This window comes from Eleutherodactylus coqui, chromosome 4 (assembly GCF_035609145.1).
Source record: "Eleutherodactylus coqui strain aEleCoq1 chromosome 4, aEleCoq1.hap1, whole genome shotgun sequence".
In the NCBI taxonomy this organism is placed as follows: Eukaryota; Metazoa; Chordata; class Amphibia; order Anura; family Eleutherodactylidae; genus Eleutherodactylus; species Eleutherodactylus coqui.
The window spans coordinates 218486018-218630196 of NC_089840.1; the positions used below are offsets into that span (position 1 = coordinate 218486018).

At 43.3% G+C, this 144179-nt stretch overlaps 1 protein-coding gene across 1 annotated transcript; it reads right to left on the reverse strand.

Annotated features, from left to right (window-relative positions):
- Positions 1-41739: 41739 nt before the first annotated feature.
- On the reverse strand, positions 41740-107393 carry PTEN (phosphatase and tensin homolog). Its single transcript, XM_066600765.1, has 9 exons — positions 106803-107393; positions 74511-74595; positions 64752-64796; positions 62303-62346; positions 61105-61340; positions 60661-60802; positions 56282-56448; positions 48900-49127; positions 41740-46292 (listed from the first exon to the last, which is right to left on the reverse strand). The coding sequence occupies exons 1-9, from the start codon at positions 106879-106881 to the stop codon at positions 46107-46109; spliced, it is 1212 nt and encodes a 403-aa protein (XP_066456862.1). The 5' UTR covers positions 106882-107393; the 3' UTR covers positions 41740-46106.
- Positions 107394-144179: the final 36786 nt, after the last annotated feature.

The window sequence follows — 144179 nt, forward strand, 5'->3', positions numbered from 1 at the left end:
TGCAGCATGTCCTATTTTAGTAAAATTTTCATATGGAAATCGCCCATTCAAGCCAATAGGTGTGTTGAAAATAAACAACCCAAAAAATAGAATGCACTTGCATGTATTTAACGCATGTCACCATGAGGAGCATAAAAAAAGAAGAGAACCAGAAAGTGCAGAGCCTGTACATATACACGCGTAAAAAACGGACGCAAAATGCGTGTGCAATTACTAAAAGGCATTAAGATTGCCAAAGAAGGCAGTAGAAATCAATGGACCTTTAGCTTAGCATATTACGCACATGAAAAATATGTGCGGTTTCAGACTAATGCGTTTTTCTCCATCCATGCGGCCGTGATAATCACAGCCGTAAAAAGGGACAAAACTAAACGACTGATTTCAATGAATTTCAGTGGTTTTGTTTTCACTAGCTCTTTAATTGTACGTCCCACATGTAGTCAATACTAGGTGCGGAAACATCCAGCGGCATTTATCTTCCCGCGGCTTCTTTCAAACTCTTGTGCTCTGGTGCAGAGTTTGAAAAGCCAGCGAAGGGAAAGAAATCCCCCTTGTTCAAACACAACTACACTCTGTGCTGGCGCGCGTAGTTGCGCCTACGCTCGTCTGAATCGGCCCATATGCGCGGGCCACATACACCCGTGTGAGTGAGCCCTAAGGCTTTATTCATACGGACAATAGGTTTTTTCTGTGTGTGACTAATATGCAATTTTTATGTGTTTTTGCAATTTTCACGCAAATTCCTATCCATTTTGCATTTGTTTTTCACGTACACAAAAAAAAGCATAAATGTACGGGTTCTGCACTTCCTGGCTCTCACATTTGGACCTCATTAGGCTAAATAGCTTTTAAAATCACAGCGGGGGGTTTCCCTTGCCCATGTCAATGGGCCCCGCAAGCCCAAAAGTATGAGCTAAAATGCAGACAAAAGCACATTATTCATGGCACAAATATCATCCAAACGTAATTCCTTTTAAAAAAACGGAAGCTGGAAAAATTAATGCTATTTAAAATGCCAATTAAAGTCAAAGGGTGCATTAAAAAAAAGCATAGCGCTCATCTATGCCATTTTTTTCAGGTACCCAGTGACTTCAATGGGTGATTTAGTGTGGCTGCACACGGATGCATTTGCACCTGTAAACTTTACATGTGCTTTAAGCAGAGAATAATACACATTGATGTCACTGGGTTCGCCCACATTTTCCAATTTTGCAGGCACATTTCTCAGAACTTGGACGTTAAACTTGCCCGTGCGAATAGATCCTTCTGATAAGAGCTGGAAAATCCTGCACGAAGCATTCCTAGATTCTAACACATGCGGTCTTGGACAATTATACCCTCCACAACTGTAGTGGAAATTTAGCTTCTACAACCCCGGTGTTACCTAATTTAAACAATACGTGTGTCGTGAATGGCGGCCTCCTAATAGAGCGTGACACGAACAAGAATACATTGGCGTTTGTGCATCAGCATCTGAAATCACACGGGGACTAATTATACGAGGGACACGACTGACTTGTAACTGGATAGTATAGATGGTGCTTGTTCTACAGCCTCACATTTATCAAGCTGCTCATCCTAATTATTACTCCAGCATTTCAATGTGGCTCCTGTTACTCCTGAAGAAGAGGATGGAGCGATTGCAGTCTTTATTGACGTTCTCTTGCTCCGAGTGGTTTCGTAGTTCCCCATATGCCGGGAGCCGTGTTATACAACCCAAGCCTGGAATGACACTTGATCTGGGTAAAGCCTTGCTTAGACTGTATTAGTGCCTAGTGGCTAATGGACCACTTAATGGAAATTATATGGATATTAGGAACCTACAGGGAGGCCGAGGTGCCGTCTGATATCCATAACAGTTTATATTAGGGGTTGCTTTGCTACAATGTACTCATTTTCCAGGTTCTTGTAAAAGTCGTTAGCTGGAAGTTTGCATATACTCAAATGTATTTAGGCCTCTGGATTAAGAGAATGCATATGATGCTACAAATAAGAATGAACAAGAATGCGGGAATAGTCAAGGAAGTATATACTTTAAGTGCACTAACACAGCTTGTATAGGTTAAATACATATATTCTCTGTGTAGAAAGTAACTGGTATCCCTATCTTATATATAAAGCATACGTTTATCTCTTGTAACACTGTAACAGGAACCATACCTTATCTCCCTTCTTTTGGATGCAATTCTAATACCCCCTCTTACAGTATGTAGCATTACCCTTAAGTTCCATATTCTTTTAACAATAGACATAATTATTTTGTTATAATATGTTCTGCATATACAGAACATGTTGTACACTATCCTACCAAAAGTAGATGGACACCTGAGCTTAGTTGGGGCACCTCTGACCCTAATGACATTAGATACTCTCTGTGGCATACTTTCCACTAACGTCTGATATATTTCAGCTCGTATTTCCCTCCATTCATCCTGCAAATGTCTGGCAAGTTCTCTCAAAGCAAAAGGACGTTGTTTATATTTCCTGACTAGACATACCAGGTATCCCCAATGTTGTTCAGTAGGGTTCAGGTCGGGGCACTTAACAGCCAGTCCAATTGTAGGATACCCATATGCTAAAACCAACATAAAACGCGGCGTTGGATGTGTGACAAGTCATGTTGTCTTGTGGGAAGTATTGCTGACCATTCCCAGAGTATTACCACATTGTCGGCAGCACATTATCGTCTGGAACGTAAGGGTCCACCTCCGTGTTCATGGTACAACTCGGCTGCCCAGCTTTTAGCCAGAAGAAAGAGCGCTGCTTGTATTTTGAGCTGGATCTGCGGCTTAAAATACAGTCTTAATACAGTATATGCTTTTAGATACAATGTGTTTGCAGAGTTGCTGAACTTTTTTTTACATAGATTAATTCTAGTTTTATACTTTGAAATAGTGATCAGCAGTGGTCAGGTCTTCTATGAAATTCCTTATAGATGCTAGATTTAATTCACAGTAAGCCAGATAGAAGGTTCCCTTGCTGCATCCTGATGTACAGATGAGGGTGATCACGAAGGGCACAGAGGCTTTGCCTGAACATTCATTCATCTGCTGCCCTCCAGCACTAATAGAAAAAACTCCAAACCCAACCATTTAACCCCTTAATGACATGGCCTATTTTGGGCTTAAAGGGGTTGTCTCGCGAAAGCAAGTGGGGTAAAGCACTTCTGTATGGCCATATTAATGCACTTTGTAATATACATCGTGCATTAAATATGAGCCATACAGAAGTTATTCACTTACCTGCTCCGTTGCTAGCGTCCTCGTCGCCATGGTTCCGTCTAATTTCGGGGTCTTCTTGCTTTTTTAGACGCGCTTGCGCAGATCCATCTTCTCCCTTCGGCTCCGCTCGGCAGCATCAGCGATTTGGCTCCGCCCCCTTGTACGCATCATCGCGTAGCTCCGCCCCATGATGTGTGCCGGTTTCAGCCTCCTGGAAGGGGTTAACAGCGGGGGTTGCATCTCCGATGCACCCCCCGCTGTTGCAGCGAGAGGCCGGCTATCACTGACAGCTGGCTCCTGCTGCGAGATAGCGCAAGATCTGCTATGATCTCACGCTATCCCTATGACGTAAGGGTACGTCATTTTGCAGGAAGTACCACCCTGCCATGACGTACCCTTACGTCATGGGACGGGCAGGGGTTGAAGGGATTTACCAAGAACAAGTTTTACCACCTATCCTTAGGATAGCTGAGAAAAGTCTGATCAGGGAGGGTCTCACCATTAAGACCAGTGATCCTAAGATCTTGGTACCCCCGCCTGCAGTGATATCAAATTGAATGAAGTGGTGGTTGCACATGTGAGGCATTGCTCCATTCAATTTCAATGGCACTGCTAGAGATAGCTGAGCGCTTATACTTGGCTATTTCCATCATCCCCATTGAAATATATGGAGCAGTGCCGCACATGTGTAACCGCTGCATCATTCAATCTAATGTCATTGCTGGTGGGTGCAACAAGCTTATAGTGATGAGAAGAGGGGTACACAGGATCCCCATTCTCAGGATCAGTGGGGGTCTTAGTGGTGAGATAAGTGGATAGATGATAAAAGTTGTTCTTGGTACAACCACTTTAAATCCTTATCTGAAGGGCTGTCACAGTGCAGAGGGATCAGGCCTATTCTCATCTTCACAAGGAAAGACTAGAAGCAATGGGATTAAACTGAAAGGGAGGAGAAACAAATTAGATACATTCATACAAGCGGATATAGGCCCTGTTTTCACGGTCGGCCAATATACGCTGCCCATCTGATGCACTGGTTTACAATGCATCAGTTCAGATGGGCGTTTTGCACCTGCGTAAAAGCACCTGGCTGGCCAAGAAAGGGCATTTTGGCCGGGGCACTTTTACGCCGGACAGAAAAGATAGTTCTGAAACTATCATCTGGCTGTAATACAGCAGCGGCTCAATAGACTCCTATGGGAGCCAATGGTAGCTGCCGGAGAAGGCAGATAGGAGTTTAGCAGCGTGTCTGCTAAACTCCCACCCCCTTCCCTCCTCCTCTCCACCCCTTGCCGGCTGTCTGCAATGGGAGCAGGCGGGAGCTAGTTGCTAAGCTTAGTACACTAGCTCCCGACCAACTCTCTCCACGCCCTCATTCGTGTGGGCCTGGTGCCTATTTGCCCACACGAACATAACATGATAAGCTGCAACACAGAAGGAAACATGGCTGCTCACCCTGGACACCAAAGAGACACTGACAGGAGCCTGTATTTATATATGAGCTCAGGCCCTGGGGATTGGCTGACAAGAGCAAATCACAGCCAGCCAGCTTAACTATCCCTCACCGGTGAAGGTGTGCTCCTGGAACCCTGTAGAAGAACCGACTCCAGCAGCACAACCTGACAAGCATCAACTGTTTCGTTGTCCGCCATCCAGAGACTGGTGGCACCATTGTTACAGGCACCTGTGTCTATCAGAACCATTTCCTTGCACATAGATGAAGGAAATTTGGTCTCATGGTGCCTGTTATGTGTGCTGCCTTTGACTCCATTGCCTCCATTTACAGTGGTGTCATGAACAACAAAACTGGACTGCTATGGAGTGATTGGGGTTGTCCTCAGCAACACATCCAGATTTAGCTTGGGTACTGATGACGATTGTGTTCGTGTCTGGAGACTTATGGGTGAGCACCTTTGCTTTGGAGTGGCACACTGCCCCCACTGCTGGTGTGTTCGTCTGGGGGGGGGCCATCAATACAACAGTAAAAAGAAACATTTTCCAGCAGGTTAATGCTTGGCTGCATACTGCAAGAGGTCACAGGAATGCCAGATTTATTGCCAATAGAACATGTACGGGACCATCTGGGATGCCAACTTCAACAGTCTACGAGTTTGCTCAGTTACAGCACATATGGACCGTTATGCCGCAGGATGCCATACAGAACCTGTATGCCTCCATGCGCACTCGTATTACATCTTGCATCAAAGATAGAGGTGGCCCAGCAGGGTACTAGAACCTCCATGCCTGCCCATATAACATCTTGTATCCAAGCTAGAGGCGGTACAACAGGGTACTAGAGCCTCCCTTCAAGGGGTCAATTTTCCACAATAAATGATCCTTTGGCCCAATGCACATGGGCACATTTGCATTGCGGAATCCAGAGCTGGCGTCTGCTTCCGGATTCCGCAGCAAATACTGACCATAGACATACTATAGAAGATCGCTTTTCTGGCACATCCACAAGAAAGATCCAGATAGTTCCACAGGGGTCACTGGCCGGACACCGGGTCAGATTCCGCTGTGGGATCCCACAAGCGGATACCGACCCCGCCATGTGCATTCAGCCTTTTGCTCTGATATTGTAATCACTTACTTATATCAACGTTACAATAACACAGAGAAAGTTGCATTCGATTCCGACAACTCCTAGGTGCTTAGCTTTTTTGCCAAGGAGTCTATATTGTAGAGCAATTCCTACTCTGCAAACTAGCAATAAGTCTGCATTATTCCTGAGGATTAGTCTTAGAATGTTATAATTCTGTGTATATAGGTCAGTTGGCATCTTCCTTTTGCTGTGCAGTAAGTACAGATTCACCTGACAATACAAAATAAATGAATCAGTGTGCCACACAGGGGGTCATAATTAAAACAAGCCTGAAAAAGCTGCAGAAAGTAATTATCTTAAGGTTTATTTCTAAAGCTGTAAAACCACTTTTATGCCTAGTAGCCTACAACAAACCCAGCATGAAACCTTGCCATTGGTCTAAAGCAAATCACCCAAATAGTTTACCAGAATATTATATTCCTTTGAAAATATTTTTTGAAGCTAAGCCTAGAGGACACTGGCATATTCTATAGAAGGTCCATATTTATGTGATCGTTACATCCCCTATTAATTATTGAAATGCACTACTTTAATAAGATTATTCCACTTTCAAGGCAATGTATATCTTATTATAGCTGCCCTATGTTATTCATTTCCATATCACTAATTAGCATCTTGTTACATCTCAGTTTGAGTTCTTTCATCTTATTAATCCCACAATCTGTCCTTAAGATATTGATTCTCATTGTATGTACAGAAATTTTGTTTCTTGTTTACGCCTTGTAGTTCTAAGTTGTAAGAGGTACCATTCATTTTTGAACTTCAGCCTATAATGTTGCTACAGACTTAGACACTGGGAGTGGAACAGAAAGACAATAAAGGGAAGAACAAACACAAATACAGAAATCTTAATGGCGTAACTGGTTATAGATTGAAAAGGTTGCGCAATCTTTCAAATCTGTGACCTTATAAAGTTGTGATACCAATTGGCAATCCAGGAGCCTTTATGTGCTTGCGTGTCCAAGAGCAAGGCAAAGTCATACAGTACAGATGCCTTTTCCAAAGCTGCTCTGATATATAAATATATACCCCGTTTCCCAGAAAATAAGACATAGCATGATTTTCCAGAATTTTTGAGGATGCAAAATGATTTTTCAGGCTTTTTGAGGATGCTTGAAATATAAGCCCTACTCCAAAATTAAGTCCTGCTAACAGTTAATTTAAAAAGTCAATTTAAATAGTGTCCAGGCAGCTATACATGTAAAAAAGTAAAACCTTTTTGAACAAAAATTAATATAAGACACTGTCTTATTTTTGGGGAAACAGTGTATATATATATATATATATATATATATATATATATATATATATATGTATGTATATATAGTTTATCTTTCCATACACTGTACTGTGCAAAACTTTTCGGCAGGTGTTGGAAAATGCTGAAAATTAAGAATGCTTTTAAAAATAGGAGTGTTAAAAGTAATGAAGTGACAGACCTTTATCACTTCGTAACCGGATCCCAACTACTAACATTAGTATTAGATAATAACCCAGGGCTGACAGCTTTGTAATCGGTCCCAGACCCCCAATATTGGAGGGGCCTGGGGGTCGTTTCACTGGGCGACGTATATACAGACGGCGTACTCCCTACATTCACCCAGCTGCGCGATTCCCACATCTGTAACTATTCAGATTCTTTCAACTTAGACATGCACTAACCACCCAATTACCCCTTACCTTCACTCAGATATCCAAATTCCCTACAATTGGTATCCTCAAGTCCCAAGGACCCAAAGGCCTGATCTCGTCACTTTAAACACACCTGCTTTTAGCCAAAATAAACCATAACCCGCTCCCGGCCTTTAACAAATGGATACTCTCTATTCCATCCCTCATAACTAAAGACTGGACAGACATCATGGAATCCCACCTGTCCATCTCTCCCGCTGCAAACAACAAACTGATCCAACTTTACATGTTTCACCAAGCTTACCTCACTCCTAGCCGTTTACACAGAATGGGCAATATCCCCTCAAATTCATGTCATAGATGCCGCCAACTGGGGGCAAACTTTTGGCATCTGATCTGGGACTGCTCACCAGTCAACAATTTCTGGTCTAACATTGTTACCTTTATAAACTCACTTTTATTGCCTCCCTTTACTATATGCCCCCAAAATAGCTCTATTTGGCTTACTGCCGGAAGATCATTGGCCCAAACACACACATACCTTTCTCAGGAAGATATTATTCCCGGCCCGCAAGGTTATGGTTTTACATTGGATGGCTGCAGACCCGCCCTTATTATCTCAATGGGTTAATTTGGTAAACACGGTTATTCCCTACGAAAAAATTATCTTCAAAACCAGGGGCTGCCCGGGTAGGTCTCAGGAGGTTTGGGGTCTTTGGCTAATCAACCACTGTACTTTATCACCAACTTGATCCCCATCCTGGCCCCAACCCTCCCCCTCCCCTCTTCTTTTCATTTTTCTATCTTAACATTCCCCTCACTCTCACTGCCACGCTGCTCAACTTTCCACTACGCGCTAAATGGACTGCCCAGCACGGGCTCTCCGGCACTATCTATCTAAATGCTAGTTAAAATGTTCAACACAGAAACCACGAAAAATCAGAAAAGCAATAACTTTTATTGTTCAGTTTGTATTTGGACAGACAGACTCTATGCGTATCTTTTGCATATTTACAACAATCGAGTATAGATATACAATGTTTTGCATGATGTTTCTATTCAATCTTTCATAGTCTGTACCATGTTTCTCTTCATTACGATAAATAAAACGAAGTTAAAAAGAAACATTAGTATTGGATAGGCATGGAGTCGTGTGGGGACTGTGGGTTGATCTGGTTGCTATTCCAGGTTTTCGACACAGTCTTCTTTCGTCCTAGAACTGTCTCGGTGTCTATATACGAATGGATATTCTTCTACAAGCTAATTGAGAATGAATAGCTAATTAGAAGCAGAATGACCTTTGTTTGGTTTTGATATGTTTTATAGTTTAATTTACATTTCAAGGTAAAGCATACATTGCGTAGATCTTGACAAACTGAGAGAAAACACATAATAGGTTCGCTAACATAAATGTAAGATTGTTGACATGTGTTACATTGACATTAATGCCCCCTGCGTGGGGATAATAGTTGCAGAAACAGCATATGCATCAGATTTTGCTACTCTCATAAAAACCCTTTGAAACTAAAAATAGGAGTGTTAATAGTTTATTTTTGTCAATTAACAAAATGAAAAGTGAATGAACAAAAGAGAAATCTAAATCAAATCAATATTTGGTGTGACCGCCCCTTGCCTTCAAAGCAGCATCAGTTCTTCTAGCCACACTTCCACCAAATCAGGGATTTTGTAGGATTATAATCAAATGTATGGTTAGCCAATTATACCAAACAGATGATAATGATCATCATTTTCATATGTAGGTTGAAATATGGTCATTAACTGAAACCCAAACAGCTGTGTAGGAGGCTTAAAACTGGGGGAGGAACAGCTAAACGTTCTTACAAAGTTGAGTTTATGGAAGACAGTTTCATGTCACAGGCCATACACCATGGCAAGACTGACACAGGGTAGTTATACGGCATCATCAATGTCTCTCCCAGGCAAAGATTCCAAAGCAGAATGGGGTTTCAAGATATGCTGTTCAAGCACTTCTGAAGAAGTGCAAAGAAACGGGCAATACTAAGGACCGTAGACACAGTGGTCAGCCAAGGAAACCTAGTGCAGCAGATGAAAGACACTTCATGCTTACGTCCCTTTGAAATCAGATGATGTCAGAACTGCCATAAACCTTTGACATACACTGCAGCATGTCAACGGAATGTCATTCAACCACAACGGTTATAGAATCGGTACAATGTGCTTTAGCAGGGGTGTTGACGTTGGTTGCTTTGGAGGACGCAGCACCATTATTTTTTTGACAGCAATTGGACACCAAGGTTTTCTCCAGCAATGTCGCACCTTTCCCACCAATCTGTGCAGAGTCCTCTCAGGGCCTGCCCAATATTATCACATTTATATCTTGGGCCTGCATACACGGCCCTCTGTTTCTTCTGTAGCCACCAGCCTCGTACTTTACATATTTTCTTAAAGGTACGAGTCATATTAATAATAAATAAAACAGAACTGTTTAAACCCTTTTAAATAACTTAGACCATCTGGACCGGCAATCTGAGAAGCTGTACCTATAGTAAATGTATCGCATGAAAGGAATAACCTAGAGCTTCAATGCAAAAAATTGTAACTGAGACATTTATAATACTGATGGCTTCTACTGTGGCGGAAAGGCCTTTGCCTCCCTTAGGCACCAGAACCCAGGACCTCTACATCTCCCATGTATAAAGTTATTTAGGTGTCCTTCTAGTAGACTCTTTCTAGAAGTCCTTACCACCAATGTGATTAATCCATACTATTTTCTAAACATTGGTCCCGGAATACACATCTGACATTTATGATAACTCTTGTTGTGAATATTAATTAGAAAGTGAAATATATTCTCCACAGAAGAACGTCTTTAAACAGATGTGAAGATCAGTAGAAGCAGACCTTCTGTAGAACACTACTCCCTTGTGTGAACAGCAGTATTTCAACCCACAAGACAAATAAAAATAAGGGGGCTAAAATGAGAACATTGAATCTTCTTGGTGAGGTTTTCAACCATCTGGTGACCTCTTCTCCTAAGGCTACTGACCCCTCGGGGACACAGCGTCCACCAAGTTATACATTGTGTTTACCTTTATGTTTGGGATACAGTACTTTCTTTGTATAGTAGGATCCATTTGTTATCTGTAACTGCAAAGTACTTGCAGACTGAAATCACTTGAGATAACATGTGGAGGTCAGTGAACAATGCTTCAAGACACCGCACAAGATTTACAAGTAGTAAAATGAAGAAAAAACAAAAAATGATTTTAAAAAAATTAATGCTCTCACGAAGTTTTACAACAAGATCTATAATGAGAAATGGTCACAAGAAGGCCGCTACTTTCTACCACCTTCAACATTTTTTACACAACTGATCATATTGGCTGGACTAGATGGACATTGTCTTCATTCAGCCTTACGAACTATGTTATATGCTAGCGTATATTACAGACGCCAGATGGGGTTTGCATACAGTAGAATTTAGATATTGTGGAATCTACAGAATCAGATTCACAGATTCTAAATGATTGCCAGAATCATTGGAATAAAGTTTACCTGAAGAATTTGAGTATAAATTTGCCATAATGCCCAGTTCGGTCTACGATTCACAACACATTCACATCTTACATTCAAATTCCAATAGTTTATTATGAAGTACAACTTACAGAGGTGACATTGTAAAATTGTTTTGCAGGATTTGACATCAGTGGCTTATCCTGAGGATAGGTGATCACTGTATGATCGTTGAGGATTCCACCAGGAAGACCTCCAGGAATTGGCAAACTAAAGAGTTATGTTGCTTTGTGGAGCACTGCAGAACCCTTTCCGCAATACTAGAGATGAGCGAGCATACTCACTAAGGGCAATTACTCGAGCGAGCATTGCCCTTAGCTAGTACCTGCCCGCTCGGAAGAAAAGATCTCTTTTTTTTTTTTTAAACCCAGAGCGGTGAGCGTAACAGCACATGCACCCATGTTTTTTGCCCTCATTGACCTAAACAAATGATAGCTTTGTTTAGGTCAATGCTTCACACTGCCATATTTGCATGCAATACGCAGAGAATAAAATCCATTGATTTCAATGGGTTTGTTCCCATTTCCTTATTTTACACATGCAAAAAAAATCAGACCTGTCTATCTTTCTGTACATTTGCGCACAAAAGGTCTCCCATGGTACTTAGAGTAAAAACTGAAGGTCCCCTTTGGATGACAGCAAGCAGAGATTTTACTGCTTGCACCAGTCACAAATGGCAAACACAACAAATGTGAGGCCTGCACAGAGAACATTTGATTAATTGATGAATTGTTTACTTAAATAGTCTCGTTATTCATGTAGACTCTCAACACCGTTGCACAAGAAAACCCCACAAGGTTGCTCCACCAACAATGAGACCAAGAATTGGCCACAGTGATCACATGTGCTCTTAACAGAAGTCAGCATGGACCCGGTCACACGATGTGCGATATATTTCTTTTTTCCGCGCCTATAATGCATGAGAAATTCGCTCGTCTGACTGAGCCATGCAGGAGGACATACGAAGCCTTATTACTGAAGACAACCATAAGAGACATTATTATTAAAGAGGACCATAAGGGCCATTAGTACAGAATGGGGGCATAAAGGGCATTATCACTGAATAGGGCATAAAGGGCATTATCACTGAATAGGGGCATAAAGGGCATTATTACTGGACAGTGTTATAGGGGGCATTATTACTAAATGGGGCCATAAGGGGCACTATTACTCAAAATGGTCATAAGAAGCATTATTATTACTGAACCGAGCTTATTGGCCAGTCTGGGCTGGATGGGAAAGATGGGAAATGTCAATGACTCCAGTTACAGAGGACATCACCTGTTAACACTGGGGGTAACACTACTAAATTTACTTATACAGTCTGCTGTGTGCCTGTGTAGAACTTATATCTACTGCTATATGGTCATTGTATGGGGTAACATTGGTCTTATATTATATGTATAGTGAATTTTTCAGTAATAGTATGGTAGTATTAATTTAGTCATTGTCTGGGGATATAATTTGGCCCTTATATAGTGTTATTACTGGTAATACTGATCTTTGCATAGTGAATTTTTTTCAGTAACAGATTGGCGGTATTATTCCAACACTATGTGGTGGTAATATGTGATCATGGTGTGGCAATATTACTTGCTCTTTACATAGTCTTACTATAGGTGTTGTTCTTGGTATAGTGAGTTTTTTTTTCGTGACAATATGCAGGTAATGTGAATGGCGATAATGTTTGAAATTTTGGGGTCAGGTCTGTAGTGACATATCAGGACTTAGCTGTTTGTTACACAATTCTAAGCCTATAAGGGTAAGGGCACATGTAGCTGCACAGTTTTTTTTTTCTTTCCTTAAAGTTCAACTTCACAGGAAGGTGTGTCCATATGTGAGTTATACACATATGTATAGAACTATAGAATGGTAGAGTTGGAAAGGACCTCCAGGGTCATCGGGTCCAACCCCCTGCTCGGTTCAGGATTCACTAAAGCATCCCAGACAGATATCTGTCCAGCCTTTGTTTGAAGACTTCCACCGAAGGTGAACTTACAACCTCCCGTAGCAACCTGTTCCACTCATTGATCACCCTCACTGTCAAAACGTGTTTTCTAATATCTAATCTGTGACTCCTCTCTTTCAGTTTCATCCCATTACTTCTAGACGGGGAGGGAAAAGTGTAGATGATTGGTGTGGGCTTGATGGAATCGACTCCCGAACAGGATGAGCACAGAAGGTTGTGTAGGAACCACTGCCATGGTCGACTCTTGTGAGGTGGTCTCTGAGAATGCGTCTAGCTTTTCAATAGGGTATTGGATTTAATGTCCTTCTTCCTCCCCTGGCTTTCCCCACTATTGGTAGGGCTGCGGCTCTTGCCTCTGGAAGTGGGACCGGTCACACGAACCATATCGGGCCTGGTTAGAGTGATTTCACAAGGTTGCTGCCTCTAAATGTTTATTCCAACCGTTCATAGACAGGCTGAGGTGTACTCAGAGGTGCAATACTATTCACCCTGAACCATAGAATAGATAATTTTCTGATAACATATTCCATTTATGCTGAGCTGCAGTACCAGACATGTTCTAATCCCGCTGTGAAGGAGATTGAAGAATATGGTACCCAAAATGTTGCTAATCAGCTACAAGTACCTGAAAATTAAACCTGACTTGCAAAACCTTTTACTTTCCTGTAACTGCATTATTCTTTTCCATCCATCAAATTTCCTGATTTAGAATTTCTCAGACTTACACGCCTCTACAACATATGTTGGGTTCGTAGCAAGTCACATACAAACATATTTTTTCTGCTCTCTGTTCATCTTTTTATTAGTACAACATATGTTTATCCAGTCCAATTGTGTAGTGTATGGAAAAAGTGATTTAAAAAAAACTAACAGCATCAGAAACTTAAAAAAAAGTTTCCATTGTGTTGGAGGAGCGGTATAAAAAGCCGTCTCCAGAAGTATTATTGCAAACTTATCACAATAATGGTTTTAAATCTTTAACTACTTGGAAAAATCCAGACTATTAACTTTATTTGGTTTTGACAAAAGCAGATCAGTCACCACTGGCTGTATGCAAATAGGGAGCAACCTGTCAATCTAGCTGGGCAGGTTGAAGTCAAAGGGAACCCGCCCAGTAGACTCCTCATGCCGTGGCCATTTATTTTAAAGCTATGCTTTCCCTGAAACGCTGCAGCATTTCAAAGTAAGACATAGAGGCAGATTTACAAAATTGTCTTTGCTGCCCATAGTAACCAATCAGAGCTCAGCTTTCATTTTAGAATGAAAAGTTTTGAAAAGTTTGGTTTGGTCTAAATTAGTTTGGACAAACCGAAAGTTCAGCAAAACCGATAAAACGGGTTTATAACACTGTCTAAGAGCCAGACAAAGTGTTATGCAGGGCTTTTATGGCTCTTAGACAGTGTTAAACACTAGTGTTCGGGGCTAGTGTTGAGCGAACCGAACCAGGAGAAACCTGTTTCAGGCTGAAATTTGCGAAAAGCTTGATTTGGGATCTTGCAAAATTGAACTTTTAGCAAAGTTCGACCTGAAACATGGTTCTACTGCCTTGGTTTGCTCAATATTACTGATGACAGGTTCCCTTTAAATTTTTCACTGCCTCGGATGTATGCAAGACCGATCTATAAAGTTCAACATCAGGACTTAAGACAATTACCACAGCTAGAGGCTTAGATGGTACCATAATATCAATTTCAGTATTACAGTTGCAATGTTTGGGGTACAGCACTCAATAGAAGTCAGGAAACAGCACAAAAACGTTTACTTTCTGGCGCTGTGTATGTGTAAGAGAGGGGTCAGTAGTGTAGCTATTGGCGTTGCAGCAGGCGCAGTTAAGACTGGTTCCCAAAGTCAGGAGGACCCACAAAACCTCACAGAATAACTTGCATTTTATTCATTTATATCTCTGCTCATTCTGAGCTCGAGTGCAATGGGAGGTCCTATCAGTGATTGGCAGCTGTGTATATACAGGGGTATCTGTCAATCACTGATAGCTCCGCCCATTGGACTATTCAGCTCAGAACGTTCAGAGATATAAATGAATAAAATACAACTTCTACCGAATCTTTCCCCATAAAACTATATATCAATCTGCTCAGTTCCTCCTGCTCTATAACATGATGCCGGCAGTTGGGACAGCATGCTCGAGCTGACTAATTCCCTGTAAAAGATTGAGAATATGAATACTTCCACATTTAATCACCCTGTGACTACAATGTTTATGGCATCTGCAATGCAGAAATTTTTAGTTGGGTGACAATGTGACAATGAAGTGTCAGTTAGAAATGTGAAAATTATTATCCTGGCAACAAAATGGTTAATGAACATGGGAGGAAAAAATAAAAAAACTAATCGTTTATCCACAGATAGCATTTTGTGATCACTTAATGACCTTCCAAATGTGAAGCTCGACTATAGCTTTAAAAATCAACTATTGAGAAGTTAGGTAATTTATAATAGTTCATTTCTTATAGTTAACAAAACCATTAGTAATACAAGAAAAGTTTGAGAAACTCTTTTGCCTGGCTGAACTTTAACATTACCATGTGCCCTCTGTGTCAGGGCAGATGCCAGCTGGGGGTGGGGGTAGGTGGGGTCATAATTACCATTTTAAAGGAGTTCTTGAGACCAACTGCATAAAGGCACTCTTGTCTGATTCCGAGATGCCACCACCAAATATCCATGCCCTTCTATAAAATGCACTTAGTGTTTGCTGCTTGTGTATCTCTTCCCATGGCAACCATTACATATATATCCATACATAAATTGTTCACACTTTGCAGTGAGTTATTGCTGCTAATTTATTAGGAAATTGTATATATGGAAAATATGAACCCATGCGGACTTGTCACACAGCTTGTAAATAAAACGTATATCCTGATTAAGTAGATGGAATTAGCCCTAATAACGTGCGATGAGCTAATAATCCAGATTTACAAACATTTCTATAGTTGATTATTTTGTTTCATGTTATTGGTGCCGTAAGCACTATGCATGATGGGTCTAGTTCACACACCTATATATACACATCATTTATGCCTACTTCTGTATAGAAATGGCCATTCATAGCTCCAGTCATTGATACTTTTTTTTTTTACCATTTTCCTTCAAAGGGATTGTACCGAGATATAAAATTATTCCCCATCCGCAGGATAAGGTACATCATAATCGGTAAAGGTTCTACCCACTAATCCCGAGAGTAGGAGTAAAGTCAGTCCCCAAGTGAATGGAGCGAAGGTTGTGTTGGCCAACGATGTTCCATTCACTTCAATGATAGTGTCGGGGATGGCAGAAGCACTTGAATTCAGTAAGCTCTGGTGCGGTCATTGAAGTGAACGGAGTGGTGGCACGCCTGAGTGACCTCCGCTCCATTCACTCAATGACTGACCAGATCCCCATTCTCAGGATCAGTGGGGATCCCAGCAGTTGGACCCCCACCGATCATAAAATTCTCTTGTCCTGTAGATTATGGATAACTTTATAACTTGGAGCAACTCCTGTAAAGAAGATTCCCACGCAAATCACAAACTTTGTGTAAGTGAAAGAAACTATCACCAAACTTTTGGCTGATTTACAAATATACCAATTAAAAAGGGAACCCTTCGGCATTTTCTATATGTCTGCATTGGTTAGTAATAAAATGTGGTCCAATTGCGTTTGTCTATAATTGTGACTAGGATAAGTTAACTAACAACACAGAAACAGTTGTATCATTCATGTCTGTTATTTAGCACATTGAGTAAACCTCCACAGGAGAAAAAGTAAGTGAACCCTTGAATTTAAAAATTTGTAGATCCCCTATAGAAGCTATCCCCTCCACCAACCATTTTCTAGAACTGCAAATACGATTGGCACAATGCTGAGGAGGAATTTTGGACCATTTCTTCCTGCAAATGTGTTTCTGTTCATCAATATTTCTGGGATACCTTGCATGCACAGCATCTCAGTAGGCCACTACCAATTTTACATTTTGCAAGCATGAACTCTTTCAAGAAATATAATCAAAAATATGAATAAGTGGGCCAGTGTGGATGAGGTCTCAGCACTGGCCGGTGGGATATCATTGCACACACACTGGTCACCTGTGTGGGAGGGAAGAAAATTGTTCAGGCAAAATGAATCTGTGAAAAGACTTTTCTTCATTCCATAGAACTGGATATTTTAAAATTTGTCGGTGCGTTTTATACACTTTATGATAATTTATTGTGATCCAGACTACTGTACAAACTAAAGTAGACCGCTTACTTATATATGCGCCTGTTCTGTGTCCCATTGATGAAAGATGTTAGATGGATTTACAAAATCCTGCACTCCATGGTAGACTTCTGCACTTCACAGATTTGTGTATACTGTATTAGCCTGATGTATAGGAGCAAAGCAAATATATGTTTTATAGCTTTAGGCTGAAAAGAGTTTGGGAGGATTTGTCATGGAAGGCACTTTTGCACACACTTTTTTTCTTTTTTTGCAGTATGGCCCTCCAGAGCACATTGATGATACATTTCTGGCATCTCTAAGTAAGGCTAGAGACAGAGGCGTAACTTGAAGCTCCCGGGCCCCGATGCAAAATTTGTAACAGGGCCCCAACTATAATGCTTTACTCATAGTACTGGGTTCCCTATATGGAGAAGAGGGCCTTATAGGCCCCCTAAGGCTCTTGGGCCCGGGCGCAACTGCATCCCCTGCATCCTCTATAGTTATGCCCCTGGCTAGAGATGTCCCTACAATTTTTATGCCATCCAACTACTAGAGTGAGATTGCTCAAGAATTTTAAATTTTATTGAAATGTCTCAATTGATAAATCGGTCTAAAAAACCTTTACTACTCCAACCCACCCCTTTTTTTAAGACATTTCTGAAAAGTGCCTAGTGGACCAACTTGGCACTAGAAGGCCCAACTTACGCCAGAAGTCCGGCGCAACACCAATGCTAACCTGTTAATGATCGCCCATACGTCTTTGTATGGTGGTCGTTAAAGGGGCTTTATTCTGATACATGAGCCTTTTATGGCACTGCATCAGAATGCAGCCATGGGTTGAGTCTGCTGTTCCTGTAGGAGAGGGAGCCAGCCTCTGCTTTTTCTCCCTTTACATGCCACTGTCAATGCGACCATAAAATATAAAAGGCTCACAGAGGGAAAAAGCTCCCTCTGTTACCTATCAGACCCCTGCAATGTCAGCATGGGTTCCTCATGGGTTGCTATTGCACCCAGAGGTGTGAAGATGGCCTCTAGGTCTGTCATGTACAGTGGCCTATGAGACTCAGCCTCTGGCTGAGCTTCATAGGCAAAATAATATACTGTAATTCTTATGTATTACAGTGTCTTATACAGATGATCAAACGTGATGACATTCAAGTCCCATAGTGGGACAGAAATAAGTTTTAAAAACTGTAAAAGAAAAAAAAGTAGTTTTAAGAAGTCAAGATTACACCTTTCCCCATTTAGTACATAAGACATACACCTAAAAAATATCACCACAAATTTGGTATCGCCACATTCATAATGACCCGTGTAGAATAAAAAGTTAGCACATTATTTAGCTCACATGGTGCACACTGGGAAAAATAAATAAAAAATAAAAAACATGGCACAAATAATTTGTTATATCTCGCTTCACGAAAAACCAGAACATAAAGTGATCAAAAAGTCATATGGATCATCAAATGGTACCATTAAAAAATACAACCCAGGCCCGTGGGAGTCTACCAGTGGGATGCTTACTGGGGAAAACAGGGAAGCCATAGTTATCAGGACCCATATACAAAAGTTGAAACGAACGCTCACTCACCACAGCACAGATAAGGTCTCCTGCTCAGTCTAATGGCCAGGTCTACTTGCAGTGCAGCGACCCATGAAGGTCAAGCTTCTTCCTTTGTGTGACTGTTGAACTAATAGGTTACAATTAGAGATGAGCGAGCGTACTCGGAAAAGCACTACTCGCTCGAGTAATTTGCTTTATCCGAGTATCGCTGTGCTCGTCCCTGAAGATTCGGGTGCCGCTGCGGCTGACAGGTGAGTCGCAGCGGGGAGCAGGGGAGAGCGGGCGGGAGAGAGGGAGAGAAAGATCTCCCCTCCGTTCCTCCCCGCTCCGTGCCGGCACCCGAATCTTCAGGGATGAGCACAGCGATACTCAGATAAAGCAAATTACTCGAGCGAGTAGTGCTTTTCCGAGTACGCTCGCTCATCTCTAGTTACAATGCTCAATCTGGAAAATGCCTTGCCCTGCCCCACCTACTCACCACCGGTGAAATCACCATATGGAGCAATGCTCAGGACTGCCCTTATAATCCCCACACATCACACACACACAGCTCTACTACATTCATCCTGATTCCCACACAGCACATCACACACAGCAGTGCTACATGGTACACCCATTATGATCCCCACACATCACACACACACGGCTCTACTACATCCATCCAGATTCCCACACATTACATACACAGCTTTACTACATCCATCTTGTTTCCCACACATTATGCACACAGCTCTACTACATCCATCTTGATTCCTACACAAGACAAGCACAGCTTGGCTCCTCCCACAGCAGTGATGTCACCACAGGTCCTTCAGCTCACCGTATTTCTGAGGTGAGGGTAGGTCCGTGTCTTCTGTCAGGACTGCTGAGTTGTGTCTGAGATAATAACGGCTTAGTTATATTCTCATTTTGTTATTTTTGTCCTCCCCTTTTCAAGAGCCCTAACTGTGTTGTTCTTCTGTCGGTCAGGCTCTGTGTTTTATATATGTTGTAGGACCTTTGAAGACGTCACCAGGGGCAGAGCATGAGAAGCATTCACATACATACTCACGGACAAGTGGTCATTAGTAGTTTGATGGAAATAAATGTGCAGAAATTTCTGCAGAGGCTGTTGTGTGTGAATATAGCCTTTACTGTATGACATAGCATTTGACAGGAACAGCAAAAACATAATGGGGGAGATTTACTAATCTAACTTGCATCAAACAAGAACAGACACACACACCGTGCAGCAGGTTTGCTATATTTTAGATAGCTAGGGCGCATCACTAGGTAATTTTGATAAGTGCTTAGGAAAGGGGTCATGGCCAGATTATTAATGGCACAATACTAGTCTGAAGTTAGAACAATGTGTCTAACATTCTAACTTATGCCACCTCTTAGTTGACAATCAGGATGTGCCACATTTATCACACAGCATGCATCATTGTAATAAATGTGATGCATTTTCTGCCCGAATGGTCTTCGGTTATACTGACTTAAATTTAGACCGTATTAAGAAAAAAAAAGTCTACTCCGATGACTGCAATGCAAGAAGACAGCTACAGATTCCTACAGCCGCTGGAGCTGACCCATTATATTCCTCTAAGAATGTACCCTGTTTTTTGGAACTCCTTTCATTATATTCCATGCTAATGCAAGAGAAACGTTTTCTGACTTTTTCTCCAAAGATGCTTTTTATCCTTGTCAAGAAACGTGTATACGTATAAAGTATACTAAACAGCTAGATGAAGAAGCCCTTACATGCTCATGCAACACCTGAAACCTCTATTGCTGTGATGAGCAGAATCATCCAATGACGGCATCATATCATGAGACCCTACTAACAAAAACCCTCATGTCTGATAACATCAACCTTCTGTCATAAGAGGACGATGAAGTTCTGAAGCAAATCTGAAGATGCAGAAATTTAACAACTTTTCAAATGTCTTTATGAGGACTACTTAAAATGATTGCTCATATTTTATATATACACATGCATACTAATTAGAGATGAGCGAACGTACTCGTCCGAGCTTGATGCTCGGGCGAATATTAGGGTGTTCGGGATGCTCGTTACTCGTAACGAGCACCACGCGATGTTCGGGTTACTTTCACTTTCCTCTCTGAGACGTTAGCGCGCTTTTCTGGCCAATTGAAAGACAGGGAAGGCATTACAACTTCCCCCTGTGATGTTCCAGCCCCTATACCACCCCCCTGCTGTGAGTGGCTGGGGAGATCAGATGTCACCAGAGTATAAAAGTCGGCCCCTCCCGCGGCTCGCCTCAGATGCCTTGTGAGATAGCTGAGGGACAGTGCTATAGTGTTGGAGCTGCTGTAGGGAGAGCGTTAGGAGTTAGTGTAGGCTTCAAGAACCCCAACGGTCTTTCTTAGGGCCACATCTAACAGTGTGCAGTAGTGTGGAGGCTGCTGTTAGCAGTGTTGCACATTTTTTTTTTTTCCAAATCGGCCGTGCAGAGCATTGCGCCCTGCAGTAATACTACAGGGACAGAAGTGGTGGTTAGGCAGGGAGAGTGTTAGGAGTTAGTGTAGGCTTCAAGAACCCCAACGGTCCTTCTTAGGGCCACATCTAACAGTGTGCAGTACTGTGGAGGCTGCTGTTAGCAGTGTTGCACATTTTTTTTTTTTCCAAATCGGCCGTGCAGAGCATTGCGCCCTGCAGTAATACTCCAGGGACAGAATAGTGTAGGCAGGGCCAGAAGACATATTTTATTGATTGAATATACACAGTGGGCCTTTCCTTTAAAAAAAAAAAAGGGCAAAAATTCTATTTGGCCTGCAGGCTTGCGCCAATTTATTTCCTGGCTGGGAAATCACCGCTCTGCTGCAGTTAATAACACTGCAGTTCTGTGACACACAGCAGGGCCACACAACACATTTATTAATTGATTGAATATAGTCAGTGGGCCTTTCCTTTTAAAAAAAAGGGCAAAAAAATTCTATTTGGCCTGCCTCTGACAGTCCTCAGCGTTCTGGGTACATGTGTGCTGGTTGGAGAAGGTAAAAAAAATCATACGCAGACAGCTAAGTTTAACAGCAGGCTTGCGCCAATTTATTTCCTGGCTGGGAAATCACCGCTCTGCTGCAGTTAATAACACTGCAGTTCTGTGAGACACAGCAGGGCCACAACACATTATTGATTGAATATAGTCAGTGGGCCTTTCCTTTTAAAAAAAAGGGCAAAAAAATTCTATTTGGCCTGCCTCTGACAGTCCTCAGCGTTCTGGGTACGTGTGTGCTGGGTGGAGAAGGTGAAAAAATCATACGCAGCCAGCTAAGTTTAACAGCAGGCTTGCGCCAATTTATTTCCTGGCTGGGAAATCACCGCTCTGCTGCAGTTAATAACAGTGCAAGACTGCAGTTCTGTGACACACTGCAGGGCCACAACACATTTATTATTGATTGAATATAGTCAGTGGGCCTTTCCTTTAAAAAAAAAGGGAAAAAATTCTATTTGGCCTGCAGGCTTGCACCAATTTATTTCCTGGCTGGGAAATCACTGCTCTGCTGCAGTTCATAACAGTGCAAGACTGCAGTTCTGTGACACACTGCAGGGCCACAACACATTTATTATTGATTGAATATAGTCAGTGGGCCTTTCCTTTAAAAAAAAGGGAAAAAATTCTATTTGGCCTGCAGGCTTGCGCCAATTTATTTCCTGGCTGGGAAATCACCGCTCTGCTGCAGTTCATAACAGTGCAAGACTGCAGTTCTGTGACACACTGCAGGGCCACAACACATTTATTATTGATTGAATATAGTCAGTGGGCCTTTCCTTTAAAAAAAAAAGGGAAAAAATTCTATTTGGCCTGCAGGTTTGCGCCAATTTATTTCCTGGCTGGGAAATCACCGCTCTGCTGCAGTTCATAACAGTGCAAGACTGCAGTTCTGTGACACACTGCAGGGCCACAACACATTTATTATTGAATGAATATAGTCAGTGGGCCTTTCCATTAAAAAAAAAGGGAAAAAATTCTATTTGGCCTGCAGGCTTGCGCCAATTTATTTCCTGGCTGGGAAATCACCGCTCTGCTGCAGTTCATAACAGTGCAAGACTGCAGTTCTGTGACACACTGCAGGGCCACAACACATTTATTATTGAATGAATATAGTCAGTGGGCCTTTCCTTTAAAAAAAATAGGGAAAAAATTATATTTGGCCTGCAGGCTTGCGCCAATTTATTTCCTGGCTGGGAAATCAAATCACTGGTAATACACCATGCTGAGGGGTAGGGGTAGGCCTATAGGACGTGGACGTGGGCGAGGACGCGGAGGCCCAAGTCAGGGTGTGGGCACAGGCCGAGCCAGTGCGGTGGCCAGGGGTAGAGGCAGGGCCAGACCGAATAATCCACCAACTGGATCCCAAAGCGCCCCCTCGCGCCATGCCACCCTGCAGAGGTCAAGGTGCTCTACGGTGTGGCAGTTTTTCACAGAGACGCCTGACGACCGACGAACAGTGGTGTGCAGCCTTTGTCGCACCAAGATCAGCTGGGGAGGCACCACCATCAGCATGCGCAGGCATATGATGGCCAACAACCCCACAAGGTGGGACGATGCCCGTTCACCGCCTCCGGTTTGCACCACTGCCTCTCCCCCTGTGCCCCAACCTGCCACTGAGATCCAACCCCCCTCTGAGGACACAGGCAGTACCGTCTCCTGGCCTGCACCCACACCCTCACCTCCGCTGTCCTCGGCCCCATCCAGCAATGTCTCTCAGCGTAGCGTCCAGACGTCGCTAGCGCCGCAGTTTGAGCGCAAGCGCAAGTACGATTCCACGCACCCGCACGCTCAAGCGTTAACCGTGCACATTGCAAAATTGATCAGCCTAGAGATGCTGCCGTATAGGCTTGTGGAAACGGAGGCTTTCAAAAGCATGATGGCGGCGGCGGCCCCGTGCTACTCGGTTCCCAGTCGCCACTACTTTTCCCGATGTGCCGTCCCAGCCCTGCACGACCACGTCTCCCGCAACATTGTACGCGCCCTCACCAACGCGGTTACTGCCAAGGTCCACTTAACAACAGACACGTGGACAAGCACAGGCGGGCAGGGCCACTATATCTCCCTGACGGCACATTGGGTGAATTTAGTGGAGGCTGGGACAGAGTCAGAGCCTGGGACCGCTCACGTCCTACCCACCCCCCGAATTGCGTGCCCCAGCTCGGTGGTGGTATCTGCGGGGGTGTATGCTTCCTCCACTAAACCATTCCCCCCCTACGCAACCTCTGTCTCGCAATCAAGATGTGTCAGCAGCAGCACGTCGCCAGCAGTCGGTGTCACGCGGCGTGGCAGCACAGCGGTAGCCAAGCGTCAGCAGGCCGTGCTGAAACTATTCAGCTTAGGAGAGAAGAGGCACACGGCCCACGAACTGCTGCAGGGTCTGACAGAGCAGACCGACCGCTAGCTTGCGCCGCTGAGCCTCCAACCGGGCATGGTCGTGTGTGACAACGGCCGTAACCTGGTGGCGGCTCTGCAGCTCGGCAGCCTCACGCACGTGCCATGCCTGGCCCATGTCTTTAATTTGGTGGTTCAGCGCTTTCTGAAAAGCTACCCCCACTTGTCATACCTGCTCGGAAAACTGCGCCAGCTCTGCGCACATTTCCGCAAATCCCACACACACGCTGCCACCCTGCGAACCCTGCAACATCGGTTTAATCTGCCAGTGCACCGACTGCTGTGCGACGTGCCCACACAGTGGAACTCTACGCTCCACATGTTGGCCAGACTCTATGAGCAGCGTAGAGCTATAGTGGAATACCAACTCCAACTTGCGCGGCGCAGTGGGAGTCAGCCTCCTCAATTATTTACAGAAGAGTGGGCCTGGTTGGCAGCCATCTGCCAGGTCCTTGGAAACTTTGAGGAGTCTACCCAGATGGTGAGCGGGGATGCTGCAATCATTAGCGTCACCATTCCTCTGCTATGCCTCTTGAGAAGTTCCCTGCAAAGCATAAAGGCAGACGCTTTGGAATCAGAAACGGAGGCAGGGGAAGACAGTATGTCGCTGGATAGTCAGAGCAACCTCATGTCTATATCTCAGCGCGTTGAGGAGGAGAGGGAGGAGCATGAGGAGGAGGGGGAAGAGACAGCTTGGCCCACTGCTGAGGGGACAGATGCTGCTTGCCTGTCATCCTTTCAGCGTGTATGGCCAGAGGAGGAGGAGGAGGAGGGGGGGAGCATGAGGAGGAGGGGGAAGAGACAGCTTGGCCCACTGCTGAGGGTACCCATGCTGCTTGCCTGTCATCCTTTCAGCGTGTATGGCCAGAGGAGGAGGAGGAGGATCCTGAAAGTGATCTTCCGAGTGAGGACAGCCATGTGTTGCGTACAGGTACCCTGGCACACATGGCTGACTTCATGTTAGGATGCCTTTCTCGTGACCTTCGCGTTACACGCATTCTGGCCACTACGGATTACTGGGTGTACACACTGCTCGATCCACGGTATAAGGAGAGCCTTTGCACTCTCATTCCCGAAGAGGAAAGGGGTTCGAGAATGATGCTATACCACAGGGCGCTGGTGGACAAACTAATGGTAAACTTCCCATCCGACAGCGCTAGTGGCCGAAGGTAGCAGGGGAAGCGCAGAGATCAGGCAGCATGTACAGCGCAGGCAGGGGAACACTCTCTAAGGCCTTTGACAGCTTTATGGCTCCCCAGCAAGACTGTGTCACCGGTCCCCAGTCAAGGCTGAGTTGGCGGGAGCACTGTAAAAGGATGGTGAGGGAGTACGTAGCCGATTGCAGCACCGTCCTCGGTGACGCCTCTGCCCCCTACAACTGCTGGGTGTTGAAGCTGGACACGTGGCCTGAACTCGCGCTGTATGCCCTGGAGGTGCTTGCTTGTCCTGCGGCTAGCGTCTTGTCAGAGAGTGTGTTTAGTGTGGCTGGGGGAATCATCACGGATAAGCGTACCCACCTGTCAACCGACAGTGCCGACAGGCTTACACTCACCAAGATGAACAAAGCCTGGATTTCACCAGACTTCTCTTCTCCACCAGCGGACAGCAGCGATACCTAAGCAATACGTAGGCTGCACCCGCGGATGGAAGCATCGTTCTCTCTCACCATCCAAAACGGGGACATTTCTGCTTCATCAATCTGTGTATAATATTCCTCCTCCTGCTCCTGCTCCTCCTCCTGAAACCTGACGTAATCACGCCGAACGGGCAATTTTTCTTAGGCCCACAAGGCTCACTCATATAATTTTTCTAAACAATTTTTATACGTTTCAATGCTCTTAAAAGCGTTGAAACTTTAACTTGAACCAATTTTTCGTTCAACTGGGCTGCCTCCAGGCCTAGTTACCACTTAAGCCACATTAACCAAAGCGATTAATGGGTTTCACCTGCCATCTTGGTTGGGCATGGCCAATTTTTTCTGAGGTACATTAGTACTGTTGGTACACCAATTTTTTTGGGCCTTCACCTACAGTGTAATCATAGTAATTTCTATGTTCTTCGCCTGCACTCATGGTACAGAAAGGTGTGTGGGGTTGGCCTACACTTTAGCTACATAAATGTAACTGGGGCCTTTTCTATACTGCAGCTACTGAAATGTGAAAGAGACTGTTATCTCCCTAAACTGCTGCAATGGGAATGTTACTGGGGCCTGTCTTGAGTGCTACTATTACTGAAATGGAACTAAGACTGCGCTCCCCCTATACTGCTGCTAGTGATATGTTAGTGGGGGCCTGTCCCTAATGCTACCGCTGAAATGTTAATAATTCTGGGCTCTGCCTATACCGCTGCTAATGGTATGTCACTGGGGTGTGGAAACAGAGGCTTCACAAAGACATGATGGCGGAGAGGCCATTTCCCACCAACGCTGTAACTGTTAAGGTGCATATAACCACGGACACGTGTAGAGGACACATAGTGCCTCCAAAACATCCCCCTCCTCCTCCAACAATGAAAACATTCTTGGCAAATACCTTTGCATTGGTCCGTCTGGTGGCAGTCCAAGAATTTCACCTTTAACGACACAACAAGAGAGCACCACTACCATACCCCCGCCACGGCCCACTTAATCCTGGCCACATTCCGAAAACCAACTACATAAAACCGCGCTACCAGGTCCGCAGTCACCACCACATTACCACCAACGAGGTTACTGTTAAGGTACATATTACCAGTCTGACTGGGGCATGCAGTGTGGGCCGAAGCCCACCTGTATTGTATCTGACGTTAGCTCTGCTGAGTAGGGCACTGCAATGGGATATATTTATGTACCGCCGGTGGGTTCCAGGGAGCCACCCATGCTGTGGGTCCACACGGAGTTGTAACTGCATCTGTCCACTTGTAAAGAACCCCAGTCTGACTGGGGCATGCAGTGTGGGCCGAAGCCCACCTGCATTAACCACGACATTACCTCAGCTGTGATGGGCAATGCAATGGGATATTTTTATGTACCACCGGTGGGTTCCAGGGAGCCACCCATGCTGTGGGTCCACAGGGAGTTGTAAATGCATCTGTGTCCACTTCTAAAGAACCCCAGTCTGACTGGGGCATGCAGTGTGGGCCGAAGCCCACCTGCATTAACCACGACATTACCTCAGCTGTGATGGGCAATGCAATGGGATTTATTTATGTACCGCCGGTGGCTTCCTGGCACCCACCCATGCTGTGGGTCCACAGGGAGTTTAACCTACATCTGTCCACTTGTAAAGAACCCCAGTCAGACTGGGGCATGCAGTGTGGGCCGAAGCCCACCTGTATTAAGCACGACATTACCTCAGCTGTGATGGGCAATGCAATGGGATTTATTTATGTACCGCCGGTGGCTTCCTGGCACCCACACATGCTGTGGGTCCACAGGGAGTTGTTACTACATCTGTCCACTTGTAAAGAACCCCAGTCAGACTGGGGCATGCAGTGTGGGCCGAAGCCCACCTGTATTAAGCACGACATTACCTCAGCTGTGATGGGCAATGCAATGGGACTTATTTATGTACCGCCGGTGGCTTCCTGGCACCCACCCATGCTGTGGGTCCACAGGGAGTTGTTACTACATCTGTCCACTTGTAAAGAACCCCAGTCTGACTGGGGCATGCAGTGTGGGCCGAAGCCCACCTGCATTAACCACGACATTACCTCAGCTGTGATGGGCAATGCAATGGGATTTATTTATGTACCACCGGTGGGTTCCTGGCACCCACCCATGCTGTGGGTCCACAGGGAGTTGTTACTACATCTGTCCACTTGTAAAGAACCCCAGTCTGACTGGGGCATGCAGTGTGGGCCGAAGCCCACCTGCATTAACCACGACATTACCTCAGCTGTGATGGGCAATGCAATGGGATTTATTTATGTACCACCGGTGGGTTCCAGGGAGCCACCCATGCTGTAGGTGCACACGGAGTTGAACCTACATCTGTCCACTTGTAAAGAACCCCAGTCAGACTGGGGCATGCAGTGTGGGCCGAAGCCCACCTGTATTAAGCACGACATTACCTCAGCTGTGATGGGCAATGCAATGGGATATTTTTATGTACCGCCGGTGGGTTCCAGGGAGCCACCCATGCTGTGGGTGCACACGGAATTCCCATTGCGGAGTTGTACCTGCCTGTGACTATTTATAAAAAACCGCGGTCTGACTGGGGCGTGCAGACACCTTGACAGAATGAATAGTGTGTGGCACATAGGTTCCCCATTGCTATGCCCACATGTGCAGCTCCAGATGGAGGTGGCACAGGATTGGATTTCTCATTGCTTCTGTACAGCATTGTGGACTATCGGCCCGCCCCTTTTATGGGGGGGTCGCTGCCTAGCCATGCCAACCCTCTGCAGTGTGTGCCTGCTTTTCCTCTGGCAGACACACTTATAAATAGACATGAGGGTGGCGTGGCATGAGGGCAGCTGTGGACACTGTCGTGCGGGGGGGGGGTTGGGCAGCATGTAACCCAGGAGAAGTGGCAGCAGAGTGTCATGCAGGCAGTGATTGTGCTTTGTTGGAGGTAGTGTGGTGCTTAGCTAAGGTATGCCATGCTAATGAGGGCTTTTCAGAAGTAAAAGTTGTTGGGAGGGGGGGCCCCCACTCTTGCCGCTATTGTGGCTTAATAGTGGGACCTGTGAACTTGAGATGCAGCCCAACATGTAGCCCCTCGCCTGCCCTATCCGTCACTGTGTCGTTCCCATCACTTTCTTGAATTGCCCAGATTTTCACACATGAAAACCTTAGCGAGCATCGGCGAAATACAAAAATGCTCGGGTCGCCCATTGACTTCAATGGGGTTCGTTACTCGAAACGAACCATCGAGCATCGCGAAAAATTCGTCTCGAGTAACGAGCACCCGAGCATTTTGGTGCTCGCTCATCTCTAATACTAATACAATGAGCCTTGATAAGTCACTGTTACTCTCTCTGGGTAAGATTGGCTTACGTTACAGTTTCCCTAAAGCCTCATGTCCACGGGGAAAATCAGGCCCGCTACGGATACTCCATGGAGAATCCGCAGCGGTTCCCTCCTGCTCCGCGGACATGAGGGCTGAAAATAAGAATAAATTTACCTGCAGCGGGCCATGCGTATCTTCTCTTCTTCGCGGCCGGATCTTCTTTCTTCGGCCTGGCGGATGTGCTTGGCAGGCCGGCTGCGTGCCGCGCGCATGTGCCGGGCACATCCGCCGGGCCGGAGACAGGAGATCCTGCCGTGAAGGAAGGAAGATCTGCATCGCCCAGAGCAGGTGAGTTTAATTCGGGCGCGGGTCTCCTGCGGATCCGGACGGCTTCCATAGGCTTCAATAGAAGCCTGCGGGAGCCGTCCTCGCGGGATACCAGCACCTAATGTCCATTTTTTTTCATGCTCCAGGATTTTTTTTAATTCACTTTTATTGACCATCCGCGGGTATTTATTAATCTACCCGCGGGTGGTCAATGCATCCCTATGGGGTGCGGATCCGCGTGCGGGTGATCCGCTGCGGATTTTAAATTTTCTTTTCCCCGTGGACATGAGGCCTTAGGGCGACTTCACTCTGATGTATTTGTGTGTGCAATATACAGAGGATAAAACCTATTGATTTCAAATCTGGTCCTTCTCACTTTGTTTTAGGAACTGCTCTATTTTCACAGAGCCTTGTGTGTTTCAGAGGGTTAAGGCAGCAGAAATAAGCTCTTGCTCATGACCTGAAGGTTGTGGGTTCAATCCCTATGTGGTAGAGATAGCCAGCTCAAAGTTGACCCATCCTTCCAAGGTTGGTAAAATGAGTACCCAGCTTGCTGTGGGGTAAAGAGATGACTGGGGAAGACAATTAGCACTCTGCCAAGAAAATATCGCAATGTGATGTCAGTCATGACTCGGTGCTTGTACCAAGGAACTTTACCTTACCTATTTTTGAACAGCAAAGGGTTCCCCATAGAAGCCTATTGAAGGACTGAAATACACAAAGGGATGGTTGAAGCAATTACATAAAAAAAAAGAACACATCTGGATATCAATAGCCATTTAAATCAGAGAGAGAGTGTGTCCTGTGCGCAAAGTACAGTACAATACGCTGATATGCATGCAAATCTACCTTGTTGATGGAGCAAATATGTTCCTCTGAAGCGTGCACAATTACACAGACATCCGTGTGATGCTACACCCCTAGTATTTCTCGTGAAAATATTAATAAAAACATTATGGCAAAAATAAAAATTTGCATGGAGCGGTTTCGGATTTATAGGGTCTCACCACATTTTGGTGCTTTTTTGCCCTCTATAGCACTAAAGTCTCACTCTGGAAGCAGAATTTTCCCTTTAATTGAAGGCTCCAGTTGAAGAATAGACACTGTGTCAGCATTCTGTTTTCTCAATGCAACCTCCATAAAATCCATAGGCTTCTTACAAATCCTCCCACTCCTCCTTTTCTGAGCCATTTCATTTACCTGCTTGTTATTTTTAGACACTTCCCAATTATGCTAACAGCTGCTTCACTGAAGATTGTGGGTTGCAGTACTTATTGACGTGGGAATGTAGGAAGCCTGTAAAAGCTACATGGGATATGATTTTCTTTAAACCAGAGCAAAAATTGAAAAAAAAAATTCTAATGACTTTTTGTACAAAGCTCCATACTGAATCATATAGTACACTACTGAAATCTGTATATTCAGAGAGATAGCAAGCCAGCCTTGACTCAATCCCACCTGGCCCCTGCAGAAGAAGTGCCAAGAACAACCCCCTTACTAATGGAAATGGAACCGGACCTTGAACATTGCACCACAATTTGGCACTTAACGTGACCTGGCCTTTTCAGATTCATTTATGAAGCAAATGATCAAAAAAATCCACCGCTCTTCACGCAGAGGTGTGGCTTAGTGGTCAGGGGCGTGTTTTAGCAGGGTCAGGCTGGTCTTAAAAGAATATTCCAGGCATAGACTAACATTTTAAAATCTAATGTACATCATTACAATAAGCCATTTTGTAATATGTTCACTAGCTGGTTTAGATACTTTCATCTTCACTTTGTCACATGACCCACTGCCTGAAAAATATCTCAACTTTCTCTGACATCTTGTTCGCATTTTCTACTTCCTCCTCTGTCCATAGCCTCCAACATCCTGTGAGCAGTGCATGATGGGAGGACAAGGGAGCAAGCATTGTGCTGTATAGCTAATGTACAATTCAGAGTGCCGGATGGTCCTGTCTGCCTATAGCAGGCTTTCCCTAGCCTCGAGAGAGGGTGGGAGGTTGGTGCTGGTAAGTTGTAGGACCTGTGAGCGGAGCGCTAGCTGGGAGATAAGCTCCATGCATGCTGAAAGTCTGTTGCTGTGTTTGATGCATGACAACACAGTGGCAGATCGACTACTGCACGGGACGAAGAGGGTGGTGCAGCACAGCCGATGAAAAGGTAGAGGTTGCTGCTACTTTATTGTACCTCCAACATCTCAGAATTTTCATTTAGTGCCTAAAAAGTCCTTTAAAAAGGGACAATAGGCACCAAAAGTTCACAAAAGTGTATCACTCAAACTGCTGTGACATGACAACTAGTTTAAGTCCGGTAAGGTATTGTGATAGAACTAGTGCCAGCCAGTTGAGCTCAGGGGCATTCATACCACATATGCATTTAAATAGCAGCTGGAAAGCAAGGAGCCCATATACTGTTCTTACACAAAGGCCCTCAAACTGCCAAACATAGGACTATTACACTAAGAACAGCCACCCCAGAGAATATGCATTTTTAAAAGTCATGCAAGTAGGGGTGGAGGGATAAGGGCTCCTGCACACTGGTGAGAGCGATATAGCTTTCGCAATCCTTCTGAGCCCTAGCACAGCCACGGCAGGAGATAGTGATCTTGTATTGATTTCAATGGGGCCAGTGGCAGCAGTGCCAGCCCCATTGAAATCAATGGGAGATGATTGCGATCCTCTGCCACTGCTGTCACAGGGAACTCCCCGTGGCAAGGATTTTGACTTGAACTATAAGCCCTACTCCAAAAATAATCCCGAACTGTAGAAAATAAATAAATAATAAATCACCTTAGAACATTGTCATCTCTGTCGCGTCTTCTAGCAGGTCACCCGAACATTCTTCTTCAGCTTCGCTTCTGGACGGGGATTGGAAAATCCCCGCTTCCTGAAAGTGCTGCCTCTGATTGGTCACAGTGCTCAGCCAATCAGAGGCAGTGCTCAGCTGTGGTGATTGTATGGTGTATTATTATTTTTTCCTACAGTTAGGGATTATTTTCGGGGTAGGGCTTATGTTTCAAGCTCCCTCGGAAAATCCTTGCCCCGGGGAGTCCCCTGCCACTGCTGTGACAGCAGTGGCAGAGGATCGCGTTCCTCTGCCATTGATTTCAATGGGACAGTTATTGCTGTGAGATGGCAAAAAGAATGGACATGCTGTGATTTTGTTTTCACGTTGTATCGCAAGCGTTAAAACATCACACATGTGAATGAAGCCATTGGCTTCGCATTTTTGCTATTTCTCGCAGCGCTGGGAAATCGTCTGATTTCATCACCAGTGTGAAGGCGCCCTAAAGAACACTACTTACATTGCTTCTGTCAATAGTGATCTTAGCATTGATATTTTATATAGGGGATAGGCGCCATAGTCCCACACTCGCTAAGTGATGTCCTTGTCACCATTTTCATTGGATTTTCTGCTGCTAGCAGAGACCGCGTATGGCACTGCGCATTCCCATGAATCACAGGCTCACGGACATGTACAGTGTGATTTATTTTAATGTCCAGTTCGGAACAAAGAGGGTATGCGTATGAAAGCGCTGCCCATACACAATGTACTGCGTTTGGACAGCGTATCATTCGCAGCACATACAAGTGTATAGGGCTGATGCTACGTACGTATGCAGAAAAACAGTCGAGTTTGCTAGTAGGCAAACATCTTGTAGTCACCTCCGTGCCACAGAAAAAAAGACTTGACCCTTGCGAATACTATTTAAATGGAGTTGCCAGGTGAGAACCTGCAGGGCTCTTTCTCAGACTGTTTCCTATGATAGTTATTCTCCTACACATTTATACATCAGGACTTCTCATTCCATCGTGGTTAGAGACAGTCTCGAATGTCTTTACGAATGTATTTTGTCCAAGAGTAGTTTTATCCTCTATACATAACTTCTTCAGCTAAAGACTACGGCTGGCTCAATCCTTGCAATATACACGCACAACCTTAGGCTTGATCCAGTAATCAATGTAGTAATCCCCACTACCGTAGTTTCCTGTTTAGTAATACAAGTTTAATTTGTTATACCATCTCCCTCTTTATAAAGGTGGGATCCCTCACATCCTAGATAATCCCCTACTTGCAAACGTTCGAGTTATGAACTTCGGTACATACGAACAAAGTTGTCCCCAAGTTAAAAGTTTGCATGTAAGGATAGTTCGCACATCCGCCAAGGGGCAGCAGCAGTGAGCAAGAGTATCGTACGTCCTAAACAAAAGCTCTCTCACGGTACCCACAAGGTTTCATTAGAACGTGTGTTGTGCATTCTAATATGTCTGGTGTTAAAGTGCAAAAGCAGTGGTCTCTGCCCACATCCCAGTACAGACATACGAACGTACTTACAAACAGCCTACTGGAACTAAATCTGTTCGTAAGTAGGGGACTATCTGTACAATCCTATAATGTAAGTACCTTCCAAAAGTAATCAGTTAATTAAAGTATCGGTGGCAGGAGGTCAAGCCATTTAGTTCCCCTCAATGCTAAAAATACAGGACCAGTTCGGTGGCTTCGCCCTCTTCTCTAGGAATATTCTCACTTCTCAAATTTACCGTATCGTTGGAGCCAATCGTGCACCTCAAGCACTCGGGGAAATTGCCATTCTCAAAAATAAGATGTGGGAAATTTTAAAGTTGATGAAAAAGATCTGCAGCCTAAATTTTATTTGCAATTGCAGCTCCCACATAACATGGATACAGATGAGTTTCACTTTACACACCCTCACACAGCTTACAAACAGATGCAAAATAAAAAAAAAAAAAAGATTAGAGAGGCAATGGCTCCCAGCATGGAGTCAAAGCCTCCACAACGAATTCCCAAAGCGCTGTTGGTCTTCCCCGAAGCCATAAAGCCCAACCGTACACCATTATGACGTCCATATGCCCACGTTGGTAGACATGCCCCTAATTGCACCACTTTAAAAGAGACCCTACATGTGACTCTCCTCTTGCGTGGTAACTCTTCGACATATCTACAATACACTGCCCAGCTAATGTTTTCACAGCGAGTAAACAAAACCATTTTGCTTACCAGAAAATCTCTCCGAAGAGGTTAAAACAATGTAAACAGTGTTTCCTGTACATGTTTAGCTTGCCATTTTCTGAATTCTGGGATTACAATTTTGAGTTCACTTAACTCCCCAGTTAGGGGAGGAAATTGATGTTAATCAGTTGCAGCTAGAGCACAAGCCCTAGGCCATTAAAGGAAGAACCACATTAATAGCTAAAGCAGATGTTATTGCAAAGATAGCCAGACGTTTATAGCCAGAGGTTTAATAGGTGATAATGTCCTATAGAAGGAGAGGGGTTGAGAGCAAGAAGGGGGATCCATATATACTATGAATAAACTGAAAGAGACATGGGCAAGATTTGATGGAGTCAAGTCTAGTTATGTGCATTTAGATTACTACCTACAAGGCTAAAGTTGGCAAAAGCATTGTCCAGAAACAAAGAAAATGTGAAACATGGGGGAGAGAAAACCAGTGTTTAGATTCATGCACTCTAGGAATATGCACAGCTATTGACTTCAGGGAAATCGCATGACTCTGTACGAGGACTAGCTTTTTTTTCCCCCCCGATGCCTTTCAGCACCTGCAAATTGTGATGAACTACCAGTCAGAAGGAACTAGAACTGCTACATAATCTAATACATCACATCGCTCAAATTGATGAACTGATGAACCAACCCAGGCTCTCCGCTCTGCTAACGAAACTAGACTGTGCACTCCTCTAATTCGAACTTCTCATTCCCGTCCTCCAAGACTTCTCCAGAGCAGCACCGATCCTCTGGAACGCACTACCAAAGGCTACCCGAGCAATCCAGGACTTGAAAAACTTCAGGCGTGCTCTAAAAATGCACCTCTTCAGGGAGGCATACCGCATTTCCTAAACAAACTCCTCTGTACACCACCTGATAACATGCTCCCTGACCTACTGACTGCAATCCCTGCCAGACATCATAAACCGCTCCTGCAGTCATACGGCTAAATGTCTGACCATTGTCTGTGTATAGCATCCCTCACTCTCTACCTCGCCATACGGTGCACATCTCCAGCCCCTTTACCTTTTGTATCACCCCATTACTTGTAGTATGTAAGCTCGTTGGAGCAGGACCCGCACCCCTTATTGTTTACATCAGCTGATCACTATGTAACCGTGGTTCTGTAATTTTTGTACTTTTGTCTCTGTATCCCCCGTCTATGCAAGCGCTGCAAAATATATGTTGGCGCTATACAAATAAAGATTATTATAATGCAGTCTTATGTGTTAGGCCCTAAAACATGGCTGTGGTTTTCCATTCACACAGGGTTGTTTTTTTTTTTAGGTTCGTTTGATTACATATTTTGACCCAAAGCCACAACTGGATTAAAAAAAAATAAATAAAAAAAAAAATAAAAAAAGGCGGAACACAAAAGCTAGATTTTAGGGGGCCATCACACTCATGATAAAATCATGCGATTTTTGCACGGTCCCAGAGGGTGTGAAAATGCAGAATTATGAAACCAATAATTTTCAATGTCTTCCTTCACATTTGCAATGTTTTCACACATGCAATGTTGCGAGAGGGGGGGGGGGGGGGGGAAGCACAGCATGCGCCATCTTATTGCATTTTTTTTTTTAAATAAACCCGTTTCCCTACGGAGCCTTTTGTCGCAGTGCGAACTTACAATTTTCGTGCAATGCGTTTTTAACATTAGCAAGTCCTATCGAGAGAAAATTGCAAGTGGCATTGAAGTGTTAGCGAGAAAAAGCAGTGCTGACGCTCAAAACCCGCTGCAAAAATGTTGTGATTTTGCCACAAGTTTCTTGAGATGATATCATGATCACCAGTGTGAAGGCAGCCTTGGTTCAAAAGTGGACACATTTGTCAAAAAAAACCAAAAAACCACCCAGTGTGAAATCACCCAAAGAGTTGTATTTCACCGCAAAGCTATGGATTTATCAAGAGCAGAGTTGTTTGGCTCTAGCTGCAGGGAGACCTTCACAGCTTTCTTGAATAATGAAGCTGCAGACCTTTCAACTTTTTCTTCCTGACACTATGAGGTGCATTCAAGTTCTAGTCTAATTTTTTATTTTTTGAAGGGAAAAAAAAACAAAACAAAACTTAGGCCAGAAAGCTGAAAGTATTGTCACTTCTCAACATAATCTCCTCCTGAGGTACAGTTTAACAGACATCACGATTGCATGGCCACTGAACGATTTTGTAGGACTGCACTTTGCCCAATGGAAGAAAAAAAAAAAAAAATCACTGATACAAGAGTGGCCTGACTAGACAACGTACCACCATATAGAAAAAGCCAAAAACACTACCTGCAAGGTTAGCTGAGTAAGGAGAATGAAGAAGCACTTTAAAAGTTATCGTCATGAAGAGACCACTCAACAAGAGCCATGAGAAGGAGAGTATTGATAAGTTCATGGCACCCATCTGAAGGAAACTTTCTGCATCATCCGGTCTTCAAGCAGGATGGTGTGCACAGATCCTAAGGAAATGCTGCCTTTAGCCCCTCTTCGACAGTCAACTGGCAGTCCTCCATAAGCACTTGCTCCACTCATGCAATCAAGTTGATGCTCTTTTGGTTTCTTCTCCCATAATGTTTAGCCTACTTGAACGGTCGCACATTTTCTCACGTCTGACACCTTCACCGCTTAGCTCTCTCTTTGCTGATGATAAATCACAGGTGGCATTCCACTCAAGTAAACAGATAATTTCACACTGTTTTTTGGAATGTGACCAACCCTCATTTTGAGTACTGAAAACACTTAACTCCAGCTGCTGTGACGTAGATTCTATGCACAGGACAATGCTGCAATCTGTCCCACTCATCCCAGAACGACGCCCACATCTTCTAAAATGTGCCCATGTTTCCATCCACTCTTAAGGCCCATTTACACGCAACGATTCTCACCCAAAAGCCATCGTTGAGCGATAATCATGTGTAAATGCTCCCATCTTTCACTCTTTAGCTGAACTTTGATTTTTAGGTGAGCATAAAATCCATTATGCTGCCAAAGAAGAAGATAAGACACACCACATGCTGTTTGCTGTCCATGGTGCTGTATGCTCCACGGGAGCACCGATTACATTGTATTCAGCAGAAAGCCCAGTGCAGCCCATGGCAGAACAAAGGAGCTGAATGAAGAGAATAGACCACCTGCTGTTCTCTGCATACAGGTCCTAGAGGCTCATTTACATGCAAATGAAGGCGACAAGCTGCTAATGAACATTAGTGTCCATTAGCAATTTATGCAAAACAAATCGCTCAAAACCGATCTTTTGAACGATCTTTGCGTGTCAACGGCCCTTTATTCCTCAAAGAAAAAAAACTACGTGACCCTAGAACTTGATTGCAACTCGGACTGCTAACCAGAGCTACTCCAGATAAGGCAAGTGTCATTGTATTGCAATTTTTAGCAGCATTTAGTCATAAGTGGTAGGATAGACACAAAGCGTTGGTCAGGTATCAAACCTTTTATTCTAGACATTGTTGGGGGTCCAAGCAGTCAGATTTTGATTCCATGTGTCTTGTTGGTGATTCATCATTGACAGCCAGCAAGACATTCACTTTCTCTTTGAAGAGGGTCAACTTTTTCATAAAATAATTATATTCCTCATAATTATTCTGGAGAATGGTTTTCTTAGAATCCTGTTCTATCCCTCTTTTAATCCTCCTAGAAATCTACAAATAAATTGGCAACTCATGTTACCAGTTGTGGGAGCATTGACCAAAAGACAACACTGACCTTCTTTAAATTGCTCATGCAGTTGACCCATGACTAGGCTTGTGTGAGCAGTGCAAAATATAAAATTGTATTTATGAAATGTATAGATCGTTCAGAATTCTACACCAAATAACTTTGCATCGACTAGAATGTAAAGAGATATGCAGGAATCTAGATTTCTTCATAAAAGGTAAAATTGTCATTGTTGGCTCCTAAGCAAAGTCCTGAGACACGAATAGGATGAGGTTTTAAATATAGTAAAAGTCAGCAGCAAATGTGTTTAAAATTTAAACAAAGACACCGACAAGTAAAAGAAAAAACATTTGTTGTATGGACTGGCTGTTTTTAAATATACGTTTTATTTTGTATATATTTTATTATACATCTTTCATTTTTTCTGCTAAGACCACAACAAAAACACTTGAAACTGGAGTAAGAACTTGGGACATTGTGCCCTGTAAACAGATTTAGCACTATAATACACTGGTAAATTTTGTAGTTTGGGTATACATCTCTCCAATAAAACACCCACACAGTGACAAGAATGAGACTTTAATTGGTTTTAAGTGGAGTTTATAACACTAAGATAAAGGGATGTTAACACACATACAATAACAAATGGACATGTGATTTGAATGAGGCATTATCCTGTACATGTAATTTGTTGTATATTCTCAGTGCATAGCATTACACACAGAGCCACTGCTGCACAGCACAATAATATTTGAAGAGGCTGAACCGGAGAAAAGACTTAAGAAAAAAAATATACAAAAAATAAAAACTTTCAAAGAATTCCTCAAATTTTGGGAGCAGAATTATAGGACAGAATATGCCCACCTCCAGTTGAAGCCTCTTAATAGTGCACAGTTCCACCCATTCCATTTGCATGCATGACCAGTTTAACAAAAAGAAAAGGAAAAGAAAGGGAGGAGAAACAAAAAAGGTAAACGAGGCACTTTGTGGCAACCACAGGCATCGTTAGACATATTGCACAAATTTTGCTAGATTTCAACTTCTGCTTGTATACACTGCCTGCAAACTCCATTAAAAGAAAAAAAACTAAAAAAAACACAAAAATATCAGTGGCCCGTTCCACATAGGAGTTATGTACACAAACTATCTTTCTGCATTACATTTTCACTGGGACCATAGATCTGCCTGTGGGCCGTTTGCTGGCCATACTGAGCCGTATCTTTTTCTTAGTGAATGTCATTTCATAGCAGCCGATCCAAAAATGAATAACCTATCCTGAGGATATGTCATCAAGAGTAAAAGTCGAATTGGACCTCATACATGTGCGCCTAATTTGACAAGATATACATCCTTTTGAGCCCCTCACCTGTTCCACTTGTTGGACTTGTCTTACCCAAAATTATATTTCTAACACATCAGCATTACAGGCATGTTGGGCGCTTTGAACTCATACACGGAATTAAGTGCAAATTCTGCACAAAAATTTGCAGCCAACAATGTTGCCTTTATGCATAATTAACCAACATCAAAGCCTACAAGGCCATATCATCCCAGTACCAGGACTGCTAATTAGAATAAAACTGATTTCCGGGTGGCCAACAAAAGACTCAAATAAAAAAAAATAAAAAATAAAAAAGCAGGGAGTAGAACAAAATCATTCAAATCACAGAAATTCTTGTCAAATCTACAGGCTTGTAACGAAGAGGTTGAGGAAAAGGAGTACATCATATTTCATAATTATACATATATAATGCCATGTTTTCCAATTCAGATGACTATACTGTAAAACATTAGTGAAGTTTTAATAGCGAGAGTTCTAAATCTAAATTACTTGAGGGGCAGAGAACATGTCAGGAGATATAAAAAAAAAAAACAGTACAAAATCCCATTGTTCAGGTTTTGTCTGTAGGATTCTCAATAGGATAAAACTTATGACAGTCTTCGATACAAGTAGTTGGCCAAACATGGAGGTCGGTAGGAGTAGAACACATCTACGAGTTCTTAAGTATCCCTGCAACTAATGTTTCAGTCTCTAATGAATTTTTAAATTGAACAGGAAGTTTTTGGGTTTATTTTTTCTTATTTTGATGCCACACCACTTCAGTCACAATTCTACAATTTTTTTGGACCTGGTCACAACTACACAAAGTAGCAGCAGGTATGTATTATATAGAAAGGAGGAGGAACCCATGCCTGCATAATTGGCGACTCCCCATCTTAGTGCAATTTTTTTTCCGCCATGCCAAGTCTTCACCACTGGCAATGATAGCAAGGCAACAAATGAACAAATATTAATCGATCTAAACAGCAATCCAGAAGGGCTGATGCAGAAAAAGCTTCTCTTAAAGCATTTCGTACCAACTGCCAACATGGATGCTAGTGAACAGGTTGGGGTGATGGCACATACCCAAAAGTAGGATCGAGGCTAAGCATACCTACATTAAAATGCTGTACATAGACAGACCTAATAGTAGGCCTGGCCTTCAAAGTGCTTTTAATATACATAGGCAGCCATTGTTGCTAACAACCCTTATGGCATACAGAGTATCAATTGTATATACAGAGTGCCAAACAACATTTTCAGGACAGGTTGCTTAGGCTATGATCTTTTACAACTTAGTTGCCTTCAACAAAATGGATTGACCACAAGAAAAAAGTCACGTCATACTGCAGCTAAAATCATTTGCATACATGTTACCCATGAGCTGCCCAATGGCCGGAACGCTAAAAAGGCTTCAAAATACATAAAACACAACTTTAAGGTTGTGTTCACATTAGTGTCATGGCTTCTATTCATAACGGAGCCATGTTTGAGCAGTTTTCAGACTTCCAACAAGGTTCCCACTGACTCAAGGATCCCACTGACTTGCAATGGGGCATCACATTTTTGTTGGGATTCCCATATTTTTGACAGCAAGAAAATAACAGAATCCCTGACAAACAGCATAAACACAAGTGTGAACAGAGCCCAAGATGTGTCAGGCGCATTACAATGGTCAAACCAATGTTACTTAGTTCTTCAATGGTAGGCGACGCTCTGAAAATTAAAAACTTAAAAATTTTAATATTTCAGCCCCCACACATTGAGAGCTACTGCCAAGGCATTGGACATAAACCAGTACAATATTTTGTAGTAAAAAGTTGGCATTACTAGTCTATAAACAAATTTAAGGAATTTAAGAATGATCTAGGAACAGAACACTGATTAGTCTCTTCTATAACTCCATACATTGTGTGGGAACAGGTGAGGGGTACATATAAAAAACACACAGAATTGTGTCATCCATTACTACAGCACACCAGCTTTACAGGAGAGGGGTTGTCTGGTTACTGGACAACCCCTTTTTCAATAGGACCCCCTGTGTGAAAACCATAAACGGATATACTTACCCCTCAACTGCCGCTGGGATCCAGTGTTGCGGTACTGGCGATTCATGTGACATGTCACAGGAAATCATGTGACCGCTGTAGCCAATGACAACTTAAAGCATCACGGCGCTCAGGATGTAAGTGCCGATGCCAGAACAGGTGGTGATGCTACAGCCTCTCATTGGCAGTCATAGGAATCACCAGGACCACAGCACTGGATTCAAGTAGCCACGCAGGGGTAAGTATATCTGCTTATTATTGTCACAAGGGGGGGGGGGGGGGGGGGGGGGGGGGGGGTATTGAAAAAAAAAGTTGTCTAGTAACCAATCAACTCCTTTAAAGTGTGCCTACGGGTGGCTTGGAAACTTTACCAGCCCTGATTGATAAACAAACTTTAGTCTTCTGCCTTTAAAGAGGCTGTCCAGTTGTAAACTGATGGGCTATCCTTAGGCAAGCCCATTAATAGTATGCCGCCCAAGATCCCCACTGCTCAGCTATTTGCTGGGCTGGTGCGCACTCATGCGCTGAGCTAATTTCTGCAGGAAGCAGACAGCTCTATTTCCACTGCAGTGGCCAGGCTTGGTATTACAGGCAAAGTTCCAATGCATTTCAAGCTTCACACAGATTAAGTGCTGTGGCCTTCGGCAGGAGGCCCCCGCTAATCTACTATTGGTAACCTATTTTAAGAATCAATAGTTTACAACTGGACGACAACTTTAAAAAAAAGGAGCCTTCTAGGAGATTCAGGCTGCTCTAAACTGACTGGCTTCCTCGTTACAAACTTTACTCTGAAAAACTGCTGTATTTTATGCACTTTGAATATAAGCCAGAAAGAAGAGTTGTCTGGGAGCGTCCCCTGCCAGCATCATTAACAGGTCTTTGCATATACATTCCTAGCTCATTTTTAAACTAGGTTTTATTTTGAACCAAAGCAGTATTTCAAACTGTACAGAGGAAGCCTGTCAGCATTTCATGTTCCCATTGTTCAGGCAGCATAAGGAATCTCTGGACAGCTTCCCTTTAGGCCTCCTTCACATGGGCGACAAAGTCACGCGAGTTTGTGGTGTTGCTACAAATCGCATGTGAAGCCCATGCTTTCCTATGGGTTCCTTCACACATGCAATGTTTTGTAGCATGCAACAACCCAACACAAAAACCTCGCGAGCCCAGCGATATGCCTGAGACACGCGAGGTTGTGTAGCCCATGTTTCTCTATGGAGCCTTGCTCTTTGTTGCATCACATGAACATTGTTTTCGTGCGGTGCAACTTTGACAGTAGCAAATGCTACTGTCAAAACTATAATCTAGGCCCTAGCTGCAGAAAAAAAAAGGAAAAAATTACACATACATCACCTTAGATGCACTGTCAGCCCAGCCGCAGTTTCTTCCTGGGTCCTGGCACTGATCTCTGCTGTTCCGAGGATTCAAAAATCCCCGCCTCCTGAAAGCGCTGGCTGTGATTGGGTGACGCTTAGCCAATCACAGCCAGTGCTTGATGAATGGCAGTGAATGAACCAAATCACAGCCATTCATCGAGCACTGGCTGTGATTGGCTGACTCTTAGCCAATCACAGCCAACAATTACAGCAGCCAGGGATTTTTCGATCCCCAGCCAGAAGATGATGAAGATGATGATCAGTGCCGGGACCAGGGGAGAAGCTGCTGCGGCGCCCCAGACAGTGCGGGAGAGGTGATGTATACTTTAAATTTTATTCTTCTTCAGTTACAGCTTAATTTCGGGGTAGGGCTTATATTTCAAGCCCCCTCCCGAAAATCCTCGCATGTGATGCTACAAAATCGTGGTATTGCCGAGAGAAGACGCTGCGTTATCGCACTCTGCAGCAATGCGATACTGCTGCGAATTTCTCACGGCGATGCTGTGTCGCCCGTGTGAAGGAGGCCTTAACTGAAATGAACGATTTCCATCATGATTTAAGTAAGGAGTCTTGTTTGGTCTACCACTGACTGAAATTTTAATAGGGTATTTTTACATGGGACGATTGTTGGGTGCCCAACAGCCATCCCAGCGATTTTCGCTCCTATGCTTTACACGGGATCAATAATTGCTCACTGAGTGAATGCAGACCACGGAGATCTTTCAACTGCCCGCCTCCATTCACAGTAAACAGGCAGTCGTTCATAGATGGACTGCCTATTTTAATGGACCAACAGTTACTTGGTTTTTAGCTCAGCTAAAAATCGAACAACCACCTGTGTACGATTCTGACTCCTTGCTATGTCCGGTCCCGTGTTCACACGGGACGACAGACGCCCGTAAACGCTCATTTCAGCCCGTGTGAAAGTACTCCCAACTCAAAGGAATCACATAAAATGCTGGTATAGAAGTCAAGACTAGGAGTTCCAGGCAGGCAGACACATACAGGACTGGCATGTCTGTTGTGACAGGTTTTCAAATACAAGGCAGTTTCTGCATTAGACTGTTCAATCTTGTTAATGCCCAATATGAAAACTAATAATCTAAAGCAGGTGAAGGTACAAAACCAACTTCCCAATTCTAAGTGCCAGTCAGACCAGAAAATCTACCACTGGCATACCAGTTGATTAAATATCTATTTCCAAATACTTAAATTTGAATGATAACTTCCATTGTTAAATAGGACAAAAAAGTACATTTAATGAAACAGAATAAAACAGGATTTTACACTGCTGTAAAATGTACTTATTTTAGTAAAATATCAACATTTATATTTGAATTGTAGATTTAAAGCTTGAGAAAAAAAAACGTAAAAAAACAGCAGCAGTGGTAAGCTTAAATATTTTGTAGCCTGGCATGCAAAGAAAAATAAAACAAAAAAACATTGCCACATTAATAAATTGAGTACCAGGCTAGATTTGCCATATATGTGAATTATTGAACACTGCCAGTTGAGAAATCTAATATTTTTAATAGCAAACTACATAGAATATTTGGGACACTTTATATTTTAGATATACATTTTTTTTTTATATCTGTGCCGTGTTGAAACTTTTAAAGCAACACTGACTTCATAACCATGTGTATTGTAAATAAAAAAAAAACAAAAATATATATGTATATAAAAAAAAGAAAAAAAAAAAAGACATTGAAGCTACTAAACATTCTTCAAGTAAAATTCCCTAACAGTTAATGACATTAAAAGTGTGCAAAACTGCAAAACTCATTGTAATAGAATGTGTAAGGTCAAAAAGGTGGACACCTAGGCAATTTTAAGTAATTATCTTTCCTTTTCTTCCTTCTTTTCAGAAAGACTGGTTAGACTCATACATATACATCCTGTATTGTTAAAGTAGTTTATATTCGGCGAGGGGGGCTTGTGAAGAACACAAAAAAAACAAAAACAAACACCAGAGGCTTGCAGGCAGCACTTGAAGCATTCACAGCAGGTATATATATATATATATATGATTGGAAATGAATGCAATAAGTTGAATGGGTTAACCATGGCAAACCAGAACGGTCTTCAAGCTAATTTATTGCATTGAGATTCTCTGGCAAACCAGATGGTTAAGATCCAAGATCTTAGCACTGGCCTTGATCAATACAATGGATGAAAACCATCAAAGTGGCCTTCTGAAGTGAAGGAAAGCTCTAGGAGTTAATAAAAGGGGATTCCTTTTCTTTAAATCTGATGAATTTCATTAAAGGACGACTGGTCCTTACATCTGTACGAATGAAACATTGCAGCTCTTGACTTTTATACGCGACCCTGTTGGCATTAGAACTGTGTGGGCCTGCTTGTGAAGATTTGGATGGTTCGATCCTGTACCTCTTTAAAGAACCGCTCCCTATAGCTGCCTTTTCTAGCACCATTATGATAAAAAATAAAAATAAAAAATTGGGGGAGAAAAAAAAAAAAAAAAAAATGCACAAAACAATAAGCAGCGACAGTGGACAATTCCTTATATGTTCAGGATTTACTGCAGCATGCTAAACAAAGAGCATGTAATATAGTTTGAGATGCTGTATGAATCAAGCTGGAAGTAGATTCAGTTTTAAATATTCACTATCCACCGCATTTAATACATACGTACAACAAAATAACCCTCGCACATCTCTTAGCCGAATACAAACGTTATCTGTTGCCACAATGGCTGTGAAGAGGCAGGAGGTGAACCTTGTATTTCACAAAGCACACAATTAACTTCAGTTGGTGAAAGGGAAAGAAAATAAAAAAGGGAATAAAACTACGCATACACAGCTCCACTTGAAGAAAAAAAAAAGGGGGCGGGGAAAGGAAGAAAAAAAAAAAAAGCTGGAATAAAATGGGAAAGTGCCATCTTTATTTATCCTAAGATTTAAATGTCCTTTTGACACGAAAAGGATATTTACATAACAATGCTACGTAACCTTTTCTGAAATTTTACTGTTTTTTTTTTTTTTTCCTCTTTTTTTCTTTTTCTTTTTTTTGTATGTTTTTTTTTCCACTGGACAGCAGTGCCAAAAACCCTGTGGGGCAAAATAATATTGGTCAAGGAAAGAAAATAATTGCTCCTATGGTAGGCTGACAATGCCATTTTAAAAAGGTCCTTTTCAGTTTATTCAAGTTTGTCTTTTCTGTGGTTTTAATTCCCTCGATTTAAAAAAACAAAAAAAAAAACACAAAACAAAAACCAAAATAAAAAAAATAAGTAAAAATAAAAACAGGAAAAAAATTAAGGAAAATATTCAGACTTTCGTAATCTGTGTAATCTGATCTTCATCAAAAGGTTCATTCTCTGGGTCAGAGTCAGTGGTGTCAGAATATCGGTAATGATCAGGTTCATTGTCACTAACATCCGGTGTCACAGAAGTGGAGCTGCTAGCCTCTGAATTTGAAGATTCTTCTACGGTTTTTGTGAAAAATAGCTTCACCTGAAATCAAAATAAAACATGTTGAGAATGTGGTCTACAAATTAACACCATAAAGAGACATTAGGAAAACCATGAAGACAGTCCAACACATCTGCTTTTACTTAGCCAAGTGATCTGGAGACATTGGTGACACTACTAGAATAGCAAATTTTGGTCAATATGTTGTGTTTAGAATTTCTTTTTTAAATTACATTTAAAAGAACATTTTGAAAAATCTGCAAGTTCTACAAACTTTAATTTTTTTACTTGTATAATTACAATTATTGGACATCTGGTCAAGGTTATTTATGTTGCCATTTTGTAAATGTCAAAAGTTTTGGGTGTCAAAAAGCCTTTTTTCTAATTTTGAAGAAAATATCCAAAACCTAACCCAGCCACATGGTTATGTTATCGACAAAGTACAGCATTAGTAACAGCTATGTGCCACTACCAAACCTGGAAAAATGGGACGGTGTGGAGAAAGAGGCGATGACCGACTCCACTATACCACAAAAACACTTCATGGATTCGCTCAAAAACACGTTTGAAGAATGGTGCTGGACGGTGGGCTCCCTACAAGGTTACCGGGGAAGAACAAGGGTGTGTTTCAAGTAACTCGAGAATTTGCGACGCAGACCAGGGAAACCCATCCGGGTGCCAGGCTACTGATGTTGTCTGTGGCGAGAGAGATTGCCTGCGCTTTTTACTAAGATGCATAAAACGTGGAACATGGAAAGTACGTTGAACAAACACCGGCATATTACACATTATGGAGAATGTAATGCAACTATTCAAAAAAAGCCACCTTCTAGGGATCCGTGAACGTCACTGGACAGGGAATGGATACTTTACCAGCAGGGATTTCAGTCTATTTTGATGCCATGTTGCTTTTGCAAGCCCTTGAAGTCCAGAAAACAGAGGGCCCCCTCAAAAATTACTTCTGTTTTGGAAACTATACCCTGCAGAGAATTCATCAAGCAGTGTAATGAACGCTTTGACACCACAGATGTCTGCTGGCAGCCGTTAATATTGGGCCATGAAAAGCTACATTTCAAAAACACATTAGCCCAAATATTTTTTTTATTTTCCCAAGGGGCCATGTGAGAAAGAGCACCACAACATTTCCTACCCAATGTCTTCCAAGTACAGAGACGTCTCACATGTGGGCATGAACTGCTGTTTGGATACACAGCAGGGCTCAGAATGAAAGGAGCAGATTTTGCTTAAACAATTTTCAAAAGCCATGTGGCATTTCCAGAGCCCGTGAGGTACTAATACAGTGGGAAACCCCAAACCACAAGAGAACCCAATTTAGAAACTACACCCTTCAGGGTATTCCTCTAGGGATAGGACTAGTAGTTTTGTTTGGAGTCTTACTCGTATGCCAATTTAAACTGTGGATGCCTCCATGCGAGCAGTGGAGTACATCAGGGCTGTCATTCGTTCCCCCATTTTAGAGGGAGGGGGACAACTATTCCATTCTTGTACAGGTTTAATTTCTGTAGCATTTACAGCATGCTAGAAATAAAAGGCTACCTTTATTCTACAGGTCATCATTACAGAAATCGCTAAATTAACGTTTTACCACTTTTGCTCAAGATACATTTCTTGCATCGTCATATGGAGACTATTTTCTCTATGGTGTTGCACGACGGCTTTGTTTTTTTTTTTGCGGGATGACTTGGCGTTTTCATTGGCACCATTCTGCAGCTCATACAGCTTTTATCTTTTTATTGTTTTTTTTGGGAGGCAGCATAATCAAAATCAGCAAAATTTCACATTTTTAATTTATTTAAGGGGTGCACCGTACGAAATACTAATGACTATATACTATGGGTCATTGCAAACGTGGCGACAGCGATTTGGTAAGTTTTTGCATTTTCTCCACAGCAAGTTATGTTTTATTTGACAAACAGTTTATAATTTTTACACGAACACAATTATTTTTTTAACGACATTTATCCATCCCACAAGGGGACTTAAAGATGTGATTATTTAAGTAATATGCTGCATTACTTGTGTAGTGCAGTGTATTATATCTGGCAGTGAGATGGCAGACCCAGAGGCTCTTTGACCTCAGGCTACCATGGCAACCACTAGCACCGCTCAATCGCATACTGAAGCCGATAGGCAATGGCAGCTCCAAAGCCTTAAATGCTGTGTTTCATGGGAACTGCGGCATTTAATGTGTTGAGTAGCCAGGACCAGAGTCAACTCTGATCCCAGTGATGGCAGCAGAAGCCTGGCTGTCAATTACAGCCACAATCACGCTCTGGTTCTACGGGGGCTCAGCTTCTGAATTTCCTTGTAACCAGAGCTATTACATATATGTATGGCGGGATGAAGGAACTACTGCCCTGCTGCGCTGTACATGTACGGTGTGTGTTGGGAAGAGATTAGTCATAACAGTCAGTGCTTTTATTTTTTAATAAATTTGTTCTTGAAAAATAAAAGCTGTGCTGCAACTGGATGCTGGAGGCAACAACATTGGTTGTGAGATTGAGTTGCTGGAGGACAGCCATGAAAACAATTAAAAGGAACTGTGCTTTGACCACCATCTTGAGTGGTAACAGAAATCCAAACAAAAAACTTAAGACGTATAGCATAAAGAAAGGAGTCCAGACTTACTTTGAAGTTTGGTGAGAAGTATCTGTTGGCCTTGTCTTTGTTAGCTTTATCTAGGTCGTTTTTTGTTAATGTGAGGGTGAGATATTCCTTATCATTGTCTGAACGTTCGGTACTGTATATACCATCAAGTTCTTGCTCGCCAACTAATGTTCCATTCTCTACTTTCTCCGAATATTCATCTGGACCAGGTACAAAGAATGTATTTACCCAAAAATGAAACATCTTTTCCTAAAAGCAAAGAAAAACAACGCAATTACAAAATCAGAAAACATGTCATGAACTTGGCAAATTTGGTACGATGCTAGACAAGTATTAATTGCTATTGGGCTCAAGACGTCAACAATCTTACAGGGTTGTGTGGCAGATAGACCTCCAAATGAGGATTATAATTTTGTTGTCACACAGATGTCCACGGCGCTTGAAAGAACACTCACTGCCTGCCTACAGGTCTTCACAGGCAGCAATTAGACTGTTCAGTGACCTTTCAGACTTCTTGCCAGTACTTTTGACAGCAGCTGTGCAGTCTGGGGCTTGTCGGGATCCATTCGGAAACAGATCAGGCACATCTCTAAGAATCCATTACCGGGGGAAAATTAGATCCCAGTCATGGACACCACGAATTTTGAGACCACTTCCCACTGTGGGGTACACATGGGTCTCGAATTAAAACAGTCTCTGAATAAATGGACTGGAAACACGACATTTACCTTGGTAAGCTATTCATTTTATTTATTACATGTTGATATCTGTAAGAAACACTATTCATACTAATTTATAAAAACACAAATTGTTGGCAAAATGAACCTAACTTTAGATTTATATGAAGAATAAAAAAATGCCGATCCCTTCCCCCTTTTGGGACGACACATCCTGCAATAAAGTCGTTAAGTTATCAAACTCCACCACTCCCTGGCCTTAGGCCGCCTGCAGATGGCCGGGTCGGATCCGGCTGCGAGAATTCTCGCAGTGGGACCCGACCTGAGCCCCTGCAGAGAGCAGGGCGGCACTCACCTGCTCCCACGGCGCTGTATCTTTCATGTGCCGTCTGCCGGGCAGACAGCACATGCGCAGACCGGAGCTGACGAGTGACATTTCGCAGAGATAGAGCGTGCCACGATTTTGTGCAGACAAATCGAGTCCATCTGCATAGGATTGCATATTGTAATGCAATCCTATGCAGGCGTGTACGGGCAAAAATTCTGCGGGAAATCCCGCTACGGAATTTCCGCCCGTGTGCAGGAGGCCTTACACACAATTAAAAAGTTACAATCTGTGCGATAGTAAATGAAAAGGGAATGCAGAATAATGCTCTCCGCAACTATAGCAGAGGCTCCGACGCATAACACATTTCTAATGTAGTGGCCTCTACTGCATCCACATTGCATCAGAGCAGATCACTAGGGGGACTGCTGGACTTTTGGTGGTCAATCGACTTTCTTTGTTCAGATTGTGCAAATTCCCTGAAGGGCCAGTTACATGGAACGATTAGTGCTCAAAATTGGTTGAAACAAAATTGAGCTACCTTACAGTAAATGATTTTTTTGCACTAATGCGGGACGATTGTGGCTCAATTTTGTTCGTTTCAACCATTTTTGATCAATAATTCTCCAATGTAAATGGCCCTTTAGATGAAAACAGACAGCAAACACAAATAAAAAAATTGGATTTTTTAAAATAAGTCTCCGCCCACCCAAAAAATAAAAATTACTAAATGTGACCCATAAAGAGATGCTCCATTATATGCCTTGTTAAGGGAACCCGTCACATCCCCACAGCACCATAAACTTGAGTTATGGTGCAGTTGGGGAACATAAGTAGCCAGGTGATGTATTTTTTTGTATACTCATCCCTTCCCTGAATCCATCAGTTACCCCCTCTGAAGTCTGACTTTTCAGTGCCCCATGCACACAGTCTCACATAGACTTGCATGGGACTGTGTAAAGTCAGATTTTCATGCCATGTGCAGACTTCAGATAGGAACGGTGCCAAATCACAGAAGCGGGCAAGTAAAAATACATCAACCAGGCTCCTTGTCATGTCCCCTAAAAACACCAGAACTTAAGAGTTTATGGTACTGTGAGACGTGACAGCTTCTCTTTAATTGCAAAACTCCACCCAGGACTTTGGTACAAACTTTGCTAATCCGCTTCCAACACCTTACATGGCCGCCTCCATTACTAGTTCTCGCAAGCGCTCATATTCTGGCCGTTTCCTGCATTAAAGGGGTTCTGACATTAAAAAAAAATTTTTCACTCACCTTGCCTGGCTAGGACCGATCGCCAGGCATGTTCCCTCCAGCCGGCATCTTTTTCTGTGGCTTCTAGAAGCAGAGCAGGAGTGGTCAAAATCGCTTCCTGCTCTGCTCCGTCCGTCACTTTCGAGGTGAATGGACGGGCCGCCCACAGGAAGCACGTCACAAGCAGTGCTTGCTGTGGGCGGCCCGCCCGCCCTGGCTGAACTCCGAGATTCTGCGCGTGCGCAGTGGAGACACGGCCCGTCCTGACTCCTGTCAGAGGGCACCTCTCCACTGCGCATGCGCGCGATCCCGGAGCGGCGCGGCTCGTGGAGGAAGAAGAGGAAGAGCAGCGCCTGCTGGGAGATGACCCCCCTGGGAGATGACCCCCCCCCCCCCCCCCCCCCCCGATGTCAACAACAACAGGAGACAAGGTAAGTATTATGTTTTTATGTTTTAGCAGCCATTAAACCGTGGGTTTCCTGTGTCCATTAGGCAGACCAGGGAACAATGGCTGCTAAAGCATAAAAACATTATTCATGTCAGAACCCCTTTAATCCATCAATAACTGCTGTATCAAGCCCTACTGATTTGTAACTGGTTCAGCTAGATCTTGTGAGAACTAGCAATAAAGTTATTTTTTTACAGAATGGTGAACACTGCAAAAACAAAACCAGAAGAATCTATGGCGCTGTTGTGCTTTTTTCCTCACACCAATTTAACCCTATTTAAAAAGTTAGTGATTAAATGACATACAACTCGCCCCGCAAGGATGCTCAGGAAAGCCAGAATGAACAAAAACTGTCCCTTTAAGGGGTTGTGCCGAGATTTAGAATTATCCTATGTTCACAGTCTACCCATCTGATCGGTGGGGTTCCAACTGCAAGAACTTCCATCAATCACAAAAATGGGGGTTCAGAAGTTTCCAGAATTTATAGAATAAAAAACATATGCGCTACAGCTCCATTCATTTCAATTGGACTGCCAAAGAGCAGAGTTCAAGGGTCCGGCTAGCTCTGACAGACCCACTGAAACGAATGGAGCAACAGCCTGCATGTTAGATAGTTACACAGGACCACCTTTATCCTAATGAGGGAGTCCATGGGGGTCAGACCCCACAGGTTAGAACCTTTTAGTCATTGGGTAATCCCATCAAGAGGTTTTGCCAAGATTTATTTAGTTAAAGGGGTTGTCCCGCGGTAGCAAGTGGGTCTATACACTTCTGTATGGCCATAATAATGCACTTTGTAATGTACATTGTGCATTAATTATGAGCCATACAGAAGTTATCAAAAGTTTTTCACTTACCTGTTCCGTTGCTGGCGTCCTCGTCTCCATGGTTGCCGTCTAATTTTCGCCGTCTAATGGCCAAATTAGACGCGCTTGCGCAGTCCGGGTCTTCTTATCTTCTCAATGGGGCTCCGTGTAGCTCCGCCCCGTCACGTGCCGATTCCAGCCAATCAGGAGGCTGGAATCGGCAATGGACCGCACAGAAGAGCGGCGGTCCACGGAGGGAGAAGATGCCGGCAGCCATCTTCAGCCGGTAAGTAAGAAGTCACTGGAGCGCGGGGATTCAGGTAAGCGCTGTGCGGATTTTTCTTTAGGTCCCTGCATCGGGGTTGTCTCGCGCCGAACGGGGGGGGGGGGGGGGTGGGAAAAAAAAAAACCGTTTAGGCGCGGGACAACCCCTTTAAGTCTTTCCTATTCCAACCTACCAGCTCACAGACGGACAAATAAGCATGTGACCGTGTTCCTTTAAATTAGGAGTTTTAAAGCATGAGGTGTGTGTGCAGCCGTGTGTAAGTGACCGGATCTATATAAGCCAACAAGCTATTAATGATTTGCTTTAAGGGTATGGCGAAGAAGTGACCAAAAGTCTTGGCTAGCTGCAGTTTACTAATGATTGAAGCGATTGACTGTGCATAAGGGCCAATCAGTGGGCGGTGCACCTGCAGTTACAACCATCGGCCACTACACATTGGTCAGAGCTATCAGCTTCCACTTTATACCCCTGTATATTGCAGCACCGATAGCAAGTGGCCGAATTAGCTGCTTGGTCAGGGTTCTGAGCTGCGGAACCTAGCTGATCTTGAAGATAGTATTTCCCTGGAAACCCCCTTTAAGTCAATAGGCAGCCCAGCATTTTGTGGTGATCCGCATGCAATTATCGAAGACAACCACAGCGAGCACAGATAACTCTTAATAATCTGGAAAATTTGTTTACTCTTTTGTGTCTTAATTCATACACATGAACCTACAGTATATCAGTAGTTTGATGCAACCTGTGGATTGTAAGGTCATCAAAAGAATTTAGTCACGAGTCAGAGGTCGCCCTTAAACTACGGCTTGGATCTATTTCACAGCATGTGCTTGTAAGCAGCTATGTAAATATTTAATCCAGTTTTAAGCAAGTGGAGGTCCAAACATAACCGATAAGGACCTTTCCCACAGGATGGCAGGACGCAGTCTAATCCGCAGCTGCAGAATTCCACCCCAAAATCCGCAGGCGTAACTGGATTTTAATGCATAATTGCAGCCAGATTTTAAGCCGTTTTTCAGATTCACCTCAGAACCAGCAGCTAGCCTTGCGGATTTTGGTGTGGCATTTACTGCTGCTTGCAGTGCGTTGAGCGGCCTACTCCGTCATGTGCGAAAGTTCCCATATGCAAATGTAACATACACCATCTGTTAGGTTTACGGCCCATTACGTAATCAACAAAAAGAGCAAAACTACTTACCCCTTGGTATGTGTTTTTAGTTACCCCCCTCCCTGTTCCTTATTTTGCTATTTGAATGAAGTGTTATATTGAAGTTTATAGTTTTCAAACTTGCAATCTTTAGCCCCCCTGCGTGGGGAATGAAGACTTCTAAAATGCCATTTAATTCCGCAAAAATATTCAATAAAACGTTGAAACTAACACTAAAAAAAAGTCTACTGGATTCTGTAGAGCAGTGGTCTGCACCCTGTAACTTCCCAAGTGTTAGCTATCAAGGCATGCTGGGACTTGTAGTTTTCTAGCAGCTGCAGAGCCACCAGTTTCAGACCAACAAAACGGTGTATCTGATCAAACAGTCCACTCGATTCACAGCACAACCTTTAGTTTTTATGGCACACACTGTGGCAAAAATGACAATTATGGCGGTCAGCATGATGGCAAAACCACCAACATTTATATTTTGGGTGTTTTTGCAATATTATGAGGGCTCATCTTGTTTTTGCAGGGCATCCTGTATTTTTTTGGTACCATCTTGGTGTTCATACGACTGACTGCTTTTTATCAGAAGCCTTCTTGGAGACTGGGATGACCAAAAATAAAAAAATCATAATTGTGGTATTGTGTATCTTTATTTATCGTCCAACGTAAAAGTGTTCCTTTGCTAAATAGAACTCTCCAGATGCAAAGATTCCAAATGTGTTTTTGTTTGGAAATTTTTTTTTATTTTAAAGTATAAGAAAAGTACTCAAACTCTTACTACTTTTTTTTCCTTTTCTTATAAAACTTTTTAAAACTGTTTATTTTTTTAATCTTGCGATCCGTTTGATTGTTCCTTCAGTATAATGCAATACACTGTACCGCAATCTGACAGTCATTCTATCAAGCATGCCCCATGCAGGCATTCAGAAGGCTCCAGGCTGCCATGGTAACGGAATGGTACCCTGCGATCTCATCGTGGGGTAGTTGATCGGGATCCCGTAAAACCAATCGGGGCATTTAATTCGGCATTTAGAACTGAAAACAGCATTTACAGGGTTAAAAGCCAAGATCAGTGTTAGCGCTGATCATGCGCTGTTGCCGCCAGGGTTTAGCTGTGAGATACAGCTGTTGCCCGGATTGTATAGAGAGCAGCTCCCAATCCCCCTCCACGCAAACACCAAACGTACAGGACGTCCTGTGTCGTTAAGGGGTTAAAGTCGTCCTTCATAAACATGGCACAATTACATGTTTCTTAATGCACATTTAGCTAATTGTTCAGGATTCTGTTGGGAGAAATAAGCTCATTGCACATTAATTTGGAACCCCAATGATCCTGAGAATGCATGAGCTGATTTAGAGCTGCATAATCCCCGTCCCCCATGCACCTGAATGGAGCCATGCTGCACTTCCCCAAACAACCCATGCCGAGTAGAAGGTGAAACGGGCAAATCTGTGGGTCTGACTGCCAGATGGGAATATCCTAGCAAAAGAACATCATTCTGCAATATGGGAATAACCCCTTTAGGATCCGTTAACATGGTGTACACCGCTGCAGATCTGCATACTGAAAACCTGCAGCCCATTACAGTACCAGCAAAGTAGGCAAGATTTAAAGGAATCACATCTACCTGCTACATAAAAAAAAAATCCACACGTCAATTCATGCTGTAGATTAGGATTGCTGATTTCACTCCACTTGATCAAGAGGGTGAAATCCTCTGCAACTTTGCAGTAAAATGACAAGTAAGACATCTGGATTTTGCCAGCTATAAGATGTGGATTATCCGCTGCGGAAAATCTGTGGAAGTACCCTTAGGATAGTTACACACAACTTTTTGGAAAACTGCCAGTTTATGACTTAAAGAAAAAAAAAAAAAAAAAAAACCAGTACTGGAGTCAAGAGAAAAGACAAAACATTTAAAAATGAAAAGAAAACAAAAAAAACCCGAAACATCTCTTTTCTGCTGCATCGACTTTTGGCTTTGGCGCACTAAAAAAATTGCATCAAAAACTGTAGTGGCATTTTTACCAAAAACATCAGCAAAATCACTGTAAATCAAAGTTAAGTGCAGCATTTTTTACAGAGGTCAATAGAGGGATGTCCAGTTCCAGGCAGTTTTCCTGAACGTGTCCAGAGCTTGCAAAGAAAGCCTTTCTGTCAGAACAAACAGTCTGGGAGAAAACTGGCACCACCCACTGTCCCCATTTATCTGGGCTGGCACTGAGAAATGTGTAATAAAGCGTAACAAACAGACCTGGATGGTAACAGTACTCATTAAACACAAGTGTACGGCCAGAGTCTTTTTGAGAAGCTGAGAAGCCAACATAAGAAATTCTCTATCGTTTTAGGGGTTGGAGAAGGGGTGCTACCTTTGTCCACACAAAGTAACAAAAACACTGCAGAACGCAAGTAATGTCATACTGTAGAGAACCTGAAGAGACGGGTCACAAACCTTTTTCATCATCTTGTTCTGTTTGTGGAAAAACTCAACCTTTATATCCCCACAAACAGGAAGAGGCTGCGGGAAATCAAAATACATGTACTTCTCCTCGCGTCTTGTAGGTCCTGTGGAGGATGTAAAGATCTTAACCTTCAGCTGATAGATAACAAACTGGGGATCTACGGAAGGAAAAGAGTGGAAACGTAAAGAAAATTTAAGGGAACATATTCATGTCTTACAACGGACATACAAATGCACTTTCACCGAGGCGAGATCTTGAAATCGCACGCCGTATAACATCGAGCACGACTTCAATGCAGCCATTGTGGGGGCCGGCAAATTCTGTTACATCTTATGGAAACCGGCCGAATATGGATTTTAAGTCACTGTACATTTACTCTGTAGCCGTCAATACTGTAAATTTATGGAAAGGGCAATAAGGTTGCAGTCAGGTCATGGAAAAGCCACAACGGACATACTGGGGATTTAAAACCTAGACGGCGGGCCGATGAGATTTCATCCACATTGGTTGTACTGTAAAATTTTGCAGCTTTTCCTAGGAAAACCTGCAGCGTTCACGCCACTCGTGGCTGTACCATAAGAGTATGTTCAGACGGCGGAATTCACTGGCTCGACTTCCACGTCTTTTAGAAGCGTTTGCCTTAGATCCACAAGCAGATATGTCAACGGGCAAAATTGTCACGCAGAATTCCAACGTGTTTCGGCGTCAAAAAGCGGCGTCACTTCTCGATGCAGAAACGCAGATTTACACATCGGAATTCCGCGTGTGGATTTGCCCATCAACACTACTAACTTCATGCGCAGATCTGTGACAAACTAGGTCAGAGGGACACGGATTTTACTAAGGGTTTTAGTGGTGGAATTCACACGAAAAGTTTTGCATTGGATTTGTGTGTGAACACAGCCTTACACTCATTCCACGCACGGTAACACAACAGAAAGATTGCACAAAATGACAAAGTTTTTGCTGCTCTGGAAAGCTTGCGCCTCAAGTACTAGGTAAATCATGGGTTTACATAGTGAAATATCACTGCGGCAGACCTCTCTAAAGGCTCGTTAAGACTCAACGAGTCTCGCTTAAAAATCGTTCAAAGCAGTCTTTTGAGCGAGAATCATTGGGTCTAACTGCACGGGCATCATGCAGTTTTCGTTATGGATTCGTTCATCGTTGTCTTTCGACAAGCTGAAAGAACGATGAGCCTTATCAGTGCCGCGCACCGAGTTCTCAGCAGGATACTGCTGATACTATTGTTTCAGCTGGTATCCCGCTTGGAGAACACAGCCGGAGTATGAAGACGACAGCACTCCAGCTGTCTTCTGCATACCCCCGCTCGGTGCGTTTAGCAGTATACCAGCTGTGCGCACTATGAACACAGCAGGAATATTTAGAAGACAGCGCTCCAGCTGTCTTCTGTATACCCTGCTTAAAGCGCTCAGCTATATACCATCTAGAGCTCCTAGAAGACAACAACTGTATGCAGAAGACAGGTGGCCCCGATTGTCTTCTGCATACTCCACTCAGAGCACTCAGCTGTACACCAGCTGAGCGCTCCGAGAAGACAACAGCCGTAAGCAGGAGATAACGGTCCCGCTTGTCTTCTGCATACAACGTGAGCCTTCATTACACACTTATGCAAAGTGAACGCTCAAAGTGGTCAGTCAAACTGCCATTTAAGCGAATTTTAAGCGATCATCTTGCTGTGTAAATGCACACAACGATTATCACGCAAAAGATGCCTTTTGCACGATAATCGTGTCTAAATGGGCTTTTACATAGAGGTGAATTGCAGGGGAACAGATCATCAACTTTTGGACTATACAAATCAATACAAGCATAAATAGCATAAAAGCGTCACGTGGACAGCTGGGTAGCAATGGCCTGTTTATGATTAATCCAATACTGGGGTGCATAGTCAGCGGCTTGGATGCAGTCCTTGCCCTGCTAGACAAACACAAGCAATCGCTTACACGCATGCAGACGATCATTTGTGTTTCTGTATGAAGATTGCTTGGGCACTGCTGTGTAAACTAGAGGTTTCATTTACTCGGGGCCTAAATTCACGCCACCTACCACGCAGCCATAAGCGGTAACTAAATAACGGGGACCCATATATACCAATAAATGCTTTCCAATGCTTATTTACAGGCAGGAAGTAAGATGGCCAGCAAAAATAAAAAGCCCTTTTGTCAACAATTGTGCAAAGTACCGTTAGTGCCAACACGATACCCCCATTACTAATAGTGCCACCCAGAGTGCAGCAAGCAGAAAAGTGAGCCACACACAGAAAAAAGAACACACTGGACGAACCCCACTGCAAGTCTGTAAAATTGTTTGCATTGCAGGCAAATTATTGCGGCACCTTAAAGTAGCACAATCTGGCGATGCTGCGCTCAGAAATAAAATATATTATGGACCCCTGAATTATTGCAACTTCATATAGAACTCAGTGAAATTCCCTTTCTCACCTAACAGCTAATAACGCAAACCAGGGACTTCATTAATTACTAGACCATAAAGAGTTAAACGTAGATAGGAATTAAAGCTTAGGGACGCCACTTCACGAACACGACACGCGGATAATCAGAAACTGAGCTCCGGACTGGGTTAGGTCACACTATTCAGGTGCACAAAACCAAAATGCCTCAGATATTCAGAACAGGAAGGGTGGAGGCGGTGAAGCCACAGTACAAAAAGCCAGAGCAAAACCACTACGGTGTGCAAAAATGGGACAATAGTACAGAACGGGGCTGCAGTCTTCAACCAAAAAAGACAAAGTATAACAAGAAAATGAAAAAACCCTAAAAAAAAGGCTGATTAATGCTGAAACCCCTAGTCATCCAACCTGGTCACACATTTCACTGCTCTACGGCATCAGAAAAGAGGGATATGAGCCACCCCATCTTATATCCATCAACACTTCTACAGGGTCCAATTCCCCCGACAGACCAAATTCTGTAATGGCTCTTCTAAGAGTGCAAGGGAATGGCGTGGGAATGCAACAGCCATTCCAGTACTACCCAAGAAAAGCCACTGGGAACTTAAATAAGGGCAAAGTCAACTCCACAAAATGCCACAAGGCACCAAAGAAATGTCCGCATAACAAAATTTGGCAATTTACTGCCCTGGGGATTGTAAAGTTATGGCACTGTTCTAGAGCACGATTCTCCATTGCCTGAGCGAATGAGTCGGTGACATCAACTTGTTGGTGCAGCCGGTCTAGACTGCATGGTTCACTCATCATTCAGTGTTGACCTATCAGTGCTCCACCCTCGTACCCTGCGGCGGAATATCGTTAGCGATACTGTCACGGCCGTGGACAGGCAGCCTAATTCTGCCCTCAATTTAGAGCATATCCAGCTGTAGATAAACAGATGAATCTGGGTCAGCTTTCTTTTAAATGAAGTCTTTACCCTTCCCAATATTGTCAAGTGAACTTCCCCCTTCCTTTTATTACCAACTCATGTTCTGCAGGACTTTTGTAATGTTTTGTCCTACATATGAGGTCTATTTCGTATCTTCATGCCTTTTGCCTATTCTCTATTAGACAAATGTATTTTGCCATTATTGTATTATTTTTTGCTTAACAGATTGTCAAAAGCACCAAGCTTAAAAGGGGTATTCTTCTCTGATCCCCCAAACCCAACTCGAGATATGGACAGGTTTTATGCCGATAACAGCCCAGCCACCTGAGCTTTGCTGTTTCCGTAATTCCCATAGAAGTGAATGGGAGTTACACAAAAGACGTAGAACAGCACGTTACACTGTTTGCTTAAAGCAACCCTCCGGTCCTGGACAAAGATAGCTGCCCCGCTTCTCTATTAGTATGCATCGGTAGTCCAAGTTACTAAATACTACTCTGAAGGGGCAGCACTGCGCACAGCAGCATGTAGTGTCTTAGACCAACGATGCATACTAATACACGGTGTGCATCAGGTAGTCAGAGAACCGTTGCAGCCATCTTTGTTTATCCAGGACCGGAGGGTTGCTTTAACTTATGAGATGCAGAAACAGCATACCACAGGGGGCTTAATGGTTTCTGAATACAGTCACCTCAGATGCCGATAAGGCAAGCCATTACGGTGTGTCCCCTTCGTTCCAGGGATAGCTGCAGGTTGCACAGGGGTGCCTCCATATGACATTTTTTGGCATATCCTGAAAAATTGCCAGAAATGTCCAAGGGGGAATTCAAATTTATTTTGGCTGAAATTACATATATGACTGGCAAGCCCACTTTTGGGTCTCTCCGATTTAACAGATTATGGCATGCAGACGGTCAGATCATTCATAAAAACGATCGATTGATTAGTCGCACTTAGGCCATGTTGACCTAATTCAATCAATGAAAAGACAAGAGACAGGTCATACTTACTGCATGTGCCTCCGCTGAACATTGGAATCGTTTCAAACATCATCTTGTGAAACAGCAGTGCCACTGGTCGGTAATCCAAATTATTTTTTAACAAGTAGCTGTAGTAATAGACATAGCGCCTTTGGCTGGGAATTGTCACACCCTAAAGATAGAGAAGGACAATAGCAACACATCTGAGCAGAGCATTCGCAGTGATTAAAAGTACGGCTTCTGCACGCACTACAACTTATTTAGTTCTAGATGCAAAAGGGGTTTTATCGCAAATCATGGCTTGCTAATATTTCCACATCCATGTATACAAGTGAAGGTTTGGTCATGAAACCACAAGGCCACGTGACCCTCTTCAACTTGGATATCTAATAGAAGTTCTTTGGTAAAGTCTTAACACACCCTTTTGATACATGGGAATTGATAACCAGTACAGCCCGGCACAATTCCACTTACCTTCTTGTCTCGAGTCCGCACTTCTCCATAAAAATCTAGTGCTTCTTGTGCCTTTAGAAATTTGCCTCGATGTAGCAAATAAGCACAGATCATTACCCCTGTACGTCCTTTGCCAGCTTTACAGTGGATTGCTGCTACATTGTCGTTTTCACTTAGCCATTGGTCGAGATCTTCACAAAATGGTTTGATTAGTTCTAACTGTGGTGGATTGTGGTCTTCAAAAGGATACTGTGCAACTGCAAAGAACAAATGCATGCAGGTTTTAGCCGTTACTGTGCGGTAAACCAATTACATGACAAAATATATTTATTTTAGAGCAAGACTTGAGAAAAAGGAAAACGCCAATTCATACAAAAATGCAGCAGCACCCTGCGGGCGCTATTGTGTGGCTATGTAATATTTGGTTTTGTATTACCGCCATATATTACCTACATAATGGCATATTTTAATCAGATTGTGTGGGCCCACCTACCACGACAATGAGTGTACCCATACAACAGTTAGGCCTCATTCACATGCGCATTATTCTGCTCCATTAGAGCGAAAATAATGGAACTACCAGATCTCTGAAGTGACGGACACCAACGGTGCCTGGTAGACCGCACGGACTAATGAAGTCAGTTGTGGTCTATGCAATTGTGCTGAAAAAATAGCACGGCGTGCTGCACCATTCTGTACCATTTCCGACAAAATCTGTAACGGAGTCTTCAACGCAGAAGTAAACACAGCCGAACACAATGGAAATGAAAGCATTACAAGCTTTAACATTCTGAAATGTTCAGTCCCTAAATCAGAGATCCCAGGGGACGGACTGTATGGAGGCGTTTATGTAAATTAAGGCTCTGTTATTCTCTTCTCTCGCTTTCAGGAGGGAAAGACATGCAGTTTTTGTAGTAATTTTCACAGCTGAAGCCAGGAGTGGATACAAAAATAGTATCAGTCCATACTTCAAACTTTTTTTTCCTTTTTTGATCCACTTCTGACTTTGGCTCATAAAAGAAATGCAACTCAAGGCCCCTAAAAATGGTTTCCATTGAAAGAAACTATCAGCTTTTAAAGCTGGCAAAAACGTGATCACTTTACTTCCCGTTTGTTTCAGAACACAGAAAATAAAACGTTATTTGAAAAAAAAAAAAAAAAAAAAAAAAGAACGTGGGTAATTAAACGACAATTGGACTCTTCCCAGAATGTGACTTACCTCTGCAGCTAAATTTGTTGGTATCATAATGTCTTTCAGCACATCTACAAAGTGAAGCAGACACGGGTTAGAACCAGGGACATTTCCATGTTAACATGTTGGTAGAGATCCCCATGCAGCGGACAGGCCCATCTCTACCAACAGTCATCTAAATTAAATAAGGCTCCATTTCACCAAGGACTGTCAACCCGTAAATCAAACCAAACCTACTTAGTAACAAAAGAAGAATGTCTAATTATTCCTAATTCCTACTTGAAGCATGCTCTTGTCAAGCACATTATTTTGCATTATTTAAAGATATATGCAATTAAGACCTCAGGCATTGATCTTGGAGAGCTCTCATGAGTGCACAAGCCTTGTGATGTCATTATTGGCTTGAGGACAATGCACTGCAGACTGACTGGAGAATGGACTATGAACGGCATGTCTGCCCAGTGTCAGATAATATCCGAAAGTGATGTTCAAATACCTATAAGAGGCATGGGGGAAAGTCATTAATAGCTCAGCAGGCAGCTATAAATGTAAAGTTTAGCACCCTGTTATACAACAGAAATTTAAAAACACATTACTTGCCTATTGAAGAGGAACGTATCAGAAAGTTACATGCATGTTTTTATTAGACGTCATTTTATATTTTTTTCATGAGATTTTGCCCCTAAACATGAAATATTCACGTTTTAACTTTGGCCAGTTACAATAAGCTAATGCTTTCAGTTTCTTGCTTGACAACTTTGCTGTATAGACTGGGACAAAGTGGGCAGGGTTATCTCATTGTTATTAGCAAATGGGCAAGTTAGTGAAATCTCTATGCTGCTGGAAACTTAAATAAGATCTGATAAGGGTTTTTTTCCCCTCACACAGGTTGAGATATTACCCGTAACCACCGCCAATTGAGGAAGCTGCTCAGGTCTAAGACTTGCATTTACAGGTTACAATAATTGTGTTATTTTTTTCGTGACTGATTACTTGTCTCCTCTGCGCTAGGAGTACATTGTATATAGGCACATGCCTGTTAACACAAGGGGATGTGCTGCTGACCAAGGAGGATTTTTAGGCCAGCGTAAAAGCTACAATCAAACAAGTTAATTCTTGTTGGTTGTTGGCTCACCACACAGGTTTATAATGGAGAATGGTTGGGGACATAAATGTTCAGGAAAATACTGACCCCTTTAAAAGGCTCTTACAGGGGTTCTCCAGTTGTAAGTTATTGATTAGGACAAGCCATAAGTAATAGATCAGCAGGGGTCTGTCGCCAGGAATCCCACGGCAATCAGCTGTTTGCCAGGCACAGAGCAGATTCCTGCATGAAGCAGACAGACAGCTCCGTTCCCACAACAGTGGTCAGGCTTGGTATTATTAGACAAAGTTCCAACTGAAGTGAGTGTGTGCAATACCAAGCCTGACCACTGAAATAGTAACAGAGCTGTCTGCTTCCTGCAGAAATCAATTCAGTGCACTAGGCTGCTGCACAGCTGATCATTAAGGGCTCTAGTTGGCAGTCGCCTGTCACTCTACTACTGATGGCCTATCTGCAGGATAGGCCATCAGTAGTTTACAACTGAACAACCCCTTTTACAGGGTTGTCAAGAAAGAAAGGAAAAAAACACCACACACAACTTAATTAATCCAGTCCATGTTTGGATTCTTCCTCCCTGCTCTTGCTGTGGGTGACATTATTGCAGGGACTGGCTAACTTTGATAACTAAGCTAGTCCAATTCCCTGCATGGCCATGCAGAGACATGCTTAGTTATTGAAATTAGCCCGTCAGCCCTCCCCCTGAAATGACACCAACAGCGAGAGAATGGAAGAAACCTTATTAGATTCTTAAATTTTACTTTAAAGGATTCCCTTTACATGCCAACAGGGTGTCAAGCTTTGAAAGGGGACATATGCCACACAGACTATGCAAGTTCTAATCAGCGGCACGTCATATATATACACACCAGGTATCTCCTTTTATTACAGTTCTGCAGTTTGTCAGAAGCCAGAATTAGTTTTTACTGATGTACAACTACCAACAAAAATACTTAATGTCTTGAGAATTAGCAATCCTGCAAGAACTTGCTTTCCAGCTAAAGCGGTGGCGGGTCATCCGTGTGCCTTACAAGAAAGCTTCCCAAGTCTACGAGCTGAAATGCACCGTCTATATATTTTATTCCCAATTCAACACGTGGTTACAGGCCGTGAAGTGGGCGGCCATCCAAGTCATTTAAAAGTAGATCATGTAACAGGAATGCCTGCCAAAATTCCATCTAACCTCATCACTCCACCACCGCGACACAACTCTCCATTAGGCCCCTCCAACTAATTGTTTCAGGCATGCAAGTCTGTAAAACAATACCCATCCACTCGGGCTACAGAAATTAATAGGCGGCCACTTTCACCAGAATCCTAATATTTCAACTGTGGTGTTTAGAGAAGAAAGAGGCAACACCAAAATATACTTACAGATTGTAGATCTTGTAACGGTTTTTATGTTTGGAGTCCAAAAACCTTGAAAAGAAAAAAATAGGACTGAGCAGCAGAAAAACACTTCATACACAAAAGCTCAAATGATACATAAAAAAATAGAAAACACTTCTACAACCCATGCAAACCTTTGTTTTCCTACTCAGTGGTTCAGCTTTCTGCTGCACGGCTACATACACTCTTTACTTCCACCCCAAAAAATAAAAAAAATTTCTGGTGACATTTCCATGAGGGCTTTTTTTTTGGGGGGGGGGGGGGGGGAAGAAAGTTGCATTTTTCATTGACAGCATTTAACACACCATATAATGAAATGAAAAACCTACAAATTTCAAAAGGTGGGGAAAAATAGGGAGAAAAAACGGGGGAAAAAGGTACCATTTTGGGGGGGAAGGGGTGGTGGTGGGAGTTTATTTTTACAGTGTTCATGATGTACTAGAGATGGCATGCCTTTATTCTGTGGGTCAACTGCGTTTTTTTCTGTCAGAACTAACCAAGCAGTAGATTAATGCGATATTTTAATGAATTGGACCTTAACAGATGTAGTGACTCCAATGTTTAGACTTCCCCTTTTAATTTAGATGCAGAGACTGGGAAAGAAAAATTTTTCAACTTATTTATGCAAGTTCACTCTTTTTTAAATTAATTAGTCTTCATAAGGGGCTTGAACTACCGATTGTTTGATAGCTTATGCAGTATAATGCAAGACTTTGAAATTGCATTCTGCTGTATTTTAGCAGGTAGCCTATTAAAGATGTGCCACAGGCTGCCAAGACACCCAGGTGGTACATTTAAATGCCGATGTCAGAAGTGAAGGCAGCATTTAAGGGGCTACAAACCACAATCAGCCGATACCTGCTGTGTGCTATGGACTGCTATAGACATCCTAACTGTACAGGGTATATGCAGTCAGGACATACATAGCTATATGTATGACAGGAATGGGTTAAGGATGCAGCCAACTGTAGCTTCTAGTGAATGCCCACCCCTCAAATTACAGTAGGCCTAAAAATTCTATGTAGATTTTCCATATTTTTGAGAAGTCTGAGCTCAGCTTTTCTAACCAGAAGCTACAAATCCTCTGCATGGAGTTAAACGCCTACCTGGAGCAGGCAAACGGAGTGCTTATACATTGTACGCATGCAATAGGCTCCCCTAGTGGCAGGAAGCCAAACTGTATCGTTTAACCAGCTACACTGGGGATCTGGTACTTTAAATAAAACAAAAAACTGAATTTTAAGGTGAAGTGTACAAAGGCATTACTAAAAACGTCTATGTCCACAAAAATAGGCAGTGTTTTCTTTTTTCCCCAAAACACACGCAGCTCCTTGAGACCCCTGTATGCCATGCGTTTCTCATGTCTGCATCAAATTAAAAACAAAAAAAGTGGAGAGACGTTCTTTTTTTGTTTGTTTTTATGTAGTTTGTCTGCCCGGGAAAAAAATTTTTTGAAAAAAATGAAAATCAGTGTGTACAGCCTCATTGAATAATACGGGTCTGACTTTTTTTGTTTTGTTTTTTTTAACTGTACGACATGGATAAAAAAAGAAAAAAAAAAAAGGGTCAGAGGCCTAACTCCTATAAATCTATATTATCCCTGAGTAATCCCAAACCCCCTTTTGATGGGGCAGTATGACAACCAGGGCCCCAAGGTCTGCCACTGACAAGTCTACTGGGTTGCCTGCATATATTCCTGACATGCACTACATTAGTAGGGCAGAGTATTATGCAAACAGATAAATGATTCCACCCTCATGAGTAGGGGGGGGGGGGGGGGGGGTAGAAGAGGACAAACAAACTATCAAGTGTTTTTAGAAAATTAACATTTTCCTCCTGCAAAATGCTTCATGGAAAATAAACTATACCGAATTGGGTTCACCCCACCCAAAAACATCTGAACTAAAAACGCAGGATTATAAAAAAATAAATAAAAATATAGACATTCTTGATGTCTCTGTGTACCCCAAAGTGATACTAGTGAAAACTAAACAGTACCATGCAAAAAAAAGCACCTTCTGTTGATGTAAAAATAACTCAGGGAACGGGGCAGAAGAGCAAAAGCGGCAAAATAATTTTGATAGCCGTCACTGTGGAAAAGTAATTGACTGCAAAAGCAAAAAAACTGAAAACCCCACTACATAGGTCTGACATTGCCGTAACTATCAAGCGATTGTGTATAAAGTGAGCTTTAAAAACAAGACGGGAGGGGGGGGGGAGAATGACAAAAGGTAGAAGAGGTCAATCATTTGTGGAAATCAGAAGTGACGACCAGCAGCTGTACTTCAGTTGTGCACATTGTTGCAGACGTGACATCAGGAAGTTTTACAAGTAGCAAACTTTGACACTTCTCTCGATCCTGGCTCACTAGTATATGGCCATCGAATACCAGCAAAAATTAAAAAAAATAAAGTTTTTTTTCTGCCGTTGACCTTCTGAAGAGCTACATGCTTTATAAAATTCAGTTATTCTTTTTTCTTGCAGGGAGTTCTCATCTGCTCTGGGGCAGGCAGTGTTGTGGGTGCCCAGGTATTTGATCTCATGTCAGTACAGTTGAGTCATCTGTAACCTTCAGTAACCTGCAGTGGGTGTGAAACACTTCCATGTGCACATGAATTACATGGCTGCAGTTGACCTCCAGGGATATGCAAAACCCAGATTATGCCATCCCTTTGTAAGTAAGGGGGCTCCTTCACCAATCCCTAGAGGGGATCAGCACCGCTGCCCCTTTACAGCAGCATCCCAGCAACCCACTGCGGCACAGCTACATTCAAGTGACTGGGCAGCACCCCGCTTATCACATGAAAGGTAGCGTCCCAGAGGTCAAACCTCCACTACAGCGACATGCCATTACTTTATGGGGTGGAAACACCCCTTTAAAAAGTAGCCATGACTGAAGCTCTCCATCAGCGTGCCATCACAGCTGCTCACTAATGGGTTACACACAACTCATAGTAAGAAACTTTGCTTTTTCCCAGTAAATATACACTGAATACAGTCATTGTACTTAAAATTTTAATGATCTCAAGAAATGGGTGAGGGGTCTTTGATCTCACAAATCAATATGCATTTTTCCACTCCGGCTCTCTTCGCTGCATCTGTTTCTAACTTCCTGTTTGGCTCCATGACAGTGCAGTCTGCAGAAACAGGATTTTCTGGGCACTCGCTGCTTCATCAGGAAGCATATGCTGCATCAGGACGCTCGGGGTCCGGGGCCTGTTTCATGTATTAGGAGGATTTTTTTTCCCGCTATTCATTACCTTGAATATTAACACGTACGGAGCAAATACATCTAAAAGGTAACTCTAGTGGGTGGAGAGCAACACGCATCAGCAGCCAGAAATGATTTACCATCAAGAAAAGGCTGAAAGTGATTGGACAAACAGGACACCAATTTGCAGCGTCAAAAATCACATTTAATTTTTTGACTTCAACCCCCCCCCCCCCCCCAAAAAAAAAAGCAAAAGAACTTTTAGCAGTAAGAGAGACTTCCTCATGTAGAAATCCGCAGATAATCAGTGCATTCGGCGGCTTCTTATCTGCTGCATGGGGTGACTCTTGTGTAACTGGTAACCAGTGCTACGTTACACCTTTATTTGTCATTGCACAGCCTGGCGTGCGGCCAAGTCTGACAGATGAGGAGACAACTGCAGGCGCTGTAAGTATGAGGACACGTAGCGTGCGGCTCGAGAGGTGCTTCCCAGATCCAAACCTCTGGGGCCTTCAGGGAAGAGGAAAGAAGAAAAGCATCTGAAACTCGGTACCTTCATGGGGGCAAAAGAGAATCTCGCTAATAAGAGGCGCGGAATTAAAAGGAAGTCTGTTGTGTCATTTTTGTCATCCATACCAAATGTAGTATGACATGTGGGACCTGTTTAACCCCTTAATGATGGATGTGGGACCTGTTTGACCCCTTTTTAATCCCATTTTGTTTTTTTCTCCCTACTCAAGAAATCCTAACTCTTATTTTCCCACCAATGTAGCTGTCTGAGGGGTTCGCTTTTTTCGGGATGAATTGCATTTTTTATTGGTACTACTTAAAGGGGTTGTCCCGCGGCAGCAAGTTGGGGTATACACTTCTGTATGGCCATATTAATGCACTTTGTAATGTACATCGTGCATTAATTATGAGCCATACAGAAGTTATTCACTTACCTGCTCCGTTGCTAGCGTCCCCGTCTCCATGGCTCCATCTAATTTCGCTGTCTTCTTGCTTTTTTAGACGCGCTTGCGCTGTGCGGTCTTCTCCCCTTCTGCTCGGTCCGGCACGAGCGGCGTTCTGGCTCCGCCCCCTTCTAAGCATCATTGCGTAGCTCCGCCCCATCACGTGTGCCGATTCCAGCCAATCAGGAGGCTGGAATCGGCAATGGACCGCACAGAGCCCACGGTGCACCATGGGAAAGGACCCGCGGTGCATCGTGGGTAAAGTTCCCGGCGGCCATCTTGCTGAAGGAAGAAGCAAGACGTCGCAGAGCGGGGATTCGGGTAAGTAATATGTTTTTTTTTTTGTTTGTTTTTTTAACACATCCCTTGGGGTTGTCCTGCGCCGAACAGGGGGGGGCCTATGGAAAAAAAAAAAAAAACACGTTTCGGCGCGAGACAACCCCTTTAAGGTACCATGTAATGTATTAAACCTTCTAAAATTTTCAAACTGGAATGAAATTGGGAGGAAAAAAAAAAAAAAAAAGCACAATATTTTGCCATCTTTAAGGGGGTGTTTTTATGGCAAACATACTGCAGCAAAACAATTCCATTCTGTGGGTCAGTACAATCACAAGGATGTTAAAATATATAGAATTTCTCCTATACTACATTTAAATAAGTATATTTTGCTGCCATCTTCTGACCGCGATAACTTTAGTTTTCCATCGACAGCGTTTTTTGCGTGACATCCTGTAGTTTCTATTGGCAGCATTTTGGAGAACATACAGAACACCTTATTAAAATTACTGTTCTTGGGAGACAGAGTGACAAAAAAGTGTATTTCTAGCTCCCCCCCCCCCCCCCCCTGCGGCATGTCCTATTTGCTGCAGAAATACGCGAGACCAGCTTCCATTGTAGTCAATGGAAGCCGGCCGTCACGCAATACTTCCACTGTCAGCACACTTCCCCGCCAGCTGCGTTATATGACATTGTCGGTGCATCATGTGCTGTACTGCGCATGCAGGACTTTTAACAGCAGATCCAGAGGCTGAGTATGGGGTCTTTGCAGTGTCGCCGTGACGGACTCCGCTGCGGTATTCCGCTTGTGGAGCCTGTCAGGGCCGTGGGCATGAGCCCTTACTTGCAATCATTTGCTAGCTTATACCATATACTGCAATACTTAAGTATTGCAGTATATGGTATTTCCACTGGCATTGTATTGTATTAAGACAAACCACAGACTTGTGTTAATAGGCAAAAATACATAGCAACCCTGTAGGCCACCAGCTGCCATGACAAACGGCACCTTGATATCTTATTCGAACCCCAAAACACATCAGGGCATTTAAAGGGTTAACAGCCATGATCAACAAATGCTGACTACGGCTGTTGCGACCTGCTATCAGCTATAAAACACAGATTATACCAGCCATGTAGAGTGGGATCAGCTACCAATTCTGCTCCATACAACCATCATGCACCCAAGACATACAGATGTCTTGGGATGTAAAGGGGTTAAAATGATACCTTTATTTTCTTCATTAGATGCTGCAATCCTTACTTAGAAGTCGACTTGCTTCTTGCATGGTAAGCTAATGTCAGCTGGGCTACCCGATAGACAGTTCAGCTTCCGCACTAGATCAGAGACTATCCAACCTTTAGGCCGGCTGCACACGAGCGTGACGGGCTCCGCCGCGGAATATTCCGCGGCGAAGCCCGTCACGGCGCCCCCCAGAGACCCCATACTTACCAGCGGATCCAGTGTCTTCGCTCCCGCATGACGCTTCCCAGCCCACCGTCGCGTCACATGACACGCCCACCACATCAAATGACGCGGCCGGCCGTCATGTGACGCGCCGGCCGCATCATATGACGCGTCGGTGGTAGGCGGGAAAGCGTTTTCACGCTATCTTCCGCTGTGTTACAGCAGGAGATAGCGTGAACGGACGGCTTCCCTTGACTGCAATGGAAGCCGTCAGCGCGTACACCCGCAGCAAATAGAGCATGCTGCGGGTGAGGACGGGAGATTTCACGGTGCGTAATTCCACGATGGAATTACGCACCATGTGCCCTGAGCTATTGGGTTCAATATAACCTAATAGCTGCGGGCAACGCAGCGGATTTTTGCCACGAATTACGCGGCGGAAATCCGTTCGTGGGAAGGAGGCCTTATTTTGTGAACAAGCCCCCTGGAGTGATTGACCGCTTTATCTCTGGCTGCCAAAGTCGATCTTGACTCCAAATGTTTAACACGTGCGCCGCTTCTCTTGCTGCCTCACAGCTGGGGGTGCCGCACTGAGGGTGGTACATGTACATATCATTCATGAGTGCCACCCAAAGTGCAAGTCACTGTGACCAGATACCTCAGTGTGACACACGAGCTGAAAACTTGGAAAACAAGACACTACTAGCGGCCAGGTGAAGATAACCATCAATCCAGGGGGGCCTATTTCATGACAGGAGAACCTGGATCAGAGAAGGAGCTGAACCGTCCATCAGATGATCCAGCCAGCGTTGGCGTGATGTATGGGAAGACTGTCAAGGCTTATATCTTAGGGTGGCAGCACCAAGATGATTACCATTTTAAACAGCAACAGATTCCACATCCTGCACTTGTATTTGTTGAAGACAAAAAAATAACATGACAGACTTTCTTTAAATAGGTCTGCTATATGTCCATCATTCCATATCATCAGTGGGGGGCTAGATAGTCCAAACGCAGCGCACTCTTTTCCCATGGCAAGGAATTGGTTAATTTCACAACACTTTAAAAGGTCTTCACTTCCTCTCCATCAGATATGAAGGTATGCAGAAAGACATTGTAGCACTCCCCCGCTTCTGTCTAGACACTTCTGTGCCCATCTCAGCTCTAGTTCTGTCTCATCACCTCCCAAATCTTAACCCTTTGTTGAGTGCTTTTAGATGAACATATAGGACTGCCTTAATGAGGCCACGGGGCACAGAGCTGGATTCACACACGGCATAAGGACCCACAAGTCCAGAATTACAGCTGTGTGTTTTGTGTAACATTTGCTGCAGAATTTCACGTAGTAACACGAGGCATGCTGCAGCAATACAAGCTAGCCATATGCTGAAAATTAAAAGGGGGTTACCTCAACGTGCCGAAACCTGGCAAGCAGTCCTAGTGCATCCGGAAGTGTCCAACAGCAGTGGCGCATACACAACCTCCACAATCTCTGGCGGTCCCACTGAAGTGAATGAGGCGGAGGTGCACCCGCGTGGCCCCTGCTGCCGCACACATCAGGATGAACCTGGGCTGCATTCCGGGTATTGTCCGTCATGTGACAACCCCTTTAAAACTATGTACCGCAGATCCCTCCATAGGAATACATGGCGTAAGTTTGTGCTGCCGATTTGTCTGCTACAAAACGACACCATGTGTGATTCAAGCCAAATAAGGCCTAATGCACACGGACGGATTTCCACCGCGTAAAACGCGGCGGAAATCCGGGGCGTTTCACTGTAGCTACTAGGACTTCCGTAGCATGTCCTATTTGCTGCGGGAATACGCATGGACGGCTTCCACTGCAGTCAAGGGAAGCCGCCCATCACGCTATACTTCCGCTGTAGCGCAGCGAAAGTATAGAGTGAATACGCGCCCTGCCCACCACGTCATGTGACACTGCTGGCTGGTCATGTGCTTACTGTCGCGGTGGATCCAGAGGTAAGTATGGGGTCTTTGGGGGTGCCGTGACGGCCGTGTGCATAAGGCCTATGCCAAATAAGATAATTGTGTATTTTTGGAGATTAAAACGAATGAATACTGACCTGCAGGCGAGGCGATATTAGTACGACTTGTAGGAGATCAGAGGTATAAGAACCACCAGAAATCATTCCTACGTGAAGCCGAACCAGGGAGATGCCACAACCTACATGCAGCTGCTGTATCTAGTAAACCCTTTCTAATCCCAGTTCTGACCAAAAGAGGATGGACCGCTAAGGCTAACTTCACACGGGCGAGTGTGATATCAGGCCGTGAATCACCGCCAGATATCGCGCTCGCCACCATACAATCTCCCTGCGGATGTGAGGCATTTTTTATATCAAAACCGCCTCGCATCATTCCGGGGAATAAACGATCCGTTGTCAGCCGCGGCAGAGAAATGCGGAGCGTCTCCAATTGTTTCCAGTTAGGAGACCTCGCATCTCACTCGCATGCGGTGCAATGCTGCCACCAGCCCAATTGAAAGCAATGAGAGATAAGATGCAAGAGCATGCCCAAAAGATAGGACATGCCGCGATTTGTTTCCTGCACTGTGGGGGGAAACCCCACTCATGTATGACCCTATTCAAGAGAATGGGGTTTCTATACACGTGAGTTTGGTGCATCTCCCAACTCCCAAATCTTGCCTGTGTGAAGCCGGCCTAAAAGTGCGTGTAGACGGAACGTTTATCGTTCTAATAAGCGAAAGTGAACGATAATCGTTCAGTCTAAACGCGAGCCGACGACTAGTATAATTGTTCGGTATAGCCAGCGCTCGTTCAGTCACTTACAGCGAATGTGAAAGACTGAACGATTCTCGTTTGGACGAGCCAACGATGTGTCTACCTGTCTATACAGCTTGCACGGGAGCCAACGAGCCGGCGGGGACGTCACTCACTTGTTCAAACGAGAATCGTCTAAAAGGACCCCAACAGCACCAATTAAATGCTTTGAGCAATGAAAGCTGTTATTGGGGGGGGGGGGGGAAGAATACAATGGGTGCAGATAAGGCCACATCTTCTACGGAACAAGTCTGATGCATAGGGGCCAGCAACTGCTGCATAAACCCTCGCAAGGTTTAGTAAGATCAACATGCAACGTTCCCATACTGTGCAGTCTGCAGCGGAGCCCAGGCAAGCAGAGCTCCACTCCCTCCTCCTCCAGGCCCCCTCTATTTTTGGTTGGAGGCCGAGTGCCAAGTTTCCCTTCCAGATTTTGACGAGCCTTCAAGAGCTTATGAAACTCCTTGCACAATAATTTTTTCTTCATATCTTTGTCTCGTTCCTGTTTTAGTGTCACTTTAACTGAAGGCAACAAACTAGATTTTGAGCGCACAACACACGCATCTAACTGCTGCTATAAAAGTAAAAAAAAAAATATATAAGAGATTCCAGTTTGCAAACACTAGGCTGAACAACCCGGATATATAAAGCTTTCATGAAACAAGTTTCCAGTCCGCTGCCGTATAACACGACCACAGATTTACAATAGTGACCTCCTGCCTCAAAACGAGACCTAATTTGATTCTAAAACAGAACAAAAGGCGTACAGGAACCACCAGTCTAATGACGTGCTTTACCATGGATGGCATTTTGGTGCCTTTGTGTAGCTATACATCCTGTTAGAAAATGAAGGAAGCCGTTTAGACAATGCAATCTGGGTCACATCTAGTTCACTTGCAGCCATTTGGATGGCCAGGAGAAAAATCACACTCGTACCGAGACTGAAAACAAGTGCATGAAACGTGGTCACTCCGGGCCGACGGCAGATTGGCAAGTGGCAGCGGAGAGAGGAAGCCGTCAAATCGCGTGCAGTTCAGAAATAAAATCCCGTACATTCTCAAAAACATCAGAAAAACAATGGATTTTAGCACTTACCTTACAACATCGTCTATATTGTTTCTGTATACACCTTCAAGTCTTTCTGCCGGAAACCCCATGGCAATTATGTTAGGATAAATATCTGAGAATCACAGATTAAGGAAAGCAAACAGCAATGCATTGTGGATATCGACGGCGCCCAATTTATTAGACCCCAAGTTAAGGGGGCTGGCAGAGTTTGTTTTTTTCTTACACTAAAGAGTTGGCAACTTCTCCCCAGTGAAGCAGTAGAGGGGCTCTGGTAAAGACCATGCTGGCCAAAAGGTGGTAGAACCGCTGCAGCTCATCAGGGGCCGCGGAGTCCCATTCCAAACACCTGGCATCATGGAGCCCAGCATGTTGACAGATGCCAGGAGAACAGGAGGTAACACTGCAGCTTCCAACTGGCTATGGCAGCACTGACGGTGGGATCTTTGCCCCACAGCAGAGCGGTTCCTGTGAGTACCAATTCTGCACATCCAGCCATTTAAAAAAAACAAAAAACTTTATACTCACAACCCCTTTAAGGTGCAGGTTGGTTGAGTCACATTAGGGTTTGTTCACATGTACGCTATTAAAAACAAAACCTGTAAGAGTAAATCAAAGAATAGGCTTTTTGATATAACTCAGCCCATATATATGTACTCTTCCAATGGACATCTAACACATGGACACAGCATGATGCGAACGGAGACCTGATAGCAGACTAGACAAAACAATATTAAAAAAGCATAAATCTGAAGTATTTTAGTCAAGAACGCTGGAGCCATCATGTCAATTAAACTAGAGATGGAGATATACTTTCAAAGGTGTTTGATCACTCCGGGAGCCGTCCTGACTTTTTTTAGTGGCCCAAATCATACAAGTATACAAGTTGCATGGATCAATAGAGGGAGAGAAAAAAAAAAAAACCACATTAAAAAGGTAGGTGCCGGAAGCAAGTTCCTGGGTGCAAAATCGTGATCGGCCACTAGAAAGAAAAATGTCACGTAGTTACCTACTGCAGCCATTCAGATTCCAACTCTCCTCATTCCGAAGCCTCTTTTGAAAATAAAAGCAGCAAATACTTTACACTCCTGACATCCCGATTGTCCAACCGACCCTGTAATAGGCCGAAATACAAGGGCGCCAACACACAAGGGGCGCCGTAATTTTTCAGACATATAAAACCGTCCAGTGAACAAAAACAGGAGGAATCAATAAGGTACGAGGGTAAATAAATAGCCCCCGATTATGGTCTAAAGCATTTAGAGTTTACTATGTCTAAAGTGCAACTAAACACTAAAGTTATTCTTTTTTCTTCATTTACAAGTCATGGTCAAAATTTTGATCGATGAGTTCCAAGCGCTGAAACTTGTGTTCGCTAAGGGGCAGAAGCACTCAGCCCAGTGCCAGGCCCCTATATGGTGAGCACTGAATAGACTTCTAGGCGGTCTATGGATCCCATAGGTGCTCAGAGAATAGCTGATCAGGCACACAGCAGGCGAGCCTTTCTAACTCTTCTGTAGCGATCCATGGTCTATGCACAAGGAACCCACCAATCAAAACCTCCGACATTTTACAGTCAATGATTTTTAGTTATGCTTTAAAACCTAACAACGCAATCACTAAAGGACAATAGACCTGAAGCACATGAAACCTGCACGGAAATGATCAACCCTGACCCCTTAAGGTTCGCTCATTTTCCTTTTTTCGTTTTATGTCATTCTTAATGTAAAGACGAGATTAACCCCCCCCCCCCTCAAAAAAAAAAAAAGTCTAAGTTTTCTAAGCAGTAGCCTACAGTACTACAAGATGGCCATTCCGATGAATGGCCGTCCTGTAGTACAAGGGTGACACAAAGTCCAGCAGAATAGGAGGCACTCTTACACAGCTACTCTCCATTCTGGGATCTAGAGAAGTCCCGAGCGGTGGACCTGGCTCGATGGGCGCTTTACCTGCAATACCAACCTGAGCTATTGCAGTGGGATAATAGCTGTGTATTACTGGCACCATAGTAGCTCATCTGCCCCGCAAACTGACTGCCAGGGGTCCCAGGAGGACGGCCCCTGCTGAAATATTGATGGCCTATTCTGAGAATAGCTCAGATATTGTAAAGCTGGACAACCCCTTTAAGTGTTTAGTTTTTTTTAGTTCCTACTGAAATCAACGTGCTGCTGTGCAATATATGGGATTTTCCGAGTCCTCCATAGTAAGACATGCTCTCTAAAACTGAGCTAGTAGTTGAGTGTCCTCATTTGTTAGCAAAGCATTCCCCAATATGGTAAAAAAAAATTTGGTTTATTTATTTTTTTTTTTTTTTTTTATTTATTTATTTTTTTTACACACTTCACCTTTAAGATAGATATTATTTTGTAATTTAAAAAAAATGTGGACATTTACTACCAAATAGTGACCCGTTAAATGTAGACTTTCCCAGTTTACTGGACAAAAACAAAGATAAACAACTTATTGTCTTAAGAAAAAAAAATCATTGGCTGTAAGTTGCCAAATGATCATAAGTAATCACTGCGATCGACTACAACACTGTTACATCTTTTATATACAAGTATACAGATGACCCAACAGCCCTGCCGCATACCACAGTCCTATTTGACCACATCATGTAAGTCATAAATATACATCACAAATACGCTTTAAACAGCAAAAACCTGCGGCTGAAGCATCGCTGTAAACCACTTATGGGGAAACGTTTTCCGTTGTCAATTGCAACAACTCCTTACGAAGACATTCCACAACAATGACCGAGCAGCAAGGAGAAGCCAGCCATTCCAAAAATGTTAATTTATGGCCTTCTTAAATCTTCCTTCCTCAAACTTTTCCTGCTTTTCCAAGATCCTATCTTAGACTACAAGACAGACTTCTGTGCAAGCGAACAAGATCTGCTTGTCTAGGGAGCAGAATGCTGTGCAGAAGCTAAAAAAATCCTTTAATCCAGCATGGAGGGGACTTAATAGGCGGAGATTATATAATAATTTAGACTACTGAAAGGCCGATCAAAACACTGCTCTTGAATACCCAGCGCACGTGTGGGAACTGTCCCGAAACTGTCAGTGTTCTATTTGATTCAATGTCAGATCACTTAGGGGCCACAGCGGTAGGCGACATCTCTTGTTGCAGGGTTAGGAGTCATTCACAACTTCGTTACTCCAGTAGTTTTGCTCCATCATAGATGCAGTACAACAGTAATGGAAGCGTTGCATCCTTGACATGATGATACCCAGGGCTTCTGCCAAACGTTATTGTCTAAAGTGGGGCTTAGTTTTCATCATTTTATCGGACAAACTAGTCCAGTATGTTGCTCTAACTTCTCTGGTGTTGACAGAATTAACAATGTAGATGTGAACACTGCCTTAAAAAGGGGTTATCAGACTTTTCGGGGGGAGGAGGGGGGACAGCATTGGCCTAAAACAAAAAAACTACCTCGCTTGTTTACTCCGGTGATCATACTTCTGTTCTGGGGTGTCCCTGATCTTTGCTGATAAGGAGCCAAGCATGTGATCACAGCAGCCAGGTGTCATTCTCCTGGTATTATCTCAGTGTATAGGCCAGGTGAACGGCAACTGACCATTGCATCCTCTGATTGGCTGCAGCAGTTAGGTGGTAACCGTTCCACAACAAAGACCAGGATGACTGCGGAGCTGCAGTGCTGGATCTTAGGACAGGTTAGCATAGGTAGTTACTATAAGACATGTGCAACCAAAAAAATTGCCCAGAATGTAATTTAAAACACACATATTATGTATGTATGTATGTATGTATGTATGTATGTATGTATGTATGTATGTATGTATGTATGTATGTATGTATGTATGTATGTATGTATGTATACACACACACACACACACACACACACACTATCTATATCGCTATATGTATGTATACACAAAACACCTCTCAGGTCAAAAACCACCGTGAGATTTGTGTTCTCCAAAAATATACAGCGTACATATTATATTTAAAAAAAAAAAAACACACATATACACACTATATTTTTGGAGAACACAAATCTCATGGTGGATCTCGACCTGTGAACAGCGTTTCTAGATTTCCACATTTGTCACGTGTGTTCAGTCTGAACATGCTCTTATTTGCGAAGAGAGGGGGCCAATTTAAGTGTTGTCTGCTGAATGCTAATTGAACTGAACAGTACCGAGCTGTAGACAGGGGTCTCACTACAGAACACTGGGCCCTCATGCCATCCTCAGTCTGCTTGGCCAAAAATATGCGGACCGGTAGTCCGATGGAAGCCATCCTGTAGGGCTCTGGCATTGCTCCTCCTTGCACAAAGATGCAGATTCCAGACTCAATTCTGCCGTGAAAACTTTTCTACAGCCCTGTCCAGCTTTCTTTATGCAACAGCCCAAGTAGTGATAAGTACTTCATGCTCTTCTTGAAGAAGCAGCAAGCCACCTAGTGATGGCACATGCAGCGTTTTTTCTTCGGTCCAAAAGTCGAACATCTGGGCCGAAAGCTGACGGACCCAATCATAGTCAATGGGGTTCGGCCGCGGAGATTCCCCTTTCCTGTTCCCCGAACGGAGCAAGTAAGCAGAATCCCCAACACATGTGAAATCACCCCAAGTGCCTGTGGTCACCATCAGCAAAACCACTCTTTTAGGCCTCATGTCCACGGGGAAAATCAGATCCGCTGCAGATTCTCCATGGAGAATCTGCAGCGGGTCCCTCCTGCCCCGCGGACATGGGCGCTGAAAATAGCAATTTAAAAGCATTTACCTATCCGTAGCGGGCGGGGACGCTCTGCTCTTCCTCACGGCCGGATCTTCATTTTCGGCCGGCGGATGAATTCCTCACGCCGGCGGCACGTCGCCGGCACGTCGTCGACGTGCCGCGCGCATGCGCCGGGCGCATCCGCCGAGCCGAAGCAAGGGAGATGCGGCCGTGAGGAAGAGAAGACCTTCAGCGCCCGCTCCGGGTGAGTAATTCTTTTAAATTCCTATTTTTGGTCTCCCGCGGATCCGGACGGCTTCCATAGGCTTCAATAGAAGCCCGCGGGAGCCGACCCCGCGGGAGACCCGCACGAAAATGGAGCATGGTCCAGATTTTTTCATGCTCCATTTTTTTTTAAATCCCTTTTATTGACGATCCGCGGGTATTTATCTACCCGCGGGTGGTCAATGCATGCCTATGGGGTGCGGATCCGCGCGCGGGAGATCCGCTGCGGATCCTAAATCATATTTTGCCCGTGGACATGAGCCCTTAGGGTTAGTCTTGCTGTTGCTTCTACCTGTTGTCACGTTCATTTGCATCAAAGAAGGGGAAATGGATTCACAAATCGCTTCTGCTTCCTAATTGGACAGATGGATACCCCTGAAGTAACTTGGGGTCATAGTGTGATGCCCAAGTGTTCCTTATGTAGCTCTTTATACAACCCCCTTCTAATTATATGAAGCTGATTTGGCTTTGCCGAAACCCAGTTACATGCATCTTTAAAAGAAGTCATCCCAGCAACAAGTGCAGCTATTTTGGTGATCCCCATTGAAATGATTAGAGCCTACAGAGTATCTTCTAGCAAACTCTGAATAAGCCTAGAAAACACTAAACCGTTTGCCTCCACGGATCAGCAAAAGCTCAGCTGTGTGCTGCAATATGCAGCAAAAGTTAGAAATGTTCATCTATTTGTGTGACTTATTAATAGCTTATTAAAAACCATAGATTAACCAATTCTCTTTTATCTGTGTCCTTGGATATCAGCTCAAAAACAAACGGGAGAAAATTGTATTCGCAAAGTAATTTAGTATCTAATGGCAACAGGACAAAAGCGACTGTGCCTGGATGACATGAGGCGGCAGAGCCTTCAATAAAGCAATGCTGATCTCAAAGTTCAGGAACGTAACCGAAAACTAACAAAAAGTATTCAACTAGGGAAAAATCGGAATGGACTGGAAGCGACTGGATATGGCCAAAAAATATTCACATTTACTGCATGTTCGCTGCACGCATCACATGTTCCCAAAACTGGCGCTAGCGTCAAGCGAAATTCCATCTGCGAGAACCCGATCTACTAAACACGTTAAGAGCGGAAAACACAACATGGGACATTTGTTTTACACTTTGGAAGCTATAGAGAAATATCAAAAGCCAAAAAGGGCATCTGGGCACTGAACCAGTAGTGAACTCTTTCAGGTCTGCAGAGAAAGGAGTTAAAATCCCAGTAAGGAGGGAATAAAGCCATGTCTGTTCTCGGCTCTGGTGCAGACTCTCCGTAGTATCTCCTCTTTCAACAGTGAGCACTTTGTGCTCCGACTGCCACAACCAGTCCAAGGAAAACGCCTTTGGTATTTTCAGCATAGGGGATACATTCATGGTGTCTGCCAAGTTCATTTCTGAAGTGACTGTACTTGAAAACAGCACTGTTATATTCTAAAACTTCAAATCCTGGGGCAGGAAATAATCCTTTTTGGCTTCCATCTCTCCCAGAGATGTTCTTCGTAGAATGCCTGTTTCACTCTCCCAGCGCTGAACAGTGGAGAGCACTTGTGGATCAAACATGTTCGAGGAAAAGGGATTAAGAATTTGCCAGTACGCTGCCTCACAAATGGACCGACTAAGCACAAGTAAAGCGGGCGCTAGCATCCCAGGGCCTGGATTATTTCATCAAATACATAGGCGGTCTAGGAAAGCTTCCCGTTACGTTGTGGAACGAAAGTTATAAAACCGCAAATGTAAACTGCAGATATTCCTGCATATGTACATGTAGATACGTTCCAAGACTTGATCTTCTCCACCATGCTGATGCAAATAGTAACGTCCTACTACCCAGCAAGAATACAATGACCATGGGTTGGCTTGCTCCTACCTAGAGGATGCTATGTGCACCGCTGGCACAGTCTAGTTATTGGAGGACTTCCACGATATAAACGGCTCTTCAGGAAGACACAGGCCGAGTAATAAAAGTGGCGGCTTCACAGATGCGTACCTTCTACCCCCAAGTTGTGCTCTCAGCATCTGTACGCTATCCCTTGGCGAGCACGCATCAATACCCCATGTTTTCAAGGCAGACAACAGATGTGGTGCAAGGTCGAAATATATCGTATTACATATTCACAGCCACAAGTGCCCACAGCTGTCCCCTACTAAACAAAGGTCAGAAAAACAAGGTCCCGTCATATTTTAGTGGGTATTTTCTTGATCATATGGGAATGTGCTATTCAGAAACAAAGTACGAATCAGAGGTTCCCACTTTAGCCTGAACGCTTAGGCCTCCTTCTCACGGGCGACCCTGCATCGCCATGAGAAAAATGGCAGAGATATTGCATCGCTGCACTGTGCAATATCGCTGCGTCTTCTCGTGGCAATATTGCGATTTTGTAGCGCTATAAAAATCACATGCGAGGATTCTCGGGGGGAGGGGGGCTTGAAATAAGCCCTACCTCGAAAATAAGCTGTAACTAAAAGGAAAAAAACAAAAAAAAGAAAAGTATACATCACCTCTGCCGCACCGTCCGGGGCGCCGCCACAGCTTCTCCCCAGGTCCCGGCACTGATCATTTTCTGGCCAGTGCTTGAAGAATGGCTGTGATTGGTTCAATCCCTGTCATTCATCGAGCACTTGCTGTGATTAGCTAAGTGTCAGCCAATCACAGCCAGCGCTTCAAGCAGGCGGGGATCTTTGAATGCCCAGCCAGAAGACAAGATCAGTGCCGGGACCTGGGGAGAAGCTGTGGCCAGGCTGACAGCATGGGACAGGTGATGTGTGTATTTTTTTTCCCGGTAGTTAGGGCTTAGATTATAGCTTTGACGGTAGCATTTGCTACTGTTAAAGTTGCATCACACCGCACGAAGACTGCGAGAGGAAGGCTCCGTAGGGAAACATGGGCTACAAAACCTCACGTGTCGCGGGTATGTCGCCAAAACCGTGAGGTTTTTGTGTCGTTTTGTAGCATGCTACAAAACATCGCATGTGTAAAGGAACCCATAGGAAAGCATGGGCTTCACATACATGCGATTTGTAGCAACGCTGCAATATCGTGCGACTTTGTTGCCTGTGTGAAGGAGACCTTATTGTAAGAGCGTGTAACAAAACGCACTTGACTGTCATTAGGCTGCCTGTCCACGGCTGTGAAGGAATATCACTAGCAATATTCTGCCGCAGGGGAGAAGGCGGGAGCACTGACAGGTCTCTGCAATGAGCCTATTTAATGGATAGGCTCACCATGGAGAACCGCGACAAATCGCAGCATGCGCAGATTTTAATCCCGCAAGTGGAGAATCGCTATGATTCTCTGCTCGTGGACGTCGGGGGGAGGGGCATTTTCCAGTTAGCCTATGGAAAGCGTTCACTGCGTTACCCGCGGCCGGATTATAGCCACAGATAACGCAGTGACATATCGCCTGTGGACAGGCAGCTGCTTTTTTTAAAATTCCAGCTAAATTGTGATATTTAGGGAAAGCATCCAAATCAGAACCAAGTTACTAGCAAAAAACTATTAAGCGCAACCACACCCTCTTAAAAAGGTGCGTGTCAGAACACACTTTGGCGTTTGACCCGGAAGAGCGCTCCGAGTCACGGGAGCGGCAGCACACCAGCCTCTAAAGTGACAGCTCTCTCCCTACACACAAGTAGGCAGAGGCGGGTACGGTGCCCATCCACGTTTAACTTTAAAGCATATACAGGCACAATGTACATACCTGTGCCGAGTTAATGGTGCCCATGGTTCAGGTAGCATGAACCTAACAGGTTCCCTTTAAAGGGATTCGGCCGCCACATTTGTTGTCCTGTCCGAGGATAGAACTAGAGAGATCCTTATTACAGCAATGAGTCAGTTTTCGTCCTTCAGTAGTCAACACAAATTCTCCATTTCTCTACTGCAGCATGAGCCGAGTGCTGGTAGTCTGTTCACTGCTGTGCCCAGGGTCAATACTCGTGAGCTGCTGCTAAATAGCAACTTTCCTTCTATGCACAGTATAGAAAACAGTCAGTTGTAGAAGCAGTCGATAGTTGAGGAATATTAAGAGGTTGTCCTCAGCGATCATCACCGGCCTCTGTAATTGGCGGCAGGTATAAGGGATGTCACAGGCTGACTGCAGCCTGCAAACAATGTCACCAGGGTGACCCGGCGCCGCAGACAGGGGACTTGGAGGAGAAGATCAACTCTTGTATTTTGGCCCCGGGGTAAAGCCATTTTTTAAGAGAAAACTTCTTAGACAACCCCCTAAGGAACATTTATTTGTGGCAGAAATACTAAGGAATTGCCAGAGTAAAAATCTGCAGCATTTCTGCATCAAAAACCGAATTAAAGTGCGCACTGCTACAGGCCCCCAAGTACCAGATAGCACCGACAGCGTGAAGACTTTGTAGGTAAAGGGAACGTTGAATCTTCTGAAAATCGACTGCAAATACACCGCAGAATTGGAGTTAAAATCTGCGCCGATGGTACACACTTGGACTCTGTTTTGGCTGCGGAATTTGCCAAAATTCAGATATTTGAGGCATTTCCGCTAGGCATCGCTAAGGATGGCTTGCACTGCAGGACAGAACCAGACATTTTACGGAAGCTGCTGGATAAAATGGACTAAGCACTATAATGCAGGTCTTAAATCTGCTGACAGATTCCCTATAAGGGTAAATGCCATTTTTCCAGAACTACCGTGGAGTCCAGCACCGACGATCTACAGCAGATCACATTAACAGCCATGATGGAGATTCCAAGAATTTTCCTCCCATGGAATTAACATGCTGCAAATTTTAAAAATCCGTATTACAAGTCTAATTCTACTCGATCTCCAGTCCTTGCCATGTAGAGGGGAGATATCCACACTGTAGCAATTTTGCTGCAGATTCGTAGCATAATTTGCCACAAATGCACCCACGCTAAAAATGCCACGAAGCCTGTAAAGTGGTCCATCTGGAGGAGTCACAGGTTCACTTTGCACTCTAATAGGAGCACTTAAAGTTACCGAGCGCTTGTACTCTAATTTTCGATGCTCCAATTAAAATTAGACAGTGGCGCGCACAACCTTCCCTCCATTCATGTGGAGGCGACGCCTTAATCTACATGGAGTACATTTCTTGCCAACTTATCAAGTGCATGTTAGTGAGGTGCGGGGAGACAAACAGAAGGATGCATGACTGCGGGACCAGAAGAGCTGCAGAAGTGGACAGTCTGAAACGTTAGGGACCATTTAAAAACGACTTGTGCTTATATGACAGACTGCGATATCTAGCAAAAATGCCATTTACTTTAGTTACCAAAAATAATATTTTTGTGCTGACAATTCATTCCATAGTGCTGGCCACTAGGGGGATCTCCCATCTAGTTTTCTGTCTGCTCTCAAATGATTAACAGGAGACGTGCAGGGGGCAAAAGAGAAGCTAGAAGGTACATTATGCCAATTGCAGTCTATGAGAGAACATGCTGCTGTAGCTAATGGCGAGCTATCAGCTCATGTTTACTCACATCTACAATGCTCAGTGCAGCTGCATATTGTCCTATAGAATGAGGTCTGTGTTACAGTTTGGAATCAGGCCCTGAAGTTCTGTTCCCCAGAATACAGAACAGCAGCCAGACTCCTCCCACCAGTCCTGAGAAACTTGAGAAGCAAAAAACAGGCTGCAAATTGGGAATTTGGGGAATTCATCACGTACTTATAATTAAAAAAATATAATTTACTTAAATATACACCAAACAGCAACTTACGTCAATGTAAATTCTAGTCCAATTTTGCAAGGAAAACCGAAAAAAAATATAAGAAAAACAACTAAGAACCTATACCTCTATAAGACACCAACCTAGTTCCTAGGACAACCAAGCCAAATATGATGCAGTTGTGACACGGATCATACAGTATTAATGACAACTCGTCACCAGTAGATCTGCAATATCAAGGAATTCTATATTACTTTTACAAATCTGCAGCACATTAAAAGGTCTGAGAAAATTTAGGATGGATTCCGAAATAAAAGTAGTAGTAGGCAACCTGAAGGCTGACAAGAAATACTTATTGTTCACAAAGCAGCGTCATATTCAGTCACCAGCTCCCTCACAACCCACAGTATTTAGGAGCTCTCAGCTTATAGTTTGAAGTTGGTTAACCCCCTACAGTTTAGGACGAGCTCTGCTCATTCTGCAGGAAAAGGACACTACAGTTTTGGACAAAAAGAGATTATTCTAATTTAGAATCGAAACTACAGCTTTTCATCAGTGCTGAAAAGGAAACCAAAAAAAAGCTTGACAGCAGCACTGAAAAAACGGCAGCAACAGCCATTTGAAGTGGGGTTGGGAACACTCAATTTACACAGTTGTCACTTTTCAGTCAGTGATGCAGAGCAGAGAGGGAGGGGGACCAGCCAGGAGCAGAAAAGCTCTGTGATCTTCCTGTATATCTCCCTATCCAGGGGAAGGGGGTGACATGAATTTCTGATAATGTTATAAATGGAGTCAGAGACAAATATTTGCCCTGTCACATTTGGGAGAGTATTTTTAATGAAAATTTTTTGGAAAGAAATCTTTCCCCCAACACAAGGCTTTAAAATTGAAAAAAATAAATCCTATGCACAATTAATGTCACTGCATCCCTAACAGCCCACACTGTAAAATATTATATTTATCCAGTACAGTAGATTTAAAAAATAAATAAAGCTCCTAGGAGTTGTTTTGCTGCAAAACCCGGCATGCAGTTACATCTCGGGCACATATGTAAATGATAAGAGTTGTGGTGTGATCAGGGTCTTGTCACCGGAGGCCCCAATACTGGTTCCACCTTTGGCCTATAAAGGCTCTCAGGGGCTCCTTGTGTGTAGTGACCTCTTCTTCTGCTTGTGTAGAGCTTATTGACCACTAGACGCCTCTACGACACAGAAGAGATGTCAACCCCGCTACCAGAATATGAGAGGGACGCATTATTGAAATGTGAGAAGCTGGATGGTCATATCGACAAATTACACCCCCACCTTCCACCTGAGCCTTTCTGACCAGAATGTAAGCAGGTGTGGGGACCAGTGGAAACGCAAGGGCGCGCGCAAGGGCACACACACACACACACGACAGGCCACTACCCTGTCTACCAAAAATAAGACCTACCTGGATTTTCCAGGGAGGCTTGAAATAAGCCCTACCCCAAAAATAAGCCCTAGCTGTGTTACAAAAACCACAATACATTACTTAGCAGGCTCGGTCCAGATCCTGCCGCTGCCCTCTGGAGATCCAAGCTAGAGGCGGTACAACAGGGGACTAGAGCTTCCATACAAGCCCGTATCACATCTTGTTTGCAAGCTAGAGGCAGTACAGGGTACTAGAGCCTCTCCTCAAGGGGTCATTTATCCACAATAAAGTTAGAGTTTTGCTCTAATATTGTAATTACTTATCACCAACGTTACAATCACATAGAAAGTTTTACTCGATTACGACAACTTCTAGGGGCTGGATTTTTTTTACAATGTGTAGAGAATGCCAAAATAGGCGTTTATCTTGCTTTCCCAAAACAAACAAAATTTTAAAAATTCATATATACCTCAAAATGGTACAAAAAAAAAAAATAGAAATTGTAAATTGTCCCAAAAAGAAAACAAATAAGCCCTCATATGGCAATATTAACTGAAAAATAAAATTGTACTGCAAATACAAGGCGTCATACAGCTACATAGAGGATACAAAGTTGTGTCCGCTTGAACACTAAAGAAACAATTTACTGGTTCTTAAAACTAAACTTTTGTTATGTCACTAAGGTGCCAAATCTACAACTAAGTGACATTTTTGGAAGTTTTTCCAATATTAACGTTACTTTTAAGACAACCTTTAAAACTGTGAGACAAAGTAATAAAGTAAGCAGCCATAACGCATTCACGCAGAGGATGGTGCCAGGGTAATACCATCTTTACCATTTAGGTAATCCCCCTGCAATAGAATCACTATATATTTCGATACATAATTTAGTAATACACTGATTCTACAAAGCAAACATTAGTTCCAAAAAATCTCTAAACTGTAGATAAACCATCTTCAGGACATGGTTGGCTGGCATCTCGGGATCCCCACCGATCAGCTGATTGAGGAGGGCGAGCGCAGCGGCTTCTTCTTGAGCCGGTGACGTCATGTTCATTGATCACATGGCTTAAAGGGGTTGTCCCGCGGCAGCAAGTGGGTCTATACACTTCTGTATGGCCATATTAATGCACTTTGTAATGTACATTGTGCATTAATTATGAGCCATACAGAAGTTATCAAAAGTTTTATACTTACCTGCTCCGTTGCTGGCGTCCTAGTCTCCATGGTGCCGACTAATTTTCGGCCTCCGATGGCCAAATTATCCGCGCTTGCGCAGTCCGGGTCCTCTGCTGTCTTCTATGGGGCCGCTCGTGCAGAATGCCGACTCCGTGTAGCTCCGCCCCGTCACGTGCCGATTCCAGCCAATCAGGAGGCTGGAATCGGCAATGGACCGCACAGAAGAGCTGCGGTCCACGGAGAGCGCAGACCCCGGCGGCCACCTTCAGCAGGTGAGTATGAAGACGCCGGACCGCCGGGATTCAGGTAAGCGCTGTGCGGTTTGTTTTTTTAACCCCTGCATCGGGGTTGTCTCGCGCCGAACGGGGGGGGGGGGGGGGGGTGTTAAAAAAAAAAAAAAAACAGTTTCGGCGCGGGACAACCCCTTTAAGAGCAGCTCAGTTCCATGTCACTTTAATCAGCTGATGAGTCAAGTATTGATGACCTGTTCTTAGGTCATCAATAGTTTAGTACTGGAAAACCTCTTTAACAAAGAGAAGCTCAACCCTTGGAGTGATTTCAATCATTGTAGTAACCCTTTAGTGGCCAAGCATTGTAAATATACTGCGCTTGGTGCTGGGCTTTAAACCTATGGTAAATGTATGGGCAGTTTTAAAGCTTGTGCAATCCAGCATGAGCAGGTCCAGTATTTGGCTGTCTAATAACAGCCGAACACAGACTTGAACAGCTTGGAGCAGACAGACGTCCAGTCCCAATTGTTTAACCCCTTCCATGCCACAATCAATTGGCACCCTGCAATGCGATCACGAAGTGCCAATGGGTTACAATGTAGTAGGAAGTCTGACAAGGGCCTCTGCCAGGTACCTCAGCCAATCAGACCCTGCCTCCAGCAGAGTCTGGTAGTCTGAGAAAGTATGCATAGTATCCTACGGTACTGGTGTATCTTTTCGACAGCGGAAGCTAGGGTTTGACAGCCCTTAGCAGGAGGGAACGCCCCTATCAGGCCCCTAGCTGACGATTGGCTGCATTCCAGTCCGGCCGTGAGCATACTTACAGCTGCCAGCACACCGTGGAGGCCGATAGGGAGACTGACCGCCTGGCTGGCAATAGTGTGCCACAACCAGTCCGGATGGATGTGCTGATGGGACACCGGTGGGGAGAGTGACACCAGAGGACAGACCACGCAGACAAGGCAGCTGCGAAAAGAAAAGAGTCAGTGGAAACAGTGACAGGTGCCGCCAGCACAGGACACATTGCAGTGATGAAGAGAGGCCGGCTGGGAAACAGAGTGGGGGAAAGCACACTGAAACGAACCACCCGTGCACATGTGACAGCGACGCCGTTGGGAGGGTGAGGGGGTGAGACCATTACAGCACCGCAGGCGGGAGGGGAGAAAGTAGAGCGTCGGTGACACTTACAGGAATGGGGAGGGTATGTGAGCAGCAGCCAAAAGGGACAGTTACAGCCCCGCACCCAGGAGGGGAGAAGGCAGAGAGCAGGAGACACTTACAGCAGCCGGGAGGGTAACTGACCAGCAGCAAAATGAACAGAACCATGGCTACAATGTGAGCTAGCCAATCATCAGTTGTGGGCCCTTTAACTCTACCAGGACAAACCCTTGCCTCAACCCCTAGTTCGGGTGGAGACAAGATACACCAGTACTGTATCCTATATTACACAAGTACAAGTAATGCATTATACTATGCTAGTGATCAATCACATCTTCAAGACCCCATTGGGAACAAAAAAAAATTTTTAAAAAGTGTCAAAAAATTATTTAAAATACAGATGTAAAAAAAAAAATTTAAAATGTAAAATAGCCCCACAGAATGAATTTTTATCATATGTATTATGTTTTATTATTATAAATGTATCAATGTGCCTTTGATGGCCCAAACGATTATAGTTTGTTATTTACCCCACACAGTGAATGACCAGAAAAAAAGGAAAAAAGTTGCAAATTGTCTGTATTCCTATTTTTCGCCCATTTGTCTCGTAAAAGATCAATGAAAAAAGGTAAACTCTTCCCAAAGATCCTGACATAACTCTGTAGGTGGAAAATTAAAAGTGATGCAAATTCGATTTTATTTCTATTTATATAATTTTTTTTTAAAAAAGGGAGAAGTGTATTAGCCAAAAAAAAATTTATTTTTTTTTAAAGCTACATACATTTGGTATCATGTAGACCTGCAAAATGATGGGAAAAGCTTATTTATGTGGCACAGTAAATACAGTTTAAAAAATAAATACTACTTCTAGAGTTGCTGTTTTCTGCTACTCCTACCTCCTAAAGCCCAATGCACACATAGCTGCAGGAACCGCTCGAGCGACTGGCCGTTGTTTCCGCAGCAATGTCCGTCCAGAACATTCTTACACGCACAAGCAGAAATCACTTGCAATTTCCACTCGTGGATGAAGAATCACATGCTCTATTTTTGTGTGGGACTCGCACGGACGGCTTCCATTGCAGTCATAAAAATAAATTAGTTCTAATACAGCTCTTTCAATGAAAATATTAAAAAAAGATTCTGGGTGTTGCAATGCAGCGACAAAGAAACAATTTTATTTTCTAAGTGTTTCTAGTGTTCAAAAACAGTTTTTAAAGTGCTGCCATTGAAAAAGTAAAACTTATCCTGCAAAAAAAAATACAGCTATGTAGAAAGAGGATTTAAAAAAAAAAAAAAAAAAAAAAAAAATTTAGAAAACATCTTGGTCATTAAGGTACAAAATAGGCCAGTCACAAAGCGGAAGAGAAATCCCATGAGCCACGTAGCCAATGTTCATAGAAATTGAGTTGCTGGCACCAACCTATCTTTTAGGAATATTTTCCATTTAGATCTTCACAGGTGATGAACAAGTATCCAATAAGCAATACAGTATTCCGGCTCCTTCACAGGAACGTCTGGCGACAGTGTATTCACATGTGGGGTTTGGACACAATATGCTTCACCCATCTGCCATAAGCTCCCATGTTGCCGATCACACACACTGCACAATCTACGTGTAATGAAGATTGCATGTTCCATCTTGGCATGGATTATGTGCACAAGATAGTGCATGGCGATCAGCAATAAGCAGCAAATACACAAGGTCATTGCGTACTTCCTGCATGACGGTCTCATGCAGCGAGTTACACTCATGTGAAGCCGCCCTTCTGCAGATGTCCATCTAGATATTAGGGACCTGAACTAGTAAATCTGTGGGCAGCCTTACACCACCGGAGTCCTGGTACAAATCCATCTGAGTGGAGCTTATACCTTCTTGCCAGGTGACATACAACTCTTCCAGGTACTCCGGCTTCCTCTTATACTCCAAAAAATAAAATGCCAATTTGGAATTTAGATTGTGAGCCCCAATGGGGACAGGGACTGATGGCAATTTATATATATTTAAGCACTATATAAATGAGTAAAATCAATGTTAGAATTTGAATCAGACACCAGAGGCAATGCCATGTACAGAAGAGCGACGTGTGCGATTCACTGCAACTCTATGCTATGGGATCAGCCACGGACTATCGATGTTGAACACATGGGTTGTTTAGGTCTTCACATTTGATGTGTAAAAAGTTAGCCTAAAAGTGACAAATAAGGCAGGGACCACCAACAGAACAGTATTGTGTGCCAACAGCATAGACAACTACATGATAACTCAACCATATACATTGCATACAGATAGCATAATGCAGTGGTTCTCAAGCATCCCAAAGTAACCCCACTTTGATCTTACCCTGTTCTCATGCAGTAGAGTATGTGAGAGTCACGGCAAGCACCCCTGGGGAACACGTCTCACATCTGGTGAGCCTAGGGCACAGAGAAGGCTGTGCATGCAATGACCCTCAGATTGCATCTGCCGCAATGATACATGACACAACAAGGGTCGCTCAAGCCAAAAAAAAAACCCCAAGACCAAGTTAGGGATTTACTCTCTGCCAGTTCACACAGGAGACCAGCCAAGAAACTGTCTGAACTAGAGCCATTTCAGCCTTGAAAGACATCTCCCAGGTGAAGAAGCCAGACATATAGCTGATAGGTTTCAGGCACTGGGACCAGCGATCAGTCCAAACGCATTACTGCATGGTTGACATCCTGGGAGACGCATCAGTAGACCAGACACTCACACTGCTTGTTCTCTCCAGGTGAGAAGGACGGCTTGTATGTATGACCGACGATCGTTTCTTGAAATGCAAAGTCACATTTCAAAGATTGCTAAAACAGTACATTCTGAACAAATCTTGGAAAAAAACGAGAAAAAAAAACGTATCATCCAATCTGCGTGTGATACCATTGTGGTGTCATCCATTTGGTAGAGAGAGAAAACAAACAAGTTTAGTACCAAACTGTGAAAAAAGTCAGAAATGCAAGAAATACAAATGGAGGTGTACTCCAGTATAAAGAATGCAGCATATGAGGTGACTGACATAATAAAAGATGCAAGCCTGTCATGGTGCCTTCTATTAAAAACTTTGGTCAAACTACAGCTTGGGGGTTGTTCAGATCATGCTTTAACCCCCCCATTAAGTAGGTGTTCTCCTGAGGTCCCAGGACGCAGCTCACAGTAGGCACTGGCATGGGCAGTGACTTCCAGGTAGACAAGATTGAAGCACATGACCGCTGCGGTCAGAGGCCGCAGCATCCGTCTGCACTCCTGGCATCAGTGATCATATACTGGCCACCATGATAACAGGAGCCTGAGGACATGGTACCCCATCTACCCAGTGGCACCATTGATGGCAGTGCCAGCTGTTAGCTGCATCCATGGCCCCCATTATACTAAACGGGTCAGTATAAGTGATAAGACTGCTGAAATCAGAATATTAGACTACACTGTGCTGCCCGCAGCCTCTGGGGAGATGAAAGGTTCCCTTTAAAAGGGAAAAAAATGGGTTCAACTAAAAAAAAAAAAAAAAAAAATTTATATACAAAAGACTTTACAGCAAAAACCACACACTATGTAAACAAAACCAGAAACGTATAAACTAAAAAAAAATAAGTGTACAATTATGCGTAAAATTGCATACAATTTTATACTTATGTGCGTTGAAAGGGCCATTCGGGTGATTTTGTTTCCTTTCGTTATATAGCCATCTCCCCAGAATATATGTTAGCTAGTGTTACCTTGGTTAGTTATTTCTATCTGAAACTCCTTGGGCTTACTCCTCAGCTGGTCATGTGATCTCAGTTCTGATCGGCTCATATGGGAAAATGGAATACCACCTCAGCAGCGCCACCTATTGTAATGCAGCATTCCTGCAATTCAATGCCAGACTTAAAACAAGCCTTATAACAATGACTGAGAATATAGGCCAAAGCCAGCATAACATACAGAATAAATAGTTTTGTGCAGCAGGTTTCCGGCTAGGCTAGTGACCTGGCTCTAGACATGGGGCAGGAATGCTATTTTTTCTCCTGAATGAGAGCACTTAGGTGTGTGAGGAGACTTATAAAGGCCATCCATTCTAAGATCTGCTTGAAGTTGTGTTTTCTAGTCAATTTCTCAGTCTTTGTGATGTGATTACACAGGATCTGGCTGCAGAAGTTAGAGATGATGATCACACAGCTCCTGTCACATAGGTATAATAGAGGAGATCACAGCTCACCATTGTAACTGTAAACGGTCTGTAGCTTATTTAGAAGACTATAGGAGCTAATGATAATCAAAATGTCCCACCTCCCTGCAGAACAATTGTATAGCTGTGCTGATGCATCATGGGATAGATGTAAAAGTGAAACCAAAATCTTTCAGCATCAAAAGGGAAGTTATTGAAATACACAGAATAGATCTCCAGGGTGACAGACATATCTTAAAGCGCTGGAGTGGCCCTTTTTAACATATGCTAAATATATTAAAAATGTGATGTGGACATCCTTTTTGAAAACGGTCTATTGAGAGGTCTGAGGCAGTCAAATACACCTGCAGTCTCATCACAGGTCCCCACTATATGTTTAAATGGGTTGGCCACTTAATATAGAATAACCTGAAGAAAAGTGTGTAAGGGAAATATAGGAAACTTAATAAATGAAGTTCACCCTTGTTTAATCACACTGACGCTCCATCTCATTAGCCAAGTCTTCTCCCATGACAGCACTGTTGCCCTCATCCTAAAAATTGCTGCTAATGGAGGAGCCATGAGCACCTACCATTGAATATACTTGTGTGAAACTGGCCTAACACTGCTGGTAACGTTGAAAAAATGATCATCAGGTTAATGGCACAAATTAGGTAAATGTGATTATTGAAGTGAATGGCTATGGTGCCTAATACCACGCCGAACCACCGCAAAGTGTATGGAGTTGTCAGTCTCCTGCAACAAAACAGACAGACGAACAGATAATTGGACAGGGTCCCAGCCGGGATCAGCTACTGATAATCCATCAATCTTTCGGTGGTCGACAACCCCTTTAAGAGGAGGTAGCCAAGATGGAACGAACCCTTAAGTCCACTGTCATTAAAGGGATTGGGGCTGTAACAATGACCTCTTACTAAAACAAACAGATCTCAGTTATTAACACGTCTATCTTCCCACTATCTATATGCAGATTACTGATGACCATGAACTAATAGCTAGTACACAGATGATTTATGCTTAAGGGAAACCTGTCAGCAACTCTTAGGAACTGTAAAACTAAAGGTGCTTTAAGATATAATGATTGTTACAAAAAAAAAATGTTCAAAGGAATGAAAGCGAACAATAATAGTTTGCTGTAAGGGCGAGCCAACAACTAAACGCCGGATGAAAATCGTTCATTTCATGCTAGCATATAAACCATTGTTGGCTCATTCGCTTATCATTCGGGTTAAACACTGATCGTTCAGTCATTCTAATTTGCTTATACAATGAATGTGAAAGACTGAACGATTCTCGTTTGAACGAGCCAACAACATATTTGCCTGTCTAAACAGGCTGCCCAAGTGCAAACGTGCCGGCGGTGACATCACTCGCTCGAACAAGAATTGGGCTAGTCTAAAAAAGGACCCCAAGTTGTGGCAGTTCTAGTTTAGGTGATGGGTATACCCCAACAGCTAAACCTTTTCTCCATGCAAGTCTCTTATAGAAATGAACAGGAGATGCGTGCGCAGAAAAAGTCAAGCTGCTGCCACGCTGACTTTGCTGAGGGACACAGCAAAAACGGGGACCTGGTGTGTATGAGAACTCCCTGGACTCCACATCACAAACTATAAGGACCATAATTTAGTTTATGGTGCTTATTGCTTGCTGACCGGTTCCCTTTTGAAAGGCAAGGCAGATTGTGTCTCGCTCGCTATCCTAGGCCCCACAATAAGGGCTGTAAATAAGAATCTAAAACAGGAAAGATAAGAATAAAATGTTTCTTTCTTCAAAAAGGATAAAAAAATAACCACACAGCACCAAACCGATACATATTGTACGCAAAGGATTAAAAAGCCTTTCACTGCCAGCACGATGCAGTTAGGCCACCTGCAGACGGCCGGGTCGGATCCCACTGAGAGAATTCTGGCAGCGGGATGCAGTCCCCGTGCCCCTGCACAGGCCTGCAGGTTAACGCTCCCGGCATCTCCTCTTTGCGGTGTGTGCCGGACAGCTGGCACATGCGCAGAGAGCAGTCGGCCGGTCCCCACTGACATTTCTGTGCATGCCTCTGTGAGACCCGCACAGAAATAGAACATGTCGCCATTTGTTTTCCGCGTGTGATTTCACAAGAACAAATTGCGGCAGTCTGCCTAGGATTGAGTTTTCTGATGCAATTCTATGGCAGTGGGCATGGGCGGAAATTCAGCAGGAATTTCCGCCCGTGAGCAGGGGGCCTTACACCTACAATAAGGGTTTTGACCATCAGCATGTTGCATAAAAGAACTATTGTGTTCAGCATGTACAGGAGGAGCTGAGGGAGCCCAGACTGGACGTAGTAACCTGTGTGCAGCTCTCAGGACAAACACCTTAAGGCCCACTTAGACACAAGATGGCTTGAGCGATAATCGTATATAAATGGGCCTTTGGGCGCCGCTCACACTGGTGTTGGTTTTCGCCTTGCCATTACGTTTTCGGAGCAGATAAATGGAAAGACGACTGAAATGATGCATAAAAGCAAAAAGACTGCCATCAACTGAAAACTGAAATCTATGTTAAAAAAAAACAGAAACGTTGCAATCTGTCTTAGGTCCGTTTTTGAACTGGAAACAATTGCAGCGGACTGCGCTTTTGCTTCAGTTTTAAAAACGAATTGGATCCGAAGGTCTTCGGGGTCAATACATGTCTATGGCCACAAAACTGAAATGTTTGCTTTCCGTTTAGCTGCTCCCATGGCAGAACAGCAAGACAGAAGTGAAAACCCTAGTGTGAACTTAGCCTAAAGGTACTTTTACACAGAATGAACATAGTTTGCATTTCTGCGATCTTATCTTCCAGTGTAATTGTATACAGTGACTGAATGACAATATAGTAACAATTACATAGGAGACAATCACCTACCACGAAAACATACGTTATGCAATTAGCAGCCTCAAAATAAAAAATCCAAGTACATCTGAAATGTATCAATAATGCTAAAGAGTCAGAAATGCCTTTTATGTAAAAGCATTTCTCCAATTGGTTATTTAAGTTGTTGGAATATAGTATTGCTCTCCTATCACTGTAATCAAAAATTGTTACAAAAAAAAAGTTGCAAACCATTATGGACGGCTAAGGCCGAAGGCACACAACCGGGTCGGGTTCAGCTGCAGGATCTCGCGGCGGAATCAGACTGTGCCAGCTGGTGACCCCTCGCGAACCTGCCTGAACTGTCTTCTCTCTACTGCGGATGTGGCGGGCCAGTACACCGCTGCACATGCGCAGTACAGAGAATGCCGCGCCGTAGTTGATCTGTTGAGATTTCAGAATTGACGCAGACCAAATGGCTTCCATTGACTGCAATGGAAGCCGTCCTCCACGTGCAGAAGTCAGAAGTGATCTCCGCTCGTGTGCGTGGAAGAATCATTTTACATTGCATGCTATGGACGGACATTGCGGTGGAATCTGCGGCCAGACTGCCACTGCGGATTCCACAGCAAAAATCTACCCGTGTGCATTGGACCTAACTGCCACCCTCACTACTTTTATAAAAACATCACATTCATCAGAATTGTAGCAGAAATCTGTGTTGGGTCTTACCAGGGATAGATTTCAGGAAGAGGCGCACAGACAGCCCAAGATGCATTAAAGCGCCTGCGTCTCTACATTTGGGGTCTCTTACTGCAAGGGCACTTCTCTAAAAAGGTACCTTTATATGAGGCGATTATCACTGGAAAACGCTAATTCAAGCAATCATTATCTGGTGTACATGCAGTCACCAACAGGAGTGACAAATTGTGAATGATGGGCTATGTAAACAGGCATTTATCTTTGAATGACTACCTGTTACCTGGTAATGGAGGCGGGCCATAACGACCTCTGGCCCTCTCTGCCTCCATTCATAGAACGGCTATGGCTCCTGTGTAAAGCACAGCAGCGAGAGTCGGGCAGCAGCCTGTGCGCCTGACAGTCTTACCGTGTAAAGATGCCTTGGGACTAGAATATTAAAACACCAATCTGAGATAAGTATGCCTGTCTGTCCGCTCTGCTTATGATTCTAATGCAAATCCTTTGCAGGCAGACATGGGTAGAAATTCTGCGAGAAATCCTGCCGCGGAATTTCTGCCCGTGTGCAGGGGGCCTAACTGTAGTTTCTACTGGAGTACAGACAACTTTTTCATTGCTTTTATAAATCTTTTTGAGAAAAGGGAAAGCTAAAAAAAATTTAAAAAAAAAGAAATCTAATTCTGGTGTTGCACATCTTTGTTCTTTCTGGTGTTCACCAAGCAGAATAAACTGATATTTTAATAGATCAGACTTGCTAACTCAATACCAATTATTTTTACTTTTCTACATTAAACATAGGAAAAATATTTGTAACATTTTATGGTTTGCTTGGTTTATTTTTACAATACTTAAAAAATATTGAACTTATTTTTTGTCCCACTGGCAGACTCAAACTTTTGATCGTTTGATTGCCTGTGCAAAATACTGCAATACTTCAGCATTAAAGTATATTGTAGATTTAACATCAGCCTATTAAAGGGGTTGTCCCTTTAATAGCCCTATATGTAACAGAAAAAATAAAAGCTTAGTAGGTTGAAACTACAGATGAGCGAGTATACTCGCTAAAGGCAATTGCTTGAGCGAGCATTGCCTTTAGCGAGCATTTTCCCCGCTCGAGACTGAAGGTTCGGGTGCCGGTGCGGGGGAGCAGTGAGTAGCGGCTGTCAGCAGGGGGGAGGGGGGGAGGGTTGGGAGAGAGATCTCCCCTCTGTTCCACCCCGCTCTCCCCCACAGCTCCGTGCCCGCTGCCAGCACCTGAACCTGCAGTCTCGAGCGGGGGAGATACTCGCTAAAGGTAATGCTCGCTCGGGCAATTGCCTTTAGCGAGTATACTCGCTCATCTATAGTTGAAACTCATTACAAGCCGGGGCTGCCAGAGTAACCAAATAGCATCCCACAACGTAGTTGTGGGGGTGTCAATCTGGGGATAGATCACTCTGCCCAGCCACTTAAACACTGCTCTGACCATTGAGTGCAGCATTTAAATGGTTCTCTCCTATCTGGCCACTGCAGCAAGGTATTGGATGCATTTTACAGCCAGCACTTGCGTTGTATGAAGCAGGCTCATCTCCTGAACCCGTTTTATACTCTGCTACCCAACACCCAGTGTATACGTATGGCAGATGTTAAAAAGCAGTTCAAGTCACAAAGGCTACCATCATTTTGCAAAATTACACAAAAAATGGTTGCCTGCAGACAACTCTTTAGGAACCACGCATACATACGCACATACAACTCAACGCCAAAGACACCCCAAACTATCGCAATATGCGCCCTGAAATCAGAGACTATACAAATTATATATCATCAAAACGTACAAAACAAAATGAGGAACCCATCCCTGTGCTTCATTTTAGTGTAGATATACTAGTTTTAAAAATTAGCAAAGTATAAAAAAAACTTTAAAAAAAAAGACTTTTTGCTTTACACCTAACCAAAAAAAATTAAAAAGATAAAATAGCCATATATGTCATGTGGAAAAAAAAAAGAAGAAGTGTAAGGCAGTAAAACCACCACATGAGTAAAATCCCTAAACAGTATCTGGTCCTTTTGGACTAAAACACCCTGGTCCTTAGGTGGATGAAGTGACAGTTACATCGCTCCATAGGCGAAAGTGCAAGAAGGGTTATGATACCGTTACGTGCCATGAGGGACAGCCCCAAATAACCACATGAAGCAGCTGCAGAGGTGTATGCCATAAGAGTTGACAGCACAGGGCTGCATTGTACAGAGCTGCAAGCCTTCAATTCACTACAGAAACTATTAGAAACAAAACAAGTGCCATTGAACATCACCTGCTGATCTAGTTACCTGCGTGTAGGGGAGAAACCCTCGACAGCACAGCCTCCTACAGAGCCACATGACTGTGTAGAAGGCATTGCCAAATCTGCTTCAGGTAAGCAATCACAACACTCACACATGCCAAACCTTGTCACATGTTACCTGGCACCATACTGAAAGGGTCAGCATGCTGGAGTCATACACCAAACATCAGAGACACGTTTAAGCAGAGCGCACAGCTTAACCCCTTCAAGACCAAGCTAGTTCCTGCCCTAATTACCTAGCCAAGTTTTGGAAATCTGGTGTCATTACAGAATAACTGTAAAGCTTTTACACAACCAAATAATCGCAGCATGTTTGTCACATATTGTAATTCACTTCGGTAGTAAAAGTAGACCGATTAAATCTGCACATATTTAAACAAAAAGCAAGGGAAAAGTTTTGAAACATTGTATCAATTTTGACAGATTTTTTCTTTCATTTTGGAAGCACATTAACAATTTTGCATGTTTCTGAACAATTTACAAGGCTTACCAATTTACATAATTTTACAAATTATGAAATATATTGCTTTTTCATATTAATTTGCATTTTTTAATTTCTATAAACGGTATTAAATACATTTAAGGTTACATTCACAAGTAGTTGTACTGCATTACACCTCTAGTGATGCAGATTCGCTGCAGACTTCACCACTGGAATTGAAAGGTTGAAATCAGCTACAGAGCTGCAGCAAATGATACAGATTTTGACATGAATCAGCACCAAAATCCACTATGTGTAAACGTATCATTATAAATTGATTTCCAGATAAATCATTAAAAGTGAACCCTACACTATACAATCCCTTATACTAAATAGTATAGGGGATTGTCGTAGACTAGATTAATGTGGCGTGTCACAGTACTTTAAGCTTCTCTCTCCCCCAATCTCACACTGACAGAAGGGTGAGGCTATTACAGCACTCAAATGTCAGGAAAGTTTGTTACTGCAACAAACTTTCCTTACCGATGCTACCGTGTTTCCCCGAAAAGGAGACAGCGTCTTATATTAATTTTTGTTCAAAGGTTTAATTTTTTACATATAGCTGCCTGGACACTATTTAAATTGATTTTTTTAAATTAAGGTTGGGTTCACACAGGGCGGGTTTGCCGCGGCAAATCCGCCGGCAGCCGCTAATCTCGGGATTAGCTAGCCATGTGGACGAGATTTCTCAGAAACCTCGTCCACACGGGATGGCCAATCCGCTGCGATAAGTCCGGCTGAAACCGCGGCTGCGGCCGCCGCAGACGCGGTTTCCGAAGATGCAGCATGTCTATTTACCTTTCATTTTTTGTTTATTTTCGTCGCGGCCGCGCTCTCCTCTATGGAAGCGCCAGTCGCAACGGAAAAGCAAGCGGTCGGGCGGCTTCAAAGCCGCCGCGGCTTAAACCACGGCGGTTCTCCCGGCGGAAATCTCGCAGTTTTTGCTGCGGCCAAACCGCGAGGTTTCCGACGGGAATACGCCCTGTGTGAACCCAGCCTAACTGTTAGCAGGGCTTAATTTTGGAGTAGGGCTTATATTTCAAGCATCCTCAAAAAGCCTGAAAAATCATTTTGCATCCTCAAAAATTCTGGAAAATCATGCTATGTCTTATTTTCAGGGAAACAGGGTAGGAGTGGATGTTATTGGAGTCTGAACTAATCAGGTCTTATTGATAGCACTCGAACTACAGGCCATTTGTAACAGCCTGTTATCAGGCGTTTCATCCACTATGGGGCATGTGATCTCCTGTGGAAAACAAATTTGCGTCGTTGCTGCACAGCACCCAGTAAGCAGCAACGCGAGTTTACAGCGGCCGGTGGCAACGTGGTTCAACTGGAAAGAATCTATAAAAGATTTCTGTGTATCAAGTCTACTTAAAGTTAACTGAGCAGAACACTTGTAATACCGCTTATATACCAGGGGGTTCTCTGATGAGTGATGATTGGGTTCTTGCCCCTTCTTGTCTATATTTAGGCCTCCTTCCCACGAGCGTGACGGGCTCCGCAGCGTAATATTACGCAGTGAAGCCCGTCACGGCGCCCCCCAGAGCCCCTATACTTACCTGCGGGAGATAGCGTGAAATCGCTTCCCCGCCCACCACCGCCGCGTCACCGCTCGTCACCGCCCACCGCTCTCGCGTCACCAGCCGTGTCACGTGCACGGCCGGCCGTGTCACGTGACGCGGCCGGTCCGCGTCATATGACGCTCGGCGGTGGGCGGGAAAGCGTTTTTTCACGCTATCTCCCGCTGGTTACAGCGGGAGATAGCGTGAATGGACGGCTTCCATTGACTGCAATGGAAGCCGTCAGTGCGTACAGCCCGTCCTCACCCGCAGAAAATAGAGCATGCTGCGGGTGAGGACGGGAGAAATCGCGGTGCGTAATTCCGCGGTGGAATTACGCATCGTGAGCATTGAGCTATTAGGTTCAATAGAACCTAATAGCTGCGTGCAACGCAGCGGATTTTCGCCGCGAATTACGCGGCGGAAATCCGTTCGTGGGAAGGAGGCCTAAATCTATAGGTTTCCTGCAGATGACAGAAGGAAAAAAAAAAAAGTAGGATAACTTATCCTAAAGGTCCCCATTAGAGTTTAGTTGTCTGGACTTGCCAAAAGGCAGAGCCAGACAACTCCCTGATGTGCATGGAGGGAGCTCAGCTTTTGCCTGACAGATTACATCAGTGGAAAAAAAGATGGGAGACATTGAACTTCAACACCCGATCCTATTGTTCCCTGGGAGATAAGCTGCCATCACCAAAGTCCGACTACATCCAAATCAAACATTCATGTGCATAGGACAGCCAGCCATCAGATGTTTGATAGTTCAATGGTTGTTGAAGATGGATGGGCAACCTTTACCGTTCGCAATTTGTTTCTTATTAGCGATTACACAATTACCACAGACTTTAGAAGCCAGTTAAACCACTCAAGGAGTTAATTTGAGTTAGTTGCTGGACATTTAAAAAAAAAAAAATAAGGAAAAAAAAAAAAAAACACACACACACAGGCCACTGGGACCCTGGAATCTGACCAGCCCTCTGTTAGATACATTGGTCACCTGGCTACCTTTGTTTTGCACCACACTATGTACAGAACCGATGACTTTCTGTTAAAAAATTTCTGTTTTAAGGGAGAAAAAAAAAATCTACCACATAAAGCCCGTCACAGATCAGAATCCAGCTGCAAGCGTTGGGACATGGTTTAAGTGACCCAAATTTAAGTTTACAAGAGATTTTATTTAAAGACATTTTCCAAGACAAAAGGTCGGTAAAAGCAGCCCCTCCCCCCCACGCTACATGTTTACAGGCCGCGGTCAGCCTGTGGGGTCCCATAAACAAGCTGCTGCAGCCAATGACAAAGCATAGTGGTAATCACCGAGCTCTGTCATTGGCTGCAGCAGGTTTATGCGAGGTCACAAGTTGACTACAGCCTGTGAACAGGACATCAGCGAGGAGACCTGGGGCCGCAGACGGGACCTCAGGGCAGAGGGGTGTATAAGCTCTTTGGTATGTTTTGGCCATGGGGAAGCCGCTTGTAGAGAAGACTTCTCAGACAACCCCTTTAACCCTTTGCAATCCAATTTTGGATTCAGGGTTTCCTAGGGGGCTTTCTCTTTCTGCCATTATACAATGGCGCCATCTGCTGGCTAGAGCCAGTACTGCGGTATTGGATATGCTGGAGAAGCCCCCGACAACAGAGCGGCCAGTAATATACAGTAAGAATACCCTGCCGGACGTCTTCCGACATCGGAGCTGTAGAGCCTTCAATCAGAATGTCTTCAGACGTCAGACAGTGGATTGGAAAGGGTTAAGACTATAATCAGCAGGTGATGCCAAGTTATTGTTCAAACCACATGTGGTTTCCAACATGGTTACAATTTTTTACCACAACAGCATTAAAAACCACATGCGGTTTTCCAGGAGCGGTGTCAGTGCCATTTTTACCTCCAACTCAACCGTAGCATCTCAATACAGCATAAACTTATGTAGAACCGCTGAAGACCCAAATTTGTGTCTCTATTACGGCATCCAAGTCTCCTTTCACAACACATTTTTGCCATACATTTAGTGTGCATGCTCGGAAAGTTCCTGATGTACATGTTAAATATGACCATTGGGTTCCATTAGTCAGATGGAGGCCAAAAGACTCCTTGTGACCCTAGTCTGGCTTGTACGTGTCTGCATACTGCGAATAAAAATAAGAGACTACGCTATTTCACAGAGGTCGGTGTCACATGCGTAATCCACAGTGTCAATTTCCCATAGACTTCCAATTGTGCCGCTCACACCATGCACACAAAATATGTGCATAAAAAAAAAATTATGGCATTCGCTATATCTTGGCACATATTACGCACACATCCACACCAAGATAGTGTATGAGGATTGGCGACACTCAAGTACACGTGCGTGGTATGCTGGCATACAGAATTTAAGAAACCCTATATGGCATCTGTTGAACATATATCTCGTATACTTTTTGACTTAAATATTTAACACATGTACTAGCACGTATACGTCGGGAGATTTTGGGAAAAGGAGAATTATATATAAATGCTAGCTTTAAAACAATCTGTGCTATTCTCTAGATTTATTTTTTTTTAAGTAGTATCCATTAGAGCTGCAGCCTAGTGTCACAATGTATAAGTGTGTGATTGTTCTCAGAGAGAGAAACCAAGTAATCTTGTAAATGTGATACCTTTTAATGGCTACCAAAAATGCATGATGTTACAGCAAGCAAGCTTTCGGGGATATCTCGCCCCCTTCATCAGGCGAGATATCAATAGCCTGACGAAGGGGGCGAGATATCCCAGAAAGCTTGCTTGCTGTAACATCCTGCATTTTTGGTAGCCATTAAAAGGTCTATCTACAAGATTACTTGGTTTCCCCTGCTGGGGACAATCACACATTGCTCTACTGGCTAACACCGTACCAAACCTCTTTTAATGTAAAAGTGACAATTCTCTGACGTGCAAGCGTTTCACTTCCATAAAGCAGCCCAGCTCTGGTCTCAAAAACCACCACCTATTACAGGGTGCCATGGTGCATTCAGCAGTCAAGGGAAACTACATCAACACAAAGACATACAGCCAAAAAGGATCAGAGACCGATAAACGTATCCCACAGCAGCTTATGGACTCACGTTCAGAGAACTACGTAGCCATTTTTATCTAAACGCAAAATTAGATACAAATGAAAACAATAATTGCCATTAATACAGAAAAAACCCTGCAGCTCCTCTCCATTGCACAATCACTATACCCTAAAATGTTTTCACCCCTATGACAAACGTCGGTGGTATTGCAGACTACAGACCTCGGTCTTTTAACTTGCAGAATTCCATTACATAAAAAAGGAGAGAGAAGACTGTAAGAACAGAATGACGTCACCCCGAGAGATCTGCAGCCGGCTCGTTCACAGAAATCATAGGAGGCTAGTCCCCAGCTGAACGCTCTGGAGATACAGTATATCTTCTAGAGTTTGGGCAAAATTAAACATCCAAACATAGGAAAAAAAAAAAAACATTTTCTGGATGAATGCCACAGCAGCTAGCTATGCTCTATCAGGGGAACGACAAACGGCTGCAAGGAGTCTGATGCAATCCTTCTACGTGCAACCTTAATTTTCATCTTAATCTGATCTGTGACTGAGCTCAGGCCTCAGCAACAATGGATGATTCTCAATCGCCAGATCATCTGGAAGAAGCAAATGAAGGCCCAGATGGAAGGGGGGAGAAAATCATTTAGGGAATGACATTTCTACAAAGGCATCATGAGCACCCAGTAACCTCAGACATAAATGGCGCACACAAAACAAGAGTGCAGCTTAATAGCAAGGAACCGCTTACTAGTCGGCATTGTTAAAAAGAAAAATAATTAATACTAAGGCACAGATCACTGCACATATCTATGACAGAATGCTCCATAATGGTAATAACCCCTATAGAATCTCCATAAGGACAGTCAGTGTTGGTCTACGGCATGAAACCCGTTCCTACCAACAGGTTTTGCAGCTATGACTGTGGGCACCATAAACCAGATTTCACTCAGTCTGCCAAGTCTTACTAATCTCACCCTGATTTTGCAGCGTCGGCAACAATCTTCTAATCTACATTGGTGATCTGATATTTAACAAACTGTCCATCTGACCTGCTTAATAAGTCAGCTGGCCTTAGTGCAATGGTTAAAGAAAAAAAAACCCACTTCATAGGCCGCCAATAACACGATTACCTTTACATAAAGTCGCTTGTATTATAAGATATTGTTCCAACCAGACCAAAATATAGTAGCAAACCCAATAGTGGATAGCTGAGGATTGGCAGTTACCCACATGTATGCCAATGCTGGGATACGGAGTCTGAACAGGGCAGAGATGACGTTTTCCCAACACTACTCCAGATGTATCAAGGTTGGCAGGGGGGGCAATAGGAGAACCAACACCTGGGGGGGGGGGAATAGACTGATCTACAGAACTAAACCTGTGTGGGGAGGACAATAAGAGAGAAGTATACTAAGTAGCCATTTGCCCGACACCGAGCATACAATATAGCATATATTGTATCCGTATAGATGCTACAATAGTCCTTGTGGGCAAGCGGGTACAATGACTGCCATGCTAAAAGCTCTACCCCCAACACACTTTAGATATTGGTCACTGCGGCAAAACTTTTTGGGATGCTTTTTGTGTACCGCTTACGACCATTAAAATGTGTAGAGTTTCTTTAAGTCATTCGCCAATATTATATCACTCAGGCCAAACATGCCGCCCTTGAAGCGTATGCGCTGCCAACTATCGCTGCCAACCATACAAGGCCAACATGGACACAACTTTGCCAGGAGCCAAAAAGAGAGTCCCAACAACAAGGCCTCAAAAGCAACTAAAAAAAGAAAAATTAGCTGCGAACCAACCCCCTCAATGTGAAGGGTCCACGATGCACCGGCTACTATGTAATAAGGCCTCAAAGCCATTGATACAAAAAGATAATAAAATGAGGATTTGCTACAATATTTGTAACAAGCAGAAAAGCTGAAAAAGTCACATTTCAAACTGCTAGATGACGTAACAATCACAATACCACCACGGTATGAGGAGGAGGGCACTCGCCCACTATCCCTAGCATCCATCACCACTGGATACCAGCTATTGTCTCCTGTTATCAGCCACATTGACTTAAAAGGGTTGTCCTGTTAGAATCAGGGCTAAAAGGGTTAAAACCATAAAACAAGAAGGGATACTTAGCCACCCTCAACCCAGTGTTCTAGTTGCAGCCTCATGATGCCTTGACAGCAAATGTCAGCTGACTGCTGCCTGCCAATCGGAAGCCGGAGCATCACCGTTCCTAACTCCTAACATCACGGATGTGAGCCAGGAGAACGGGCTGCGATGATTGGCAGACGACAGTCACCTGACAGAGAAACTGCAGCGCTGAGGACGGGTAACTACCCTTTAGTTTAAGATGATTTTAGAAAAGTTAGTTCTAAGCGGACAATCCCTTTAAGAACGCCTGAATGAAACATTGTACATAGATAGGGCCATCATTATGGTTCTCCACATTATAACCCAAGGACCTCCGGAGCAGCGCTCCTTAAAGGCACAACAAAAGGGAATCCAAAAAGGAGGGGGGACGACAAACAAACCTGCAGGACCCCTCCAATGATGGAAGCAAAGTGCAACAAGCTCCCCCTCCTCTTATCCGGATGGGGGTTGTAGTTGCAGACATAGAAATGGATACAGGTCAAGTCCAAGTCGAATCCATCCTCCTGGTATCGCCTTTTGTTCCTACTGACGAACTCCTTGATGATGGCGGTCATGTCGGGGAGCCGGGGGGTGGGGAAGAAGGAGGAGAGGGGGGCTGAGAGGTGCTGCTGGTGGGGGGCAGCAGCGGCCCCGGCTCCGTGCTCTGCCTCCTCTCCCCGGCCGTTCAGGTCCCCTCTCCGCCCCCTTCTCCTCCTCCTACTGCTGCTCCGGGGGCTGCCGGGGGAGGCCAGAGTATGGCCGGAGGGAGAGCACGACGAGTGCGGGGATGCGGCCTACTTCCTCCGAGCGGTTCCACGTAGAAAGCCTCTGCTAGTTGGGGCTGACAAGTCCTCCCCGAGTCTCCCTCCACCACCACCCCAGCCGGGCTCGGTGCCGTGAGGGGAGCAGCCCTGTGTGTCTCCACCGTAGTCCTCGGTCGCTTCCGGTCGGGTGTCCTAGGCAGCCGGTGCAGGACGGCCCGCTGTGGTCGGTGCAGGAGCCCGCCTGCCGCGTCTCATGTCTCCGCCACCTCCGCTGCACGCTCAGGCTCCCATCATGGCTTCCCAGCGAGAGTCAGCGAACGAGCGACGACGCGTATCCCTCCGCGGCCCCTTCAGCTTACAGATCACTCCGCCTTACCTCACGCCGTATAGTCCGCCGCCGCGCCACATCATCTGTCAGCGGGATTTTTTTTAATCTGCACGTCGGTTCTATCCTAAAGAGAATGATATCACATACACACACATCTAGGCGACCCCGATCGTAGCACCGTAATGATAACCGGAGGGAGGAAAAAAAGGGTTCACCGTATAGGGGTGGAAGGATTCCACGTTTAGAGGCGGATGGATATTTTTTTTCTGCCTAGTTTTAATAGCAGGGACTATTTTTTGTTCCTTGAGGAGGGGGAGTCACGTGGTACACAAGTGGGGGAACTTTTGCAAAATGTCATTTTTTTCTCTCTGCACTTCATTTCCCTCTCTTCCTCTTGCATGGAGAGAAAAAAAAAAATAAAAGTGAGAGGCCTTTTTTTTTTCCTGATACACTAAAGCTCTGGGGGAGGGGGGAAGGTTTCTGCAAAGATTTCAGCTGGAAAAAAGTGAAATATTTCGGAGGGTTTTTTTCCTCTGATTTGTTTTACCTCATAAAAAGAGAAGCCGATGTATTTTTGTAAAAAGTTCTGGAGATAAAAAATTATAGAGTGGGACTTCTCTGCTGGAGAGCTGATACATCAGTGTGAAAGAGTAGCCAAGAACATATATACACATCACACACACATATATATATATATATATATATATATATATATATATATATATATATTCATATACATATCACACATATATGTATGCATACACATATCACACACACACACACGTGTGTGTGTGTATATATATATATATATATATATATATATATATATATATAAACACATACACACATATATATACATATCACATACACACATCACACATATATATATATTCATATACATATCACACATATATATATATTCATATACATATCACACATATATGTATGCATACACATATCACACACACACACGTGTGTGTATATATATATATACACATATACATAAACACATACACACACACGTATATATACATATCACATACACACATATCACACATATATATACACACACACATATATACACACACATATCACACATATATATATATACACACACACATATCACACATATATATATATACACACACACATCACACACACACATATATACACACACATATCACACACATATCTATCTATACATATCACACACACACATATATATATATATTCATATACATATCACACATATATGTATGCATACACATATCACACACACGTATATATACATATCACATACACATATATATACATATATATATATACACACAACACACACACATACACACACATATATACACACACATATCACACACACATATATCTATCTATACATATCACATACACACATTAATATATATATATATATATATTTATACATACACACATATATATCACACACATATATATATATATACACATACACATTGCACATATACATATATATTTACATGTATACTAGTAAAATGTGCAGAATAGTCAATTATAAGCAATAGTTTTTAAAAGCTTATTCTCTACATTTTTTTGTACATAAAACACAAAATCTGTTTGTTTGTGTCGTATACAAAATCCACACTTTTGGTCCGATTTGAGTGAAATTTTGCGTGAGCAATCTTCAGCACCCGGCGATGAATACTGGCGGAATTAAAAATCGAAAACTCACCAACTTCCCCTGTAATTTTTGTTGTCCATAGCAACCAATCACAGTGCAGCTTTCATTTCTTATACTGCTGAGGTAAAATAAAAGCTGAGCTATAATTGGTTGCTATGGGCAACACAGATTTTCACAGCGGTGTTCCATAGTTCCATAGTCTCACTGCTCTTAGGCCTCCTTCTCACGAACGGATTTCCGCCGCGTAATTCGCGGCGAAAATCCGCTGCGTTGCCCGCTGCTATTAGGTTCTATTGAACCTAATAGCTCAGTGCTCACGGTGTGGAATTCCACCACCGAATTCCGCACCGTGAAATCTCCCGTCCTCACCCGCGGCATGCTCTATTTGCTGCGGGTGTACGCGCGGATGGCTTCCATTGCAGTCAATGGAAGCCGTCCGTTCACGCTATCTTCCGCTGTAGAACAGTGGAAGATAGTGTGAAAACGCTTCCCCGCCTACCGCCGCCGCGTCACATGACACGGCCAGCCGCGTCATGTGACGCGGTGGGCGTGTCATGTGACGCGACCGGCGTGTCACATGACGCGGCGCGGTGGGCAGGGAAGCGTCATGTGGGAGCGAGGAAGCCGGATCCGCTGGTAAGTATGCGGTCTCTGGGGGGCGCCGTGACGGGCTTCGCCGCGGCCATGACGGAGCCCGTCATGGCCGTGTGCAGCCGGCCATACAGTAAGGCCGCCTGCACACGACCGGGTTTGAATTGCAGAATACGCGATTGTCTCCCGCGCGGATGATCCAAGGCATTCCGCACCAATTCATGCTGTTATGCCGTGATTTTACTTTCATTTACTTTAGTGCGCCCCATCATCGTGATGAGGTGCGCTAAACGCGACAAAATAGAGCAGACAGTGATCAAATATCACAGCGCTTTTTCGAGCCACGATTGAGCACGTCTGTGAGGCCCCAATGTAATTAATGGGGGGGAGGGTCATACCGTGATTACCATGGCGTTTATCGCATACCGCAATAATCACGGTAAAAAGCGCATGTGTGAGAGAGCCCTTGCTGTTGATGATCACGCAGTTCCTGTCACACAATTATAATAGAGGAGACTATAGCTCATCCTTCTAACTGTATATGTATGGACTGTAGCTTATTTTGGTGACTATAGAAGATAATGATAATTCAATTGTCCTCCTAGTATGCAGAATGGTATAACCTCAGCTAATGCTGTGCTGATGCATCATGGGATTGAGAACTTTCACTCTCAAGATTGTGCATGATAAGCATCAGACAGGGGGCTGCACTGTAGGGAAATATACAGAGGAGAAAGGTAATCAAGTGAGGGGGCAGAGATGGAAAAATATGTTTTTGCTGGAGTGTCCCTTTAACCCCTTAATGACGCAGCTCTTTTTTTCCAATTTTTATTTTTTCCTCCCCCCTTTAAAAAAAATCGTAACTCCTTTATTTATCCATCGACGTCGCTGTATGAGGGCTTGTTTTTTGCGGGACGAGTTGTATTTTTCAATGGTGCCATTTACTGTACCATATAATGTACTGAAAAACATTATAAAAATTCTAAGTGGAGTAAAATGAAAAAAAAAAACAACAACATTCCACCATCTTTCGGTGCGTCTTGTTTCTACAGCATATAAACTGCAACAAAAACGGCATAATAACGTTATTCTATGGTCCGTACGATTACTACGATACCAAACTTGTATAGGTTTGGTTTTTTTTGCTGTACTACGTTTATTTTTTTTCAAAGACATTTAATTTTTTTTAATTATTTTCTGCCACCATCTTCTGCGCACAATAACTTTTTTATTTTTCCGTCCACAGAGTTGTGCAAGGGCTCATTTTTTGCGAGAAATCTTTTAGTTTACGCTGGTACCATTTCGGAATACATACGACTTTTTGATCACTTTTTATTGCATTTTTTCTGGGATACAGGGTGACTAAAAAGTGAATTTCCGGGGTTCTTTATTGTTTTTTCGGATGCCGTTCACCCTGTGGGGTAAATAATGCGCTACTTTCATAGATCGGACCTTTACGGATTTGGCGATACCAAATATATTTTTATGATTTAGATTTTTTTATTATAGATATGGCAAAAGGGGGGTGATTTAAACATTTACTACTTTTTTTTTACACTTAGTAAAACTTTATTGATCAGACTTTATTGACAGAGACCATAGGCCGCAGGGATTCTCCTTTCCTGCTTCCTGAACAGAGCAGGAAAGCGGAACCCCGGGCAGAGGTGTGAAACCACCCTAATCAGACAACTCCTTTAGGCCACTACTCCTCCAGCCATTACTAAATTATTGCAATATTACAGCATGCTTATATAATCTATGCAATGCATAATGTACAGAAAGCAAAATGAACGAGGTGTATAAATACACCTGTTTTGAATATGCTGATTTTCACATCAGCCAATCAGTCCCAGCCTTCATTCTTCCAAGATGGAAATCAAATTGATGATCTTATTTCTTATTATGGGCAACCCCGTACTCCACTTTCTAGGTATAAGTTTTTACATAGAATGCATAACAAGTACTACTCCAGTCCCCTCCTAACCCTTGATTACTTTTATACATACAGTCCTCTGGCAGTCCTACTTTGTTACTGCTTCTTATGTTCCCGTTAGGATCAGCAGAAGTTATTCTACTGTATTATCACCTCCTGTCTTCTACGTTTGTTGTTGGAGCAGTTGCTGCAGCCCAACCTCATTTGAGGAGAAGTTCCACATTGACAGTCTTTAAATATGCTTGGCTTCTGCAGTATGGTGCTGATTCTAGCAGACATTATGTGCGTTTGAATCCAGTATTCCTCATTGATTTCTAGTCTCTTATTTTTGTTTAGCTTGTTCTTGCTAATGTAGTACTGTTCCTCTGGTAATGTCTAGTGTCATCCTTTCTTCTTTGTTTCATGTTGTGGTTTTTGTGTGCTCTTTCCCTTTTTGTATCTGCCTTGTCTTGTTTCACAGTTCATCTTTGCTTTGTTTGTTTTTCTTGTCTCTGGTTCCTAGTGCATTCTCATTGTTTCTCAGGAATAGTGTTTCAGATAGGGTTGCCAATAGACATATTTGAGGGTTACTTTGGGACAGAGGGGAATTGTTTAAGGGCCAGTGTTAGGTATAGTTTAGAGAGAGACTTAGGGAGAGCTAGTGTTAGAGTTAGGTATTGTCAGGTTGTTATTTCTATTTCCATGCACCATCTGCTCTATTGCTTGACATCATCATCCAATTGCCATCACCATTCTGTTCCTATCATCTATTCCTAGTTTTGCGTTTGTGTTTCTATTCATATCGATACATGCTTCATATATTTGTTCTTGCAACAGTCTGTTTGTTACACAATTCGGCTCTACTGTAAAGCCCCCTTTACACACACAGATGATCGCTCAAAATTTGTCAGAAGCTGACAGTTTTGAGCGATTGTTTTGCATTAGCTACTAATGAGTTAATTAGCCCATTAGTAGCTAACTAGCTTCATTTGCATGTATTTAGAGAAAAGCAGGTGGTCTATTCTCTAAACACATCGCTATTGTTCTCCAGCAGGACAGCAGCTAAAAGAATATTATCAGCGCTGTCCACAGAGAACTCAGTGTATGGTCCCTCTTATCAGGTATGACGGATTTTAAGCTGAGCTGAACTCAGCGATGGACGAAAAGTGCACAGTAAGTGCACGATGGGCACACATTTACAAGCATTGATTATCGCTCAACAGATGGCTTTTGAGCGATAATCATTGTGTGTAAAAGGGCCTTAAGTCTTGGGGGGCATCAAAGTACTGAGAGAAACTGTTAGTTCCCAGGAAAGGTGACTGTTATAGATGAAGTCAAGTTCTGCTGTCTAGTGTCCAGCTGGCATAGTTACAGTTCCTCTCCGTGACTGTAGCAGTAACCATTAGGAACAACCAATGTAATGTCTTCTGATATTACACAACGAGTAATATGTAAACGGTCCATACAGAAAATACAGTAAATATTGTTTATTTTCAGATTGTCTAAATAGACACAAATATGAATTATATACGGAGGAAAAAAAGTAGTTCACTTTAAAAAGTTTATTTACTGTAAAAAATGTGAAAGGTTCAGCATAGTTTTCCATAGGAACTTGTTTAAAAAGAAACAACATAAAAATACTAGTTGAATCTTGAGTTTAATTGTTGATAGGGTCAGGAAGGATTGTTTTCTTTCCTTATATTTAGGGAACTAATGCACAAACACATTTTACACCAGGGTTTGTCATGTTCTTCCACCTCTGGATCAACCATAGACTCACAGCACGATCATCAAGTGATGTATCCATATGCATATTTTTTGCCTTATGGCGAAGAGATTTTCATCATTGCATTGCAAGAGCCATAACCCGTTGGCATAGCCGTATGAGGGCTTGTCTTTTTGGGATGAGTTGTATTTTTTAATGGCACCATTACCAAAACATATAATATGTGGAGGAGGAGGGAGATGGAGACCCCCAGCACCATAAATTCCACTCTTGTTTTGGGGTTTTGTTTTTACAGCGTTCACTAATCGGTAAAAATGACATGATAACTTTGTTATCTGGATCAGCACGATTATTGTGATACCAAGTTTTTAAAAATGTTTTTTATTTTTTATTACTTTTGCACAATTAGGGCTCAGTCAGATGAGCATGTATTTGTGTGCATCTGTGCTGCACAAAAAAAATGTGCTGCACGGATGTGCAAAATGCGCGTGACCGAAGCTCTGTTCCCATTGTTTTCAATGGGGCAGGCGCTACAGCCGCTGGCCCCATTGAAAGCAATGGGATGCTGGCAACCCCCGCAGTAATTTTTGGGGAAGGGCTTGAAATATAAGCTCTTCCTTGAAAATCATCCCTAGCTGGTGTAAAAAATTAAAAAAATATATACATCACCTGTCCGCTGCTGTCGAGGCTCCAGCGCAACTTGTTGCCCGGTCCCCGGCAGTATTCTGAAGCTCTTTCAGCAGGCAGGAATTTAAAAATCCCCACCTCCTGAAAGCGCTGGTCTGATTGGCTGAACACTCAGCCAATCACAGGTAGCGCTCAGACATTTATTGAATTCACTGAATGGCTGAGTGTTGCCTGTGATTGGCTGAGCGCTGTAACCAATCACAGGCAGCGCTCAGCAGTGTCCTATCTTTTGCAGGAGCAAGTATTTTGCGCCTGTAAAAGATGGACATCTGAACACTACATAGGGAACCAATGGTTCTATCAGACGTGCTTTTTTTGCGCACATAGGCATGCACAAAAAAACGCTCATCTGACTTCACCCTACAAACAAGAAGAACAAATGAATCTGCATCACTGCATTCTAAGACCCAGAGCATTTATATTTTTCCAGCAACTTCCTCTGTGAGGAGTTGTTTTTTTGCGGGAAGAGTTTTTATTGTAACCATTTTTGGGGGAGAGAACAAAAGAAAAATAGCAATTCTGGCATTATTTTTTAAATAATATTTACAACGTTCACCATTCAGGATATATGACAAAATATTTTTATTGTTTGGGTCGTTACAAATGCAGTAATACTCATCATGTGTTGCTTTCACAAACATTGTTTTGGTTTGTAATCCACTTATAAAAGGTGTTTGTGCAAAAAAATTTGTATTTTTTAACTGTTTTTTTTTTCTCTTTACATTAAGCTTTATTGAAGTGGTTTTTTTTTGCTATTTATGAGTCCCTGAAGGGGACTTCCAGATGCGATCATTCAATAGTTAGGATACTACACTGCATTACCTATATACTACATTCTACTAAGTCTATGACAGCAGACTGGGAGGCTTCCAGATGATGGCGCGATTTTACTTTCATTTTTGCTGACAGCGGGTCTTCGTGCACTCCATCATTATTGAGATGTGCTAAATGCGGAAAAATAGAGCAGACAGCGTTCAAGCGCATGTCTGCGAGGCTTCATTGAAATCAATGGGAGCGTTATACTGCGATTACCGCAAAAACGGATGTGTGAAAGTGACCTAAGGGGTTAAGTTAATCTCAGTTTTTTTCACATGCAGGCGTGAGTGGCCTAATAGAATGAAATGGGCTTTTAGCATCATGTATTACGAATGTAAATAATATGAACATAAAGACAGCTTCAGACGAGCATATTTGCAAATACGCACTTTTCAGCGCAACGCATTAGTGTGGTGAATGAGGTTGATTTGTGCATGTGTCTGCGCATAGTTCTGTCCTTTTTTTGCGCATTCAGGATGTTCATGATGTGCTCCCAGCGCTGTCACGCATCCACTAGTACACCTCCCATAGACTTCTATGGTGCTCTTTGGTGCGCAAATACACAGGAAAATAGAGCAGGTTCTATTTTTTTTGCGCCCAACTAAAATGTGCATGAAAAAATTATGTGAAAGAACTAATTGACACCAATGGGTTCAATTCTCTGTGTATTGAGCATATATATTTGGCCCTAATACGTAGGTGACATGCCTGTGGCAATGAGCCCCAATTATCATTATTTTACAATAAGTGCTGATGTTGGTGTTCCGGGCTGTAGACATACTGATTAGCACTTATATTCTTTATGATTGATTTTTGCATTTTCAATATGTCCATTAAAGTTTGGCCTGTCCATGATTCTTGACTACAATTAGTTTGGCAACCGTGGTCTCCCATCAATATGCCACATTGAGGAAACCCCTGTACTACCATCAACTCTAAAGACGTGGGAAAAGTCTGCTGGCACATCTTGATAAGTTTCTGCAACACCGCCACTCCCAGGCCTGAAGAAGAAGAAGAAGAACACCGGTTTCCATTAGTGAAGTGTGGCTTTAATTATATCTATTTTCCAGAAATAAACACATCTAGCAGTAGTATCCTTCCTGCATGAGGCACATCTGATTTATAGTATTGAAATTTGCTACAAAAGGGTAAATTGTACTCTAATTACCAACACATATTTTAACCCCTTAAGGACATGACCTATTTTGGCCATAAGGGCTTATTCAAACGACTGTATATCGGCCGGGTATTCACGGTGTCCCTTTCTGCAGGGGGAGGAGGCTGGAAGAGCCAGGATCAGTGCACTGAGCTTCCACCCCCTCTTCGTCCCTCGCCAGTATTTGCCCCCTCCCAATGCAAATAGTGGCGAGGGGCGGAGAGGGGGCGGGAGCTCAGTGCACTGATCCTGGCTCTTCCAGCCTCCTCCCCCTGCAGAGAAGGACACCGTATATCGGCCAGGCGTCAAAATCCGAACGATATACGGTAGTCTGAAGCCATAGCTTTTGTATTTTCACATTGACATGGCCGTATGATGGCTTGTTTTTTGTGTGGCAAGCTGTAGTTTTTTATTGGTACTATTTTTGAGTACATATAAAGTATTGGAAAACTTTTATAATTTTTTTTGGATGGCAGGGAGAGAAAAAACATAAATTCAGCTTTTTTTTTTTAACAGTGTTAACGTAGCAGCATAAGGGCTTATTCACACAAGCATATATATCGGCCAACCGTCAGGCAGAGGAAGACAGCCCTTCCTTCCCCCTCGTTGGCTCTCTGCAAAGGGGGGAGGCAGGACGGGGTGAGAGCTAGTGTGTTGAACACCCACCCCTCCCATTGCAAGGAGCGGCAAGGGACAGAGACGACCGGGTGCTTTTACATTGCGGAGATACGCCCCTGTGCACTGATGCATTGTAAACCAATGCATCAGAGGGTCAGCGTATATCAGCCGGGGCGTGAAAACCCGACCGATATATGCCCATGTGAATAAGCCCTAAATGACATGAGTTTTTTTTATGTGGGTCGGTACGAATATGACGAAACTAAAATTTTGTTTTATAAATTGTTCCACTATTGCACAATAAAACACCTTTTTTTGGAAATGTATTTATTTTTTTTATATTATTGCATTCAAGGTCCCATAACATATTTATTTTTACATGTACGGAGCTCCATAAGGGCTTGTTTTTTTATGTGATGAGCTGTAGTTTTTATTGGTACCATTATGAAGTACATGCGGCTTTTTTGATTACTTTTATTGCATTTTTTGGGAGGAAAAATGAACGAAATAAGCATTTTACCTCAGATGTTCTTAGGTGTTTTTTTTTGCTTTTTTGCCGTGGAGGATATGTAGTGTGTTCAATTCATTGCAGAGGTAGTTACAGATACGATAATACCAAATATGTGGGGCTTTTTATCAGTTTTTTTTAATATAAACGGGAAAGTGTGGAAAAAAGAGGTTTTTTTTGTTAATTCTTTTGTATTTTTTTTACGCTATTTGTTTTTTTTAAACATTTTTTATGTCCCTGCGGCCTATAGGTGGTTAACAGCAGGGATCGTTGTTCTCACCAATCCCTGCTGTTGCAGTGGGAGGTTAGCTAGCAGTCACAGCAGGCTCCCGCTGTGAGATGGTCAGGGCTTTCCACAGGATGAAGGTTTACATTACGTGCTCCCTATCCATGACATAAACTTACATCCTGTTGCATTAAGGGGTTAAAGAGTTTAAAAGTTGTCCAAGCTCATGAATTTTTTTTACAGACCGCTAACAATAATGTACAATAACCAAAGAGAGTAATACTAACCTTACCAGTCCGCTGCTACTCTCGTGCCATCGATTCCCTGGTACCCGGCTTGCCTCTATTCATGTGGCTCTAGCGATGACATATTAACACAACATATGGCCACTGCAGCAAATCACTAGCCTCAACAGTGACGTCAGTAATTGACTGCAGTAGTCACATGTCAACACGCCACATCTCTGTTTACCAGGCTCTAGCTATGACGTAGCATGTTGACAAGTGCCTACTGCAGCCAGTCCTACCTGTAGCAGTGATCTGTCAATACCGCTGAGGTCAGGGACTTGCTGCAGTGGCCACATGTTGTGTCAATATGTCATCATTGCAGCCAGTTGAAGAGAGACCAGCAGGGGATCAGGGAAATGTTTGCAGAGGAGCAGGAGTGGATCGGTAATATGAGTATTACTCTTTTTGTCATTTTATACCATTGTCAGCTTAAACAAAATCATGTAGTTGGAAAAACCCCTTTAATCCCTAATGACCAATGATGTGTATATATGTCATTGATTGCTTTGAGGGGTATGGAGCTGCTGAGACATGCCCATGACTACATTTTGCAAACATTTAACTTCTTAGATGCTACGGTCAATGCTGAACATAGCATCAAAGTCGTTAGTAAGAGGGGAGGCCTCTTCAATACAGCCTCTTCGATCTGAGCACAAGCCTGTTCATACTCAGAATGCTGCACTTTCTATAGCAGGTTTTCTGAGTATCGCAGTGTTGTTTCATTGAAGTGAATGCTACAGTACTCAGAACGACTACTATTAAAAATTATAAACAGGATGTACATACAGGATTGTGCTTGAATGTAAACATTGAATAGTGCTGCAGTCCCCGGCACAGCTGATCGGCAGAGGTGCAGGAAGTCAGACACTGATGGCCTATCTTGAGGCTCTTGTGGTCATCTTCATTACAACTATGGCAAGATCTGTATAATCATCATCAGTAACTTTAATAAGATTTTGCATGCCCCCTTCCCCTGTCAAGAGCCTGTGTGGTACAGTCCGTTAAATTTAATATGCAGGGTGCCCTTGTGAGTGAGATTGTTCTCTGCAGGAGTCACAGAGAAACAAGTAATTCTCAGGCCATCATAGTGAGATAACATGACCCAAATGAAAAAAAAAAGATTCCAGGAATCTTCAAATAGAAAGGGATAACTAAACAATGTAATACCAGCCGACATATATATACTATGGGACTAGTTAGATAATAAAATTCACCAGAGTGGTTCTTTAACCCTTTAACGCCACAGGACATAAGTGTACATCCTGGCTGTGGGATACTTAACGCAACAGGGTGTACACTTATGTCTTGTGGATAGTGCAAGATCACAAGAGATCCCGCGCTATCCAGTAGCCGGCCTCCACCTACAACAGCGGAGGTGCATCAAGACAGTGACCCCCGCTGTTAACCCCTGCCCTGCCATGCTGTTAACGCATTTCCTGCCAGCAACAGGCGTCCTGCTTTGCCAGTGCCTATGATCGCTATTACTCGTGATAAGGCATTACCATAGCGATCATAGGTCCCCTACAGGGACATAAATAGTGTAAAAAAAAAAAAGATAAAAATAGTGTAAAAAAAAACTTTTTTGTGCTTTTTCTCCTATTAGTATAAAAAAAAATGTTAAAATTTAAATCCCACATATCTGGTATCGTCATATCTGTAACGACTCATCCAACAAATTAAACACGCTTTTTATCCTGCACGGCAAAAAGCGAAAAAAAAAAGAGGATAAATGCTTATTTTTTTTCACATTGCCTCCCAAAAAATGCAATAAAAGCGATCAAAATAGCCATATGTATCCCAAAATGGAACCCATAAAAACTACAGCTCGTCACTCAAAAAACAAGGCCTCACAGAGTTCCATCCATGGAAAAATAAAAAAGTTATAGGATTTTGAATGCAGCGATTTAGAAAAACAACTAATTTCCAAAAATAGGTTTTTTATTGCGGAAAAGTGGAAAAACCTAAAAAACAAAATAAGAATTTTGATATCGTTGCAATCGTACTGACCCGCAGAAAAAATGTAATGTGTCATTTATGCTGCATACTTAACGCTGTAAAAAAAAAAACAATGGCAGAATTGATGTGTTTTCTCTCCCAGCTATCATAAAAAATTATTAAAAGTTTTACAATATAGTTTATTTACCAAAAAATAGCACCAATGAAAACTACAGCATGCAAAAAAAAAACAAGCCCTTATATGGCCATATTAACGGAAAAATAAAGGCTTTTGAAAAATGGAGATAAAAATCCCCCAAAAATCGTTGCGTTCTTTTGCTCAAAATAGGCTGTGTCCTTAAGGGGTTAATCAGTTTGCCCAACATCTGTAACCTAGTTGGATACAGTATAACAGAATTCATGCATTGTACTGTTATGTAATAAATGTTGCAAATGTTCTACCTTGTTTTTCCAAGTTCCTTTTTTATATGTGCTCAATGCGTGTGAAGGTTATAATATGCTATTCAGCTGTTTCTGAGTTATTGTGATTTAATAGATGCTGGATTTCCAACAGTTACTACTAAGCCACCACAGATCACAGGGCTTGTCACACAGCTTTCTAGAGAATCCAAAGAGTATAGAAAATCTGCAATGTTCCACAATTACATTTCTCTGTCCGCTCTCCTACTGCCCTGCCTGCATACAGTAAGTATCTGTTTATTGCAGTCGCAGAAATCCCAACAGTCCGATATTGTGAAGAACTGTGTAATAATAATTATCTTTATTTATATAGTAACCAACATATTCCACAGCACTTATGTGCAGACAAATCAAGCAATACATAGAGGATTAAATTGGTTGCAAACTAATAATGACCCATTCACAGGATACCCGGTTTCCCCGAAAATAAGACAGTGTCTTATGTAAATTTTTGCTTCCAAAGATTCGCCAGGTCTTATTTTCAGAGGATGTCTTATTTTTCCATGAAGAAGAATTTATATTTGTTGTTGAACAAAAAAAAAAGAACATTTATTATATACTGTACAGTAGTAGCTATCACAAACCAGCATAACCAGGCAAACTGTGAATCCTATCAAGAATTTCTTGTTACTACCATTATTTCCATGTACACACTGTCTGGAGACTGTAATAATCACCCCCTAAAGAATCAAAGTGACACACTGGTTGCCTGACACACACAGGGCCACAAAAAGTAAGGGTTATAAAGTATCTGGCCCACACACACTGTCTGGAGACTATAACGATCACCCACAGCAGTTCCTGGACCGCTTGTATAGCAGGGACAGTATTGTAGCTTCCAGACACCAGGGGGAGCTCATCACAGCAGACTGACACAGCAGGGACAGAGCTAGGTCTTACTTTTGGTTAGGCCTTATATTTAGCACTTCAGCAAAACCTCTACTAGGCCTTATTTTTAGGGGATGTCTTATTTTGGGGGAAACTCGGTAGAATCATAGATTGTTAGAGTTGGAAGTGATATGCAGGGTCATCGGGTCCAACCCCCTGCTCAGTGCATGATCACTAAATCATCCCAGAAAAATGTCTGTCGAGCCTCTGTTTGAAGACTTCCATTGAAGGAGAACTCACCACCTCCTGTGGTAACCTGTTCCGCTCATTCATCACCCTCACTGTCTAATATCTAATCTGTATCTCCTCCCTTTCAGTTTCATCCCATTGCTTCTAGTCTTTTCTCGTGCAAATGAGAATAGGGCTGATCCCTCTGCACTGTGACAGCCCTTCAGATATTTGTAGACAGATATTAAGTCTCCTCTCAGCTGTCTTTTTTGCAAGCTAAACATTCACAGATCCTTTAACAGTTCCTCATAGGACATTTATTGCAGACCACTCATAATCTTGGTAACTCTTCTCTGAACTTGCTCCATCAACAGTGGATTAGCAGGGTTCTACCACCTGGGGTCCCCATTGATCAGTTGTTATCTGGGCCAATGCATTCTTGCATTGAGCTGATCTCTGCAAGAAGCAGACTGTTCAATTCCCAGAGCAGTGGCAAGGCTTGGCATTACAGGCAGGCTTCCCTTTGAAAATAATGGCCTGTAATACCAAGTATGTCCACTACAGTGGTATTGGAGCTGTCTACTTCTTGCAGAAATCAGCTCAATGCAGGAATGCATTGACCCAATACACAGCTGGTTGGCGAAGATCCCGGGTGACGGAACTTTGCTAATCTACTATTTATAACAGTTCATCAATAGTTTACAAAAGGACAACTCCTTTAAACTAATAATCAATTTGAACAGTAGGAGTGAGGTTCCTGCTTGCAAGACTTTATAATCTATGAGGAAATAGAGGTGACACAAGAGATACACGTGCTTGTTCTGTACAATCAACCACACATGTGATACTGTAAAAAGGGATAGCATACATAAGGCTGCATAAACCAGTCACCTGCCAATTTCTGTGTATGTACAAATATGAAGTGCTTTTGAGTACATGAAGTGTGAAGGATACAGTTGGATGAAGGGGGTCAGGTGCTGAGAGAGAATGTGATTAGCTATCCCTCTCTCACATGACCAGCAAAAGAGTTATAGAGGTACAATTAAGCCCCTTTAATCCTTTCTAATCCACTGTCTGATGTCTAAAGGCATTATGATTTAAGGCTGTACAGGTCCGATGTTGGAAGACGTCCGTCAGGGTTCTCTTACTGTATATTGCCAGCCTCTCTGCTGTTGGAGTCTATCCAACGTGTCACCTCATGCAGTACTGGCTTTAGCCAGCAGATAGCGCCGTTGTATAACGGCAGAAAAAGAGTAAGCCCCCTAGGAAAACCAGGATACAAATTGGATTGGAAAGGGTTAAATGTGTTACCAATCTAGACACAGAGTCAATCACCAGAAGATTGCAACCCAGCTTTGCAGGACTGTGCAGAGTTTTCCCACAAATCTCCTTGCCTGGATATCAACCAATCTAATTAGTAAGAGGTATGTTATTATATATTTTATCCTCTTTATTTTACAACTGTTTTACTTGAGCTGTATGTCATTTTATTTTCTGTTTTAGAAAGTTTTTTAAGCATTGGACTTTTTGTATTAAAGCTTACAACTTTAATAAGTTCAGTCCTATAAGGTACCATAAGCATGGCATCTGGTTGGCCTAATAATAACGTGGCCAGTGGTGGCAACCTGTGTCTGGGATCTCTAGGACTCTTGAAAGATTTGGGGAGTGGAAATAGGTGAACCCTTTGCAGTCCACATCACATGCTGGGCAAGTGTACATGACAAATGAGACCACAGATAAACAAAGTACATCTGCATACCAAGGGGCTTTTTTATATTGTGAGACAAAAAAATATGAGCAGGGAATTGACTAAAATAAAAATGTTAAAAATTAACACTTCTCATCTGCTAAATAGCCCTCTGGTCAAGCGCAGCTGTCTCTTTCACTACTGCTTTGGTTCCAGTTTTTTTTTCACCCCACACAAAAAAAGCAATACAATTTATACAATACATTATGACATCAATAAAAACCACATGTCGCCACACAATGAACAAGTCAGCATATGTCTATGACAGCAGAAAAATTAAAAAGTCATGGCTTTTAAAAACTTGAGAGAAAAATTCCCAAAAAGTGTTGCTTCCCTAAGTTTTAAACTAGGCTGTGTCCTTATGGAGTTAAAGGGGGTTTCTCTGTCTTAGAGCACTGATGGCATATCACTAACAATGAAGAGGCAGTGTCACTATAAAAATCTAACATAGTATGTTAAGCTAAAAACAGACATATGTACATCCATTTCAGCCTTATACCTCCCCAATGTTGATGCAGAGGAAGGCAAAGAATCCCCAGTGAAATAGAAGCCAATTTTAATGGAAATAAATTTCTCCCTGACTCCAAGGACACCTGCACTGGCTCCTGTTTAATATCAGTATGCATGAGTTTTCTGAGTGTATGTTTGTTGGTGTGAACAGCGATGTGTTCAGTGTCTGTGCAGGTGATGAGACATGAGCAGATACCTCAGATACCTGTTCATGGTATTTGTCCCTTGTCTGTTGGTGCATGCAAATGGTGTCTTGTCCCTTACCATCGTTGACAAGCCAGGCCCCTAGGTTCCAGCGTGGGGCCATCCCTATTGGGACGATCACCCTGAGTGTACGCAGGACTCCTGGGGTTAAGTTGTATTGTTAGAGTAGGGACTCATGAGACGACGAGGAGCCTTGTCGTGGGCTCGTGAGTTTACATACTTTGGACAAATTACTAACTAATACCTCGCAATCAATAGTTTTTCCATCTTCTTATGTGCATTGGTATTATGGATGAATGTTGTTTGCATGCATGTCTGGTTTATTTGTTGTAACTTCACAGTACAGATTGTTGTTGTTATCTGGTGTTTGTCTGGTTGCACATGCACTTCCTCTCTCCCTGTGTGAATACGACCTGACATTTGTGCTGGGCATGGTGCGTCTTGCACTCAGGATGAATGTGTCAGAATGTCTCAGCTCTGGTGGAGTGAGATTGTGCATTTAGGTGCTCTGCTGCCACAAGCTAAGTAGTTTTCTTTGTTTATGTCTGTGTTAATACAAAGTCGAGTTTAAGTTATCTGTTTACGTTTTCTTCCTGTTAGGTATAAGAAATTAGTGACCAAGGCACGGGATGTATGGCTGCCTTTTTTAGGCAATAACTTCACTTTTACGCAGGGCTCTTCCTTCCTAGGGTGAAGTTATCCCTTCTGTTGCATTGGTTATGGGATTGCTGCCATGCTGACAGTGTGGTGCAGGTTTTGCAGATGGTTCTCCATCTTCTAGCCCTGGTAGGTGTGGTATTAGATGAGACATGCTTAGCCACACCTGTGAGTAATTGTCATGGCTATTTAGACTGGCTGATGCTGGACTGAATTGCCGCTGAATCTTCAGTCTAGCTCTGACTGGGAACTCAGTCAGAGCTTGCTTCTGATTTGTTTATTTTCCAGCTGCATCTAAGCTAAGTTTGTGTTTCTTTTCCATTGTGTCTCTTATGTTTCCCCTTTCTCACGTAGGGTTAACTAAGGGTTGAGGTACAAGGTTAGGTACGTCCTTGTCAGGGTAAATTGCCTGCTTTTAGGCAGGCCCCCGTCCCTGAGGTTATTCAGATAGGAAAAGAGTTCCCATGTTTATCATTGTTTTGACACAGCTTGTGTGTTTATTGTACAAGATCTGTGGGTTACAAATCCAGCACGTCCTTGGTGGACATGAAACCTTCCTTTGGTTGTGGTTCTATTATTTCTGCACTCTGTGTCGTGGTTTGCTCCCTGTGTGAACACAGCCTCATGTTTGTCCTGGACGTGGTGTGTTATGCATTCATGGCGAACACGACACCCCCTCTTGTTACATTCACAGTCCTGCGTATAAATAGATGATGGGCGAGATCTCTGTATGTGTTTCTGCATAGGTCGCCCCCCCCCCCCCAGCCGTCTTTTTTTTAAAGTGAATAATCCCAATTTTGACAACCTTTCTGAGTATTGTAGTTCATCCATTCCATTTATTACTTTAGTTGCCCGCCTTTGTGCCTACTCAAGCTCTGATATGTCCTTCTTAAGTACTGGTGCCCAAAACTGTACACAATATTCCATGTGTGGTCTTTCCAGTGGCTTATAAAGAGGAAGAACAATGTTCTTGTCATGCACCCCTAGACATCCTTTGATACCCCACTAGTAACTGTGACCCAATCAGAGTATGTACCATTTATAATCACCCTCTGCTTTCTATCACTGACCAGTTACTTACCCCCTTACACACATTCTCGCCCAGACCAAGCATTCTCATTTTATATTCCAACCTTTTATGCGGCACAATTTTTAAACGCTTTAGAAAAGTCCAGACAAACAAGATCCCATGACTCTCCTCTGTCCATTCTAAAACTTACCTCTTCTTAGATTTGTCTGACAGGAGCGATCTCTCATAAACCCATGCTGATACGAAGTTATACAGCCATTTTCCTTGAGGTACATCAGGATAGTTTCTTTTAAAAAACCCTGCAAACATTTTACCCACAAATAGAAGAAGGACTTACCTGCTTGTGGTTTCCGGGTTCACTTTTCAACACCTTTTTGAATCCTGACACCATATTGGCTATGCACCAATCCAGTGTAACAGATCCTGTTAGTATAGAGTCCTTAAATATAAGAAACAATGGTCTGTCTATCACATTACTTAATTCCCTTAGAACTCTTTCTTTGCTTTTTTTAAGAAATTGCACGGTCAGCCAGGTATATTCAATGGCCAACTATGTACACTCCACATAAACCTAAACTAAGCCATCAGCAGCTAAAGGGACATAGTCCTTTAATATCACTGTTCATACCTAGCAATATGCCATTATTTCCAAAGGCAGAAAAAACTTTTAATGTCATGAGATTATTTTGTATCTTTTAAGCTTGCTGAGTTAAAGGGCTTTAATAGTTTCATGTAAATATGGTTTGAATTGTAGAACACGTAATGCTTAAAACACACAACATTAGAAGGTTACAGTCAGCAAGAACAACTGTGAACAGCTAAGACAGGAAGTAACTAAATTCTGCAATGCAACAGTTTCTTCCTCTTAAAAAGAACCTATGGTTTTATATGGTTTAACCCATTAAAGCAGCAGCCAATATTCATAGCGGATTCAATTTTGCCTCCCTGAATTTTGACATCCAAGAATGTTTTCATTTTTTTTCTCTGTATAAGGTCTTATTTTTTTCAGCATAAGTTGTATGTTTGAGTTGTGCTATTTTAGAATATATATAATTTAGTGTTTAATGTTTAATTTTTAGGGGGCAGCAGAAAGCAAAAAATACAATTTATGGTCAGTGTAAATAACATGTTAAACTCCAATGTTCAGGAAGTTTCTCTAACAGCAATACCAAAACCATTTTAATTTATCACTTTTATTTAATAAAAATATTTTGTTAAAAATAGGTTAAGCTGGATGGACATATGTCTGTTTTGGCCTTACATACTATGTTGGGGCTCTTTCCCATGAATGTAGGCGTTTTTACATGCACCCGCCGGCGCTGTAAAAACACGTGAACGGGCGCACAAATCTAACGTTTGTGTGCTCATTCAGATGGCACGGTCCCAGGCATATACGCCGAGGCTGCAATGTCGTTGCCTTCCCTTCCCACCCCTCACCGGCTCACCTCCTCTCTCCTTCCCTCCAGCTGTTTGCAATGGGAGTGGGCGGGATGGAGCTAAGTACCCGCCCCTTCCCTGCCTTTTGTCTACAGCCAGCAATTGGAGGGAGCATACCTTAGCTCTGCCCCCTCCCGCCCCCTCCCATTGCAAACAGCCGGAGGGGAAGAGAGAGGAGGAGAAAAGGGGGAGGGAGTTTAGCAGTCATGCTGCTAAACTCCCTCTCACCTCCCCTCTCTGGCCGCTGTCACTGGCTCCTATAGGAGCCTATGCAGCGGCCGACGTATTCCGGCACAAAGATAGTTCCAGGACTTTGCCTGTGTGACCCGATGCATTGGAATCCAATGCATCAGATGGTAGCGTATATCGGCCGGCCGTGAAATCGGCGGCTGATATATGCTCGTGTGAATAAGCCCTTACTATGAATGTTTTTATTTGATTTGTGTGCGTGTTTTTCAGTTTGTTAAACATTTCAGGGCCAAATCAAACCTGCATTAGGGCTTCCTCGAACAATTCCATCTCTCTGCTCCATTTTTGGAGCAGAAAAACTGAATTAAATGCTGTTTGTTCAGTTTAAAAACTGGAAACATAATGGAATGGAAGCAAACTTTTTATATCAGTAATTTGTTTTGTTTTGAAAACCCACTGAAAGCACTGGGTAAAACCGGAAACGTTTGATTTCACTTTTCTGCTCCCAAAGCGGAACAGAGAGAAGGAATTGTGCCAGAAAGCCCCAAGTGTGAATACACCCTTACCTGTTACTTACAATCTTAATAGCGGGGACCCTCAGACTGTTACCATAGAAATAGTCTCAGTTAAGAAGCAGATGACGCACTTAGTCAGGTTTTCCATATTGTGCTACTGGAAGGTGTAGATAGAGAAGTAGTTGCAGAACAGATCCGGAGTTAGGGCATGTGAAAGACTTTCACAATATAGAGCAGGCAAAAGGCTCAGGGCAGGCAGCAGGCAAGGAAAGCGTAGTCTGCTAACAAGCCAATGTCATGATTGAAGAGGTTAGGAAAGTTGGGTAATTCAGGTACAGATCAAATATGAGGAACGCAGACAGAAACGCACTTGCACCTTCACATAGTATAAAGGGTGATTGCTGAGACACCTGCAGGTAGGGAACTGAAAAGCTGGGTGTGCACAGGCACTGAGAGGTGAGTTGGATGCATGTATGCACTCTATAGGGAGCAAGAAAATGACAGGAGATGTAGCGCCTGCCACAGACACCTCGAGAGACAATGTGCTGGCCATGTACGATGGCAGGAGGTGCTAGGGGATGCAGCAATCACAGCTTGTCAGCAAAATACCAAGCCTAAAGCTGACCATACACATCAGATAGCTAAAGAAAGAAACATTAGCCACTCATGATAAATAGACCTTACATGTTAGGTCATGATCAGGGATTTAAAAAAAAAATATCTGTTAGGCCGCCTGCACACAGGCGGAAATCCCGTGGCGGGATTTCCCGTGGGATTTCCACCACTGAAAGCCTGCATAGGAGTGCATTACAATACGCACTCCTATGCAGACGGCCGCGGTTTGGCCGCGCGAAATCTCGTGCGGCAAACAAACCGTGGCATGTCCTATTTTTGTGCGGGGCTCGCAGAGCCTCGCACAGAAACGTCACTCACCCGGCCGCCGGCTCCGGTCTGCGCATGCGCCGGCTGCCCGGCAGCCGGCACATGAAAGAGCCGGGGCCGCCGGGCGTGGGTGAGTACGTGCTCGTCTCTGCAGGCGCTTGGGTCCCGCGGCGAGAATTCTCACCGCCGGATCCGACCCGCTCGTCTGCAGGCAGCCTAAGGCTGATTTCACATCTACATCGAGGGTTCTATTTTCCAGCTCTGTTATGGGAGCAGCAAAAGGGAATCTCCTGGCCAAAAGGATTCATCTTATGACGGAACCGAACAGCGCAGAACGGACCTCACTGACAATAATGGGGTCTGTTCAGTTTCTGCTCAGCTGTCCGGAAGAAAAAGCCCTGCATGCAGCTCTATTGCTTCCAGTATTTTGTGCTGGATTTGTGACGGAACCTCCAAGGTTCCAACCTAGATGTGAAAGCAGCCTAACCTAGTTTCATTGGCAGCTACTCCTCTGAATTTTGCTGATGTCTCTCAGTTGCCCTCCTGCTTGCAGTACTATATTGTAGGAGTATTACATTCACACTAGCACTTGCCCATGAAGCATCCCTTCTGGTATTTTATTTAATCCTAGTACTGGCAGAAAGGCCAACAACCCAATGAAAGGTGCTGCATGGCATGAATATTTTGGCAGCTGTTGAGTTACTATATTTTCTGCAAAGCAATCATTAATTATTAATCTTCATGGACATGTTGACTGTGATAATATTATGGATGTAACAGTAAATAAAAGCATCATAAATGAATGGTAGTGACTATGGGAAATACTAAAATTTATTGACTACATTTTATATTAATGCAGACAGATGGCAAGGACAGGCATACCATCGCCAACACTTACGCCACTGGCAGAGATGCTAACATTAGAGAGGAGCTATTCACATGGCATCGGTCCATGAGATTCTCAGAGATTTTTCCAGGCTAGCATTTCCTTGAGAAATTCTGCATTGCACTACCGCACTATAGTCTACCTGCTCAAACAACTGAACCCATTACATGGTAAGCTTCCAATCCAGCATAAAGATATGTTCTTTACAAACATACTACTTGTTACATAACCTGCATTCAGAAACTTCATTCATTTTAACTGCTACAGGGCCATTTAAGGGAGTGGTCACCGCTCAAATTGGCCTTATTCTTCGTTCCCATTGGCATCTTGAAGGTGTGCAGGATTCTCCATTATCACTAGCAGCAAACGCAAGAGTGTAAACAGCTTTGTAATCATTGAGATAATTAGGGTTGGATGCTGGAACCTGTGGCAATCAACTTTCAAAATCAATGGGTAGCCATTTAATACTAGTTTTGCTGTTTCATTCTACCTTGACTAATGTAGGGGCTTGTAGAGACTCCCTATAAGAGTTCTATATGCCCTATAGACAAGGGGTGGAAGGGCCAATTGCTAGGCCCTTCTGGAAATTGGTATAGAAAATGTTGTGATTATATCACTATTTTATTTGAGCGTTGTGATGTACACTATCCAACCAAAAGTTTTAGGACAGCCTTTTCAGTAGAATAGACAGTTGGAGGTGTCCGCCATAGTTTGTGATGGGAACTGAACACTATTGGATATACTGGTTATGCTGCTGCACACAAGCTGTCCATCACAAAGTGTAGTGCATCGGACCATCTACAATGGTGCAAGGAACGTTGTCATAGGACTGTTCAGTAATGGAAGAACATGGCTTGACAAAGACTAACAGGTTGAAACATTGCTGCTGGTGATGGAGGAATAAATTCAACTTTTGCTATTTTTTTTCACCTTTATGCTGTCGCGTGTTTTTTTTAAAGTTTTATTGAGTGATGAATCACTCTACTCTATCTTCATATCAGATGAATATATACAACCAGTCAAACATTTTAGAACAAGTCAATTTTTCCAGCTATTTTTGACATTAACACAGTTCAAGTCCAGCAAATAATGTGAAATGGTTCAAAGGTTCAAAAGTAAGTTAAAAACATAAAAAAATATGAAATTTTATCTTAAAATGCAACAAGTCTGAATTTATGATTTTAATTAAAGGGCTTTTTTTAGGGAACACATCAAAGACAACTGCTCTGCTGCACAGAAAGCAAATTATGGTTTGAAATTGAATGCAAACTATTCCTACAGGTGCCTCAACTTTTGTGGATTACTTTCAAACCTTGTGATTCTATATAAACAGTGTTGGAACAAGCTGCATTACAACACCCTCCAGGGCAGGATTTGGACAGTGTTGCTCTTCAGGACAGAGCTAATTCCTATCCTAATGGCAAGAAAAAAGTAATTAATCAAAGAAGACACACATTTATAAACCTTAGAAATGTAGGTCTGTCCTACAGAAAAGTTGCCAAAGAAAGCAAAGATGGCAATCAGTACAGTTTCCTATACCATCAAAAGGTACTTGGAAAGGCCACTACATAATCTGATGACACGTTTTTGAGAGTCAACAGTTTGTATGATCGGAGCCTCACAGTACAGTGTCTCAAAGCACAGCTTAATGCAGCATAAAACAAACAAGTTTCCATTTCATCTGTCAAGAGAAGACTTCTATCTGCAGGTCTGACAGGTAGAGTATCAATAAGAAAGTCACTGCTGGAAGTGTAAAAAAAAAAAGACTTGCTTGGGCCAAGCAACACCTTCAGCGGACTACTGAAGACTGGAAGAAGGTCTTATGGACTAATGAATCAAAATTTGACATCCTTGGTACATCACGCAGGGTTTTTGTATGCGATAAAGTAAGTGAAAAGATGGTTCCTGAGTGTGTAACACCAACTGTCAAACATGGAGGTGCCGTTATGGTCTGAGGATATTTTACTGGCATGGTCTCAGTCCCTTGGTTGTAGTAGTAAGAACCATGAACATGGAGGTGTACCTTGACATTCTAGACAATAATGTGCTGTCAACAATGTCACAAATCCTTATCTGTTTTAGGTTGATTTGAGGATATGAATGTTCCACAGTTGGACTGACCTGCACAGAATCCCGACTTGAACCCTACTGAACATCTTTTATGGGATGAATGGGTCAGGAAATATGAACAGCATCCTATTCGTTGAGAGAACTTACCAGATGTTTGCAGGATGAATGGAGAGAAATACCAGCTGAAGTGTATCAGAAAGTATGCCACGGAGAGCATCCGATGTAATTAGGGCCAAAGGAGCCCCACTAAGTATTGACATATGTAAATAAATGCTACTTTTGCTTCTTCTCAAGTATCCAGTTACCTTTGGTAGAATACTTTATGTACTATACATCCCTGAATACAAGACGGTTGTCCATATCATAGTAGTTAACCTATAGTGCTCAATTCATCCTATACTGAGCTCAGATCCTTAGATGCCATCTACTTCATTTTTCTAAATGTCCTTCACTGCCTCTTCCTGTGATGGTCATTTCCTGTATCACATTAAAAGGTAGACTGATGTAGAGTTCCTATTGGCCTGAATATGGGCCCTAAGCCAATATATGTTCCAGTTGACAATAGATAATGGCAGTATTAGTGGATATAATTTTGGAACATTTTGATTAACCTAGCAACTAGTATCAAATGACTGCTGCAGAGAACTGAAGGTTAAACAAAAATTGCCAATTTTTATGCTGAAAATGATGTAATGGTAACCTAATCACATTATAATGAGATAGTGCAGTGTTTCCCAAATCTATCCTAATAGAACAAGCTATTTCTTGAGGAGTTCCAATAGACCAAAAAATCACCAAGACATGACCTGTTGGGGTCACATGTAGAGGACAGCTTTGGGAAACATTGTACTAATGCCAAACACTTTCCCAATGCATGTGTGCCATAAATTGGATTCAATTTTAAGAATCAACTTGTTCAACATAGCAATATTGGGGCAGATCTACTATAAGAAATATACCAATTTTGGTAGCTCAGATTGTACCAGAAAACGATCTTTTGGATTGGATTGCACCAAATTTATTGTGTGTTTTTAAATACTTTCTGAAACCTTTTTACAACTTGTCTAGCAAAGGGGTGTGGCTGAATGAAAAGGGGCATGGTCTAAACTTGACATTTTGGAGCAATTTTTGGTGTAAACTAGCCCAACTCATCGATTATATAAAGTTAGACCAGACAGACTAAAAATTTGACAGATTTGTCATTCAGCAGAGGGACTATGATACATCTGGCTTATTTTAAGATTGTCTTCTTTAACGGCCCTTTTAGATTGAACGATTTTTTTGCATGATTATCGTTCTAACAATTGTTCAAACGAGCGAAAGTGAACAATAATCGTTGAGTTTAAATGCAGACCAAATGGCAAACGATAACCGTTCACTTTTCGTTCGTGGTTTATCTGATATATGATAAAAACCATTGTTGGCTTGTTCACTTAACGTTCAGTTTAAATAGCACTCGTTTAGTCCTTCTCATTCGCTGTTGGCTCATTCACACAAGCGTATTTGCACGTGCAATTACAAAGAGAATGGAACCCATTGAACTGACATTTCTGTATTTTGCGTGCGCAATTCTGTTGTGCAACAAAACCTACTTTTCTGTGGATTTAGACACCAAAGCTCACCAGAGAAGTCAATATTGGGTGCGCAAATGCACGTGCAATACGCAAGGAAGTGAGTAATTCCGCTGGAAAAAAAAAAACACATCTTGAAATAATTAGACATTTCAAGCTGTGCCTCTTGTTTGGCACGTGCAAATGAACATGAGCTTAGCTCCACCCCGCCCCTCCCACTCCCATTGCAATCAGCCTGAGGAGAGAAGAGGAAGGGAGTTTAGCAGTTACGCTGCTAAACTTCCTCCCACCTCCCTTTTCCGACCGCTGTAATTGGCTTCCATCGGAGCCCATGTAGCGCCCGACGTATTCCGGCCCAAAAAATAGTTCCAGGACTATCTTTTGGGCCTGACGTAAAAACGCCAGGCGCAAAATTGGCCGGCCGGTAGCTTTTATGTCGCGGGAATACAGCCATGTGATCTGATGCATTGGAATTCAATGCATCAGATCATAGCACATATAGGCCGACCGTAAAAATGGCGGGCCGATATACGCTCGTGTGAAAGAGCCCTTAGACAGGCTGTTTGAGGGAACAAGCAAACTTTGATGTCATTCGCTTATTAAAATGATTAATTGTTTGGTGTAAATGGAGCCTAAGTTTATATATATTGTATATTTTTAAAGAGCGTATAGTCTGTGGATGTCAGATATTTATACAGAAATACAATCAGCAACTATGAGGAAATAGAAAATTACAGACAACTTCAGTTTTTCATAGGCTACTGTCATGCATAATCTATTTTAGAAATACTACCAAATAAAAAGTACTATATGACCAAAAGAGACCACAGCTGTAAAATACCCAAATTCCTCCTAATAAATGGAAATGTCCACAAACTGTGGACACATTAACAGAAACACCATACAAAATAAGAGGCTAAATTTAAAGTGGAATACATCTTAATGACAGATGAGTCACATTAGGTTGGATGCCATTTATCAGTGAGTATCATTGAGCAAGGGAGTTTCCAAAGCAACATGAGACAACTAACACATGCTAAATAGTTGACGTCTGAATTGCAGGTGCATTAGTCACACAAACTACAATATCATTAAATGAGTCAATATATGACGAACAAGGATGGATTGGCAGGGTCTATCACCAAACATAAATTGAAGGAAATGTAAAAAGTAGGCAAATACCAAAAAACCTCCGAAAAATGACTGCTCAACTGATCAGTTTAGGCATCAGCTGGGTTAATGAGGGATCCATATTTCCAAAATTCCAAAGTAAAGCATCCTGATTTTTTCAAATCATTCGAAAATTTTCCACTTAAAAATGTTGCTTTGATGATCATTGGTTCTCACAGGAATTAGGCTACTATTACAAGGGTGCCAGTGGCAGCTGCTGGAGCTTGAGTTCTCCCAAAAATTGCAATTAGCGCTATTACACAAGTGTTGATGGTGTATATTTGCGCTAATTGCACAGATGCACCTGCGTTTGCAAGTGCAGCCTGAAAATTATTGGGAAAACACACATGCTGGGGGGAGCTGCTAGCGGTCAGGTAACAGTACCCTTAGACTTCATTTACATGAGTGCACAAGCAGTGACATTTTTATGGCCGGTCGATATACGCGACCATCTGAGGCATTGGTTTCTAATGCATTCGTTCAGGCGGGCGAATATACGGTGCGTAAATACATTGGATCTCTAAAAATCGAACATACGGCTGGCGTATATACGGTGGCTTAAAAAATAGTTCTGGAACTATCTTTTGCCCGATATACGGCAGCGGCTCCCATAGACTCCTATGGGAGCTGGACAAAAAAAGGGAGGGGGAGGCATTTTAGCAGCGTCCAACACTGCAAAAAGCCTACAGGTGCCTCTGTATAGGCATTGGAAGGCATCCCGAGGATTGTTTGCAGAGTGAGGTTTTTTTGGGGTGCAGCATATTTTTTCACTAAAAACATTGCTCCCCCATTGTGTGAGTGGGCGAAAAAACACTGTCCTAAATCGCGGAAAAACGGCTATTCATGCAATTTTATGGTGTCGGCTGAGAGAACGCAAAAACAAATACTGTCTGCAATGGGAGGGGACGGGATCTAGTTTTATAAACTCCCACCCCCTTTCCACCCTTTGTCGGCTGTCTGCTAATGTGCTAATCTCCCGCCCCGTCCCACCCCTCATTTTGCCAACAGCCGGCAAGGAGTGAAGAGGGGAAGGAAAGGGGGAGGGAGTTTAGCAGAGACGCTGCTAAACTCTCTCCCACCTCCCTTTTTCGGCAGTTCCCATATGAGTCTTTGGGACTGGCTGCCGCATTCCGTGCGGAAGATAGTTCAGGCCAGTGTAAAAACTATCATGCTATTTTTTCCGGCCGGACGTTTTACACACAGCAAAAACGGCTATCTGAACTGAGGCATTAAAAATCAATGCATCAGATGGGTAGCGTATGTGAATGAAGCCTTAAACGGAGTGCAAGAAATGTCTGAAATGCTTATTTTCTTCATTGTATTAAACTAAACATATACGTTGAGCCAAGCATATATATATATATATATATATATATATATATATATACTCTTTGTAAAAAAAATATATATATCAGGCCCCTAGAAGAAGATATCATTTTGCTTCAAAACACGGCATTCAGTTACATATCAGGCAAATATGCAAATGATTCGAATTATGGTGTGATTAGATAAACGGTCTTGCCACCTGACACCCTAAGATCACTCTCACATATGGCCCTGGCAAAGGGCTGTGATTTTACTTTAGTTTTCAAAGGCCTCTGACAGCGGCTTTAGCGCTAAAAGCAAAAAATAGAACAGACAGCGCTCGGCATGTCTGTGAGGCTCCATTGAAATCAATGGGAGTGTTATACCGCAATTACTGCGGCGTTCAAAACGCCATAGTAATCACGGGAAAAACGTATGTGTGAGAGTGGCCTTAAAGGGGTACTATCTGTGGCCTATAAAAAGGTTCCCAGAGGCTACTTGTGTAACTCTTGTTGACCACTAGACGCTTCTACAACACAATAAAGAAAGATTTCACATAGTTAAAGGAGATGTCTCGAGGAAGCAGTTAAATTTTTTTTTTGCCCAGTCCCCCCCATTAAGCATACATTACTAAGCCCCCCTGTAAATGACATTTCTAGCTGGTTCGTACTTACCGTTCCAGCGTTTCAGCAACTTATATAAGTTTCCTCAAGATGGCCGCCGGCTCTTTCCCCGTCGCTCGCTGCAGCCCGATGTGCGCGCTCCCGAGACGCCGCCAGCTGTGTCTCCATGGCAACCGGACGCATCGCAGCCGCCGACCAGACAGCAGGTAACCGGCGCTAGCCCCCGGCTCCCCAGCGCTAGACCCTCAGCCCAGGTGAAGGCCCCGGAGCCCAGCGCTAGTTCCCCCGGCCTAGCGGCAGCCCCCCCCGGCCTAGCGACAGCCCCCCCATCGCAGCGGCAGCCCCCCCCGGCCTAGCGCTAGTTCCCCCATCACAGCGGCAGCCCCCCCCCGGCGCAGCGACAGCCCCCCCGGCGCAGCGACAGCCCCCCCGGCGCAGCGCGGCGCAGCGGCAGCCCCCCCCGGCGCAGCGGCAGCCCCCCCCCCGGACAAATCACTTACCTGGGAGGCTTCTCGGGGCTGCTGGGCTGGGCTGGGCTTCTCCGCTGGGCAGCTCCAGTTTCTGCACCTTCCTCTAACAGAGGATGGTGCAGAATGGCCGCTGCAGCGCGCTCCCGAGCAGTGACAGCTCGTCTGCGCATGCGCAGAAGAGCTGTAGCGGGGAGCACACTGAAGCGGCTCGTGCTGAATGGAGAAGACCGGACTGCGCAAGCGCGTCTAAAAAAGCAAGCTGCCAGCGAATTTAGACGGAACCATGGAGACGAGGACGCTAGCAACGGAGCAGGTAAGTGGAATAACTTCTGTATGGCTCATATTTAATGCACAATGTACATTACAAAGTGCATTAATATGGCCATACGGAAGTGTATAACCCCACTTGGTTTCGCGAGACCACCCCTTTAACAAAGTTTGATTGGGGAGCATTATTGGAATGTGAGAAGATGAATGCTTGTATCAATAAATTGTCGCCACCTGGGCTGTTCTGACCAGACTGCTAGGAGGTGTTGGGGCTAGTGGATGCATGACAGCAAGCACCCAAGGCAGCCGGGCTCACAATGCCTTCGACAGACCACCAGTAGAGAGGATCATCTGATTGTCTAACAAGCATGAGCAGCTACAACTATTTTGTTGTTCGCTATCCAGAGACAGTTGACAACATTCTGAAAGGGCCATGTGCCTGTTGAAACCAAATGTCCTTCAGCCAAGCTTCTGGAAATGGTTCCATGATGCTCATTACATGCACTACCTTTGACACTCACCCACCCACCATCACTTCCATTTGCAATGGTGTCATGAACAACCAAAAGGTACTGTTACAGAGTGCAATTGGGTTGTCTTCAGCAACGAATTTAGGTTTTTTTGTGGGCACTAACGACGTCTGTGATCGTGTCTGGAGACCTAATGGTGAGAGCCTAAATCCTGCTTTTGCTGTGGAGCTCCATACTGCTTGTATGATGATCTGGGGTTCATCACATACAATAGTCAGTCACCCCTAATAGAGGTATGAGGGACAATGACAGCTCAGAAATATGTTCAGGACATCCTGCAGCCACATGTGTTCCTCTCATGGCAGCTTCCAAGAGATATTTTTTAGCAGGATAATACTTAGCTGCACTCAGCAGGGGAGTCACAGGAGTCCCCACAACATTGTCACACTTTCGTGATCTGCCCGGTCACCAGGTTTATCACCAATAGAACTTGTTTAGGACTATCTGGGACACGAACTTTGATATCCTACGAGTTTGCACGATCTAGAAGCTCAATTACAACAAATGTTGAGGGATATGCCAGAGGATACCATACGGAACCTGTATGCCTCCATGCCCGCCCGTATCACATCTTGTATCCAAGCTAGAGGCGGTACAACAGGGTATTAGATCCTCCATTCCCACCCGAATCACTTCTTGTATTCAAGCTAGAGGCGGTACAACAGGGTTCTAGAGCCTCCATGCCTGCCTGTATCACATCTTGTATCCAAGCTAGACGCAGTACAACAGGGTACTAGAACTTCTATGCCCGCCTGTGTCACATCTTGTATCCAAGCTAGAGGCGGTACAACAGGGTACTAGAGCCTCCATGCCCACCCATATCATATCTTGTATCCAAGCTAGAGGCAGTACAACAGGGTACTAGCTAAATGCCCGTTTCACATCTGCATTGGTCAGAGGTTCCATCACAGGTCCGTCTCAAAATACTGGAAGAAATAGCGCTGCAGGCAGCGCTTTTTCTTCTGTCCAAAAGCCGAACAGCTGGACGGGAAGCGGACAGACCCCATTGTAGTCAGTGAGTCTGCCCGATGCTGTACAGTTCCGTCCAGAAACGGAGACATTCGGCCACAAAGATTCCCCTTTCCTGCTCCCCAAACAGAGCAGAAAAGTGGAATCCTGAGAGCGGGTGTAAAACCAGCCTTATGCTCCTCTTATCAATGCCATGGTGCCCCATGCTAATGCCTCCCTGGTGCCCTGTTGTTCACTAAGCTCTAGCAATATCGGGGTGATACAACACATCACTGCTGCAGACAGTGATTGGTTGCAGTGGTCACATGTTGACCCACCACATTATTGCTGAGGCCTGGTTAATACCACATATAGATTTATCCATCATACTATTTCCAGGATCATACTACTCCAGTAATAAATGGAATGGGCGGACTACAATAACCAGAGAGGTTATTAAATTTGGGGTTATTTAGTTTAGAAAAAAAGACAGCTAAAGGGCGACCTGATAACTATGTATAAATATATCAGGGGACAATACAGAGCTCTCTCACAACATCTATTTACAACCAGGACTGTGACTGTAACAAGAGGGCATCCTCTATGTCTAGAGGAAAGAAGGTTTCATCACCTACATTAAAGGGGGTTCTTTACTGTAAGAGCAGTGAGACTGTGGAACTCTCTGCCTGAGGAAGTGGTAATGGTGAACTCACTAAAAGAGTTTAAGAGGGGCCTGGACACCTTTTTTGAGTAACAATATTACATGTTATAGTAACCAATTACTTCAGAAGGGTCGGTAATCCAGGGATTATTCTGATTGCCAAATTGGAGTCGGGAAGTAATTTTTTTTCCTTAAATGAGGAAAATTTGCTTCTATCCCATTGTTTTTTTGCCTTCCTCTGGATCAACATTGGAGGTTGGGGGGCTAATGGGTGGAACTAGATGGACATATATGTTTTTTCTGCCTAATATTCTATGTTACTATCTACATGGCTCCTCTGTAAAAGAACAGGAAGAATCATCAATGACTGATCATCCCATATAAAAAGGGCCCTTACATATTAGTTCTGAGCTCCTGACTGGAGGGTCACTTTAGTTAATAAAATGATTGCTATGGGGCACATCCCCTTTAAACAAGCTTCTTTTAGAGGTGGGGTACTCTGATAGTACACAAGCAGAGCTGCAAGGAATTTCAAATTACCTTCTTGTCCATCCATCACCATACACAGACAGTTTTACGACACCAGCCTAGAGTTCATTGCCAGGCTGACGTCTCCTGCGGATCTGCTGGGCAATGGAAGGGATTTTTTAATTCCTTGCAGTCCAGGTTGTATATTATCAAAATGCTTCTTGTGTCTATTTATACAACTTATTAACACGCTGTGGCAGGTTCATGATCATCATTTTTTATACTGTTCTGGATTTATGATATATATATTATACTGCGGACACACGCCTACATTAGTGATCTGTATTTCCAATAACAAGATCCTTTTAAGAGATATTGAATTCAGGGTGATTTAAGAAAACAATTCAGGGTCATCGGGATTGTAGATGTGTTTTATGAATAATCTTGTAGTTTGTTCTTATGCTGAATGTGCTAACTACGAATGCCAACAAACGGGAATAGCCATAGCAAAATACAGACGGATTGCTCCACCTGCTGCTTAATAGAGTCAAAAATGCTAGATCTGCACATTGATCGCTTTATTTGTCAAAGGTGAAACTAACTTTATGTCAAAATCTAACAGAATACAAGGAATTATCAGCTCACCCAGCCTTACTATTCCACTCCACTGAACGCATGGAAGCAGAGAGCCACTGCTGTTCTTTATATTGTTACATTGTGTTGACTAAACACCCCTCTAATACGAACCTCACACGCTAGCCTCCAGGACTTCTCTAGAGCATCACCGATCCTCTCGAGCGCTCTACCCCAAAGCATCTGGACAATCCCCGACTCACGGAACTTCAGACCTGCCTTAAAGACGCACCTCTTCATAGAATCATACCAAACCTCCTGATCTAGTCCCCCACCCACACAATATGCCTCCTGCCCCTCCCTACAGCTTTCCACTTTTGCCTATCATGTACACTTCCTGCCCCATACCCCCTGCACTATCCCCACCACATTTGTATCCTAGAAGCTGTATACAACATGTTATCATCGCATTGCTGTATCCCCCCTTGCTCCACCTCCTGCCCCTGTAGCTTCTGTATCACCCCCACCCCTTTTTTTTTCCAAATTATTGAATACCATATGTAACTTGTGTCATTTCTGTCATTTTCATATTGTTTGTGTTCACCATGTTCCTCGAAAGCGCTGCAGAATAAGTTGGCACTATGCAAATGAAGATTGTTATTATTATTATTATTATTGCTGCGCCTTTTTTTGGCATTTTCGGTTTTTCCTCTCCACTTTAAAAAAAATTGTAACTTTTTTATTTATCCATCCATGTAGATGTCTGAGGGCTTATTTTGCGGGACGAGTTGTAACTTTAATTTTTTTAAAATAATTAATAAAACTTTTAAAAACTGATTTATGCATGTCCCTATACGAGACAAGAACTTGCAATTGTTTAATCGCTCATGCACGATGGATGTAATGCCATAGTATTACATTATACCATGATCTGACAGGCAATCAATCGAGCCACGCCACAAGGCAGGCTTGATAGTCAATCTGGGGCTTTCCGAAGACCCCCATCTGCTATGGCAATCGAATAGCACCCACGATCTCATCGCGGGGGCCGTTTGGGACCCCCGAACTCTGATCAGGGGATTTAAAATGCTGCTGTCAGAATTGGCATCATTTAAAGGGTTAACAGCCACAATAAGCGGGAGTAAGAAACAACCAGTAGCTCTTATTGTATGGAGCGGGATCGGTTCCTGATTCCCCTCCATACAAACACGGAACCTCCATAACGTAACTGTACATCCTGGAATGTTAAGGGGTTAAAGAAGTTCATGAAATATATAACGTATTGATCTGTAAAATAGTGAAACATTGTGGAAACTTAAAGGCTGCCATATATATTTACAAAAGGGTTTGAAATCCTTTTTACGAAGGACTTGCTAGAGCCAATTTACAACATCTTACAAAGAGGCATTAAAATGAGCTGAATGTAAATAATACAGGCTGAGCCACAGAAAAGTAGCCCGCCTCCGATCGCGGCACCACCCTCTTTGGAGGAGGCCAACAGTATACGAAATGAAAGCTGTGCTGTGATTGCTTGCTATGGGCCACACAGACAGATTTTTTTAGACAGCTTTTTAAATCTGCCCCATGGTGTTCTTTCTGTGACAGCGAATAGTTATTGTGGAAGGCTATGTGGAAAGCATATACATATATGGAAACACAAGAGGCCTTGGCGCAGAAAAAAAAACAGGTACAAACCATGTGTTAAACGTTGTATTCAGAGCCTGGTTCAGAAATGCTGCCAAACTGGGTCTGTCACAAACATGAAGAAATCAAGACCTCCATCAGTCCGGACATTGAAAGTCGTCCACGACATTCAGCAGTGGACTGCTAACAGCCCTCGAAAATCAACTTCGGAGACAATAAGTTGATGTATTATGAACAAAGTGTCGTGAGTCCTGAAAGCTCTGAACCTGAAACCATATCGAATGTGTTAAGGAACTGAAAGAGTGCGGCAAAGCTAAAACACGTAAATTATGATTGCTAGAGGACTTTTGGAGCCATTACCATACAATACTCCATGACGGAAGAGGCGTGATTCTATTTATTGGGTCACGTGAATTCACAGAATATGAGGTACTGGTTTTCCTAAAAACGCCACCTGACTCATGAAACTCCACTGCTTGACCAGAAAATTGCTGTTTGGCGCGCAGTGTGAGGAACAGAAATAGTGGACACAATTTTCTTCGACTCAGCTGTGAATACCGCAGTTAATCGGGACACGTATTAACAGTTTTATGGCCAACTAACACCAGAAGAAAGAATGTACAGTTTTTTTCGACTAGATAGGGCAACATTCCACACCTCCTGTGGCTGACTGGCACAGTTTCATGAACTGTTTATGGAAGAGAGAACTATGAGCAAAGGGGGATGGCCATAACGTTCCCTGAACTTGTCCATATGCGATCTTTATCTGTGGGGAAATTTAAAACAGAAAATAAATGCTGATAATTTGTATACCCTGGAGGGACTCAAGGAAAACATCACGAACTCTATCCACAGCATCACAGTTGAAGAGCTGCAGGTAGTATCAGCCAACATGTTGCAAGCGCCCACAAATGCATTGAAGTGAACAGGGACCACTTCCAGCATCTGTTGTAACATGTTGGTAAATCAACAAAGCTTTGGAAAAAATAATCCACTTGCTCGTCTTCCTGTCGCAGTATTTTCAGAGGTGGGCTACTTTTCTATGGCCACCATATATCAGAGGAATAACTTGAAGCTCATGGGTCCTAATGCAAAATCAGTACGAGGGCTCATCTAATCTTCATGTGCCATTTATAAAACTGGTGTATTCTTATGTAAAAAAGAGGCATTTGAGTCCCCTTAAAGGGATTTTCTGAGTAATTATTGCCCAAAACTATATAAAACTGATATACTTACCACAGCGGTTCGGCACCACGGCATCTGACAGGTGATGTCACCTGGATAGCAGGCCTAGTGGCATCCCGTAAACCTGTCATGAGGCAGGTTTATAGAACATCACTGATGACGTCCCTTGGGTTGTAGCAGTCGCATTGGTAAGCAATTCACGTCATCGCTGCAGCGGATATAAATAGAAGACCGGAGCAGCTTCGAGAGACTATGGGGGAACAGTTGGCAGTGGGAACTGAGCATGGTGGAGGATTTTTTTAGCCTCTTCTGTACCCCCCCCTTACCCTCGCACCACCAATGTTGGGGACTCATAAAACCCCTTTAAGCATGACAACCATGGTGCAACCGCTACCTCTACACCCCTATAACGAAGCCTGTAATATTTGTATAATGGATACATTTTACAATGTGCTATTTTGTGGAAGCAACACTGTGTAATCTAAGACATGGTGCATTGCCAAAGATGGTGCAAAGCAGATCCTGTTTAATAAGCAATGGCACCATAGCAATCAACTACAGTTTTTTAGCTAATTGACAAAAATCTCATTCTTCTCTTCTCAAATAGGTCCTGCAGCAGCTGGGGCGTTGTATCATAGCTTATAGTCAGTTTCAAACCTACTCGTACAGTGACTAACCTTGCTACCCCTACTAGTATAGTTTTTCTGCCCACTCTTTGTTCCATTTGTAAACCATAGGCACGCAGCAATGCCACGAGTTTGAATGTGCCCATTTTATCTATGAGCATGTGTACTTTGTCTTTCAATGTAATTTTATATTTATTTTACCTATTTAATATTTAAATAAACTTATTTGCTCATCATTAATATATTTTATTAACATGATATTAATATCTTTATTATCGTGCCAAATTAGTTTTGGTTCTCTATGGGTGGGGCTGATTAGGACATTTATGTCAGTTCTCCATTTCCACGCTACTTGACATAGAGCATTTCCAGTACAAATCACTGAATTAAAGGAAATTACCTCTTAGTTTTGACCTTTCAGAAATGTATAAATGCACCACCTCATCTCAGCAAAAGGTTGTAAAATGCGTACTTTGAAATAGTAATTTCAGTTTTATAGACACACAGGCTTGCAAAGAACAAATGTTTAATTTTTCATACCTATTATATCGGATACAATATACAAAATTTCCATTATAGATCTTACAAATACAGGCGAGATACAATTTGCAACCTTGTCCAGAAGCATTATTTTTACATTATGTGCAAATAAATATTGCATGTATTAATTCACGAAACTATACACAATCCTGTGAAAATTGTGTATATCACTCGTAGCTATATTGTTGGGAGAATAATGCTCAAAGGTGCTTGTACCTAAAGCGGTCGTGCTAAGATGAACAGCCTCTTTGAGAATGCAGGGCTTGGGGTGATCAGCTGATGGTCCAAATCCCATTCTTGGTACTGCGATATAAGATAAGCAACTGATTTTGCCAGGTGAAGCCATGGCCACTTCACCAACAATGGAATAGCCGTCTTGTACTAACAAGATGCTGAAAGGCAC

Coding starts and splice junctions, on each gene's coding strand:
- PTEN (XM_066600765.1), bottom strand. CDS start 106,881: ATGACCGCCATCATCAAGGAGTTCGTCAGTAGGAACAAAAGGCGATAC. Junction 60,803..61,104: donor TGCGGACTCGAGACAAGAAG/GTAAGTGGAATT, acceptor CTCTATCTTTAG/GGTGTGACAATTCCCAGCCA. Junction 46,293..48,899: donor ACTTCTCACCAAACTTCAAA/GTAAGTCTGGAC, acceptor TTTTGATTTCAG/GTGAAGCTATTTTTCACAAA.